This window comes from Gymnodraco acuticeps, unplaced genomic scaffold, assembly GCF_902827175.1.
Source record: "Gymnodraco acuticeps unplaced genomic scaffold, fGymAcu1.1, whole genome shotgun sequence".
NCBI lineage: Eukaryota > Metazoa > Chordata > Actinopteri > Perciformes > Bathydraconidae > Gymnodraco > Gymnodraco acuticeps.
In genome coordinates this window covers 1,020,324-1,164,502 of record NW_022990397.1, presented here as the reverse complement: position 1 = coordinate 1,164,502, position 144,179 = coordinate 1,020,324, and the positions used below count along the sequence as shown (strand labels likewise).

General features: G+C 41.7%; 2 protein-coding genes and 2 long non-coding RNA genes across 8 annotated transcripts; 3 read left to right on the top strand and 1 right to left on the bottom strand.

Moving 5' to 3' along the window:
- The first annotated feature begins 26,222 nt into the window (after positions 1 to 26,222).
- Positions 26,223 to 97,045, top strand: LOC117551652. Of its 3 annotated transcripts, none has more exons than XR_004569834.1 (8): positions 26,223 to 26,379; positions 37,262 to 37,331; positions 40,772 to 40,883; positions 45,172 to 45,270; positions 45,781 to 45,892; positions 46,078 to 46,233; positions 46,371 to 46,528; positions 95,793 to 97,045. It is a non-coding gene; the product is annotated as an uncharacterized LOC117551652 (long non-coding RNA). The 3 variants fall into 3 exon arrangements; XR_004569835.1 differs by lacking the exon at positions 95,793 to 97,045 and adding an exon at positions 61,117 to 62,262; XR_004569836.1 differs by lacking the exon at positions 95,793 to 97,045 and adding an exon at positions 47,738 to 48,144.
- Positions 57,977 to 83,346, bottom strand: LOC117551647 (hydroperoxide isomerase ALOXE3-like). Of its 3 annotated transcripts, none has more exons than XM_034224588.1 (16): positions 83,025 to 83,172; positions 82,111 to 82,244; positions 72,096 to 72,257; positions 71,322 to 71,526; positions 71,122 to 71,203; positions 70,905 to 71,027; positions 70,648 to 70,751; positions 67,595 to 67,767; positions 67,299 to 67,442; positions 66,967 to 67,170; positions 63,185 to 63,271; positions 62,866 to 63,032; positions 62,629 to 62,750; positions 62,401 to 62,501; positions 58,588 to 58,758; positions 57,977 to 58,487 (listed from the first exon to the last, which is right to left on the bottom strand). In XM_034224588.1, the coding sequence occupies exons 3-16, from the start codon at positions 72,246 to 72,248 to the stop codon at positions 58,308 to 58,310; spliced, it is 2,016 nt and encodes a 671-aa protein (XP_034080479.1). In that variant the 5' UTR covers positions 72,249 to 72,257; positions 82,111 to 82,244; positions 83,025 to 83,172; the 3' UTR covers positions 57,977 to 58,307. The 3 variants fall into 3 exon arrangements, with proteins under 3 accessions (XP_034080479.1, XP_034080480.1, XP_034080478.1); XM_034224589.1 differs by having other exon boundaries at positions 71,322 to 71,365; XM_034224587.1 differs by lacking the exon at positions 82,111 to 82,244 and having other exon boundaries at positions 83,025 to 83,346.
- Positions 82,862 to 88,125, top strand: LOC117551653. Its single transcript, XR_004569837.1, has 3 exons — positions 82,862 to 83,455; positions 85,269 to 85,404; positions 87,216 to 88,125. It is a non-coding gene; the product is annotated as an uncharacterized LOC117551653 (long non-coding RNA).
- Positions 97,046 to 136,088: 39,043 nt separating the features above from the next.
- On the top strand, positions 136,089 to 137,657 carry LOC117551651. Its single transcript, XM_034224595.1, has 3 exons — positions 136,089 to 136,199; positions 136,408 to 136,566; positions 136,838 to 137,657. The coding sequence occupies exons 1-3, from the start codon at positions 136,162 to 136,164 to the stop codon at positions 137,511 to 137,513; spliced, it is 873 nt and encodes a 290-aa protein (XP_034080486.1). The 5' UTR covers positions 136,089 to 136,161; the 3' UTR covers positions 137,514 to 137,657.
- The last annotated feature ends 6,522 nt before the right edge of the window (positions 137,658 to 144,179 follow it).

Genomic DNA, 144,179 nt, shown 5'->3' with positions numbered 1-144,179 from the left:
ATATACCTTGAGTAATGTTACTTTGCTGCTAAAAATGAAACATCATTATCAGATGAGGACATCACCAAAGTGTGTGAGTCTGTCAAGGGATTTGATCTGTTCTCTGCATGTCCTAAACACTGCTCTGGTATTACTTGTCTTGTAACATGTAAGTCTCCCACTCTTGTCATCGTTCAGCGCTTTGCATTTGAACTCCTATGACTGGTTGCGGACTTGAAGGGAACGCCTTCCTGACATCCAGGAAAAAGGTGAGATTCTAATACATTTGAATGCCAAAAGCAAGTTATTGTTTTTTAACTTTTTAAATATGATTGTTTTGGGGCATTTCAGTTTTATTGGACAGAGGCAGTAGATATCTACTGGAAACAGTAGAGAGGGAGGAGATGATATGCAGCAAAAGCCGGATGGTTGCTGCTCTGTGTGGATGTGACTGTGTGAATAAACACCAACTCTGTATCAACAACACTGTTGTGTAACTTCAGTTAAATACTTGTATGTGTGTAGATTAGAAAGAGGTAAGATAAAGGATCTGCAGTATTTTATGAAGTATTAATCGTACAAAGGTCAGTTTTATACAAGTAGAAGTGTGTATTTACCTGGTAGTAGGCTGTCAGTAATGGCTACGCCTCTCTATTTGGCCTGGTAGATCTCGGCAGACTGGCAACTTTAAAAGTAGCTCTCGGTTAAAAAAAGGTTGGGCACCCCTGCTCTAGATGAACTCAATCTAACTGGAACAAACAGCTTCTTACCTGTTGCTTCCTGCACCAGCATGTAGGTAATGGTATTGGAATGTCTGGTTTGATGGGAACCGATTCATTCAGCCCGAAGGCTGTTTTTTTATGGCATTTAGCCTTGGAAAAGTTCACTTTAGAATAACAAGTACATACTGTACATATACATGAATTGCATACTATTAATGTAATGATGTTCCAACAGAATCAGAAATCCTTTATTTGTCCTGCAACTGGGACATTTACGGGTGGTACAGCAGCAAAGGTACAGTGCAAAAGGAAAAAGAGTAGAATTATCGAATAAAAAAGGCAAGCACATGTTATTGACATCTGTCCATATGAATCAAGAAAAAATAAACTTTTAAAGGGAAAAAGTTAAAGGTGGGGTCAACACACTCTCACTCCCTAAGCGTCCAGGAGCGACGTTTGGTCAGTGTCCGTGGCGTCCAGTTGTGACGCTCCTAGGCTCCTTCAGCGTCACAAAGGGACGCAAATAGCTTTCAACTGATTGCAATGTATTCCCATCTGCGGCGGGATTTGACGCTAATGGAAGCACGGCATTCGTTTGTGTCGGCTGCCCTTAAAGGCAATGTGAGCGTCCATTCTCATTGGATAACGGAGAATTGTACACCCGGAAGTAAGTATTCCTCTTACTGTCGATTGATTTTACAGTGATATCTGCACTACTCATCGACTAAAAAACACCAGATTATCCTTGTTAATTACACAACATTGATTGGTTTAAATTGTGTGCAATGCTTTTGTATTTTTCCCCTTTGATTCGGAGAAACAAATGTTTTTTCGGAGTAAAGGATGGCAGAAGACACTACACTACCCAGAATCCCCAGCTATCGTTGGACTACACCATGTGCTCTGTTTGACAAACCCCGTGATAGTCCTCAAGCTCTGTGATTGGAGAGTGTGCTCCGAGGGTTACACCGAGCCTCGAACAGCACTTGAAATGGGATAGAACCACGGCAGACTGTCCAAAACTGGATTTGAACGGGTCCACCGCGTCCCCCCCTCCCCTCCCCGTCCCGAGAACTACACATGCTGGCTATTCTGTTTCGCAACATGTTCTCTATCTATGGCACGTCTCTACTGGGAGTTGTAGTTTTAAAAGACGTTTTCGTATTTCCCATAATAAGAAGTTGCCAGTATTAAACTGTGTACATCCCTGGAGGTTTAGGGGATAGGAAACACTCACATTTAAAACATATAATTAATAAATGGGTGAAAATTGCTTGTGCCCATAATGGGCAGCATTAATATATATACACACATGCCAGCTAAGGTCAGAAGAGCTTTATTTAACAGCTGGTCTTATGTTTGTGACCCCTGTTGTTAATTGATAACATTACATTAATTGATAAGCCTGAAACATGCACTTGTCAAGGTTCAGAGGCACATTTTGCAAATATGGCAGTAGCCATCGATCAGCTTAAGATAAGATATACTTTATTGATCCCAAGTTGGAACATTTGCGTTACATCAGCATGTGTAACAGGTAAATATGCAGTGGTGTTTATTTGTAAATCATTTAGTATAATTACACAAATTCTGTGTTTTATATTCAACAATTCTGTGTTCTTTATTTATTGATTGTTCAATACCTGACAAGGCCGGAGATTAAATATCTACATACATCTTATAAGAGTATAATACATTATGTATAATATCAGTTAAAATAAGTGCTTCAACATAGTTAACATTGCTGGAGGTATGCACAAATATTGATAGATGTCTTGTAATGCACTATTGAGGAACCTGCGACCCAAGTTTTTCATTCAATGCATAACTACACCATAGTTGTGTAGCCCTATATGATATGTCAATAAACCTTAGAAAATCTTGAAATCTTGAAAGGGATGTGCAAAATAGTCATTATATACAGTCTTTAATTAACTATTAGTAGAGAATAACGAGTAATGAATATACTTTATAGGGATCCTATTAATATCTAATAATAAAAATAATGAAATTCAATAACATGCTTTAACCACTAGGTTTCCCTTTATATCAGCTGTGCACCTTTATGGTGTAAATACAGCCTATCTACCAATTGGATCAAATATAAAAGTCAGCCGAATTAGTGTTGATACTGCAAGGAGACGTATTGTGTGAAAAGAAATGTAAGATGTTGTTTAATGGCTGATATATTTATGATCCACGTCACGTTTTCAGTTCCTCATGTTTGTCTAGAAGTCTTCTCATCAGGGCTCTATAAATACAGAACTACGGCAGATATGTAACATTTAATGATGCCGAACCGTGTATTACAATGCCGTTATGTGATGACTTTCAAAGAGAAAAGCAAGGACACTCGGAATAAAGTATTATTATTATTTTTTTTTATGTTTTCGGTCTGTTTCCGGTATTTGTTAATGACGATGTGCTGTGAGACTGGAATTGCACAGGGGGAAATAACGTAGGCTATCTTTAGATGCGGATTTTGTGAAACTAATATGTTTGCGCTGTGGACCAACACTATACATTGACGGGGAAGGGGGGTAGCCATAAAGATAACACCATTAAACAGTTACACAACATAACAGAAATAATATCGATAGCAGCGTCCCTAGCAACCACCTTGGTGACAATGAAAACGTTTTATGGACGCAATTTCCTGAAGTAATCTTCTTAATAACTAGCAAACTAAAGATCATGTACATCCACTGCACACATAATCTGAAATAACAACTCATATTTCTCGCATCAAATGACATCAAAACGCATTTTAATGGCCAAACTAACTTTAAATAGGCATTTTCCACCGAGAATAAAACGAAGTTCGGCCATGTTTTTTTTTTCTGCAGGGAGAAATTTGAAGATCACGTGACATAGACGCCAGCCATTGGAATGAATGGTGAAAAAAACGGGGTTTGTCAAACAGAGCACATGGTGTAGTCCAAACGATAGCTGGGGATTCTGGGTAGTGTAGTGTCTTCTGCCATCCTTTACTCCGAAAAACGTATTTGTTTCTCCGAATCGAAGGGGAAAAATACAAAAGCATTGTACACAATTTAAACCAATCAATGTTGTGTAATTAACAAGGATAATCTGGTGTTTTTTAGTCGATGAGTAGTGCAGATATCACTGTAAAATCAATCGACAGTAAGGGGAATACTTACTTCCGGGTGTACAATTCTCCGTTATCCAATGAGAATGGACGCTGACATTGCCTTAAAGGGCAGCCGACACAAACGAATGCGGTGCTTCCATGAGCGTCATTACCAGTAGAAATACATTGCTTTTAAAATCGTGCTGTGCAACACGAAAAAAAGGGGGAAATCGTGTTGGTGAACACGAATCAATAGATTAAAAATCGTGTTAGTGAACACGAAATGCCATGAGACTGGGTTGTATATCCAGTCTTTAATTAACTATTAGTAGAGAATAACGAGTAATGAATATACTTTATAGGGATCCTATTAATATCTAATAATACAAATAATGACATTCAATAACATGCTTTAACCACTACGTGTCCCTTTATATCAGCTGTGCACCTTTATGGTGTAAATACAGCCTATCTACCAATTGGAGCAAATATAAAAGTCAGCCGAATTAGTGTTGATACTGCAAGGAGACGTATTGTGTGAAAAGAAATGTAAGATGTTGTTTAATGGCTGATATATTTATGATCCACGTCACGTTGTCAGTTCCTCATGTTTGTCTAGAAGTCTTCTCATCAGGGCTCTATAAATACAGAACTACGGCAGATATGTAATATTTAATGCAGCCGAACCGTGTATTACAATGCCGTTATGTCATGACTTTCAAAGAGAAAAGCAAGGACACTCGGAATAAACTATTTTTTAATTTTTTTTTAATGTTTTCGGTCTGTTTCCGGTATTTGTTATTGACGATGTGCTGTGAGATGTGAGACTGGAATTGCACAGGGGGAAATAACGTAGGCTATCTTTAGATGCGGATTTTGTTAAACTAATATGTTTGCGCTGTGGACCAACACTATACATTGACGGGAAGGGGGTAGCAATAAAGATAACACCATTAAACAGTTACACAACATAACAGAAATAATATCGATAGCAGCGTCCCTAGCAACCACCTTGGTAACAATGAAAACGTCGCAATTTCCTGAAGTAATCTTCGTAATAACTAGCAAACTAAAGATCATGTCATCCACTGCACACATAATCTGAAATAACAACTCATATTTCTCGCATCAAATGACATCAAAACGCATTTTAATGGCCAAACTAACTTTAAAATAGGCATTTTCCAAAGAGAATAAAACGAAGTTCGGCCATGTTTTCTTTTTCTGCAGGGAGAAATTTGAAGATCACGTGACATTAGTGTTGCACGGTGTACCGATACTTGAAAGGTACCGCGATACCCTGCCGTTAAAAACGGTACGATTCCACCGTTTCATTAGTATCGGTACTTTAAGAATGACGGGGAAAAGTACTCCGGTGAGAAAGCGCCGTTTTAATAAGAGCCGTGTGTGTTCAGCGCTCTGCTTCCACTCCCTGCACTGCAGCCGTGCCTGCCCTGCAGTCCCGCCCCTCTCAAGCACGTTCTAAGTCCCTCCCCTCTCTCGTGCACGCGGCCACGCGCTAGCTGCCAGAGCATGTGAGAAAACGAGAAGCATGGCAGCAAGTGGGAGTGCAACTGCCGCTGCGCCTCGGCTTGTTGACAACAAAGACGCCATAAGCTAAATTTGGAATTATTTTAGCTATATCTCTGACAGTGAGGGCAAGCCTACGGACACCACGAGGCCTGTCTGTGAGAAATGTTTTAGATCCCTGCAAACCAAGGGAGCCAACACATCATGAACTTGGCTAAGCAATGATAACTGTCTAATATGGCTATCTTTTTAGCTAACTTACCAATGTGGCTAACATCTGCAATATACATTTTGTCAATAATTATTTATATTACTGTACTATTAAATGTTAATAAAATATAAAAAAAATTATATTTTATAAAACAAAAAAGTTGTTTGAGATGATGCTTAATTTTATTTAATACGAATTATTGTCATTTATTTTGTTTATTGTTCTCATTGTTTAAAAGTTTGTGTTATGGTTATGGTTCTGGTGTGAAATAAAGCACAATAATTAATTACATTTAAGACTGTTTCCCCTTTTTTTTCGAAAAAGAATCGGAATCGCAATTCTTGACTTGGTATCGGTATCGGAACCAAAATGTTGGTGTCGTGACAACACTACGTGACATAGACGCCAGCCATTGGAAAGAATGGTGAAAAAAAACGGGGTTTGTCAAACAGAGCACATGGTGTAGTCCAAACGATAGCTGGGGATTCTGGGTAGTGTAGTGTCTTCTGCCATCCTTTACTCCGAAAAAATATTTGTTTCTCCGAATCGAAGGGGAAAAAATACAAAAGCATCGCACACAATTTAAACCAATCAATGTTGTGTAATTAACAAGGATAATCTGGTGTTTTTTAGTCGATGAGTAGTGCAGATATCACTGTAAAATCAATCGACAGTAAGAGGAATACTTACTTCCGGGTGTACAATTCTCCGTTATCCAATGGGAATGGACGCTCACATTGCCTTTAAGGGCAGCCGACACAAACGAATGCCGTGCTTCCATGAGCGTCAAATCCCGCCGCAGATGCATACATTGCAATCAGTTGAAAGCTATTTGCGTCCCTTTATGACGCTGAAGGAGCCTAGGAGCGTCACAACTGGACACCACGGACACTGACCAAACGTCGCTTCTGGACGCTTAGGGAGTTGGTGGGGTAGGTAAGTTTCAGAAACCGGCTCGAGATACACTTTTTGTTATATTCCATGGAATACTCTTAACATCCCGATAGCAATGAATATCTTAAGTGCTTTGACAAAAAATCCATTAAAAAATTTCATCTGTGGAAGCCGTAATACTAGGCTTGTTTGAGACAAGCAAGACCTGCGCAGACCTGCGCAGACCTGCGCAGTTGCGATCAACGTCTTGCTAGTGCGTTGCATGATGGTTAGTCATTTTGTCCGACTTGTGTAGTGGAAATTTCCTAATATCCTGATATGTTAAAACCAAATGCTTCTCATTTGGTTTAGATGTGCTGTTTGCTCTATCTGTTCTACTTCAAGGCCACAGAGCTGTTTTGGCTACTAGGTTGAGACTCACACAAAGTCACACGAGAACTTCTACAGCTCAAGGCCAGGTGTCTAATAACAATGTGACCGTGTGAAGACAGATTTCTTACCTTCTCATCATTTCTACTATATAAGCTTCGCTATAATATTGAACTGCGCACACTCGCGCAGACTATCCTATACTCTGTGAGACCTGTGTCTATATTTTATTGTATCTGATGTTTATTCGAATAAACATCACCGGAAAGACAACTCTGTCTGTTTCACCATTTATTTGTTTTCTGACTTGTACTCTACAGTATTGGGGTTTTTAGATTTCCATAACACTTGCTAAAATCAATGTTGGTGTGGCGTAATTTGAATGAAATACACTATTTAATTTAAATCAGTTTTATTCTGAAAAACCGGAAGTTCACTAACTATTAACTTAATAATTTTATTCTGAAAATTATTCACTTCCGGTTAGCATTAGCATGTGGCGAAATGCTGCATTTTCAAACCGTGAATTAAAGGTGAAATGACATGTGATGTTGTACACTGAGCACACTGGGTTTAGCACTCATTGATTACCGCTGAATAACGTTTATTAGGGAATGTTTAAATAACCACAGACACCAGAATGATATAATTTAACAACAGGAAAAGGCAGGAATTGCATTGGACCCGCCCCCGACGACGCCGGCCAATAGGAGAAGACCTCAGATGACAACAGGAAGAGCAAGCCAAGAATTGACCTCTTCCACCTGCTGACCTGGACTGACCGGTCGGATGAGGAGAGCGCCTCCAATCGCACATTTCATTTTGTACACCACCGCATCTTTTGTGTAATTAAATGCTGTTAACTTTTATAAGCTTCCCTTGACTCTTTTCAGTCTCTCCTGCCTTCGGGGTTCTAGAATACACTAACATTTGGCTTCCCTGGGTGGGCTCTGAAGCGGGATAGAGCTGGAAGAGAGGGGAAGGCTGCAAGCTAACTAGCATCACACTAGGCTGCAGAAAATGAGTTTTTGGCTGGGCCTAAACGAAAGGTGAGACAGTGTTTAATTCCGTGGTGATTGCGAGTGGTGTGGAGATTGTATATAGTGTTTCTATTCGTCTCTGTTGTATCTTCGGCGCCGCCCGATTAATGTGAATATTACATAGACCTTCTGGGGAGGCACTAGATTTGATCTGGGATAGGACTGGGTCCACATTGTGTTAAATACCTCTGGGTAGGTACCAGACCTGATCTGGTTTACACTGGACTGGGTCCATTCATGTTAGTCTATATGTTTGATGTTTTAAACCTGCGTAGTCTGGTTTAATAACGTATATTGTGTGGAGTTTTCAAGCCGAAAAGTATATTTTTGTGTGATGTTCTAAGCCGAAACGATTGTGTACACGATTGGTATGAGATCAGCTTTTAAGGTCAGCATCTATAGAATTTAGAGCTAAGATAAATGAAGGTTGTTTTGTATTGTCAAGCAGTGTGGTTTTTTCTATGCAGATGTTGAGTGTTTCCATTGTTCCCCTTCCCCCAGTCACATGCGGTTAATGCTATACTGCTAAGCTAGCCAGTTAGCATTACTAGATGGTGAAATACTTCGAGTAAAGATACAATCGGTAACTACTGATTAAATACACAGGGATGGTGTAGATCAGGGGTGGGGAACCTCCGGCCCCCGGGCCGTATACGGCCCGCGAGACCATTTGGTGTGGCCCTCGAGGTAATTTATAAACACACGCAAAAAATACCGCAAAGATAATTAAACATGTGAGTACCTGTTTTTCCTGGCCAAGGTCAGGGTCCTTGAACACAACACAAGCCTAACGTATCATCACGTGGTATATGTCTCGTCTGACAGGGGTGTAGTTCTGACGGGGAGCACCAGAACGCCGCTCCGCTCCGGCACTTCCAAAAATTGCAGTACCCACCCATAAGGAGCCGTACACATGCTGCAGTTTTTGCGTGGCTGTGTCTTAGTTGTAAGCCCAGTGGCGATCTGTCATACTGATCTTACAGTCAATAACTTTGTTGTTATTAGCATCTGGTTAGCTAGCTATGCTAACGAATATAAGAAGCTTTTTCTACAACCAGTGAGGTAAAGGCACATCTTTATATGATCATTATAGTTATAAAACAAATAAGAGAATAAAGTAAACGGGTATAAAATACTATATGACAGTAAAAAAAAGTTGTGGAGAGTGATTTGTAAAATACCCATAAAGAAAAAGAAAATCTTCTTACAGTTCTGTTTCATCTGGGTGTTGAGAGATGTATCCATAGATCTCCTAATGTTGCTCTCAAAGTGCACCAGATTCATGCTTTTAACTTCAACATTTAAAAAAAACAAATCTTCCCGGGGGAGCATGCCCCCCGGACCCCCCTAGAGGAGGTTAGGTCCCCCCCCCACTTAAATCATGTTCACAGGAGTCTAAATACATTTGCACACATATTGTGTCCATATCTTTCTGTTTTGGTGGTCATGCCACAACCGTGCACGTGCATGCATGCGTGAGTCATGGCAAGATATCTGGATTAAGAGGTTGCTTTTTCTTTGCACAGCATGAAAGAAAGGTGAAATGAGTGGGCTGTGATTTTAGTTATTTTAAGCAGAGGTCAATAATTTTACGGCCCTCGAAGGATGTTGAAAACATTGAAATGGCCCTTGAGAGGAAAAAGGTTCCCCACCCCTGGTGTAGATGAACGTTGAGAGTAGATTGAGTTGTTTTGTTTTTCATGCTTTTCAAAGAAAGTAATTTGAACTTTATATTTTGAGGAAATAAACAGGAAGTAGGTTTATGAATCGGAAGTACTAGTTGATACATTTGAGGAGTTACAAATAAAACAGCTCCCCTAGCGGACATAACCCACCACACAGATAAAGATTACATGTGGTTTCTTTGAATTGAAGTATTGTGGTTGACACATTTTGTGACATTTGCATAATTTCATAAACTTGAGTATACACTGTACACGGTTTATTTGGATTTGCACGATATTCCTATTTTCATATTACAAAGTCAAAACCATACACTGTTCATTTTAATTTATTTATTCAGATTTAAAGAATGGGCATAATTTCAAATTTTAATTTAATTTGTCTAATTTTGATTTTCCATTCTCAGTTTTACAACATTTACATTTATTTTTCCAAATTCTGTAAAAAAAATTTAAAAAAAAATTACCAGATTTTAAAGTTAAGTTCAGATGACATAGGATATCTTTATAAAGAATACAAAGGTACTATTCAGAGGATTAGTAATTAATTTTGATAACTTAATAATATTATCCGTGTACTTAAGAAACATGTCGCCAGAGTTAAGAGCACTCGCTGTGCCAGGCACAACTGCAGATATTAAGGAGAGATTAAACATCAGATCAGATGCTTTAACGTTTCCAAGTCGTAGACAGAAGACATGGAACCAAATAGAGAAACTGTTGGAACAGTGGCAAACGAGAAGATTGATTCCAGCAGATGATCAACCGGCACCAACGAAAGCCCATAGAAAAGCTGTAATTGACTATGAGAATGGAGAATACTTGCGACAGCAACAAGCATGGATCAAAGCCGGACAACCCCCTTGGTATGGACCTGCTAAAAGCGCTATGAAAAAAGCTGAAAAAAGAAAAATTAGGGTTACATGTCTGTTAATCCATCTGACATCCATCGCAGAAGATCTGCCAGTAAATGAAGACACAGCAGAAATGACAAAAGAGGCTCCACTTATCCAAACTCCAAAGCAGTATCCAAGCCTGACCGAAGTGTCTCCTCCAGACATATCAGAGAACAACCCTTCTCACCAAGCTTCGATTCAAGCCCCAAATGAGAAATAATTGGCGTATGAGGTAAGAATCCTATCCAGTGTCAACCAGCTGATGGAAGAACTCGGCAGAAGAATGGAAGGAGAACTCAGCAGAAGAATGGAAGCAGAACTCGGCAGAAGACAGGAAGAACTCGACAGAAGAATGGAGGAACTCGACAGAAGAATGGAAGAGGAGCTCAACAGAAGAATTGAAGCAGAACTCATCAGAGGAATGGAAGAGAGACGAAAGGCAGATGAAGCCCACAATGACATTATTGAAGAAAGACGGAAGGCAGATGAAGCCCATAATGACATTATTTTAGAAAGACAAAGGGAGGAAGATAAATACCAACTACTTCTGGTGGAGAGGCGACAAGACGATGTAAGATTCCAGGACATGATGGCAGATAGACAAAGGAAAGAACAAGAAGAATGAAGAACTCAAAGAAAACGCCGAACAAACTACTCTCCTGACTATTCCAATGGACGGGGAGATGAAGATGACGACAGCGGTACACAGTCTGAAACCAGTAGACACTCCCCATACCATGAACAGTCACAGCAACAACGCAGTTTTGCATCTCCTCCTGAGAATAATAGTAGTGATGAAAACGAGCAACATTACCCTGGGACATGCCCCAAAACTAGAAGAACCAAGACAACTAAAAGAACCAAGACCGGTGCACATACCTCCATGCCATTGATAGCGGCTGGAAGAGGAGGATTTCAATACCAATCATGGACTCACAGGGACATGGAAGCATTAGTGTCAAAGCTACCTCCACTCACGAAAGGAGGTCAGAAGTGGGTGAATGATCTGGAGAAGTACACTGTCCAAGACCACCTGTGCTTGGGAGACATGAGAGCCCTGCTTGGACGGATAGAAGGAAGACTTGAAGCGAGAGCAATAGATTCCGAGGCCAATTGCACAAATGACCCAGATGACACTCCATTCAACTACATCAGGTCGAATTATTGGGCTACTATTCGTCACATCTACCCGACAACACGCAGTTTACATGCCCTCAACAGCCTGAGAAAAGAACCGGGGGAAGACATGCATGCCTTTTTGAAGAGATGTGTGGGAGGACTACACTGGAGAACGGCATGACGTTTCTCCGGCTGTTGTAATGTTGTGGAAGAACGCTGTCATTAAAGCCCTTCCCCGATCAGTGCAGGCAGGCCTGGGAGACGTGGTGGGATTAGTCGCTAAACCCATTGAAGAATGGAGACTACATCTCATTCACCACGATATGAAATACCAGGCAACAAAGGGGGAAAATGATGAAGAAATTAAAACACTAAAACTAAGACTTTTGAAGATACAAGTAGCTGAGAAAGATGCCAAAGCTAATAAAAACAAGAAATCGACAAAGCAGATGGCCATACTAGCAGAGAAGGCAGGGCGGACACCTCCAACAGTTCAACAAAGCGGAGGAGGAAGTGTATGTCCACAAAACCAGGTTCAGCAAACACCTGTGTATCTTCCCACGCAAGCACAGCCACAAGCACCACAGTATCTTCAACAGCAAACACCTGTGTATCTTCCTACGCAAGTACAGCCGCAAGCACAGGTATACACTCCCATACAGCATCAACAAAAGGGACAATGGAGAGGAAAGCAACGATCAAGAGGAAGAAGGGATGATGGCTGCTTCATATGTGGAGATTGTAGACATCTGGCCAGAGATTGCCCCACTCAGCAATATCCACCACAAGGTAGCACCTCACAATACAGGAGAACCAGTGTTAGAGAACCAGTGTTAGATATTAGAAATATTGAGGCGGAAGCATATGCCAGGGCCATGACGAATATTTCTGTTGGATCAGGTAATTGGGTAAAAATCCACAAGATGAACTTGTTGCAACCTGTATGGAGTGGACCATGGGAAGTTGTAGAACGCACTGCAGATGCGCTCCGGATCAAAGTTAAAAAAGGAACATGTTGGCACCTTCTTACACATTGTGTAGCCGTACCGCCACCTTTCCAGAAACGGCACGGCAGTTAGAACTGATTTTGGAAAACTGGTACAAAACAATAAGGAATTTAACATTTTTTACAACGACAGCACCAGGAGATGAGTAAACTCAAGAATCTGTAGAGTGTAAATACATTGAGAAAAACACATTTTACACTCGAACTGTTTGCACATCATAGACAAGGAATTTAGACAATATAAATAAATAAAGCAAAAGTAATAAGTATGGTGGAAAGTAGACATAGGCCTACACTTGATTCAAATTTCATTACTGTGATCCGATTGGTGTGCTCTGCAGGTTTACTATTGTTCTAAGTAACAGTGGGATTTAAAATGTTGGAGAAAATATGGAGATGTTCTTTCGTAGTGTGTGGAATATGTGATGCTGGAAACATGTAAGTATTTCAGAGTTGTGTTGGGTAAATATGTAGCAATGGATAAAACAATTTTTTAGAGTGAGTTTTTGTAATATCATTAGTATACATTAATTATGTTGTTTAGATGGCATTTAACAACTAAGACAGATAGTATGATTAGAAAGAGACAGAGTTGAAAGGGTTGGATTTATTTAACCTCAGTGTGCTAGACTTCTTATAGGTAATGCGTCCCGAGACCTGGACTCCCCCTCTGAGTTAGAAAGGCTACGATCCCGACCCTCAGACAAAAGACCTAACCCAACAGGAGACTCCTCCTTCTCCATCGAACAGACAGAGAACCAGAGCTGAAACAACAACAACAACAACAACAACAACAACAAGACTACATCCAGAACTGCAGCCAGAACTATCTCCACCTGTGGCATCCAGAACCAAACAGCATGCTGACATACAGAGAGATACTCTCATCAGTCCCTCAGACAGGGCATGAAGTTCCAAGCTGAGCCACGAGATTTGGCACACGAGCAAAGTGTGGGACATGAGAGCAGAATCCACCCTCCATAAGAACAGCAGAGAGACTGTAAAGGAGGAGATGAAATGCAAAGCAGTGCAACAACAGTGGCATGATGGGGAATTGTGAAATTGTTACGTAAATAATAAGGGGGCTGCAGGGGGCCTCTGTGCGCATCGTGCCGGATGAACACGTGCTCCGCCGAGCGGAGCTCTGCGGGAACCTGGGACACCTGAGTACCGTGCTGAGTAGTAGGGATCGGAGCAAAGGCCTCAGCGGCGTCACGCAGGAAAGCCCGCTGGGCCGACGCCGACCAGGGAGCCGATGCATTTGGGAGGAAATCCCCCGGAACTCTCAGCGGCTGACCGTAGACCATCTCCGCTGTAGAACACTGCAGATCTTCCTTAGGTGCGGTCCTCAGGCCCAGCATCACCCAGGGCAGCTTGTCGACCCAGTTACCGTCCGTAAGGCCGGCCTTGAGGGCCGCCTTCATGGAGCGATGAAAGCGCTCGCAGAGGCCGTTAGCCTGAGGGTGGTAAGCGGTAGTCCTGTGCAGCTTAACCCCCAAACCGCCTGCCACAGCGTTCCAGAGCTCGGACGTGAACTGAGAGCCCCTGTCTGAGGAAATGTCTGACGGGGTGCCAAAACGACACACCCACGTTGCAATGAAGGCCCGGGCAACGTCTGCGGCTGATGTCGAAACGAGCGGAACCGCCTCCGGCCAACGGGTCGTTCTGTCCACCATGGTGAGGAGGTAGGAAAACCCCTGAGAGGAAGGCAACGGACCGACCAGGTCAATGTTGACGTGATCAAACCTCCTCTCAGGCACCAGGAAACGCTCCAACAGGGCCTTCGTGTGGCGGTGCACCTTAGCGCGTTGACAAGCCACGCACTCCCTGGCCCAAGTCCTCACGTCCCTTTTCAGTCCTTGCCAAACGAACTTCGCCGCTACCAAACGCACCGAAGGTTTAACGCCAGGGTGTGACAGGCCGTGCACAGCCTCGAACACAGGACGCCTCCAGCTGGCAGGGACGACAGGCCGCACCAGGCCCGTAGAGACGTCACACAGGAGAGTAATGCCCGCGTCGCCGAACACCACGTCCTCCAAGCGCAACCCCGCGCTCTCCACCTTCAGGGCCTGGACGCCGGGATCGGTGACCTGGTCTGCCGCCATGCGAGTATAGTCCAGGCCCAACTGGACGGCACCGATGACGACCCTGGAGAGGCAATCAGCAACCAGGTTCGACTTGCCAGCCACGTGCTTAATGTCCGTAGTGAACTCCGATATGTAGGACAGCTGCCGCTGCTGACGTGCCGACCAAGGCTCCGCCACTTTTGACATGGCGAAGGTGAGCGGCTTGTGGTCGACAAACGCCGTAAATTCACGGCCTTCCAGCATGAAACGGAAGTGCCGCACGGCCAAATAAAGTCCGAGGAGCTCCCGGTCAAAGGCGCTGTATTTGCGTTCTCTAGGCGTCAGCTGGCGGCTGAAAAAGGCGAGCGGCTGCCAAGCGCCCTCCACCCACTGCTCGTGCACTGCGCCGACCGCGTAGTCTGACGCGTCCGTGGTGATGGAGATGGGAGCCGTAGATGATGGGTGTGCCAGCAAAGCCTCCTGAGCCAACGCGGTCTTGACCTCAGCAAAAGCGCCGTCCGCCTCTGCTGTCCAGTCGATCTCCTGGACGGGGGTCTTGCCTTTCAACGCTTCATACAGCGGCCGCATGATGTGTGCGGCCCGGGCGATGAAACGGTGGTAGAAAGTCACCATCCCCAGAAACTCACGGAGCGACCGGGCTGTGAGCGGGCGAGGAAACGCCGCAACAGCCTCCACCTTCGCTGGCAGAGGTGTCGCACCGCCCTTGGTGACGCGGTGCCCCAGGAAATCGATGTCCGACACCCCGAACTGGCACTTTGCAGGATTGATGATTAATCCGTGTTCGTTGAGCCGTGTGAAAAGGGCTCGGAGGTGGGACAGGTGCTCCTGCACTGAAACGCTGGCGACGAGTATGTCGTCGAGGTAAACAAACACAAACGGCAGTTCCCGCAGCACCGAATCCATCAGGCGCTGGAACGTCTGAGCGGCATTCTTGAGTCCAAAAGGCATCCGCAGGAACTCAAAAAGTCCAAAAGGCGTTATCACTGCTGTCTTGGGAATGTCCAGGGGGTGCATGGGCACCTGGTGGTATCCACGCACCAGGTCCACCTTGGAAAACACCCCCGTACCGGCCAGATGCGCCGAAAAGTCCTGAATGTGCGGCACCGGATAGCGGTCAGGCGTAGTGGCGTCGTTGAGTCGGCGGTAATCCCCGCACGGGCGGAACCCGCACGGGCCGTACCCGCCGTTCGATTTGGGAACGACGTGCAGGGGGGAAGCCCAAGGACTGTCGGAGCGGCGGACAATGCCCAGGCGCTCCATGGTTGCGAACTCCGCCCTCGCTACAGCCAGCTTAGAAGGGTTCAACCGCCGGGCCCTGGCGTAGACAGGAGGCCCCCCGGTAGTGACGTGGTGTTCCACGCCATGCTTAGTGGTAAGCGCAGAGAAGGTGGGTAGCGACAGGTCTGGAAACTCGGCCAACAGTCTGAGAAACGTGTCTGCACCTGACAGCGAGCCTGACAGCCCGTCGTACGCTGCGCTGCCAAGTGTGCACACGAGGGAAGAAAACGTTAAGGCATCAACCAAACGCCTATTCTTAACGTCCACTAAGAGTCCATGAGCACACAAAAAATCCGCTCCGAGGAGGGGAAAAGAAATGTCCGCTGTCACAAAATCCCAGCTGAAACGCTGTCCTCCGATGCACAAACACATAGGCCTCACGCCGTACGTGCGAATGGGACTGCCGTTAGCCGTCGTCAATCGCGGTCCGTGCCCCCCACGGGCGACGTCTTCACTCGACGCTGGAACTACGCTCCGTTGAGCGCCCGTGTCACACAGAAACAAGCTCCCCGAAACGCTGTCGCTGACGAAGAGGAGCCTGCACGTGCCGCCGACGCTCAGAGCCACTACTGAGCGCCGGCCCCTCCGTTTCCCGGGGGTTTGTAGCTGCACGGAGCGATGCATCTCTTCGCCCTTGTCCCGAAACGTGCGTGGTAAACGCACTCTCCGGCGTCTCCACGCCGGCTAGCCACAGCCGTGTCCGGCCTCCGCCACGCTTTCTTGACTGCCGATGGGCCGCTGAGCGTCGCGGGTAACGTCTCTGCCCCGGGCTGTTGCGTAGCCAGGAAAAAACGATCCGCTTCCTCAGCCAAAGCACGGGGCTCCGTTACAGGCGTGTTGGCCAGCGCCGTCTGTACCCGGGGAGGCAAGTGACGCAGGAAAATCTCCGTGAATAAAATCCGGGGATCTTCCCCCCCTAGCAGATTTAGCATTTTCTCCATTAGCTGGGATGGCTTGCTGTCTCCTAGGCCTTGAATGTCAAGTATCTGGCGGGCCCTCTCCTTAGCAGATAAGCTAAATGTCTTAAGGAGAAGGGCCTTAATCGCCTCATATTTGCCATGATGTGGGGGGGCTGCGATGAATCCCACCAACCTGGACGACGTGGAGCTCCCCAGCGCTGCTACCACATGGTAGTATTTTAGGTCCCCGTCACGGACCTGTCGGCAGGCGAAATGTGCCTCCACGTGTGCGAACCATGCCTCCGCGGCGTGCTCCCAGAATTCCGGCAGCTTTATGAAAACATCGCGCTCAGCCATGTTCGTTAATTTTCCGGAAACTTTCTCGGAAAAGTCAGGGTCACCAGTGTAGTGCCGTGAAAAGAGAGTCGGAGGCGGTGTATTAAGAATGGAGTTCCAATCTTTATTATCCATTACTTTCAGAGAGGTTAACACATGCACTGCTCTGCCTGATGAGCTAGCAGGAATGGCAGCTAAAGCTACAGGTGTTCCCCACTAAAGGGTCCGTGTGGCAACACAATAAGCAAGGTGAATTATGTCCAATAACGTGTCACCACACTCGTATCTACAACCTATAGAAATGCAACACGGCGTCAGTTTAGACGTAATTCTGTCCTCCTGCTTACCGCATCATTTATGAGAAAACATTTCATAACATTAACACAACATATTCCAGGTGGTTTTAAATAACATATCCGGATTTATTTATTTCTCCAAGTTATGTTTTTGTGTGCACTGAGGAGTCGCAAACAGGCGTTTGTTTAATCATTTTAAGATTGGCTTTAATCAATGTTTGAAAATGAATTCTTCATATATGATAAATGAGAGGTAACATTTTATTGATGGTATTATTTCCACATATTTCTCTCCATTCTTCCTTCTGCCAACGGTGTCGCAGTTTCTCGTCTCTCCCGTTGTTGTGCTTAGTGCGTACGCATGGGTTAGAGTTTGCGTGGAGGACCGCACGTTTTCCCGTCAAGTTGGTATTTTATAAATCGCAAACTTTGCGTAGAAACTGGCGTACGCCATTTTTTGAGCGTATATCCCTTTATAAATGAGGCCCCTGGTCTTGTCTAGTCCGCCCAATGCTGCTCTTCTGAGAGCAACCGCTCTGACAGCTCTCTCTAGTCTCTACTGGGAAACGGCTAAATGTCGTTCTGGAGTTAAGCAACGCTACACAATTACACCCAGTCTGAGAATAAAATATGTCTCGAAGGTTCGTTTTGCTTTCTTACAACGTTAAGTTAATGTTAACGTAACCGTACGTTTGCTAGGAGGCTATTGTTACGAGCTAGCTGTCTTAGCTAACAACAGTTAGCAGCTAACGTTTTCTGCAGTTTGTGTTGCCCCTGAAAAACGTGATGTAGTTATTTAAGGGTATGTTAAATTAAAGTTATTTTACAAGTTGAGAGTTAAGTTGTGTTTAAAATCGTCAATGTAATGCACGTTAGAGGTTTTTAGTTGGACATGAAGTTAGCTAACGTTAGCTAACTCTACCAGGTTAGCATGTTAAGCTGTACTTTCTGTGGCAGCTAACTTAATACAAAGAGGGGTTTTGTGCTTCATTGCAATGCAAACTTTTCTTTGTTAATCTACCTGAAACTGTAGGGACAGTTTGTTTCTACTCAACTATACAGACCATTGTTGAGGAGATGCAAAACATACTGTACATGAGTTGGGTCCAACATATACCTTGAGTAATGTTACTTTGCTGCTAAAAATGAAACATCATTATCAGATGAGGACATCACCAAAGTGTGTGAGTCTGTCAAGGGATTTGATCTGTTCTCTGCATGTCCTAAACACTGCTCTGGTATTACTTGTCTTGTAACATGTAAGTCTCCCACTCTTGTCATCGTTCAGGCTTTGCATTTGAACTCCTATGACTGGTTGCGGACTTGAAGGGAACGCCTTCCTGACATCCAGGAAAAAGGTGAGATTCTAATACATTTGAATGCCAAAAGCAAGTTATTGTTTTTAACTTTTTAAATATGATTGTTTTGGGGCATTTCAGTTTTATTGGACAGAGGCAGTAGATATCTACTGGAAACAGTAGAGAGGGAGGAGATGATATGCAGCAAAAGCCGGATGGTTGCTGCTCTGTGTGGATGTGACGTGTGAATAAACACCAACTCTGTATCAACAACACTGTTGTGTAACTTCAGTTAAATACTTGTATGTGTGTAGATTAGAAAGAGGTAAGATAAAGGATCTGCAGTATTTTATGAAGTATTAATCGTACAAAGGTCAGTTTTATACAAGTAGAAGTGTGTATTTACCTGGTAGTAGGCTGTCAGTAATGGCTACGCCTCTCTATTTGGCCTGGTAGATCTCGGCAGACTGGCAACTTTAAAAGTAGCTCTCGGTTAAAAAAAGGTTGGGCACCCCTGCTCTAGATGAACTCAATCTAACTGGAACAAACAGCTTCTTACCTGTTGCTTCCTGCACCAGCATGTAGGTAATGGTATTGGAATGTCTGGTTTGATGGGAACCGATTCATTCAGCCCGAAGGCTGTTTTTTTATGGCATTTAGCCTTGGAAAAGTTCACTTTAGAATAACAAGTACATACTGTACATATACATGAATTGCATACTATTAATGTAATGATGTTCCAACAGAATCAGAAATCCTTTATTTGTCCTGCAACTGGGACATTTACGGGTGGTACAGCAGCAAAGGTACAGTGCAAAAGGAAAAAGAGTAGAATTATCGAATAAAAAAGGCAAGCACATGTTATTGACATCTGTCCATATGAATCAAGAAAAAATAAACTTTTAAAGGGAAAAAGTTAAAGATGGGGTCAACACACTCTCACTCCCTAAGCGTCCAGGAGCGACGTTTGGTCAGTGTCCGTGGCGTCCAGTTGTGACGCTCCTAGGCTCCTTCAGCGTCACAAAGGGACGCAAATAGCTTTCAACTGATTGCAATGTATTCCCATCTGCGGCGGGATTTGACGCTAATGGAAGCACGGCATTCGTTTGTGTCGGCTGCCCTTAAAGGCAATGTGAGCGTCCATTCTCATTGGATAACGGAGAATTGTACACCCGGAAGTAAGTATTCCTCTTACTGTCGATTGATTTTACAGTGATATCTGCACTACTCATCGACTAAAAAACACCAGATTATCCTTGTTAATTACACAACATTGATTGGTTTAAATTGTGTGCAATGCTTTTGTATTTTTCCCCTTTGATTCGGAGAAACAAATGTTTTTTCGGAGTAAAGGATGGCAGAAGACACTACACTACCCAGAATCCCCAGCTATCGTTTGGACTACACCATGTGCTCTGTTTGACAAACCCCGTGATAGTCCTCAAGCTCTGTGATTGGAGAGTGTGCTCCGAGGGTTACACCGAGCCTCGAACAGCACTTGAAATGGGATAGAACCACGGCAGACTGTCCAAAACTGGATTTGAACGGGTCCACCGCGTCCCCCCCTCCCCTCCCCGTCCCGAGAACTACACATGCTGGCTATTCTGTTTCGCAACATGTTCTCTATCTATGGCACGTCTCTACTGGGAGTTGTAGTTTTAAAAGACGTTTTCGTATTTCCCATAATAAGAAGTTGCCAGTATTAAACTGTGTACATCCCTGGAGGTTTAGGGGATAGGAAACACTCACATTTAAAACATATAATTAATAAATGGGTGAAAATTGCTTGTGCCCATAATGGGCAGCATTAATATATATACACACATGCCAGCTAAGGTCAGAAGAGCTTTATTTAACAGCTGGTCTTATGTTTGTGACCCCTGTTGTTAATTGATAACATTACATTAATTGATAAGCCTGAAACATGCACTTGTCAAGGTTCAGAGGCACATTTTGCAAATATGGCAGTAGCCATCGATCAGCTTAAGATAAGATATACTTTATTGATCCCAAGTTGGAACATTTGCGTTACATCAGCATGTGTAACAGGTAAATATGCAGTGGTATTTATTTGTAAATCATTTAGTATAATTACACAAATTCTGTGTTTTATATTCAACAATTCTGTGTTCTTTATTTATTGATTGTTCAATACCTGACAAGGCCGGAGATTAAATATCTACATACATCTTATAAGAGTATAATACATTATGTATAATATCAGTTAAAATAAGTGCTTCAACATAGTTAACATTGCTGGAGGTATGCACAAATATTGATAGATGTCTTGTAATGCACTATTGAGGAACCTGCGACCCAAGTTTTTCATTCAATGCATAACTACACCATAGTTGTGTAGCCCTATATGATATGTCAATAAACCTTAGAAAATCTTGAAAGGGATGTGCAAAATAGTCATTATATACAGTCTTTAATTAACTATTAGTAGAGAATAACGAGTAATGAATATACTTTATAGGGATCCTATTAATATCTAATAATAAAAATAATGAAATTCAATAACATGCTTTAACCACTAGGTTTCCCTTTATATCAGCTGTGCACCTTTATGGTGTAAATACAGCCTATCTACCAATTGGATCAAATATAAAAGTCAGCCGAATTAGTGTTGATACTGCAAGGAGACGTATTGTGTGAAAAGAAATGTAAGATGTTGTTTAATGGCTGATATATTTATGATCCACGTCACGTTTTCAGTTCCTCATGTTTGTCTAGAAGTCTTCTCATCAGGGCTCTATAAATACAGAACTACGGCAGATATGTAACATTTAATGATGCCGAACCGTGTATTACAATGCCGTTATGTGATGACTTTCAAAGAGAAAAGCAAGGACACTCGGAATAAAGTATTATTATTATTTTTTTTATGTTTTCGGTCTGTTTCCGGTATTTGTTAATGACGATGTGCTGTGAGACTGGAATTGCACAGGGGGAAATAACGTAGGCTATCTTTAGATGCGGATTTTGTGAAACTAATATGTTTGCGCTGTGGACCAACACTATACATTGACGGGGAAGGGGGTAGCCATAAAGATAACACCATTAAACAGTTACACAACATAACATAAATAATATCGATAGCAGCGTCCCTAGCAACCACCTTGGTGACAATGAAAACGTTTTATGGACGCAATTTCCTGAAGTAATCTTCTTAATAACTAGCAAACTAAAGATCATGTACATCCACTGCACACATAATCTGAAATAACAACTCATATTTCTCGCATCAAATGACATCAAAACGCATTTTAATGGCCAAACTAACTTTAAATAGGCATTTTCCACCGAGAATAAAACGAAGTTCGGCCATGTTTTTTTTTTCTGCAGGGAGAAATTTGAAGATCACGTGACATAGACGCCAGCCATTGGAATGAATGGTGAAAAAAAACGGGGTTTGTCAAACAGAGCACATGGTGTAGTCCAAACGATAGCTGGGGATTCTGGGTAGTGTAGTGTCTTCTGCCATCCTTTACTCCGAAAAACGTATTTGTTTCTCCGAATCGAAGGGGAAAAATACAAAAGCATTGTACACAATTTAAACCAATCAATGTTGTGTAATTAACAAGGATAATCTGGTGTTTTTTAGTCGATGAGTAGTGCAGATATCACTGTAAAATCAATCGACAGTAAGGGGAATACTTACTTCCGGGTGTACAATTCTCCGTTATCCAATGAGAATGGACGCTGACATTGCCTTAAAGGGCAGCCGACACAAACGAATGCGGTGCTTCCATGAGCGTCATTACCAGTAGAAATACATTGCTTTTAAAATCGTGCTGTGCAACACGAAAAAAAGGGGGAAATCGTGTTGGTGAACACGAATCAATAGATTAAAAATCGTGTTAGTGAACACGAAATGCCATGAGACTGGGTTGTATATCCAGTCTTTAATTAACTATTAGTAGAGAATAACGAGTAATGAATATACTTTATAGGGATCCTATTAATATCTAATAATACAAATAATGACATTCAATAACATGCTTTAACCACTACGTGTCCCTTTATATCAGCTGTGCACCTTTATGGTGTAAATACAGCCTATCTACCAATTGGAGCAAATATAAAAGTCAGCCGAATTAGTGTTGATACTGCAAGGAGACGTATTGTGTGAAAAGAAATGTAAGATGTTGTTTAATGGCTGATATATTTATGATCCACGTCACGTTGTCAGTTCCTCATGTTTGTCTAGAAGTCTTCTCATCAGGGCTCTATAAATACAGAACTACGGCAGATATGTAATATTTAATGCAGCCGAACCGTGTATTACAATGCCGTTATGTCATGACTTTCAAAGAGAAAAGCAAGGACACTCGGAATAAACTATTTTTTAAATTTTTTTTTAATGTTTTCGGTCTGTTTCCGGTATTTGTTATTGACGATGTGCTGTGAGATGTGAGACTGGAATTGCACAGGGGGAAATAACGTAGGCTATCTTTAGATGCGGATTTTGTTAAACTAATATGTTTGCGCTGTGGACCAACACTATACATTGACGGGAAGGGGGTAGCAATAAAGATAACACCATTAAACAGTTACACAACATAACAGAAATAATATCGATAGCAGCGTCCCTAGCAACCACCTTGGTAACAATGAAAACGTCGCAATTTCCTGAAGTAATCTTCGTAATAACTAGCAAACTAAAGATCATGTCATCCACTGCACACATAATCTGAAATAACAACTCATATTTCTCGCATCAAATGACATCAAAACGCATTTTAATGGCCAAACTAACTTTAAAATAGGCATTTTCCAAAGAGAATAAAACGAAGTTCGGCCATGTTTTCTTTTTCTGCAGGGAGAAATTTGAAGATCACGTGACATTAGTGTTGCACGGTGTACCGATACTTGAAAGGTACCGCGATACCCTGCCGTTAAAAACGGTACGATTCCACCGTTTCATTAGTATCGGTACTTTAAGAATGACGGGGAAAAGTACTCCGGTGAGAAAGCGCCGTTTTAATAAGAGCCGTGTGTGTTCAGCGCTCTGCTTCCACTCCCTGCACTGCAGCCGTGCCTGCCCTGCAGTCCCGCCCCTCTCAAGCACGTTCTAAGTCCCTCCCCTCTCTCGTGCACGCGGCCACGCGCTAGCTGCCAGAGCATGTGAGAAAACGAGAAGCATGGCAGCAAGTGGGAGTGCAACTGCCGCTGCGCCTCGGCTTGTTGACAACAAAGACGCCATAAGCTAAATTTGGAATTATTTTAGCTATATCTCTGACAGTGAGGGCAAGCCTACGGACACCACGAGGCCTGTCTGTGAGAAATGTTTTAGATCCCTGCAAACCAAGGGAGCCAACACATCATGAACTTGGCTAAGCAATGATAACTGTCTAATATGGCTATCTTTTTAGCTAACTTACCAATGTGGCTAACATCTGCAATATACATTTTGTCAATAATTATTTATATTACTGTACTATTAAATGTTAATAAAATATAAAAAAAATTATATTTTATAAAACAAAAAAGTTGTTTGAGATGATGCTTAATTTTATTTAATACGAATTATTGTCATTTATTTTGTTTATTGTTCTCATTGTTTAAAAGTTTGTGTTATGGTTATGGTTCTGGTGTGAAATAAAGCACAATAATTAATTACATTTAAGACTGTTTCCCCTTTTTTTCGAAAAAGAATCGGAATCGCAATTCTTGACTTGGTATCGGTATCGGAACCAAAATGTTGGTGTCGTGACAACACTACGTGACATAGACGCCAGCCATTGGAAAGAATGGTGAAAAAAAACGGGGTTTGTCAAACAGAGCACATGGTGTAGTCCAAACGATAGCTGGGGATTCTGGGTAGTGTAGTGTCTTCTGCCATCCTTTACTCCGAAAAAATATTTGTTTCTCCGAATCGAAGGGGAAAAATACAAAAGCATCGCACACAATTTAAACCAATCAATGTTGTGTAATTAACAAGGATAATCTGGTGTTTTTTAGTCGATGAGTAGTGCAGATATCACTGTAAAATCAATCGACAGTAAGAGGAATACTTACTTCCGGGTGTACAATTCTCCGTTATCCAATGGGAATGGACGCTCACATTGCCTTTAAGGGCAGCCGACACAAACGAATGCCGTGCTTCCATGAGCGTCAAATCCCGCCGCAGATGCATACATTGCAATCAGTTGAAAGCTATTTGCGTCCCTTTATGACGCTGAAGGAGCCTAGGAGCGTCACAACTGGACACCACGGACACTGACCAAACGTCGCTTCTGGACGCTTAGGGAGTTGGTGGGGTAGGTAAGTTTCAGAAACCGGCTCGAGATACACTTTTTGTTATATTCCATGGAATACTCTTAACATCCCGATAGCAATGAATATCTTAAGTGCTTTGACAAAAAATCCATTAAAAAATTTCATCTGTGGAAGCCGTAATACTAGGCTTGTTTGAGACAAGCAAGACCTGCGCAGACCTGCGCAGACCTGCGCAGTTGCGATCAACGTCTTGCTAGTGCGTTGCATGATGGTTAGTCATTTTGTCCGACTTGTGTAGTGGAAATTTCCTAATATCCTGATATGTTAAAACCAAATGCTTCTCATTTGGTTTAGATGTGCTGTTTGCTCTATCTGTTCTACTTCAAGGCCACAGAGCTGTTTTGGCTACTAGGTTGAGACTCACACAAAGTCACACGAGAACTTCTACAGCTCAAGGCCAGGTGTCTAATAACAATGTGACCGTGTGAAGACAGATTTCTTACCTTCTCATCATTTCTACTATATAAGCTTCGCTATAATATTGAACTGCGCACACTCGCGCAGACTATCCTATACTCTGTGAGACCTGTGTCTATATTTTATTGTATCTGATGTTTATTCGAATAAACATCACCGGAAAGACAACTCTGTCTGTTTCACCATTTATTTGTTTTCTGACTTGTACTCTACAGTATTGGGGTTTTTAGATTTCCATAACACTTGCTAAAATCAATGTTGGTGTGGCGTAATTTGAATGAAATACACTATTTAATTTAAATCAGTTTTATTCTGAAAAACCGGAAGTTCACTAACTATTAACTTAATAATTTTATTCTGAAAATTATTCACTTCCGGTTAGCATTAGCATGTGGCGAAATGCTGCATTTTCAAACCGTGAATTAAAGGTGAAATGACATGTGATGTTGTACACTGAGCACACTGGGTTTAGCACTCATTGATTACCGCTGAATAACGTTTATTAGGGAATGTTTAAATAACCACAGACACCAGAATGATATAATTTAACAACAGGAAAAGGCAGGAATTGCATTGGACCCGCCCCCGACGACGCCGGCCAATAGGAGAAGACCTCAGATGACAACAGGAAGAGCAAGCCAAGAATTGACCTCTTCCACCTGCTGACCTGGACTGACCGGTCGGATGAGGAGAGCGCCTCCAATCGCACATTTAATTTTGTACACCACCGCATCTTTTGTGTAATTAAATGCTGTTAACTTTTATAAGCTTCCCTTGACTCTTTTCAGTCTCTCCTGCCTTCGGGGTTCTAGAATACACTAACATTTGGCGACCCTGGGTGGGCTCTGAAGCGGGATAGAGCTGGAAGAGAGGGGAAGGCTGCAAGCTAACTAGCATCACACTAGGCTGCAGAAAATGAGTTTTTGGCTGGGCCTAAACGAAAGGTGAGACAGTGTTTAATTCCGTGGTGATTGCGAGTGGTGTGGAGATTGTATATAGTGTTTCTATTCGTCTCTGTTGTATCTTCGGCGCCGCCCGATTAATGTGAATATTACATAGACCTTCTGGGGAGGCACTAGATGTTATCTGGGATAGGACTGGGTCCACATTGTGTTAAATACCTCTGGGTAGGTACCAGACCTGATCTGGTTTACACTGGACTGGGTCCATTCATGTTAGTCTATATGTTTGATGTTTTAAACCTGCGTAGTCTGGTTTAATAACGTATATTGTGTGGAGTTTTCAAGCCGAAAAGTATATTTTTGTGTGATGTTCTAAGCCGAAACGATTGTGTACACGATTGGTATGAGATCAGCTTTTAAGGTCAGCATCTATAGAATTTAGAGCTAAGATAAATGAAGGTTGTTTTGTATTGTCAAGCAGTGTGGTTTTTCCTATGCAGATGTTGAGTGTTTCCATTGTTCCCCTTCCCCCAGTCACATGCGGTTAATGCTATACTGCTAAGCTAGCCAGTTAGCATTACTAGATGGTGAAATACTTCGAGTAAAGATACAATCGGTAACTACTGATTAAATACACAGGGATGGTGTAGATCAGGGGTGGGGAACCTCCGGCCCCCGGGCCGTATACGGCCCGCGAGACCATTTGGTGTGGCCCTCGAGGTAATTTATAAACACACGCAAAAAATACCGCAAAGATAATTAAACATGTGAGTACCTGTTTTTCCTGGCCAAGGTCAGGGTCCTTGAACACAACACAAGCCTAACGTATCATCACGTGGTATATGTCTCGTCTGACAGGGGTGTAGTTCTGACGGGGAGCACCAGAACGCCGCTCCGCTCCGGCACTTCCAAAAATTGCAGTACCCACCCATAAGGAGCCGTACACATGCTGCAGTTTTTGCGTGGCTGTGTCTTAGTTGTAAGCCCAGTGGCGATCTGTCATACTGATCTTACAGTCAATAACTTTGTTGTTATTAGCATCTGGTTAGCTAGCTATGCTAACGAATATAAGAAGCTTTTTCTACAACCAGTGAGGTAAAGGCACATCTTTATATGATCATTATAGTTATAAAACAAATAAGAGAATAAAGTAAACGGGTATAAAATACTATATGACAATAAAAAAAAGTTGTGGAGAGTGATTTGTAAAATACCCATAAAGAAAAAGAAAATCTTCTTACAGTTCTGTTTCATCTGGGTGTTGAGAGATGTATCCATAGATCTCCTAATGTTGCTCTCAAAGTGCACCAGATTCATGCTTTTAACTTCAACATTTAAAAAAAACAAATCTTCCCGGGGGAGCATGCCCCCCGGACCCCCCTAGAGGAGGTTAGGTCCCCCCCCCCACTTAAATCATGTTCACAGGAGTCTAAATACATTTGCACACATATTGTGTCCATATCTTTCTGTTTTGGTGGTCATGCCACAACCGTGCACGTGCATGCATGCGTGAGTCAGGGCAAGATATCTGGATTAAGAGGTTGCTTTTTCTTTGCACAGCATGAAAGAAAGGTGAAATGAGTGGGCTGTGATTTTAGTTATTTTAAGCAGAGGTCAATAATTTTACGGCCCTCGAAGGATGTTGAAAACATTGAAATGGCCCTTGAGAGGAAAAAGGTTCCCCACCCCTGGTGTAGATGAACGTTGAGAGTAGATTGAGTTGTTTTGTTTTTCATGCTTTTCAAAGAAAGTAATTTGAACTTTATATTTTGAGGAAATAAACAGGAAGTAGGTTTATGAATCGGAAGTACTAGTTGATACATTTGAGGAGTTACAAATAAAACAGCTCCCCTAGCGGACATAACCCACCACACAGATAAAGATTACATGTGGTTTCTTTGAATTGAAGTATTGTGGTTGACACATTTTGTGACATTTGCATAATTTCATAAACTTGAGTATACACTGTACACGGTTTATTTGGATTTGCACGATATTCCTATTTTCATATTACAAAGTCAAAACCATACACTGTTCATTTTAATTTATTTATTCAGATTTAAAGAATGGGCATAATTTCAAATTTTAATTTAATTTGTCTAATTTTGATTTTCCATTCTCAGTTTGACAACATTTACATTTATTTTTCCAAATTCTGTAAAAAAAAAAAAAAAAAAAATTACCAGATTTTAAAGTTAAGTTCAGATGACATAGGATATCTTTATAAAGAATACAAAGGTACTATTCAGAGGATTAGTAATTAATTTTGATAACTTAATAATATTATCCGTGTACTTAAGAAACATGTCGCCAGAGTTAAGAGCACTCGCTGTGCCAGGCACAACTGCAGATATTAAGGAGAGATTAAACATCAGATCAGATGCTTTAACGTTTCCAAGTCGTAGACAGAAGACATGGAACCAAATAGAGAAACTGTTGGAACAGTGGCAAACGAGAAGATTGATTCCAGCAGATGATCAACCGGCACCAACGAAAGCCCATAGAAAAGCTGTAATTGACTATGAGAATGGAGAATACTTGCGACAGCAACAAGCATGGATCAAAGCCGGACAACCCCCTTGGTATGGACCTGCTAAAAGCGCTATGAAAAAAGCTGAAAAAAGAAAAATTAGGGTTACATGTCTGTTAATCCATCTGACATCCATCGCAGAAGATCTGCCAGTAAATGAAGACACAGCAGAAATGACAAAAGAGGCTCCACTTATCCAAACTCCAAAGCAGTATCCAAGCCTGACCGAAGTGTCTCCTCCAGACATATCAGAGAACAACCCTTCTCACCAAGCTTCGATTCAAGCCCCAAATGAGAAATAATTGGCGTATGAGGTAAGAATCCTATCCAGTGTCAACCAGCTGATGGAAGAACTCGGCAGAAGAATGGAAGGAGAACTCAGCAGAAGAATGGAAGCAGAACTCGGCAGAAGACAGGAAGAACTCGACAGAAGAATGGAGGAACTCGACAGAAGAATGGAAGAGGAGCTCAACAGAAGAATTGAAGCAGAACTCATCAGAGGAATGGAAGAGAGACGAAAGGCAGATGAAGCCCACAATGACATTATTGAAGAAAGACGGAAGGCAGATGAAGCCCATAATGACATTATTTTAGAAAGACAAAGGGAGGAAGATAAATACCAACTACTTCTGGTGGAGAGGCGACAAGACGATGTAAGATTCCAGGACATGATGGCAGATAGACAAAGGAAAGAACAAGAAGAATGAAGAACTCAAAGAAAACGCCGAACAAACTACTCTCCTGACTATTCCAATGGACGGGGAGATGAAGATGACGACAGCGGTACACAGTCTGAAACCAGTAGACACTCCCCATACCATGAACAGTCACAGCAACAACGCAGTTTTGCATCTCCTCCTGAGAATAATAGTAGTGATGAAAACGAGCAACATTACCCTGGGACATGCCCCAAAACTAGAAGAACCAAGACAACTAAAAGAACCAAGACCGGTGCACATACCTCCATGCCATTGATAGCGGCTGGAAGAGGAGGATTTCAATACCAATCATGGACTCACAGGGACATGGAAGCATTAGTGTCAAAGCTACCTCCACTCACGAAAGGAGGTCAGAAGTGGGTGAATGATCTGGAGAAGTACACTGTCCAAGACCACCTGTGCTTGGGAGACATGAGAGCCCTGCTTGGACGGATAGAAGGAAGACTTGAAGCGAGAGCAATAGATTCCGAGGCCAATTGCACAAATGACCCAGATGACACTCCATTCAACTACATCAGGTCGAATTATTGGGCTACTATTCGTCACATCTACCCGACAACACGCAGTTTACATGCCCTCAACAGCCTGAGAAAAGAACCGGGGGAAGACATGCATGCCTTTTTGAAGAGATGTGTGGGAGGACTACACTGGAGAACGGCATGACGTTTCTCCGGCTGTTGTAATGTTGTGGAAGAACGCTGTCATTAAAGCCCTTCCCCGATCAGTGCAGGCAGGCCTGGGAGACGTGGTGGGATTAGTCGCTAAACCCATTGAAGAATGGAGACTACATCTCATTCACCACGATATGAAATACCAGGCAACAAAGGGGGAAAATGATGAAGAAATTAAAACACTAAAACTAAGACTTTTGAAGATACAAGTAGCTGAGAAAGATGCCAAAGCTAATAAAAACAAGAAATCGACAAAGCAGATGGCCATACTAGCAGAGAAGGCAGGGCGGACACCTCCAACAGTTCAACAAAGCGGAGGAGGAAGTGTATGTCCACAAAACCAGGTTCAGCAAACACCTGTGTATCTTCCCACGCAAGCACAGCCACAAGCACCACAGTATCTTCAACAGCAAACACCTGTGTATCTTCCTACGCAAGTACAGCCGCAAGCACAGGTATACACTCCCATACAGCATCAACAAAAGGGACAATGGAGAGGAAAGCAACGATCAAGAGGAAGAAGGGATGATGGCTGCTTCATATGTGGAGATTGTAGACATCTGGCCAGAGATTGCCCCACTCAGCAATATCCACCACAAGGTAGCACCTCACAATACAGGAGAACCAGTGTTAGAGAACCAGTGTTAGATATTAGAAATATTGAGGCGGAAGCATATGCCAGGGCCATGACGAATATTTCTGTTGGATCAGGTAATTGGGTAAAAATCCACAAGATGAACTTGTTGCAACCTGTATGGAGTGGACCATGGGAAGTTGTAGAACGCACTGCAGATGCGCTCCGGATCAAAGTTAAAAAAGGAACATGTTGGCACCTTCTTACACATTGTGTAGCCGTACCGCCACCTTTCCAGAAACGGCACGGCAGTTAGAACTGATTTTGGAAAACTGGTACAAAACAATAAGGAATTTAACATTTTTTACAACGACAGCACCAGGAGATGAGTAAACTCAAGAATCTGTAGAGTGTAAATACATTGAGAAAAACACATTTTACACTCGAACTGTTTGCACATCATAGACAAGGAATTTAGACAATATAAATAAATAAAGCAAAAGTAATAAGTATGGTGGAAAGTAGACATAGGCCTACACTTGATTCAAATTTCATTACTGTGATCCGATTGGTGTGCTCTGCAGGTTTACTATTGTTCTAAGTAACAGTGGGATTTAAAATGTTGGAGAAAATATGGAGATGTTCTTTCGTAGTGTGTGGAATATGTGATGCTGGAAACATGTAAGTATTTCAGAGTTGTGTTGGGTAAATATGTAGCAATGGATAAAACAATTTTTTAGAGTGAGTTTTTGTAATATCATTAGTATACATTAATTATGTTGTTTAGATGGCATTTAACAACTAAGACAGATAGTATGATTAGAAAGAGACAGAGTTGAAAGGGTTGGATTTATTTAACCTCAGTGTGCTAGACTTCTTATAGGTAATGCGTCCCGAGACCTGGACTCCCCCTCTGAGTTAGAAAGGCTACGATCCCGACCCTCAGACAAAAGACCTAACCCAACAGGAGACTCCTCCTTCTCCATCGAACAGACAGAGAACCAGAGCTGAAACAACAACAACAACAACAACAACAACAACAACAAGACTACATCCAGAACTGCAGCCAGAACTATCTCCACCTGTGGCATCCAGAACCAAACAGCATGCTGACATACAGAGAGATACTCTCATCAGTCCCTCAGACAGGGCATGAAGTTCCAAGCTGAGCCACGAGATTTGGCACACGAGCAAAGTGTGGGACATGAGAGCAGAATCCACCCTCCATAAGAACAGCAGAGAGACTGTAAAGGAGGAGATGAAATGCAAAGCAGTGCAACAACAGTGGCATGATGGGGAATTGTGAAATTGTTACGTAAATAATAAGGGGGCTGCAGGGGGCCTCTGTGCGCATCGTGCCGGATGAACACGTGCTCCGCCGAGCGGAGCTCTGCGGGAACCTGGGACACCTGAGTACCGTGCTGAGTAGTAGGGATCGGAGCAAAGGCCTCAGCGGCGTCACGCAGGAAAGCCCGCTGGGCCGACGCCGACCAGGGAGCCGATGCATTTGGGAGGAAATCCCCCGGAACTCTCAGCGGCTGACCGTAGACCATCTCCGCTGTAGAACACTGCAGATCTTCCTTAGGTGCGGTCCTCAGGCCCAGCATCACCCAGGGCAGCTTGTCGACCCAGTTACCGTCCGTAAGGCCGGCCTTGAGGGCCGCCTTCATGGAGCGATGAAAGCGCTCGCAGAGGCCGTTAGCCTGAGGGTGGTAAGCGGTAGTCCTGTGCAGCTTAACCCCCAAACCGCCTGCCACAGCGTTCCAGAGCTCGGACGTGAACTGAGAGCCCCTGTCTGAGGAAATGTCTGACGGGGTGCCAAAACGACACACCCACGTTGCAATGAAGGCCCGGGCAACGTCTGCGGCTGATGTCGAAACGAGCGGAACCGCCTCCGGCCAACGGGTCGTTCTGTCCACCATGGTGAGGAGGTAGGAAAACCCCTGAGAGGAAGGCAACGGACCGACCAGGTCAATGTTGACGTGATCAAACCTCCTCTCAGGCACCAGGAAACGCTCCAACAGGGCCTTCGTGTGGCGGTGCACCTTAGCGCGTTGACAAGCCACGCACTCCCTGGCCCAAGTCCTCACGTCCCTTTTCAGTCCTTGCCAAACGAACTTCGCCGCTACCAAACGCACCGAAGGTTTAACGCCAGGGTGTGACAGGCCGTGCACAGCCTCGAACACAGGACGCCTCCAGCTGGCAGGGACGACAGGCCGCACCAGGCCCGTAGAGACGTCACACAGGAGAGTAATGCCCGCGTCGCCGAACACCACGTCCTCCAAGCGCAACCCCGCGCTCTCCACCTTCAGGGCCTGGACGCCGGGATCGGTGACCTGGTCTGCCGCCATGCGAGTATAGTCCAGGCCCAACTGGACGGCACCGATGACGACCCTGGAGAGGCAATCAGCAACCAGGTTCGACTTGCCAGCCACGTGCTTAATGTCCGTAGTGAACTCCGATATGTAGGACAGCTGCCGCTGCTGACGTGCCGACCAAGGCTCCGCCACTTTTGACATGGCGAAGGTGAGCGGCTTGTGGTCGACAAACGCCGTAAATTCACGGCCTTCCAGCATGAAACGGAAGTGCCGCACGGCCAAATAAAGTCCGAGGAGCTCCCGGTCAAAGGCGCTGTATTTGCGTTCTCTAGGCGTCAGCTGGCGGCTGAAAAAGGCGAGCGGCTGCCAAGCGCCCTCCACCCACTGCTCGTGCACTGCGCCGACCGCGTAGTCTGACGCGTCCGTGGTGATGGAGATGGGAGCCGTAGATGATGGGTGTGCCAGCAAAGCCTCCTGAGCCAACGCGGTCTTGACCTCAGCAAAAGCGCCGTCCGCCTCTGCTGTCCAGTCGATCTCCTGGACGGGGGTCTTGCCTTTCAACGCTTCATACAGCGGCCGCATGATGTGTGCGGCCCGGGCGATGAAACGGTGGTAGAAAGTCACCATCCCCAGAAACTCACGGAGCGACCGGGCTGTGAGCGGGCGAGGAAACGCCGCAACAGCCTCCACCTTCGCTGGCAGAGGTGTCGCACCGCCCTTGGTGACGCGGTGCCCCAGGAAATCGATGTCCGACACCCCGAACTGGCACTTTGCAGGATTGATGATTAATCCGTGTTCGTTGAGCCGTGTGAAAAGGGCTCGGAGGTGGGACAGGTGCTCCTGCACTGAAACGCTGGCGACGAGTATGTCGTCGAGGTAAACAAACACAAACGGCAGTTCCCGCAGCACCGAATCCATCAGGCGCTGGAACGTCTGAGCGGCATTCTTGAGTCCAAAAGGCATCCGCAGGAACTCAAAAAGTCCAAAAGGCGTTATCACTGCTGTCTTGGGAATGTCCAGGGGGTGCATGGGCACCTGGTGGTATCCACGCACCAGGTCCACCTTGGAAAACACCCCCGTACCGGCCAGATGCGCCGAAAAGTCCTGAATGTGCGGCACCGGATAGCTGTCAGGCGTAGTGGCGTCGTTGAGTCGGCGGTAATCCCCGCACGGGCGGAACCCGCACGGGCCGTACCCGCCGTTCGATTTGGGAACGACGTGCAGGGGGGAAGCCCAAGGACTGTCGGAGCGGCGGACAATGCCCAGGCGCTCCATGGTTGCGAACTCCGCCCTCGCTACAGCCAGCTTAGAAGAGTTCAACCGCCGGGCCCTGGCGTAGACAGGAGGCCCCCCGGTAGTGACGTGGTGTTCCACGCCATGCTTAGTGGTAAGCGCAGAGAAGGTGGGTAGCGACAGGTCTGGAAACTCGGCCAACAGTCTGAGAAACGTGTCTGCACCTGACAGCGAGCCTGACAGCCCGTCGTACGCTGCGCTGCCAAGTGTGCACACGAGGGAAGAAAACGTTAAGGCATTAACCAAACGCCTATTCTTAACGTCCACTAAGAGTCCATGAGCACACAAAAAATCCGCTCCGAGGAGGGGAAAAGAAATGTCCGCTGTCACAAAATCCCAGCTGAAACGCTGTCCTCCGATGCACAAACACATAGGCCTCACGCCGTACGTGCGAATGGGACTGCCGTTAGCCGTCGTCAATCGCGGTCCGTGCCCCCCACGGGCGACGTCTTCACTCGACGCTGGAACTACGCTCCGTTGAGCGCCCGTGTCACACAGAAACAAGCTCCCCGAAACGCTGTCGCTGACGAAGAGGAGCCTGCACGTGCCGCCGACGCTCAGAGCCACTACTGAGCGCCGGCCCCTCCGTTTCCCGGGGGTTTGTAGCTGCACGGAGCGATGCATCTCTTCGCCCTTGTCCCGAAACGTGCGTGGTAAACGCACTCTCCGGCGTCTCCACGCCGGCTAGCCACAGCCGTGTCCGGCCTCCGCCACACTTTCTTGACTGCCGATGGGCCGCTGAGCGTCGCGGGTAACGTCTCTGCCCCGGGCTGTTGCGTAGCCAGGAAAAAACGATCCGCTTCCTCAGCCAAAGCACGGGGCTCCGTTACAGGCGTGTTGGCCAGCGCCGTCTGTACCCGGGGAGGCAAGTGACGCAGGAAAATCTCCGTGAATAAAATCCGGGGATCTTCCCCCCCTAGCAGATTTAGCATTTTCTCCATTAGCTGGGATGGCTTGCTGTCTCCTAGGCCTTGAATGTCAAGTATCTGGCGGGCCCTCTCCTTAGCAGATAAGCTAAATGTCTTAAGGAGAAGGGCCTTAATCGCCTCATATTTGCCATGATGTGGGGGGGCTGCGATGAATCCCACCAACCTGGACGACGTGGAGCTCCCCAGCGCTGCTACCACATGGTAGTATTTTAGGTCCCCGTCACGGACCTGTCGGCAGGCGAAATGTGCCTCCACGTGTGCGAACCATGCCTCCGCGGCGTGCTCCCAGAATTCCGGCAGCTTTATGAAAACATCGCGCTCAGCCATGTTCGTTAATTTTCCGGAAACTTTCTCGGAAAAGTCAGGGTCACCAGTGTAGTGCCGTGAAAAGAGAGTCGGAGGCGGTGTATTAAGAATGGAGTTCCAATCTTTATTATCCATTACTTTCAGAGAGGTTAACACATGCACTGCTCTGCCTGATGAGCTAGCAGGAATGGCAGCTAAAGCTACAGGTGTTCCCCACTAAAGGGTCCGTGTGGCAACACAATAAGCAAGGTGAATTATGTCCAATAACGTGTCACCACACTCGTATCTACAACCTATAGAAATGCAACACGGCGTCAGTTTAGACGTAATTCTGTCCTCCTGCTTACCGCATCATTTATGAGAAAACATTTCATAACATTAACACAACATATTCCAGGTGGTTTTAAATAACATATCCGGATTTATTTATTTCTCCAAGTTATGTTTTTGTGTGCACTGAGGAGTCGCAAACAGGCGTTTGTTTAATCATTTTAAGATTGGCTTTAATCAATGTTTGAAAATGAATTCTTCATATATGATAAATGAGAGGTAACATTTTATTGATGGTATTATTTCCACATATTTCTCTCCATTCTTCCTTCTGCCAACGGTGTCGCAGTTTCTCGTCTCTCCCGTTGTTGTGCTTAGTGCGTACGCATGGGTTAGAGTTTGCGTGGAGGACCGCACGTTTTCCCGTCAAGTTGGTATTTTATAAATCGCAAACTTTGCGTAGAAACTGGCGTACGCCATTTTTTGAGCGTATATCCCTTTATAAATGAGGCCCCTGGTCTTGTCTAGTCCGCCCAATGCTGCTCTTCTGAGAGCAACCGCTCTGACAGCTCTCTCTAGTCTCTACTGGGAAACGGCTAAATGTCGTTCTGGAGGTAAGCAACGCTACACAATTACACCCAGTCTGAGAATAAAATATGTCTCGAAGGTTCGTTTTGCTTTCTTACAACGTTAAGTTAATGTTAACGTAACCGTACGTTTGCTAGGAGGCTATTGTTACGAGCTAGCTGTCTTAGCTAACAACAGTTAGCAGCTAACGTTTTCTGCAGTTTGTGTTGCCCCTGAAAAACGTGATGTAGTTATTTAAGGGTATGTTAAATTAAAGTTATTTTACAAGTTGAGAGTTAAGTTGTGTTTAAAATCGTCAATGTAATGCACGTTAGAGGTTTTTAGTTGGACATGAAGTTAGCTAACGTTAGCTAACTCTACCAGGTTAGCATGTTAAGCTGTACTTTCTGTGGCAGCTAACTTAATACAAAGAGGGGTTTTGTGCTTCATTGCAATGCAAACTTTTCTTTGTTAATCTACCTGAAACTGTAGGGACAGTTTGTTTCTACTCAACTATACAGACCATTGTTGAGGAGATGCAAAACATACTGTACATGAGTTGGGTCCAACATATACCTTGAGTAATGTTACTTTGCTGCTAAAAATGAAACATCATTATCAGATGAGGACATCACCAAAGTGTGTGAGTCTGTCAAGGGATTTGATCTGTTCTCTGCATGTCCTAAACACTGCTCTGGTATTACTTGTCTTGTAACATGTAAGTCTCCCACTCTTGTCATCGTTCAGGCTTTGCATTTGAACTCCTATGACTGGTTGCGGACTTGAAGGGAACGCCTTCCTGACATCCAGGAAAAAGGTGAGATTCTAATACATTTGAATGCCAAAAGCAAGTTATTGTTTTTAACTTTTTAAATATGATTGTTTTGGGGCATTTCAGTTTTATTGGACAGAGGCAGTAGATATCTACTGGAAACAGTAGAGAGGGAGGAGATGATATGCAGCAAAAGCCGGATGGTTGCTGCTCTGTGTGGAACGTGTTCTATCAGCTAAAGCACTTTGGTACCCAGTTATTTATGGTATTGAGTTTGAATGTAGCCTTTGCAATGTAATTTCCAACAGTGCATTGTAAAGACTGAAAGATGTAAAGCTTGACATGATTTCGTCTTTTACTTAAGAAGGTGTTTGTCCTCCTGTCTTCTCAACCCAGTCTCACGGCATTTCGTGTTCACCAACACGATTTTTAATCTATTGATTCGTGTTCACCAACACGATTTGCCCCTTTTTTTCGTGTTGCACAGCACGATTTTAAAAGCAATGTATTTCTACTGCCTGCAGCACGTCTTTTTCTCCGGTCGGGTCGAGGAAGACCGGAAGCTGTGTGGTTCATAAAAACATGTTCTTACTCAATATCAAGCCACAGTTATTGCTTTTATTTGAAATCGTATAATTTTGGACTTTTGTTGCCGTCTGTGAGGAAAATAAATGGGGCTCAGAGCCTCAGGTTACTGAAATATGTATTTTTTAAATCTTTTTTTCCTTCTAATTTGTTATTCTTTTCAAAATAACACACTGTTATTTACTCACCAATAACACACAATTATCCTTGCTTTTATTTATTGGTTTGATTCCATAATCTCGGGCTTTTTTGGCGTCCGTCAGGAACTGAATTTCAAAATAAAAATAACCGGAAACAGACGTAGGCATTTCGAGCGATTACCCAAGATCCTCAGCTATGGTTTTAAGCTCGCTTATTGGATGTTTTAGCCGCAATGCATGCTGGGATTTGGTGTTTATATTATATGAAATCCGGAAAACATTTTAAAAGAATAAAATAATACTTAATTCCGAGCGCTCTTGCTATTCTCTTTGAAAGTCATCACATAACGGCATTGTAATACACGGTTCGGCTGCATTGTATATTACAGATCTGCCGTAGTTCTTTATTTATAGAGCCCTGATGAGAAGACCTTTGGAAAAACTGAGAAAATGCTGCCGAAACTGAATACTTGACGTGGATCATAAATATATTCAACAATTAAACAACATCTTCAATTTCACTTCACACAATACGTCTCCTTGCAGTATCAACACTAATTCGGCTGACTTTTACATTTGATCTAATTCACAGATAGGTTATATTTACACCATAACGGTGCACAGCTGATATAAAAGGACTGTAGTTTTTAAAGATATTACTGATTTTCTTTGAATGTAAGAATGTAAATACTGAGTCTGAAATAGTATAGCAATATGCTGTCAAATTATGTGAAAGCATGAATAAAACTACACATCTTCAGATGTTGTACGAAAACAAAAGTGTCCTACACTAATAATACAAAGTTATTATGGCTGTGTGTACCTTGTGTGCACCGCCTAGTGGTTAAAGCACGTTATTGAATTATTGTGTTTTATTTGATTAAAAACATATTAAGAGTACATACTTTCATAGGGGGAAAGTATAAATATAGAATATAAAAAATCAAGAAGATACTATAAGTGATCTCTACAATAAAACAGTTTAGTGCAGCATGTACAAAGATATTAATAGGAGGAGGTGCAAAACAGAAAAACGAATTAACCTTTATTTAAACATTAAATAACAGATTAAGGTCTTCTTTTAAATAAGAAAAAAACTTTGGGGGTATCTATCTACAGATAAATATTAAGCCTGACAAAGTACTTAAAGTCTAATATATTGCTTTCCTGCAATGTTAACTATGTTGAAGCACTTATTTTAACTGATATTATACATATGAATTATACTCTTATGTATGTAGATAGAATAAGAAATGTGCAGAATATGACAGTTTAATGGTGGAGGCACACACATATTGATAGATGTCTTGTAATGCACTGTTGAGGAACCTGTGACCCAAGTGTTTCATTCATTGCATAACTACACTGTAGTTGTGTATATGATATGTCAATACACCTTTGAAAATCTTGAAAGGGATGTGCAAAATAGCCATAATATACAGTCTTTAATTAACTATTAGTAGAGAATAACGAGTAATGAATATACTTTATTACTCGTTTCCATTCATGTCAATTGCAGATACATGTTTAGTCTTCTCAAGCACCAACTATCAAATATCTCTCCTGATTGTTGGCACTTGACAATCACCGTACCTGAATTTTACTCAGGTGTAACTAAAGTCTGATTTAAGGGTTGTTTATATTTCACATAATTAATCAGAATCTGCAAAGTAACTCAAATAAATGCAGTGGAGTAAAAATACCAGGTTAACCTCTGAATTGTAGTGGAGTAGAATTACAAAGTAACAATGAGCTGTCATGTGGGTATTAATGCTGCGCATTATGGACACAAGCGATTTTCACCCATTTATTAATTATATGTTTTACATTTGATAACACCAATGTGTTTAATACTGGCAACTTCTAATTGTGGGAAAAACGAAAACGTTCAGTAGAGACGTCCCATAGAACATTTTGCGAAACACAATAGCCAGCATGTGTAGTTCTGGGGGGGCGTTCGATTCCAGTTTTGGATAGTCTGGCGTGGTTTCGTTCCATTTCACACAGCTGTTTGACGCACTGCGTAACCTTACGGGGACTGTAGTCCTAAACGATAGCTGGGGATTATGGGTAGTGTAGTGTCTTCGGCCATCCTAAACTCAGAAATGTTGACAATCGCAATGATGCTCGAAATGTCCCTTATAGGCCTACGTCTGTTTCCGGTTATTTTTTATTTTGAAATTCAGTTCCTGACGGACGCCAAAAAAGCCCGAGATTATGGAATTAAACCAATAATAAGCAAGGATAATTGTGTGTTATTGGTGAGTAAATAACAGTGTGTTATTTTGAAAAGAATATCGAATTAGAAGGAAAAAAATATTTAAAAATACAGATTTCCGTATTCTGAGGCTCTGAGCCCCATTTATTTTCCTCACAGACGGCAACAAAAGTCCGAAATTATACGATTTCAAATAAAAGCAATAACTGTGGCTTGATATTGAGTAAGAACATGTTTTTATGAACCACACAGCTTCCGGTCTTCCTCGACCCGACCGGAGAAAAAGACGTGCTGCAGGCAGTAGAAATACATTGCTTTTAAAATCGTGCTGTGCAACACGAAAAAAAGGGGCAAATCGTGTTGGTGAACATGAATCAAAAGATTAAAAATCGTGTTGGTGAACACGAAATGCCGTGAGACTTTGCAATCACTTTGCAATTATTGTGTAAGTGCTATTTAAATAGTTATACTAATATTATTGTTGTTACCATCATTACTATTATTAATAATGTCTTCTTTGTTTTCTTTATTCATCGCTGCAGAAAGGATCATGCCAGCCCACATCAAACACCTGATCAAGAACTTGTGAACCTCACTGCTGCGGACACCTGTGTGATATTCCACTCTGACTGGAACCCTCAAAATGACCTGCAGGTACGATATATATATCTGCTCTGTCTGTCCTAAAGATAGTTCAATAGGGCTACAACAACAACAGTCTTTCCGTTTATTCCCTCGGTTCTTTAAGTGTATATTATATTCCAATGTAATGCTTAAAAACGTTGAACAGCAGCTGCACATGATGCTCTTTTGACCCCTCTTTTAATTTTTATTAAAAATCATTATTGCCGTGATTGCTACTAATTTAACCTCTTAAGCCCCACGGACCCGAGCTCGGGTCCGAAAATGCTATATATGTAGCAACAGTGCTATATCTGAAGTGTCATTCATGAAACTATTAATATTCCATACCCATCTGACCGGAAACTTGGCTTACTGACGATACGAAAAAAAAATTTTTTTTCGAAAAAGAAGTCTCACAAGAAGCCTCTAAATGACCCCATGTCAAAAACGGGCAATTGCTATGTCTGCTCATAACTCACAAAAACGATCATTTATAATTCATCCTTTCCGCACAAACAACACATTTTCTGAAAGCTGAGATTCCACAGATTCCATGGGTGTACACCCCATCACTACAGGCACAACATTAACCGAGCTGGCAGCCACAACATAGCAAGTAAACAATATCAGTTTTCAAATCCCTGACAATAATTAGGTCTTACCTTGGCTGTTTTGTGATCAAAAGTTGTGTTCAAAGGAATAAAAACGCTGCTCAGGGTTAATCCAATGTCTCTTGTCACTTTAAAATGATTACTGAGAATCAATCCTTTCATTCACGGCAGAAGAGTAGGTCCAACGATTAACAGTCCGTGGATTCAGCTGCGGGAGCTGCTTTTTACGCATAGCTCCCCCTCCGCAGGCATGACGTATTTACGTAATTTGAAACTGCTACTCGATTCGATTGGCTCTAACGATTCAAAAAAGGTGTCAATCACCCAAATCGACCAATGGGTTCCAGAGATAGGAGTTTGCGTAAGTATAAATACAGGCAGTATCAGCTGATTTACGCACGACCCAGTCTTTGTACGCTGCATACTAGGCTGTAGCGTAGCATAGCATGTCCCGCGGTGACAGGAGAGCAGAGAACGGCAGATCGATCAGCGAAACAGCAGAATTTGTTTTCTTTGTCTTCATTGTAACAATGGTAGCCAGAAAGAAGACTTTTTTGTCCGTCGAGGAGGCATTGGACATCGTATTTCAGGACTCTCCGTCGGAAGATAGTGATCTCGTCACGCACGAAGGGGACAGTAATGACTCTGATTATGAACCTCCGTCACCGGAAAGGTATGGATTCTCTCTGTTTGTATCTATTACTTATTTATTTGGTGTAAGAGTATTCATCTGTTTTTATCTTTTTGTTATTTATTTGGTGTAAGAGTGTATTCATCTATAGTAATTTCACACACGTGACAATAACACGACGGCATCCATCTTGTGATATAATGTTCTTTCACACACTCAACAACAACAAAGAAGATGGATGCCGTTTCTTGTTCTTGTTGTTGAAATAAACAAGACATATACATGTTGAATTTAACACGGTATTACATTTAATTTAGCTGACGCTTTTATCCAAAGTGACTTACAACTATATATATACACACACGCATATATATATATATATATACATACACACGTATATATATATATATATATATATATATACATACACATATATATATATACATACATACACACATATATATACATACACACATATATATACATATATATACATACACACATATATATACACATATATATATACATACACACATATATATACACATATATATATACATACATATATATACACATATACATACACATATATATACATATATATATACATACATACATATACATACATATATATATATATATATATACATACACATATATGACAGACAGAATATTAATATTAAATATTGAACAGATTATATGAACCCCGTCTCACATAATTTACACGGTATACATTTTGAGTGATATAATGTTATTTCAAACACTCAAAATTGATGTTCTGCTGTTGTTGTAGAGAAATTATTTCTGATTTGAGTTACATTTTTGAAAGTACAAGCCAGAGAATTAATCTATTTGTTTTTTCAACATTTGTTTTCACAGTGAGGAAGGCGATGAGGATATGGCTTCTGGATGCCCGAGTATTATGGGGAAGATGCCACCAAGGTCAGGAGGTACTGCAGGAGGTGCTCTGATGCTGGCAACTGAAGGGTGAAGACACCTGTGTACTGCAGGAAGTGTCAGGTCCCTCTGTGCTTCACTACCAAACATAACTTTTACAGGGCATGGCATGACTTACTGGAGTAATACTGTAACATTCAGGGTTTGTATAAAGTTTTTTTTTTTACCCAAAAAATGCTTGTTGTATAGTGTGTTGCTAATTTTTTTTAATAAATCTGCTCCAGTTGGAGTCAAATGTTTCCTAAGTTTCCTCATTTTTATTGTGCAAGTAACATGCATCTCATGCAAAGAGGGAACTTTCCACACACACACTCCACACACACACACACACACACACACACACTCCACACACACACACACACTCCACACACACACACACACACACACACACACACACACACACACACACACACACACACTACACACACACACACACACACACACACACACACACACACACACACACACACACACACACACACACCACACACACACCCACTTAATTTTTTTTTTTTTTTTTAACAATAATTATTTTTTTTTTTTTTATGGAATGAATACCTATAGTGATAATTAAATGTTGTACAATGATTTTTACAGTCTGGTACCTGAAAAATGTTAAATGGCACTGATGGAACCAAATGTACCCAAATGTGCCCAAAGCTTAGTCCGCTTTGGACTTTTTTTTGCTAAATCTCTCTAAAAAGGTCAATTCTCACTTGTTTTGCCTCAATCTTGATACAGGGTACTTATTATATGTTATACTTTGGATTCCTAAAGCTTTTAGGCTACTAACCCATAATTCAAGGGTGGTTTTCACTATAAGTAATGGGTTTTATTTGGGCGGAGACAAAAATGTACACTTTTTGACTATGTTCCATCTGGATTTACTCTGACACTGAAACATCTTTATTGATTCTGACACTTCTACATCCAACTCACAGATGTGACCTTGCTTTGATAAAAGAAATTATTCATATAACCCTTTTAGAAGTTAAGTTATAGTCCTTTGTTTTGGGCATGTCATTTTCGAGCCTGAAACCTGAAAAACAGGCTTGGGGCTTAAGAGGTTAATAATATTGCAACAGAATCAGAAATCCTTTATTTGTCCCGCAACTGGGACATTTACAGGTGTTACAGCCGCAAAGCTGCAGTGCGAAAATAAAAAGAGTAGACTTGTAGACTAGTAGAAAAGGCATCACATATTTTAATCTTCCCATATGAACAATATATATCTTTCTTTAAGAAAGAGTGCGCGGACTTATCTCTAGGCTTGTTTGAGACAAGCGAGACCTGCGCAGACCTGCGCAATTTCGATCAACGTCTTGCTAGTGCGTTGCATGATGATTAGTCATTTTGTCCGACTTGCTCTGGAGGCTCGCCTACATAAGACGTTGAAATCTCGCGGGACAAAGACGCCCGCAGCCTTGAGAGCGAGGCGCGGCGAGGCGGCGCAGTTCCTCTCCACGGGCTGCGGAAGCGAAACGCTTGATGGGAAACGACTCGCTGGTATCTCGAGCTGAGCCCTCATTGGTGGTTTTTACCACGTGCTGGTGATGAAACTCTCCAATTGGCTCGGCAAAAGTTTGTTGTTTTGTGTCAGTTTTACGTCCCCCCTCCATTAACATTTTTCATAATTGTTCACAGCAAATTCGCCAGTGTGAAAATCCTGGTGTTAGAGCTTTTCGGGGTAAAGTGTTGTGGTTTTGGTGTTACATTTAACATGATTAATGTAGAATGATCGAGGGTCGAGTATCTTTCACGACTCAGGTTTATTGTACAGTAAGTCAAGACATTACAGTAGGCAGCAACAACACAACTCGCAGGCTTACTCTGAAGTAAAGCCATCCCTCGCATGCCGTAAAGCATGTCGCAACACTGTCATAACAGCCTTAACTCTGTATGCATTGTATGCATATGTGACATCTCCCCTTTTTCCTAGTTATTTAATTTTAAATAACTGTAAAGAGTTTTGACAGATTAGTCACAGCATCTTCCTGTAAAAAAAAAAGGGGCAAATCGTGTTGGTGAACATGAATCAAAAGATTAAAAATCGTGTTGGTGAACACGAAATGCCGTGAGACTGGGTTGGTCTTCTCTTATTTCCTTATCTTTCTTTCAGGTGTAACATCTACCAATGGTTGTACATTACAGAGACCTCCTCCACCTCTTTGCTGCATTACTAGTCAATCCTTCTGATCAGGTTCTTTCCTAAATAGTGGTAAGTTTTACAGTTCAGTGTACGTTCAATTAGCAACTTAATGCTTTACCGCTGTTGAATAAATCCTATATTGCTAGTCATTTTATTAAAACTACGATTTGTAAACTTTTTGATTCCAATTACAATAATCTTTTTGTTATAATTGTAAAACATATCTTAACATCCATCAGCAATCAATAAAACAAATCATCCAACACTAAATAGAAGAAATCTGGACATATCTTTTTATACAGCAGCATGTTTTGGGACTGCTCATTGATGTCATCGAGAGCCATTGAGTCTACCTTTTGTAGTCGGCCTCTTAGAATGTTTATCGTTTATTTGTATTAACATTCCTATAATAATTAGTTTTTTTATTGTTGATATTGTTTTGTTCTTTATTTTTGTTGTGAGAATCACTTTGCAATTATTGTGTAAGTGCTATTTAAATAGTTATACTAATATTATTGTTGTTACCATCATTACTATTATTAATAATGTCTTCTTTGTTTTCTTTATTCATCGCTGCAGAAAGGATCATGCCAGCCCACATCAAACACCTGATCAAGAGCTTGTGAACCTCACTGCTGCGGACACCTGTGTGATATTCCACTCTGACTGGAACCCTCAAAATGACCTGCAGGTACGATATATATATCTGCTCTGTCTGTCCTAAAGATAGTTCAATAGGGCTACAACAACAACAGTCTTTCCGTTAATTCCCTCGGTTCTTTAAGTGTATATTATTTTCCAATGTAATGCTTAAAAACGTTGAACAGCAGCTGCACATGATGCTCTTTTGACCCCTCTTTTAATTTTTTATTTCAGGCTCAAGCTCGGTGTCATCGTTTTGGCCAGTCTAAGGCGGTGAAGGTGTACTGTCTGATCACTAGAAACTATGAGAGGGAAATGCTGGATAAAGCTAGTCTGAAGCTCGGGCTGGACCGTACCATACTGCAGAGCATGAGTGGCAACAACAACGGGGTGAGAAAAAGAAAATCTGTCATATTTCTAGATGCCAAGTCATTTTTGGGTCAGTCGCTGTTGCAGTACGCTTAGTTTATTTTCAAAAGGAGTTTTCTAAATCCACTTGTGTAAATGTCTCTCTGCGTCGCCTTTAGCCGGTCCAGCAGTTCTCCAAGAAGGAGATCGAGGACCTGCTGAGGAAAGGAGCCTACGCCGCCATCATGGACGAGAACGTCAAGGCAATCGCTTCTGCTAGGAGGACATCGACCAGATCCTGCAGCGAAGAGCCACCATCATCACCATCACTGTGAAGGTAAACTTCTGTTGTTGCAATGTTGAGGTAGAATGAAGGAGTCTGGAACCGTTGTTAGCCAAAAGCACTGAAGAGTTTATTGATCACAGTACATTAATTACATACGGCCGGGGAGATCATCTAAGTTTCACACATGCCCAGTGCTCCACCAGCGATCTCTCTGAACCAAAAGACACAAAACATCTAACCAACACGAGGAGAGGCGGGCTTCCAGAAAGCCCGCGTATAATCAATTAGCCGATGCAAGACAATGATCTGCTTGTCTCAAAGAGATGCTGCCAGGTCAACCCTCGGACATAGGAGACGCGTTTGACCTGTGACCTCAACCCACAGAGAAGTCTCTGACTGACTACAAGCAGATGTTTGCAGTATCACAGACTCTAAGGAACCATAAAAGACTCTATAAACAGATCAGATGAAAATATTCTCTTACAGATTCACTCTTTTTATCAATCTATTGATAACCAATTAACATTAGTCTAAGAATATTTCAGTCAATACTTAAAATCAATAGGCGTCCTCAGAGTTGGGTGGGCTCAGATACATTCATTACATTAAAAATAGAACAAGATTGAAAAATACTTCAATCACCATGATTGAACACAGTCAATCATAATAAAAATCATCTCTCTTCAGTGCTTGGCATTTTTGTCAAAAGGTACAATAATAAACACATGGGGTACAAAATATTATAGCAAAATATATGTTTCAAAAATAAGATCTTTTATCATTTATCACTCAGTTAATCTCCTTCATCAAACACAGATTCTAAATCAGCTTACATCTTAAAGATTTACTTTAATGCAATTACTTATTAAAAAACACAATTAGGATTATAAGAAATCAATTGAGGTATAATTTAGGATTATGAGAAATCCAATTGAGGTATAAATCAGAATCATGAGAGATCCAGCTAAGGTTCCTAGTTTAAGGTATACATTCGCAGTGATGAATCGATCAATCTGTAATCTGTAAAGTTACAGTGTCCTCAATCTTTAACATTACTTTACGTTTACTTCATTACGCTTTATTCAAGAGTAAGGCACTTAGTAATACATTTATTTCATTCAAATACACTTGTTCAAAATCTGAAAAGGAAAATCAGACATTTTATTTGTATCACAACCTGCAAAGGAAAAATCAGACATTTGTCCTTTAATCCAGTGTATCAACTGTAATCAATTATCAAAACATCTGTTCTTTATTCAGAATATCAACTTTAAACAACATCTCAATCGTTGAATGGAGGTACCCACGGGTCGGAGATCACGATGGAGACCCAGGGGTCCGGAAGCTCGGCATTGTACATTAATATTGTGTCCTGTACAGTTGAATGTCCAACTAGCCTTTGTGGGGCCTGGAGGGCGGTCTTGGCAACCCTTCGTATGGCTAATTTAACTACAGTGATCAAACAGATCACTAGGATTAGCACAACCAAGATAAACACTGAAACAGTAACAACAAATTTAACCAGCCCCGCTCCCCAAGATCCAAAAGTTCCACTTAATTCCCCAAATGTAAACCCATGAGTTTCATGCAATTCTTTTATTCCCCTGGCAGTATCATGAGCCATGTCCATAACTTCAGGTGTGGCATCAGATATGAAAGAACAGCACTCACTTCCTATCACCTTGCATGTTCCTCCTTGGGCCGCTAAGAGGAGGTCAAGCGCCATACGATTCTGTAGTGCTACTGTCCTAACTTCCTGCAATTCTTTGTGTTCAGCTAACATCGCTGTGTTGGATACATTTAAATGATGTTCCACCACTTTAGACAATGCGACAATTTCCTGCTGAGTAACATAAATACCGTACCAAGGCAAGAATAGGCTAGCTATCTGTTGTCCTTGTGTAATTGACCTGCTGTTCCTGTGTAGAGAGGGAAGTATTGCTGCAATCTCAGTAGCCTCTACTTTACGGATTAAAGGGATTAGGTAGGCTAGATAACAGGTACCATAAAAAACATCATATGGCACACAGCCGTACGCGCGATCCCCACAAACTAAGTAAACTCTCTGTGGGAGGGGAATTCTGGCTATATGTACTCTCACTATGGCGTTACAGTCGCTGTGTCCCACATCAGGAGAGGTGTGAGATCCTACTGCATTCTGGAAACAGATGGACACATTCTTCCATTCATGCACAACAATTGGGGGGACATATACTGAGCAGTCACGTGTAGGGGGCTTGCCTAAGGGTATTGGCTGCGTACAGTCATGTATTTTAACCTCAACGGAGTCCACTGTCCTAGAGCCGAACCAGGGCACAACTGTTACCAACGCTTCCACTAACAAAGCGGGTGTGTGTGGTTGCATTGTACATGTTGGACTTGTAAAGTTAGCTGAACAATTAGTCTGAGCTAGAGCTAACTGGAATCTATATTCAAAAGCTAGGTTAACGTATTTCTTCATATATATTAATTTTAAAAACATCAAACGTTTGGAACCGTCAGGCAGGTAATCTTTATTTACTGTATCAACAATGAGAGAGACTAAGCCCTTGTACTGTAAAGGTTTTTCAGAGTCTATTGGGTAGGAAGGAGTGTAACAATCCCCAGCCTCATCGCTAATTCTAGATGCTATGTCATTCCAGTTTACTAAACCGTAATCAGCTTTTGTGAAAGGAATTGGGCTAAACATAGGAGAATGCATTGATTCTGGCATATTTTGGCACAACCAACAGTTGCTAACATTACGTTCATGTGCATAGTCTAACATTAAACTTACTGCAGAATTAGTTTTAGTTTGTTTAAAAGGAGTAATTAAGGCCTTTTTTGAAGAATCTACCTCGCCTCCTGATTGTTTAAGTGGAGTAGATGGAACATTTGTTTTGCTATTTGGTCCAGTAACTGTGCATGCAGTATCACCTAGATTGGGAATGCGGTAATCTGGCTTCCGCACTGTACATTTTACCTCCTTCCTTATCAGTGCCTCGAACTGTTCTATCGTGCTACACCACAGTTCTGGGGGCATTTCTTCGATGGTGTTAAGAACCATCCTTACCCCCTCTGGTGCGACCCTGAACCAAGAGTACTGGTTTTCTGGATATAACTCCCATGTTGAGTAAACTGAGAACACAGGAAACACAATAATACAGTTAGATGAGTCACATATTGAACTTGGGCAGTTAACGGCAATAGTCTCTGACTTATGATCAGGGAGGGAGACAATCCTCCTTATTCTCCCTCCTTTTCTCTCTCTTTGTGTCTCTTGCACCATACTGAGTGTCTGTGTGGTGTTTGGATACAACCTGTCCTTGTCGCTAGGCACTCCTTTGCCCGTTGGTGTTGTTTTGCCCTCAGGGTCTGGACCCTGAGTGGTCAAGTCGTCTGCGCTCTTAGATAAGAGCACCTTATTTTCTCCCTCAGACGGGCGAGGTCCCTCGCCACCTGTCGTTGGGATTGTCACAGCTTCATCTAGCAGGGCGTTCTTGGCCAGGTACAGTAAACCCAGAATGACGATGATGGTGACTGCCTTCACACGCCAGACTAACGCATGATGTTGAATAGGCTTACCAGCCGATGTTAAGAAACCGCGCATTTTCCACAAGACACCAAAATCATGGCACACACCAAATGCATACCTGGAGTCTGTGAAAATGGTTGCAATTCTACCTTCAGCCAAAATACACGCCCTGAGCAGAGCATACAACTCTGCAGCCTGAGCTGACGTGCCATTTGGCAAGGCTCGGCTTTCTAAAACTTCCCAGTCATTCACAACAGCGTAGCCTGCTAAGTGTACTGTGTCAGACGGCCTGCTCGCAGACCCGTCTGTGTACAGAATCATATCTGAATTAGGGATAGGGGTTTGCAACATATCAGCTCTGGGGGAGGAAGACATGTCAATCGTTGTGACGCAGTCATGTGTTATTTCAAAATCTGGAATTGGCACCAGTGTAGCTGGGTTTAGGGGGGGGGAACGTTTAAGAGTGATGTGTGGACTTGAAAGAATTACAGCTTCATAACCAGATCGCCTTGCTGCCGTCATATGCTGAGTAGCAGAGGTGTTCAGAATATGCAAAACTGCATGTGGGACATGTACTACACAGTCACTGGCCAGTACAATGGGAGAGGATTGTTTTACCACTATCGCCACTGCGGCCACAGCCCGCAGGCATGAAGGCATACCAAGCACCACAGGGGAGAGTCGAGATGAGTAGTATGCAACAGGCCGGAAATTAGAGCCATGCTTCTGCACCAAGATGCCCGCTGCAAAGCCCCCCCTCTCATGGACGTGCAGGTGAAACGGCTGATGGTAGTCAGGGAGCCCCAGGGCAGGAGCAGTTGTGAGGGCCTGCTTTAAGTCCTGAAAGGCAGTGTGCATGTCCTCAGACCACTGAACAATGTTAGGGGCAGCCTGCAGAGTGGCAGCACGCAGGACAGAATCCATCGCAGCATACTCAAAAATCCAGTGTCTGCAATAATTTGCCATGCCCAAGAAGGAAAGCATGTCCTTCTTTGTGCGAGGTGGTGGTACTTTGTTCAACAGACAAATCCTTGCTGGCGAGAGGAGACGGTGTCCATCCCTCAGAATGTGACCCAAATACGTGACCTCAGTCTGGCAGTATTGCAACTTGGCCAGGGATGCTCTGTGTCCGCATTCAGAAAGTCTTTTCATGAGCACAATGGAGTCGATGCGACAGGCGTCTTTATTGGGAGAAGCTAACAACAGGTCATCTGCGTACTGAAGCAAGGTACTACCTCCTGTCAGGACCAAAGTGTCCAGATCTCTCCTCACAGCTGCTGCGTACACAGTAGGCGACTCAACAAACCCCTGTGGGAGGCGCGTGTATGTGATTTGTTTACCTTTAAAAGTAAATGCAAACAGATACTGGCTGTCTGGATGCAGAGGAACAGAGAAAAATGCTGAACATAAATCAATCACTGTGTAGTACTTAGAGTCCGGGGGCAGAGAAGCTAAAATCGAATTGGTGTCCGGCACAATTGGAGCTGTCGGAATGACAATAGCATTAATAGCTTGCAAATCTTGGACAAAGCGCCACTCATCAGGGCGATTGTGTTTAGGTATGGGTAGAATTGGAGTATTACAGGGACTAGTCGTGTAAATTAACACGCCCTGATCAAGCAAAGATTGGATTACTCCTTCAATCCCCAAAATGGCTCTATGGGGCAAATTGTACTGTCTGATAGCTGGCAATCTGGCATTGGCTTTAAGTGTTACTCGATGTGGAGGCGCTGAGGCAACAAAACCAACATGGTTCTTGTGTTTTGCCCATAATGCAGCCGGTACTTCTGAAAAATCTGAGGGGGGGGCCATACTCTGTGGGGGGGTTTGGTTGTAAATGAAGGAAAGTGCATTGTGGAAGAGCAATTGGCTCCGCGAGACGCAGCAGGAAATGCTCCCCTCCAAAGTTAATTACGTTAGGCGTGTGTGTGTGTGAAAAAAGTGAGGCTTCTAGCTGGGCCTGGCAGCGGGCTGCCATGGCCCCCACCTCTTTTGGGTTACTGCCTGGCGTAACAGCCACTGTGACGTAGGGGAGGCTTTCTTCAACTTGGAGAACCTGCTGGGGTGTTGTGAGTCTGATGGGTAAAACACATCCTTGTCGGGAAATGAACAAATATTGTTCACTTGTCAACCGATCTGATTTGTTGCAAAAACCTCTTACTGATTGTGCGTAGTCATCTGACGGATTAAAGGCTGCTGTGCAATGACAATTCAACACAGGTCGCATAAGAGACATTAAAGACGCACAAACCGGAGAAATGCTAGCAATCTTCTGAATCCCTGTTGTGGAGAAAACAGAAATCATGTTGAAATCTGGAAATGACCAACAATAAAGGTTGTCTCGCGATGATTGAATGAATTGGACTGCCTGATAGACCTTACTGTCAGGAATTGTCAAAAACAATCCGTCTGAAGTGCAATGTATTGTTGCCTGTAATTTACATAGTAAGTCCCTGCCCATTAGATTAATAGGACTTCCATCTGAAATAATGAAAGAGTGTTGCACGTTTGATCCATTAATTGAAACATTAGTGCTCTCTGAAATGGGTTCGGACATAGAAATTCCAGCAACACCGATGGTTGTGACAAATGTATTGGTTGCTTCACACACTTTCTCCTTAGTACGCACGGCAGACAAGGTGGCTCCGCTGTCAATCAAAATATCTACAGCCGTACCACTAAAATCAACGGGCATAATCGGATCTTCACGCGGGTTATTGGAAAGGCGAATTGTTGCTGCTTGAATGGGGAAATGCTGTGAATCTGATCCTATATCTTCCTGGCACCCCTAGCTTCTATTAAATCCACTTTGTTGAGCGTTCTGCTCCTGCTGAGTTTGTCTGTCATACCGTGGAGGCTGCGTTAATGCCAGATGTCCGGACTGCTGGGGAAGGTTAGGGGGAAGTGCGGGCTGGGAAAAGGGGGGCTGGGTGAGGGGGGGCTGTGTATGCTGCTGGACCCCCCACCGCTTACCACACTGTCCTGCCCAGTGATCCGTTGCTCCGCAAACATGACATGGCATCAACTTTTTGGGATTTTTGTTCTGCTGCTGTCTGCTCTTATTATGATAATCCTGTGATCTCCCCTGATTTTGATACTGCTGTGTGTGGTTTTGTCCCTGAGTTTGATAAGCCTGGGTGTTTTGAGGAAATTGTTGAAGCAGTTGTGAAATTCTGGGAGTAAGAAATATTTGGCTCCTATGCAACGCACGCATTGTGGCGATAGTCATTTTCCAAGATTTAATTTGCCAATCCGGAGTTGACATCATGTAGGCTTGAGCTGTCTCTGGGATTAAATTATGTAACAAGGTCTGTATGGAAAACAAATCATTACCCTCTCTTTTAATTCCCGCATTATTGTCCCATACTGTCATGAAACGCTGGATAAATTCTGGGACATTTTCTGCTGGGTCTTGTACACAAGCCGTCACTTGGGAGAAATCTGTGTGAGTTTTAGCGCATGCTCTGATAGCCAATGCAGCGACGTTTTGTATCCACATGTCTCGCGTCTGTGTCGGGGGCCAGTCCCCTGCGGCCGTACACTCAGGAAATTTAAACTCGTCTCTGCACGTGGGCCAATCTGCTTTGTATGTTAAGATTATCAGCTGTTTAACATCATGAACCAAACAGTTATAAACTGACCAAACATTAGTCAACCATGACAGATACTCATCTGGACTTTTAGTGGGACTGGGAGCGTGGTTAGTGACATCAATGACCTCAGCGGGTGTCCAGGGTTTGCAAACTGGAACATCTCCTATCAGAATTTTCGGGGCGGTCACACTTTCTTCAGAATTATTATCCTGAGATGTTTGCATTGTCGTGTACATTCTACGCTGGACATGTTTTGGAAAACTGCTGCCGTACGGCGAACCTGTGTAATCTTGTAAGAGGAGTGGCGGAGTGCGAGGAGTGGGGGTCAATAGCGGACTTCCATATGAAACATTCCCCTCCCCCGCTGCTGCCCTCTGCTCGGCGTGTGCCGATTTTAATTCTCTATATTGTCCTGTCTGATATCTCAACCCATTTTCATTCATGATAGCTGCAGCTGTTATTAACAGATCATCATCGGAGTTTCTCGCAACGGGATTTGAGAGTTCTGTCGCGGGAATTATTTTCGTACAGAGAGATACAGCCTGCTTTCCGTCCAACAGCCCCGCGTCTGTCAAAATACAAATGAGCTGAGATGGGGTTGGAGTTTTACCACATCTTTTAATCCAATCATAAAATATTGATTTGTCAATGTCTGGAACATTCTCACCGTGTCTTTCCCTGAATCTGGACATGTTTTCTGATCTTACATCAAAAGCAGCCTCTAGGCTAAGCAAATGACAACTTTTTGCACATTGAGAAACTTTATCAATCAGTGCCTTGAGCTCAATGGAGCCTCGCTCGCTGCCAACAGATTTTGCATTCTTCCGCTCCTCATAACCTCTTTTTTCTGCCAAAGTCATCCAGGCTTTCACACATTCTGTCATGTATTTCTGATCCCATGAACAATTTGAATTATCTTCCACCAGTTTAAATGCTTGCCACAACACGGCCATATCAAAACTACCTGTCAGAGGCCAATCAAATTGAATCAATCCTTTCTGATTAATCTGTTGTGAGTGTTCGCAAAGTAACGATGTAAACGGCATAACTTTAGACCAATCCAAAGTTCTTCCGACAATTCCAGACGGCATGTTTGGAGAAAACAAATGCGTGTAGTGGTTTTCTGCAATTGGGTTTTTTTTAAGTGTCTTTGTGTGTGAAATGGCTTTCCTCTTACCAACTGAATCGTTTGTGGAGGCAGTATTACCCATGTTTAACGGTTAGTACAATAAAACAAACACTGCAATTAGACAAACAAACATGTACTCGCAACAAAATCAGTGCCCTGGCCAAAAAAATCATCCAGTTTAATTTAGTCCGAAATTACGGAAACGTCAACGGGAGCACTGAAATATCTGTTTAATATGGGCTCTTCTCAGCCATATTTACTAGTAATCTGTTGATGAGCAATAAACTACCTTATTCTCAATCAAAACCACTATGCAAATGTAGTGGTAAAACTGCTCAACCGACCGAGAGCAGAGATTTTTAATTAATTCAGTACTTATTTTTTTTGTTTTTTTTAAACAACAGCCAATTCAATAATCCGTTAGTTTATTAAACACAGTGTGAATGTAATATTCTGCCGCCATCCTTCCCATTTAATAGCTAAATTTAGTTCTTGAGCTTATGGTGTGATTAACAGAAAATACAAGTCTGTGTTCTTAAACATTCCTCGTGTGCCGTTCACCACAGGGGGGAGGGGAATTCGCCCTCCCTCGTGCAGGCATGAGCAGACACCCGAAAACGGATTGGTCTGATTTAAACCCGTTGAAATCTCCAGAATTCAGCAATTTGTTTCAATTACAAATCCTCACATTGCTTTTTGAAACAGAGGTTCCACCTTGCTGATGCTTTCCTTAAGGTCTCTCCGAATATTTGCAGTGTGTGATTGTCCAGTAATTTAATTCTAGAAACCACACACAGCGGAAATCGTTAAAAGTCGATGTTCCGAGGTTATTTATTAGCCCCAAATATTCTTATTGTTGTATACATGAGCTGTGCTTGCTTTTGTTGGCACTTGCCCCAGCAGCAATCACAGGAAAAATCGGCCAGGATAAAATCCCCTTTGTGACACCGATTCCTCAGGTTATGATTAAGCCTTCAGATGTAGAGTGGAGAGACCAAAACAAATTGCACTCGCGCAGTTTCACAGATAATTTTGATACCGTCAATCACAGAGTCTGGTAAGGCAGTTGTTCAAATAGATTTGAAAAAAGCACTTACCAGTCTTCTGAAGAAATATTGGTATCCTGTTCAGTGACGCCAATTGTGAAGTTAAACTTCTGTTGTTGCAATGTTGAGGTAGAATGAAGGAGTCTGGAACCGTCGTTAGCCAAAAGCACTGAGAGTTTTATTGGAGCAAGTTCAGACAAATACGGCCGGGGAGATCACTTAGTTTCACACTGTCTCGTGCTTCACCCTCATGATCTCTGCCCAAAAGTCATAAAAACATCTAACAACATGAGGAGAGGCGGGCCCACAGAAAACCCGCGTTTACCTAATTAGCTATTAAATGGGAGACAATAATCTCCTTGTCTCAAAGAGATGCAGCCAGGTCTCAAACCTCCCCCACGGATATAGGAGAAGCGTTTGACCTGTGACCTCAACTTACAGAGGAGTCTTTGACTGACTACAAGCAGATGTTTGCAGTATCACAGATTCTATAAAACAATAAGAAGCTCTATAAACAGATCAGATTAAAAATATTCTCTTACAGAAGGTATGTGATAGAAATATAGAATATAAAAAATCAAGAAGATACTATAAGTGATCTCTACAATAAATCAGTTTAGTGCAGGATGTACAAAGATATTAATAGGAGGAGGTGCAAAACAGAAAAACGAATTAACCTTTATTTAAACATTAAATAATACTTTAGATTAAGGTCTTCTTTTAAATAAGAAAACAACTTTGGGGGTATCTATCTACAGATAAATATTAAGCCTGACAAAGTACTTAAAGTCTAATATATTGCTTTCCTGCAATGTTAACTATGTTGAAGCACTTATTTTAACTGATATTATACATATGAATTATACTCTCATGTATGTAGATAGTATAAGAAATGTGCAGAATATGACAGTTTAATGGTGGAGGTACACACATATTGATAGATGTATTGTCTTTTAATGCGCTGTTGAGGAACCTGTGACCCAAGATTTTCATTCATTTTATACACCGTAGTTGTGTATATGATATGTCAATAAACCTTTGAAAATCTTGAAATCTTGAAAGGGATGTGCAAAATAGCCATAATATACAGTCTTTAATTAACTATTAGTAGAGAATAATGAGTAATGAATATACTTTATTACTTGTTTCCATTCATGTCAATTGCAGATAAATGTTTAGTCTTCTGAAGCACCAACTATCAAATATCTCTCCTGATTGTTGGCACTTGACAATCACCTTACCTGAATTTTACTCAGGTGTAACTAAAGTCTGATTTAAGGGTTTTTTATATTTCACATCATTAATCAGAATCTGCAAAGTAACTCAAATAAGTGTAGTGGAGTAAAAATACCAGGTTAACCTCTGAATTGTAGTGGAGTAGAATTACAAAGTAACAATGAGCTGTCATGTGGGTATATATTAATACTGCGCATTATGGACACAAGCGATTTTCACCCATTTATTAATTATATGTTTTACATTTGATAACACCAATGTGTTTAATACTGGCAACTTCTAATTGTGGGAAAAACGAAAACGTTCAGTAGAGACGTCCCATAGAACATTTTGCGAAACACAATAGCCAGCATGTGTAGTTCTGGGTGGGGGGGGGGGGGGGGCGTTCGATTCCAGTTTTGGGTAGTTTGGCGTGGTTTCGTTCCATTTCAAACAGCTGTTTGACGCTCGGCGTAACCTTGGCGCACTGCCACTCCAACATCCAATCCCAGAGCTTGAAGATTAATCACGGGGACTGTAGTCCTAAATGATAGCTGGGGATTATGGGTAGTGTAGTGTCTTCGGCCATCCTAAACTCCTAGAGACCTACGTCTGTTTCCGGTTATTTTTATTTTGAAATTCAGTTCCTCTGACGGACGCCAAAAAAGCCAGAGATTATGGAATTAAACCAATAAATAAAAGCAAGGATAATTGTGTGTTATTGGTGAGTAAATAAAAGTGTGTTATTTTGAAAAGAATAACAAATTAGAAGGAAAAAAGATTTAAAAAATACAGATTTCAGTATTTAAGGCTCTGAGCCCCATTTATTTTCCTCACAGACGGCAACATAAGTCCGAAATGATACGATTTAAAATAAAAGCAATAATTGTGGCTTGATATTGAGTAAGAACATGTTTTTATGAACCACACAGCTTCCGGTCTTCCACGACCCGACCGGAGAAAAATACGTGCTGCAGGCACGAAACACATTACCAGTAGAAATACATTGCTTTTAAAATCGTGCTGTGCAACACGAAAAAAAGGGGAAAATCATGTTGGTGAACACAAATCAATAGATTAAAAATCGTGTTGGTGAACACGAAATGCCATGAGACTGGGTTGAAACATCACAAATATCAATTCATTTGTTACTTCTTGCAATAAACCTACAAACATCACACTTTTTTGGCGTGGTCCCTGCTAGTGAATTATCCATTACACCTCATCTATCTGCCCCAGCTTTTATACAGTATGTATTATATCAAAAGTATAACTGACCTCCCAGAATATAAAATAGGTGATGAGAAATACATGGATACAATCGCTGATCTGCTTAAATAGAAACACTGTTCTCTATCTCCGCAGGGTCCAGGTATGTGTAGGGTAGTTCAAGATGTGAGTTTCTTGTTGTTATTGCTTCACTGAGGCACGACAATGCTGCTTGGAATTCCTTTATCATCTGCTTAGGCTCAGGCTCATCAAATCGTTCCTCTGGGTATGTTCCCAAGGGAATCTGCCAGAAGGACAACATCAGGAAACAAAGTTTGTGGTAAAAAATAAGAAAACATCAGGACAGGACATCCTTCTGTAAGTATTTATGACGCCAAACTTACATAGTTTGAGTATCTGTCTGAAAGCAACCACAACATTCCTGCCAAGACGACTGTATCGCCAACATTCGGGAGGGTCTCCAGGACCGTCTTCATGCTTGACTGCCCCTTGGTGGTTGGAGGAGGTTTGTGCAGACGGAGCGTGCTGTTGGGGGCCCAGGAGTTGTAGTCATACTAAATTATGAAAAAAACATTTTAGAAAAAAAGGCAACCTTTACTCCATTGAAATGCTCAGCTAATGTCCTGCAAACGGAATGGTTATTGTAAAGGAAATTAAAGCAGTTGGCTGGTCTGCCAAACGTATACTTGATCAATACATTTTCTAATGCCCCAACTATTTGGGCGGTCATCGGCCAGTGGCTATCAGGCTAGCTAGCGGGCTAGTCGCCCGGCATCCATTCTCCGCACGGACGTCAGTCACTCCTTTCCACCTCTCCTCCACAAACCGCTGACATCGTCCTCCTGTGATGCTGTGGATTATCCTGTGGCTTATACCCGGGTTCACACCACTTCTTCTGCCACGGTCATCCGGCCCCTGGTTTCCGGCAACAGCTAGCTCTTTGCCAGCACCACACCCCTCGATCATGCCACCGCTTTTCTCCGCTTCAGACCTCCACTCTCTGAATAACCACCTGCCTCCCGATTGTATGGATATCCTCAAGGAGATGGGTTTACTCCGTAGACGACGGCCTCCACACAGAGGCTCAGGCCGTAAATTTTTCTCCCACTCTACGTCTCCACACTCCATCCCGTCCATCTGGTCGTGCCGCACTTCCGCATTACGTCACAACAACACACAACACGTGAATCTGACCAATCTTCGACCACTTCCCCGGTCCAGCCATCCACTCACAGCGCAACGCCCTCTAAATGCGGCCCTCCTCAACACCCGCTCCATGAACAACAAAAGCCACATTCTAAACAAATTCATAACGGACAATAACCTGGATTTCCTCTTTCTCACTGAGACCTGGCAAAAACCTCTGGACTATTTCTCATTAAACCAAGTCACTCCATCAGGCTTCACCTATTTTGATAAACCACGTCCACAAGGACGGGGTGGTGGTATTGCTGCTATTTTTAGGAAGGATGTGAAAGCCACCACCATCTCCATCCCTGATGTTCCCTCATTTGAGCACCTGGCATTCAAGCTCTCTGGTCCCACCCCCCTGGTCATAGCCATCATTTATCGCCCTCCAAAACAAAATCCCACCTTTTTCTCCAACCTCTCTGACCTTCTAACCCAGCTATGCGCAATATCTCCATCTGTGCTCGTCGTAGGGGATTTCAATATCCACATTGATGACCCAACCAGTAAATATGCCATCGAATTTCTGGAAACTCTACAATGCTTCAACTTTACACAGCACATCAATTTCCCCACACACAGCCGTGGACACATCCTGGACCTAGTCTGCTCCACTGGTCTCACCGCCCACCACCTATCCAGCCTCGACCTTCACATCTCCGACCACCTGGCCATCACCATGGACATTAATATCCCCATCCCCATCCAAAAACACAAGCGCACAATAACCTTCAGAAACCTTAAATCCCTGTCTCCCTCAGCACTCTCAGCCTGCATCACCTGCATGATGTCCGACTTCCCTCCCCCCCCCGCCTGACAATCCATGTCAACTGGTGGACTACTATAACACCACCCTCTCCTCCTGTCTTAATGAACTGGCCCCCCAAAAAAAAAAACTGTCTCTTTCACACACTCAGCCCCCTTGTACACCCCCGAACTCAGCCAAATGAAAGCACAAAAACGCCAACTGGAACGCCTTCATAAGAAAACCACTCGAACAGTTCATCTCCATGCCTACACCTACCTACATCAGTAGAATAACGCACTCAAAGCAGCCCGGTCCAACTACTACTCACAACTGATACACTCCGGCACCAGCAACCCCAAGGCTCTGTTCTCCACCATCAGCACACTCCTTAAACCCTGTGACAACGCCACCCCATCCTTCACAACCGCACAGTGCAATTCTTTCCTCTCATTCTTTCATTCCAAAATCGACAGCATCTATAGAAACCTGACCTCCTCAACAGCCCTCCCCATCTCCCCTCCTGGCTCCCCCCTCTTCACCTCACAGCCCCTATCCCGGTTCTCCCCTGTGACCCCAATGCAACTGTCCACTCTCATGATTGGAATGAACTCCACCTGCACTCTGGACCCCATACCAACTAAATTTGTCAGGGAATGCCTCCCTCCCATCTCCCAACTCATAACCACAATCATTAACTCCTCCCTCTGCTCTGGATCAGTCCCCCCCTCACTCAAACTGGCTGCTGTTACACCCATACTGAAAAAACCTGGACTCACACCTGACGTCATGTCCAACTTTCAGCCCATCTCTAATCTCCCCTTCCTATCAAAACTACTCGAACGTGTTGTAGCCTCCCAACTGAAATCCCACCTCAGCTCCAATAACCTGTTTGAACCCTTTCAATCAGGATTCCGCACAAAGCACAGCACAGAAACAGCCCTCCTCAGAATCACTAACGACCTCCTCCTCTCCTCAGATTCCGGCAATCTCAACATCCTCATCCTCCTCGACCTCACAGCAGCATTCAACACCATCAACCATACCATCCTGCTGTCCCGCCTGGAATCATCTCTTAACATCACTGACACTGCACTCTCCTGGTTGAAATCATACCTCACCAACAGACACCAGTTCATCCACATAAATAACTGCACTTCCTCCACTGCCCCTCTGTCCCAAGGCTTCCCCCAGGGTTCGGTGCTTGGTCCTCTCCTTTTCATCCTCTATATCCTCCCCCTTGGAAAAATCATCCGTCGCCACAACCTCCAGTATCACTGCTACACGGATGACATCCAACTCTACATTTCCACAAAAACCATCATTGCCACAACTCACTCCACACTCACCAACTGTCTCTCAGAAATTAAATCCTGGATGCAAACAAACTACCTTCAACTGAACAGCGACAAATCAGATATCATCATAATCGGACCCACATCCCGCACCAACACCACCCAGAACGAACTTCAACCTCACCCTTGACAACACCACTTTAACCCCCTCTCCTCAGATTAGCAACCTTGGAGTAATCTTTGACAGCCAGCTCAAATTCGACAAACACACAAACCATATCACCAGGACTGCCTTCTTCCATCTGAAAAATATTGCCCGCCTCCGCCCCTCACTCTCCTTCCCGGCTTCTGAAACCCTCATCCACGCATTTATCACCTCAAGACTGGACTACTGCAACAGCATCCTGTATGGCTCATCATCCAAAATTATAAATAAGCTACAATACATCCAGAACTGCGCTGCCCGCCTCCTCACCCACACCAGTTCCAGAGACCACATCACCCCCATCCTTCAAAACCTGCACTGGCTCCCTGTCCGTCAACGAATACATTTCAAAATCCTTCTGCTAACACACAAAGTTCTCAATAACCAGGCCTCACCGACCTGATCCACCACTACACCTCCTGCCGCAGCCTTCGTTCATCAGAAGCGAACCTCCTCTCTATCCCCACACGAACCAAGCTCCGAACTTGGGGGGACAGAGCCTTCTCCATCGCTGCCCATACCCTCTGGAACTCCCTTCCACAACACATTAGAGACTGCACTGACCCCCCCACTTTAAAAACACTGACCAAAACACACCTCTTCAGACTGGCTTTTAATTTGTGAATTATGCTGTGTTAATATTTATTTATTTTTTATTTCTATTCTTTATTCTATTTTATCATGTTTTATCAAACCCCTGTAAAGCGTCTTTGAGCACCTGGAAAAGTGCTTTGAAATAAAATGTATTATTATTATTATTTACCTGCCCACTGTTTACGGCAGCATGTTGAACCGTCGGTGTGAAGATCACCATGGTTGTGAACTTGACCACTTCCTCGACAGTATGAAAGGCTGCTGGAAACCCTGTTGACAGCACAATATGTTAATAACCACATAATGGGTTTATTATTGTCAATCACTATGTGTATTAAAATATACTATTATAATATTTTGTAAATATACATATGATATCAGAATATGGGACAAATACCTGAGGCTTTGTTTCCTAAGAAGCCATGTGTGAAGACCTCACTGATCCAGTCCTGCAGCTCAGTGTCTCTTTGCACCTCACAGTCTGAGGGATAATAGTGCTCCACTACTGCCTTCACAAAGCTGGTAAACACAAAACAGTTGTATTTTTAATAATATGAGTGCCTGAGAAAGTCTCTAATGGTGTTTGTACAATGAATCACTGTGGACAGTCACAATATTTATGAATAGGTAACACCTTTGGATGATGTTCCACAGCTTCAGGCCATCATCTCTGTAGTAAAAGTTGGGGATAGACTCCAGTCCTCGTGCAGCGATGTTCTCCGGCAGACAGAGAGAGCTGTAGGTAATTTCAGAGAGATCCCTTCTCATGAGCTCCTTTACTCCATCAAGTCCAAGTGAACTCTATCAAATCAAAAATACACTATACCATCAGACACGTTTATTGACATCAAATTAGAAACCATCCAAAACGGCCTAATCTAAGATGCAAGGTGTGGTATGAATTTGATTTGATTTATAATTGTAATAAATATATCAATTTTAAAAGTCCTTACATTACTTAAAGCCCCATCAGGGCCTAATACACTTAGGCGGGCTCTAATGTTTATGTGAAGAGTGTGCCGGAAGTGGGGAAGCAGCAGCTGAACAGACAGAGAAAAAAAATAAAAGTCCAAGTAAGATGCTTGATTCAGCAGACAACAGGCAGAACATCACCAGTGTAACTAAAGGAACCTATAAGCAAACACAACTGAAATCAATTACAATTTTTGTATTAAAAGTTTGACTTCTTCAATACATAGAAACATAAGTTCATAAAACCATATCCACAGACGATCTATGAAAAGTAAGTAACCAAAAAAACAGTGAATGACAAATAACAAAACGATCTTCAAGTACAATCAAAGATGCCAAAACATTGAGACACACATTTAATACACACATGAAAGTTGTGTTTCATGCTTCAAAATATGTGTTTTAGATGTCTTGAACATCTTCACGGATACCTCTCACCCCAGCCACAACCTGTTTGCACTTCTGGCCTCTGGCAAGCGTTTCAAAAAGGCCTTTCTTAGAGTACAGTAGTTTCCTTTGGAATTCACATGTTGTGTTCAACACACTCTCACTCCCTAAGCGTCCAGGAGCGACGTTTGGTCAGTGTCCGTGGCGTCCAGTTGTGACGCTCCTAGGCTCCTTCAGCGTCATAAAGGGACGCAAATAGCTTTCAACTGATTGCAATGTATTCCCATCTGCGGCGGGATTTGACGCTCATGGAAGCACGGCATTCGTTTGTGTCGGCTGCCCTTAAAGGCAATGTGAGCGTCCATTCCCATTGGATAACGGAGAATTGTACACCCGGAAGTAAGTATTCCTCTTACTGTCGATTGATTTTACAGTGTTATCTGCACTACTCATCGACTAAAAAACACCAGATTATCCTTGTTAATTACACAACATTGATTGGTTTAAATTGTGTGCAATGCTTTTGTATTTTTCCCCTTCGATTCGGAGAAACAAATATTTTTTCGGAGTAAAGGATGGCAGAAGACACTACACTACCCAGAATCCCCAGCTATTGTTTGCACTACACCATGTGCTCTGTTTGACAAACCCCGTTTTTTTTCACCATTCATTCCAATGGCTGGCGTCTATGTCACGTGATCTTCAAATTTCTCCCTGCAGAAAAAGAAAACATGGCCGAACTTCGTTTTATTCTCGGTGGAAAATGCCTATTTTAAAGTTAGTTTGGCCATTAAAATGCGTTTTGATGTCATTTGATGCGATAAATATGAGTTGTTATTTCAGATTATGTGTGCAGTGGATGTACATGATCTTTAGTTTGCTAGTTATTACGAAGATTACTTCAGGAAATCGCGACGTTTTCATTGTTAACAAGGTGGTTGCTAGGGACGCTGCTATCGATATTATTTCTGTTATGTTGTGTAACTGTTTAATGGTGTTATCTTTATTGCTACCCCCTTCCCCGTCAATGTATAGTGTTGGTCCACAGCGCAAACATATTAGTTTAATAAAATCCGCATCTAAAGATAGCTTACGTTATTTCCCCTGTGCAATTCCAGTCTCACATCTCACAGCACATCGTCATTAACAAATACCGGAAACAGACCGAAAACATTTAAAAATAATAAAATAATACTTTATTCCGAGTGTGCTTGCTTTTCTCTTTGGAAGTCATCACATAACGGCATTGTAATACACGGTTCGGCTGCATTAAATATTACATATCTGCCGTAGTTCTGTATTTATAGAGCCCTGATGAGAAGACTTCTAGACAAACATGAGGAACTGAAAACGTGACGTGGATCATAAATATATCAGCCATTAAACAACATCTTACATTTCTTTTCACACAATACGTCTCCTTGCAGTATCAACACTAATTCGGCTGACTTTTATATTTGATCCAATTGGTAGATAGGCTGTATTTACACCATAAAGGTGCACAGCTGATATAAAGGGACACCTAGTGGTTAAAGCATGTTATTGAATTTCATTATTTTTATTATTAGATATTAATAGGATCCGTATAAAGTATATTCATTACTCGTTATTCTCTACTAATAGTTAATTAAAGACTGTATATAATGACTATTTTGCACATCCCTTTCAAGATTTCAAGATTTTCTAAGGTTTATTGACATATCATATAGGCCTACACAACTATGGTGTAGTTATGCATTGAATGAAAAACTTGGGTCGCAGGTTCCTCAATAGTGAATTACAAGACATTATCGATATTTGTGCATACCTCCAGCAATGTTAACTATGTTGAAGCACTTATTTTAACTGATATTATACATAATGTATTATACTCTTATAAGATGTATGTAGATATTTAATCTCCGGCCTTGTCAGGTATTGAACAATCAATAAATAAAGAACACAGAATTGTTAAATATAAAACACAGAATTTGTGTGATTATACTAAATGATTTACAAATAAACACCACTGCATATTTACAACTGTTACACATGCTGATGTAACGCAAATGTTTCCAACTTGGGATCAATAAAGTATATCTTATCTTAAGCTGATCGATGGCTACTGCCATATTTGCAAAATTTGCCTCTGAACCTTGACAAGTGCATGTTTCAGGCTTATCAATGTAATGTAATGTTATCAATTAACAACAGGGGTCACAAACATAAGACCAGCTGTTAAATAAAGCTCTTCTGACCTTAGCTGGCATGTGTGTATATATATTAATGCTGCCCATTATGGGCACAAGCAATTTTCACCCATTTATTAATTATATGTTTTAAATGTGAGTGTTTCCTATCCCCTAAACCTCCAGGGATGTACAGAGTTTAATACTGGCAACTTCTTATTATGGGAAATACGAAAACGTCTTTTAAAACTACAACTCCCAGTAGAGACGTGCCATAGATAGAGAACATGTTGCGAAACAGAATAGCCAGCATGTGTAGTTCTGGGGACGGGGTGGGGGAGGGGGGGACGCAGTGGACCCGTTCAAATCCAGTTTTGGACAGTCTGCCGTGCATGGTTCCATCCCATTTCAAGTGCTGTTCGAGGCTCGGCGTAACCCTCGGAGCACACTCTCCAATCACAGAGCTTGAGGACTATCACGGGGTTTGTCAAACAGAGCACATGGTGTAGTCCAAACGATAGCTGGGGATTCTGGGTAGTGTAGTGTCTTCTGCCATCCTTTACTCAGAAAATATATTTGTTTCTCCGAATCGAAGGGGAAAAATACAAAAGCATTGCACACAATTTAAACCAATCAATGTTGTGTAATTAACAAGGATAATCTGGTGTTTTTTAGTCGATGAGTAGTGCAGATATCACTGTAAAATCAATCGACAGTAAGAGGAATACTTACTTCCGGGTGTACAATTCTCCGTTATCCAATGGGAATGGACTCTCACATTGCCTTTAAGGGCAGCTGACACAAACGAATGCCGTGCTTCCATGAGCGTCAAATCCCGCCGCAGATGGGAATACATTGCAATCAGTTGAAAGCTATTTGCGTCCCTTTATGACGCTGAAGGAGCCTAGGATCGTCACAACTGGACGCCACGGACACTGACCAAACGTCGCTCCTGGACGCTTAGGGAGTGAGAGTGTGTTGTTGTGTTACGTTAATCTCAGCATAGTCACATACGTTGCATTCAACCTCGCAAAGTAATGGGGTTTAATCAAGGAAACTTGTTTGCAAGCATTCCTCTCAGCTTTATCAACCATCTCTATTATAGACATAATATACCTGGAAATCAATCAATACAAATTATAAGCATTATTTCAGAACAAGGGAATACAAAGAACCTGCACTACCTCTGTTGTGTGGAGTACTTATACCTTGTACATTGGGTGAATCACAGAGAAGCTGCTGAGAGCTGCAACAGCGAAAACCTCTGCCAGAAAGTGAGTTCTCATGAAGTGATGGACTGATTCGTGATCCATGCAATCTGCATTTTTAATGAACATCTTGGCTAGCAGCCAGTCAGATTCTGTATCACTGGGCAGGAAGATGGGGTTCTTCTCAGATGGTTGTTGATTCAACTGGAAATTGATAAGAAATTGATTATTAACTCTCCCTTTACGATACCTCAAAGACTGTTTTCCATAGACTGACCATGGTAAAGACCCATAACATTACATGCTGGCTTTTTAAATGGATTTTACAGTACCTGTATTGCAATTGGCATCAGTTTGTTTTCTGGGTTCACATTGAGCAAACAGAGACCAGCAGTCACGTGCAGAGGTTCACCATTATAGGCTGCAGGGGGAATTCCATCCATCTTCTTCTGGTCATAAAGGAACATGTTGCCTTTCTGGAAAGACATCAGAAAGAAGTGTTTAAGACATCGAGAGGTATCGTAGAATTGTAATAAGACAAGGAATTATGACAGAGTGATGGTAAATGGACAAATCGTGATTCCGAAACAAAGATTACCATCCATTTAAAGTTAATCTTCACTCATACCTCCATTTCCTTCTGCAGAGAGCTTCCCACTTCCAGGAACGGCTTCACCATTTCTTCTGTGACCGGGAAGTTTGTGGGAAGCTCTGAGCAGCGCTTTATAACACCGGGGTTGACTCCATTCAGGAACTGATATCCATAAAAGTCATCTTCCATCCAGTGGTCTGCAACATACTCTGGAAGAATAGCAATTGATATATTAAAAATATAATATAATTATATATTGGGTTTAATACGAATAACAATTGGTACATTTAATAAATAATATAATATAATTTATCTAAATAGTTTTTGGGTGTTTCAGGTTCAACATAATCATCATTGTCATTGACTGTAAAGCAAGAATGTTGGTCAGGTATACCTGTTAAGCCCCAAGGTCCCCGTCGGCGGGTCCTTTTTTATTTTTTTCACGACACTGTGTCTCAGGGGATCTTAATATTTAAGAACCTATTAATGTGTTATATCAGATTAACGGGAATAATCTCAGCTAACTGACGATCCGAACTTGCGACAGGGTAAACAAACACAGACATCACAACACGTACCTTTACGGAGCTTTTACGGGAGATCGTCTCACCGTAGCTGTCAATCTGATCAAAAGACTTGTTCAATGGCATTAAAACGAGAAAAAACGCAGCTGAATCGGTTAATCCCTAGGTTGATAATGTTTCTGGGTAATAATTTATTTTATTTATAATCCATAATTCAATTTGTATGTAAAAATCGGAGAGTAAAAGTTAGCTGCTAATGGTAGCCACCAGAGTTATCGCAGCTTCCAGTCTTGGCTATGCGGCAGTCTCACACACACACATGACCAAATAAGGAGTATTTGATTCCATTGGCTCTGACGGTTAGAAAGAGATGTCAATCAGCAAAATCGAGCAAGGGGGGCCAGAGATAGGTCAAATCCACCCAAATGACCCCAGAAGTGGTTTTTTTTGCTAAATCTCTCTATAAAAGGTCAAATTTCACTTGTTTTGCATCAATCTTGATACAGGGTACTTATTATATGTTGTAGTCTGGATTCCTAAAGCTTTTAGTCTACCATCTGTTAGAAATTAAAATCAATGTTTTGATGGCATAATGTAGCTTAAACATACCGTCAGTTTAAATGCGGTCTTATACTGAAAAACCAGAAGTTCTCGCGCACAATGTCTGATGTAAAGCTTTTATTCTGAAAAACCTTCATCTCCGGTTAGCATTTAGCATGTGACTAATATTCCTTTCCCTATAGTGGTGAATTTCGAAGTGAAACACTACAACCATAGACGTCAAGATATTATTATTGCTGAATATTAAATGAAGGTATAGTTTATTTGAATACGTTTTTGTTTACAGACGTGGGTAGCATGTGACAACATCCGGAACTATTGGAAATCAAACTGCCGTGAAGTATTTCCTGTATTTTTTAGAGTATTGATTACAGCGTTTAAAATGTGTTAAATGAAAAGTCATGAAAGAGATAAGGAGGAGAAAAGGCGTGTTTAGATTTGAATGTACAATGTCTGAATCCTCTGTTATGCCCCACAACGGACATTAAATACGTGGAGGACCGGCCCCCAGTAGCGCCAACCGGCCCACAGGGAGGAGCCAGCAGAAGATATTTAACAGCTGGAAAGGTGGTGCTCGCCCTTTTTTCTTCCCTCTCGAGAGCCCGAGAACACAGCTGTTGCTCTGACTGAACCATCTTCTGCTTGTAACATTACCGCACCTTTTATTAATTAAAGTACCCATTTGAACCTTCTCAGAGCCCCCCCATTGGTCTCGTTATTTGTAAGCTTCTCTCCTGGACGCGAGAATAACGAAGATAATAACACATCCTATCATTCAAGGGTGGTTTTCACTATAAGTAATTTTTTTTTTTGGACGGACACAATAATTTAAAGAAGTAGGCTACTTAACTTTGTAGAAAACAAAACCTTTTACAGAACAGGAAAAATATCTACTGAATATCTATCTGTTGTTATGAAACCATGACATAGATGGGGTGAGTTACACTGACAACTGGTTAATGCAGTGGTTCCCAACCTTTTTCAGTGAGGCCCCCCTTGTGTAATTGGAAATATTTTCGAGCCCCCCCAATCCGGTTCCCACCGAGATTGGTAGAATTAATTGGAAATAGTTCTACAAACATTACATTTGTTCTACTAAAGACAAAAAGATCCAACTATAATTGTACACATTATTATGGATTGAACATGAACAAAAGTGCTTGTATTGGCAGATGATCCTGTGCCACTGTAAAATAATGAGGCTTAATTGAAACAATTACAAATACGTTTTATCAATCCGGTTCTTTAACAGTATTTTTATAGGTTATTTATGTAATTCTTTAGGGGAAAACTAAACAAATTAGAAACATAATTCATATTGATTAATGTTATGTATAGTGTGGATTATGGGCTGCTAGCACACATAACATTCCTGCAGTGGTGGTAGTAAGTAGATTTACTCAAGTACTGTACTTATATTGAGGTACTTAAAGGTGGGGTAGGTAATTTTGGAGCAACCAGCTCGAGTGCACTAGAATTTGAAAATACACAGCCAGAAGAAATCTGCTACTTCCTTACAGAGCCCCTCCTCCAATACACACGAACGCGCACATGACCAATGAGGGCACGAGATAAGTTTGTGCACAGATGGAAGGCTGACAGGCAGGTAGGCCCAAAGATATATATATATATATATATATATATATATATATATATATATATATATATATATATTACGGCTGTCAAACGATTACAAATTTTAATCAGATTAATCACAGCTTTAAAAAAGATCATGCTTAATCACCATTCAAACTATGTCCAAAATATGCCATTTCTTTATGTATATTGTTGTGGGAATCGAAAGATAAATGAAAGAAGGCGGATATATCCATTTAACATACAGTAGCCTATGTATGTACACTGAACAAAAATATAAATGCAACACTTTTGTTTTTGCTCCCATTTTTCATGAGATGAACTCAAAGATCTAAAACATTTTCTACATACACAAAATAACCATCAATAGCGCTGAACCACTGGGTTAATGGAATGAAAAGAAAATACCTGCCATTGTTGTCTTTTTATACCAGAATATTTTTTTCATGTCTTCAATGGTTTCCCAATATGCAGTAGATCCTAGCAGCCCCTTAATCTTGAGTTCAATACCACTGAAGTAAAACAAGGAACAATTAGAACACAGGAATAAACAACATACAGAAATGAAAATGGCAATTTACCCTCTCCCTCAATGAATATAAATCTAAATAATAGAGCTGTATAATAATAAATATATACACATTTAATGACATATATTGACCCACATTTTTTTTCTTGAGTAATTGAAGTCAGCTATTCTGGAATCGTAGAAGCGCATTTCAGTTGGGATCTCAGACACATCATTGAAACTGTTTATATGGGGTAGTCCTTCACCCATACTCTTCCATCTAATAAAACACACAAAGTTACCCAAAAGCACAAAGACATTTCTCCAGATAAACTTTGGCAACAAACGGCAGCTCTGCACATCTGGAAACTTACTGGAACAAGCTCTTTTTGAGCATCAGCTCTTTCTTCCGGTGGTCAATCAACAGGGGGTGATCATCCTCATAAGCTTTCATTGCTGAGACATGAAAAGAGCATTATAGCAGTCAAATTTAAATTGACAAAGCCAACAAGATGTAAAAAAACTGACAATAATTATCTATATTAATCAGTTATTTGGGGACATTGATGCAGACCTCTCCCTCCTCTCAGCTCCACCATTTCTCCCCTGCTAATCCATCTGTAACAGGGGTAAAGAATAACATCTCCTTCTGGAGTCGTCACCACCATTTTGGAGAAGTACCACTCATCTTCTGGGAGACATAAATACTGGTTCTTCTCAACCTTAACCAGCAGAAGTTTGCCCAGAGAAAAACTGGTTTTCACGGTGTAGCTCCCTGACTTGGAATAAGAATAAGAATAAGAATTATTATTATGATACAGATTATTAGAAGCCTCAGCCAAAACCAGATTATCTTTTTAAAGTGGTCAGCATTGTATTACATGTGATGATAGCCCATTACGTCAACTGGCTGGGTTGATATTTACAGTATAGAATACCAGAGCCCAGTCTGTTAATATTACGTTTTTTTTCTTTTACAATAGTGGCTTATTTCAAATGAGTCCTCTCACTCTGACCGCTAAAGTAAAATGTATCATTTGACTGTACTATAAATGTAAAAGGCTATTAGATTGTGTTTATATCATTGTTGCACATTGAGAGTAAGAGTTATAGCAGTTAACGTCACATAGATCACACGTTAATGGATTTGGCGACTCATTGCAAAAATGTGGCTTACTGTATTAAAGATCAATATGGGTTTACGGTATTTTAAAATGTGTTGAACTAGTGTGGTATACATTTGCGCTAAGTCTTGCACTAAATTATGACTTTAAATCTAAAGTGCTTACTTGATGATGCAATCTGTTATGTACAGACAAGTGCAGATGTTTAACTGGGTTTTACTTACTGCCCCTGTTTGAAAGTCAAAGCCATAGTTGTCCATCAAAGTTCGCTCACTCTGCCCCTCAGTTCCAACTAAGGTGACATAAATGTAGTCCGATGTTCCTGCATATGGCAGGTCAGCCGTTGTCATCTCTAGCTTGTACTCAGCCATGGTCATCTGTGGATACTGTTTGGAAAAATAAACACATTTGAGTCTCTTGATTTACAGAATGAAGGATCCAATACACAGCAAATCAAAACAATGCTGACACTGCCTGTGGATTGTGAACTTTCTTTCATGAAAACATTTTAATTTGGATACAATGCATTTACCCAAAACATGTTTTTTTCTGAAACTCGAAATATTTGTCCACATGTCAGGATTGAGCGAAGCAGGCAGGACCCAAATGCAGGTTTAACAGATAATACCTTTATTTCAAGGCTACACGTAACATACAGAACTCTCCCTGTGAACACAGTCAACAACAACGAGGATCTAACAATGACGACAGAAAATCAGAACTTAAATGCACACAAGACTAATCACACAAACAAGACACAGGTGAGGAGGGAGGAGAAAACACAGGGGCACAAGGTGAACACAATCGGGTAATCAGGCAGGAGGGAACACAGAGACAGAAAGCAACAGGCAAGACGGGGGGTAAACACTTTTCAAAACAAAACAGGAAACCAAAGACAGATCAAGACAAGACAAAACACAACACAGACAGATCGTGACACCACAGGCATCCAAAAACCTTATTATTGTGGCAGTAGCCGCAGAGGGGAGGATAGGTGAATGTATTTGTTTAAAGTTGGTTTGATTACACCATTCACAATTCCGACAACGCCACCTTGGGAGTTTCACCCAAGGAAATATTAACAGGTTTTCAGTTATAGATAGGACACACAGGTTTGAATACTAATGGAGCAGTGCCCTGTACTACGAAGCCAGTTCAACAGACCCTGGATATGTTTGAGTTACCCGGCTTAACTAACCCTAACAAAAGACATCTCGCTAAGCGGTCCTACGATGCTGGTTATCAACTCGGTAAATCAACCCAGGGTTTCTCTGTCCGGCTGAGAGCGCGTTCATGTGAAAGGGTCAGGATTATCAACATTTGACTAATCACAAACAGAGACAAGCTAACTGACAGCGCAGCGTCATACTTCCTGAATTAAAAGTAAACAATCACAATCACTGCCTCTAAGGGCCTTTCTCATTTCACTAATTTCCCCTCCTCGACTCCTTTCCTCGACTCCTATCCTCGTGTCTTAGTCCCGCCCACAGGAGATGCGAGCGGAGGAGCCGAGTAGGGGAACTGAGGAGAGAGGAGGGGAAGCAGCAGGCGGTTAGAGAAATGAGAAATCTCTGAGCGGTCATATTAAAGAGACGTCCATTAATGATGACAGGAGGCACAGCAGCACTCTGTCTGATGGACAGATGTGTTCATGATGACTTATATATTTACTTTTAATTAATTCACAGTGCGGTATAATGAGACAATAACAGGCTACAGATGCGGGCATACACACATATATATATATATATATATACATATATATTTCTATAAATATATAACATTTCAGAATCAAACAAGTATGAGAGCACTCTCATAATAACGTAACACTATCAGAGACTGGATATATCCCCCCCCCCTCCCCTCTCTGGTCACCAAACCAACTGAGACCTGTCTGTCCGCCGCATCTACGCACACACACCCTTAGCAAAAAAATCTATAAAATCCTATAGAATCTTGTAGAAATCTATAGCATGTTATAGAACATAGTCGTATTTGTAAGCCATGCTAAAGAATTCTATAGAAATCTCTAGATCATTCTGTAGAATACTATAAATGTGTACTTTTCTATAAACTTCTATAATTAAAACTATAACAATCTAAAGATTTATATAGGACAGAACCGACTCATGACATATCTGTAGAAATCTATAGAAATCTGTAGAAATCTATAGCATTCAAAGAAAACATGCATGACATTTTCTCTCTGATGCAACCTATACTAAATCCCATAGAATGATATAAAATTCGTCTTTAAATTGGAATAGAGAAAATCATAGTAATCTACATCATTTTGTGGAACTGAGCTGCTTTGCAAAAGCTGTACGGGTAGATCCCTTTGAAATCTTTACAACTGTATACTGGATTATGTGCCCAATTAAATTATGTAACCTATACATAACCATATACAACCATACAACATATTGGAATGGAACTCTAAACTGAATGAATGTCACTGTCCTTGTATTCTGATGTAAATGCTCCAGAATTTCTGTGACTGCATCTGTTGATACGTTGATACGTTGATCACTTTTTTTATGTAACTAATTATCTGTTACAACTGGAGATCAAAGCTAAGTGACATATAACAATATATATTGTTAGTGTGAGTCTGTTACAAACAACTCATTGGAGTCTGCAGTACTCTACTCTGTTTTGCAGTCTATTACACTGTAAAAAAAGATCGTAATTTTACAGGAAAAAACTGTAAATGTTTATAGTGATTATCATGTTTTTTTTAAATAACTTGCAAAATCCTGTGAAATGACAGATATTAACTATAAATTAACAACCCAAAACATTATTTTAAGTATTTTGACAACAAATAACGTTTATTTATTTTATGGATAAAAGCGTCAGCTAAATGCAATGTAATGTAATGATTGTTGGTGTTTGAGAAGACTAAATATGTATCTGCAGATCCCTATAAAGTATATACATTACTCGTTATTCTCTACAAATAGTTAATTAAAAACTGTATATAATTGCTATTTTGGACATCCCTTTTCAAGATTTCAATATTACTCTAAACGTGTAATAACGTGCTTTAACCAGTATGAGGTATGGGTTAAAAAGCTGTCAAGTTTACAGTGTTAACAAAATAAAATATACTGCTGTTTCTGGTTTAGTTTACGACGGATATATTCTGTTATTGTTTTGATATTTGTAACACAAAAGCGATGGAAAAACCCCACAGCGACACAGAAAATATGGTCTTAACATGACCCAGCGGTCTAGTAGTTAATAAAAAACAATAATATCAAAACAAATTATTACTACTAACTTTATTGTGAAATTAAAACAGAACGGTAAAATAATAGTTTCCGGTCTATTTTGAGGCCAGATCTCTGTAGATAAATAAAGAACTACGACAGATGTGTAATATTTAATGCCGCCAAACCATTTATTACAATGCATTCATGTGATGACTTTCAAAGAGTAAAGCAAGCACTGCTGAATAAAGTATGATTTATCTTTTACGAAACGTTTTTTTCATATGGAATGCAGTTGGAGGTTAACCAATCACAGAGCTTGAGGCAACGCGGAACAATCGCTGAGGATTCTGGGTAGTGTAGTGTCTTCGGCCATCCTAAACTGAACAAATATTTGTTTCTCCGAATCGAAGGGGACAATTACAAAAGCATTGTACACAATTTAAACCAATCAATGTTGTGTAATCAACAAGGATAATCTGGTGTTTTTGAGTTGATGAGTAGTGCAGATATCACTGTAAAATCAATCGACATTAAGGAGAATACTCACTTCCGGGTGTAAAATCCTCCGTTATCCAATGGGAATGGATGCTCACATTGCTCTCCGTAATACAATAAAGGGGACATGATCAAATCGGAATATAATGTTATTTTTAAAAAAGTTAACTAAAAGGGAACAATCTATTGGACACAGCTGAAGCTCTGGCCTTCCTTAAAAACTAACTAATTTAATAAAAATCACAGTTGTATTACACACAATGCACTGTTTTTTTAGAACAAAAATTCGTAACTAATGCACCATAATACATTCTGACGAAAAATAAAAATTATTATGAATACAAATAAAATAAAAGAAGCCTCCCGCGAGTTACTACAAGCTATAAAGTAGATTTTAAAAACGTTTTATAGAATAAAAGCTCACTGCAGGACGTTGTAGAAATGTGTGTGTGCACCATGACAAAAGAGCCTCATTCACTTTACTTTGGGGTTGTTTGCGTGGTGCAGACACGTAAATGTAACAAAGTTCGTGACTCCACCACGCAATGCGGTGTTAATGAGTCGTGGTGGAGTCACGCATTCTGGTGAGATCAGGTTGCTTTTATCCTGGATAAAGTGTTTAAGTCATGGATGTTTAAAGTTTAACTTCTTCATATGTCTAATATTATAGTTGACTTTTCATTCAGGAAGTATGACGCTGCGCTGTCAGTATGCTTCTCGTTTGTGATTGGTCGAATGCTCCAAATACCACCCCTTTCATGTGAACGCGCACCTAACTCGATATGACACGGCTGGCTTGAGCGATCCACTTGATAACCCGCGTCGTAGTACCGTTTAGCGAGAGCGCGTATGTTTTGGATTAGGCCAACCGGCTAACTCAAACATATCCAGGTTAGGTTGAACCAGCTTCGTAGTACAGGCCCCCGGGGTACTGCAGCTGGAGCTGTTTTCTGGTGGATGAGGGAACAACAGACCCCGCTTCACCCCTGTGAAGAATCCTCAGTGTCCTCTCCACTTTCAGAGGAAGGGTCAGAGGTAACTCAAAGACATGCTGGACTCCAGAGGTCATTTCGTGCCCGTGTTAAGGAAATTGTGCCCGTCTTCTAATTAAATACAAATTGATTCTGCACTGAAATGCCTCTCGGTCGAACTGCATGTGTATCTTTGGCAGCCAGGTGCATAAACACACTGAACAGTTGTTTTTGTTTTTGGGTAATCAAGTATGAGATTAGTTTTGTATCATAAAGATAAAGCAACACTTTCTCAGAATAAAGCAAAACTATGAGTTTAAAAGAAGAAAAACAACTAAGTCAAGCAAAATAAAATTAATTTCAAAAATAAAACTATAAATTGCAAACAAATCATTTGTGTAATCATGTAAACTATAAGTCTTTTTTCTTTGTTTTAACATACAGTTTTTGTTTGCAGTTCTTGTTTCTTCTTTCTCAATGATCAGACTTTTGCTCTCGCTGCAGCTCTCTCGTTTGCGCTCCCTGGTTTTTTGTTTGAGATTTTGACACAAACATCCCAGGTGGGCGGGACTTTCAGGGGTGTGTCCCCATTGGCTACTCAGCTTTTGAGTGACAGCCCACTACACCACAGATCATACAGTGCAACTCATGCAGCAAACTCCGGAGTCCACTCGGCCACGTTAGTGTCGGTGTCTCCTGGGGAGTTTTCATGAACATATCGGATTTATCTTATGGATTGCAGTGCATTATACTTGTGTTGTGTAGTTTATACTTTATTCCAACTTTAAATATTTTAATACCTGAACACACTGCTGCTGTTAAATAATTTCCCAATTTGGGATTGATAAAGTGTCTGTCTATTTATTTTATAGATTAAAAAAACACATCTATGTATTTTTAAACTACAGGTGATACACAATATAAACTGTATACTATTATTTTTTAAAGACATGTTACATTTCAAAAGCATATATTGCTATGTTTAGGACAAACAATTAAAGACTGCTTTAGAGCTGAAGCATTCATACACAATGGATAAAACCGGTGTTGTTTTATTCTATATCCTGTGACAAAAATTATATACATTTAGCATTAAAAATTCAACATACTATTCCTAGCCTGAGGAAGATATGAATAATCAACAGATGTGAATGGAATCTCTAACATTTTCATGTAGAATAAAGACAAAAGAGTGATTATACAAATTACATTTATTGAAATTTGAACCAGAAGATGAAGTCTCAAAGAATGTTTTAAATAAAAGGACATAAAACAAAAAGGTGGATAATAATAAAATCTATTAAATGTAAAGACATTTGGTCAAATGAAATGACACTGAGCCAGTGATAACAGTAACGCCAGCGTGGATGAAGCTGGTGCAGTTCTTTCTTCAAAAAATGAAGGGAGCGCAAAAGAGAAAGCTGCAGCGAGAGCAAAAGGCTGATCATTGAGAAAGAAGAAACAAGAACTGCAAACAAAAACCTATGTTAAAACAAAGAAAAAAGACTTATAGTTTACATGATTACACAAATGATTTGTTTGCAACTTATAGTTTTATTTTTGAAATTTATTTTATTTTGCTTGACTCAGTTTTTTTTTCTTTTAAACTCATAGTTTTGCTTTATTCTGAAAAGTGTTGCTTTATCTTTATGATACAAAACTAATCCCATAATCAAGCACCTCTTCAAAGACACATTTGATTTGATTATTTCAAACGTGTAATATAATAATGAAATGAAACAAGAGAATTATGATACTGTAGAAACGTAAGCATCAAATTGATAAACTAAATATTATTGACACGTATTTAATCCCACCCCTTCTCCCAAAAACTAAATTAACAGTTTTCTTTTAACAAAATATACATCTAAATGTATGTCTACAATATACATTTACAATTATAAATAGATTATATCATTATTACTACAATATATATACATATATATATATATATTAATTTACGTTGCATGTCAAATTTGATAAGACAATTATAAAAGACTATCTTCTTACATCTGACATACAAAATACATTTGTTATTAAAAAACAAAAACATAATAACAACAAATTGTCGTTAATAATAATAATTACATTTCTGTAAGAAAAACATATTTTCATGCATTTTTAGATCGTTAATAACAAGCATTACAATGTCTAAAGAGACTCGCTGTGTATGAGACTCAATACTCGCTGGTTGTACTTTTCAAATCAAATCAAGTTTTATTTATATAGCACATATATAGCTCTGCATCAACCAAACGGCTTGCTGCACCCTCGCTGCGAAGGGGACCCAAGTTCCCATCAGCAAAACACGTGAGTTTGCTATCCTCCAAAATGGTGGAATGAGCTCCCCATTGAAATCAGGACAGCAGATAGCTTGCACACCTTCCAGCGCAGACTGAAAACTCATCTCTTTCGACTCTACTTCGAGCGATAGAATTAATAACAAAGCACTTATATACTAATAAAGGACTGGCTTACCTAAAGCCAGTTGAGTAGCACTTGAAATGTTTTTGCTCTATGAAACCTGATGTACGTATATGATTCTGTTTTCTTCAAGTTTGTATTTTGTTGGTCGAACGCACTTATTGTAAGTCGCTTTGGATAAAAGCGTCACCTAAATGCAATGTAATGTAATGTAATAAACGATTTTTGGTCGAGCCAAAGTGCTGTACATATAATAAAAATAGCCTACAGTAGAGACACTTTACAGCTAATACAATAGCACAGATTGTTCAGAATATCAGTATGAGAAAAAATGACACCCTCTATTCTTAGACCCTCACATCGTACAAGGAAAAACTTCCGGGAAAAACCCACAGTTTAGAGGGAAAAAATGGGAGAAACCTCAGGGAGAGCAACAGAGGAGGGATCCCTCTCCCAGGACAGACAGACGTGCAATCAGTGGCGTTTCTATATGTACAAAAGTGGTGGGGCACAAAAAACTTAGATGTCTATATATAAGCTTCTGCAGTGAGGTTCATGGCTGGTGAGGCACTGGCACTGACTCTTCAGGTTTACACATATTATATTTTGACCTAAATCAAAATATAATATTATTTTCAAAAGCCTCTTTAGTCTGATGCTTCAATTAATTTTAAACAGACAGTTCAACAGAAGGATACCCAAAAAATGTAATTTTATCATTTAAATATTGAATTGTTCTCTCTTAGTAAGATCCCATTTTCAATAAAATTGTGGTCTTACGACTTGAAGATGAAGTCCATTTGCCTATCCGTCTGGACAAAAATCTCTTACTTTTTTGTAAAAGTCCTCCTTATCTTCTTGTAGTTTCAAAAGTCTATCATAAATCTAAATGATGGATTTATGATTCGAAAATTATAAAAGTAGGGTAGACATGTGGATATTATCTGGCTGAACAAAACGTACATTTATCTAACAGCTACGTTTCCCACAGATCTTATTTTGAGCTATTTTCTAAAATCCTATGGAGAAATCTCATTGCTTTTTTGTGGAGGGAAGCCATGCGCAGCTTACTTCCTGGTTTTAGGACGCGTCTCTCTCCTTCTTTTCACCTGCTCTTCACACACTACACTTTTCGCGGCACACGTACTTACAGCCAATCAGCTCTGAATTATGTGAGATGACGTATGGTGGGGATGGCAGCTCTATGCCCCTATGGTCATTATTTGTTGCCACACACATTAAATAGGAAAATACTCTGAGCATGCGCAGTGTAGTTTTTACAGTCACCGTTCACTTAGACAGTGAGAGGGAGGGGCAGGTCGGGTTTTGTCCCACATGGCTCTAAACAAACAGCTCAATAGGCACACACTGTAGATACTAATTAGAAGAACACATACTAAAACAGCAATGTACAGACGAATCAGATGATTAAACATGATCTTAAAATATATTTTATATATATTTTAATTAATTTTTTGCATTTTGTTGTAATCATTATTTTAATACTTTCTGCTGACACTAGGTGGGGCTGTGCCCCTAATGACCAGTCGCCACTGCGTGCAATAGATGCCGTGTGTACATCGAAGAGAAAATACATTTTACAGCAAAGGTAGTCCAAATGTTAGGAAATGCATGTGTCTGTAATAAGAAGATGAATCTACGAAGATGTCAACTACAATCCTGTGGGAGCCTTTAGGGAGGCAGCAAGACGAGACCCAGGCAGGACCGCAGAAGTACTTTTGCAGGCATCCAATTCGCTAGGTGGCGATGTTGCAAAACAACTAGGGTCCTAGGAGTGCAGTCCCAGGAGCGCGGTCCCAGGACTGCGGTCCTGAAACTGCAGTATCCGACCTATGTCTCCGACGCTGCAGCTTCATACTACTGACCAAACCTGCGGCAACTCCATAGTAAGGAAAGTAGCTATTGGCTGTCCCAAAAGTCGCCAGAAGTCCCTAAATGACGTCATCGCCTAATTTGCATATTAGTGGCGGTATTAGTAGTACTATAGTGGTATATATAGTGGTACTATATATTAGTGGTATTAGTGGCATATTAATGGCGGTAAAATAACGTTCCACCCCCTTCAAGGATCCAAACTTGAAACCACCAGAGTAAATCCAGACGACAGTAGATCAGAAATGTCTCTATTAGACAAAGTAGAAAGTGGAAATAGTCGTAGTAGTTTTTAGTATAAATATCCCTTACAATAAAGGCAGTATGCCCGTGTGTCATCTCCAATAAATGGCTTCAACCATCCTTTAAACTCAAGGTTTAATTCCCACTCCTTTCTGTACTTTTGTGAATACAGTTTAGACCTTGACATGATGACCTACGTGGATGTTTAGCTTGTCACAGAGAGGCACACACACAGTGGACGAGGTGATTAAGTGACTGAAGCTGTCTCGACGCGGGAGAGTGTGGCTGTCTCCTCTCTGCTCTGACTGCAGCTGAGCTGCTGCGGGAGGCAACTGTGAGTCTGCGCGCCTGTGAGTACTATGGGAGGGCTGAGGGGCTCACGGCAGATCGTTAACTGCAGAACAATACGTGAGTCTCCAAACACCAGAAAAGTCCCTAATAACACCATTAAAAGTCGCAGAATTTAACGACAAAGTCGCCAAGTTGGCAACACTGCCTGCGAGCAATGCTGGTGGAAAGGCTACTGCCTGAATATGATTAATGAAAGGCAGGTTTTCCTGTAAGTTAAATCATTTACAATTCTTAATATGTTCTTTTCTAAGGTCACATTGTTCTGTTGTCTTATGTAAAAAACATCTTAGTTATAAATGTTTTCTCTTGGATTTATTTGCATTGCATTGGGTATTGAGTTAATCCAAAATTGACAGAAAGTAATGAGGTTACATGTACTGTGTAGTGTATTTTGTTATGAAATAATTGCAATGGGTAACATTGTACAAGTAACTCCCCCGACTCTGATAGTTTACCCTTATAAATGACATCAACAAAAATAAAGAGAACATCCTTTTAGCAGTAATTTACATTTCACTCTCTTCACTTGACTTTCATTGCATTTCTCAAATCAATTCAAAACAAAAACATAATAACTCTAAACGAATCATTTGCAAATCCTTTTAGTATTCTTGTTATGGGTCTAACTGGAACAAAGAGCTTCTTACCTGTTCCTGCCTGCACGAGAATGTAGGTAATGCTTTGGATGTCTGGTTTTATAGGAACCAATTAATTCAGCTCGAAGGCTGTTTTTATGTAGTGATGTTCCAACAGAATCAGAAATCCTTTATTTGTCCTGCAACTGGGACATTTACGGGTGTTACAGCAGCAAAGGTACAGTGCAAAAGGAAAAAGAGTAGAATTACACATCGAATAAAAAAGGCAAGCACATGTTATTGACATCTGTCCATATGAATCAAGAAAAAATAAACTTTTAAAGGGAAAAAGTTAAGGCTAATCCTCTAACTGTATGGTGTGAGTTACTGTAAACACAGTTAAAGAAGATACACATTTGTTTCTAAAAGTACTACATTAAGATTATACGTTACGATATAGAAAATTATTTACATGTAATCTGGATGTACCAAAATACTACGTACAGTATACTTTTACAGAGTAATCAAAATAATCAAATCAAAGAAATGTTACATTTATAATTTGTAGTTCAGGACCATGGACAATGCAGCTTCCTTGCATTGACAGTTCTCTGTGCTGAATTTCTGCTGAGTTTCCTTTGCCTCATTTTTAATTTTGTGAACTGTCTGGTTTAAATGAGTGTGTTGCTGCTTTGATGAAGCCTAATTTGATAAAGTTTCAAATTAATTTCTGAAATATTTCGTTAATAAATATTTCATGAGTAATATAGTTGTCTTCGTCACATTTTATTTGGCATTAGTAAATAATTATGCACATTTACAGATATTTGACATGATATGAGTGATAACACGTGTTATAAGGGCTATTTTGCACAATAGGTGTGCCTTGAGATTTTTACTTGTCCTTTGGTGTGCCTTGGGCACAAAAAGTTTGGGAACCACTGCTCTAGATGAACTCAATCTAACTGGAACAAACAGCTTCTTACCTGTTGCTTCCTGCACCAGCATGTAGGTAATGCTATTGGAATGTCTGGTTTGATGGGAACCGATTCATTCAGCCCGAAGGCTGTTTTTTTAAGGCATTTAGCCATGGAAAAGTTCACTTTAGAATAACAAGCACATACTGTACATCAGTGACCCACAACTGGCGGCCCGCGGGCCACATCCGGCCCGCCCGACATTCTCATCCGGCCCGCACTACGGGGGTGACTGTGGCGTTGGCTGAGTGTTTACTGCGTTCGCCTCCCACCCATTTTATTTTTTTACAACGTCGTGAGTAAGGTGCAGTACCGGAGTCCAACAGAGAGGCAGCAGACTGCGTACTGCGAAACCTTCCCTGCCTTCAAGAAGAAGTGACCCTTCGTTGTGAAGAGTCTGATTTGTGCGCTCCGCTGGGCTACTCCTCTAACTGTATGGGGTGAGTTACTGTAAACACAGTTAAAAGAAGATACACATTTGTTTCTAAAAGTACTACATTAAGATTAAGATTATACGTTACGATATAGAAACTGATTTACATGTAATCTGGATGTACCAAAATACTACGTACAGTATACTTTTGCAGAGTAATCAAAATAATCAAATCAAATATTTGCACTATTGTTCTGGAAAGTGGAAAGCTGTCGAGACTCTAGATCAGTGGTTCCCAAACGGTGTGCCGCGGCACACTGGTGTGCCGTGAGGCAAGTCCGGGTGTGCCGTGGGATTTTGTGACAACCATACGTTATTATTGCAATATACAACTACACAAAAAGAATGATTTTTTAATTTACTATATCAGTACTTTGTAGGTTTATATGTACGTAATCTGCGCGTCCACATCATGTCCACATCTCCACGTGCAGTGCTGCATAAACATGGCTGAGTCAGCGATAACTTTCGAGGGGTGGAGGTATGCCCATTATGTTGAGTTCGTCCGAAGAATAGACAGGAATGTGACGGTGAGGTGCAAACTGTGTCCAGGCCAGAAGCTGTTATCCACTGCTGGAAACACCACGTCAAACCTCAACAAACACCTGCAAAGAACACATGCTAAGGTGAAGCTATCGCACACGCTATTTGTTGTTTGTTTATATCACGCAGTCTGTTCTTCTTCTCTGTCTTCCGGTTGTTGCCTGTTTTGAATGACAAATACACACTACCGCCGCCTGCTGGTAACTAAAGTTATTGCCACTCACGCATGCGCAGTTCGTACGTGCTCGGCGAGTAAAGTAACGAGTTACTTTATGTAGATAGTAACGAAGTAGTGTAATATGTAATATATTAAAACATTTTAGTAACGACCCCATCTCTGGAGTTGGCGTTCTCTACTCTGATTTACATGAAGAACAACAGGAGGTCACGGCTCTCTGTTGAACAGGACTTGCAAGTGGCCCTCTCCTCAGTGCCACCAAGGATTAAACAAATCTGCGCGCCCCGACAGGCACATGTATCTCACTAATTTGTAAATCGGCAACATATTTCCAATAGCACATGTTTCAATGCTGATTGCTGAAATGTTACATTTATAATTTGTAGTTCAGGACCATGGACAATGCAGCTTCCTTGCATTGACAGTTCTCTGTGCTGAATTTCTGCTGAGTTTCCTTTGCCTCATTTTTAATTTTGTGAACTGTCTGGTTTAAATGAGTGTGTTGCTGCTTTGATGAAGCCTAATTTGATAAAGTTTCAAATTAATTTCTGAAATATTTAGTTAATAAATATTTCACGAGTAATATAGTTGTCTTCGTCACATTTTATTTGGCATTAGTAAATAATTATGCACATTTACAGATATTTAACATGATATGAGTGATAACACGTGTTATAAGGGCTATTTTGCACAATAGGTGTGCCTTGAGATTTTTACTTGTCCTTTGGTGTGCCTTGGGCACAAAAAGTTTGGGAACCACTGCTCTAGATGAACTCAATCTAACTGGAACAAACAGCTTCTTACCTGTTGCTTCCTGCACCAGCATGTAGGTAATGCTATTGGAATGTCTGGTTTGATGGGAACCGATTCATTCAGCCCGAAGGCTGTTTTTTTAAGGCATTTAGCCATGGAAAAGTTCACTTTAGAATAACAAGCACATACTGTACATCAGTGACCACCAACTGGCGGCCCGCGGGCCACATCCGGCCCGCCAGACATTCTCATCCGGCCCGCACTATGGGGGTGACTGTGGCGTTGGCTGAGTGGTTACTGCGTTCGCCTCCCACCCATTTTTTTTTTTTACAACGTCGTGAGTAAGGTGCAGTACCGGAGTCCAACAGAGAGGCAGCAGACTGCGTACTGCGAAACCTTCCCTGCCTTCAAGAAGAAGTGACCCTTCGTTGTGAAGAGTCTGATTTGTGCGCTCCGCTGGGCTACTCCTCTAACTGTATGGGGTGAGTTACTGTAAACACAGTTAAAAGAAGATACACATTTGTTTCTAAAAGTACTACATTAAGATTAAGATTATACGTTACGATATAGAAACTGATTTACATGTAATCTGGATGTACCAAAATACTACGTACAGTATACTTTTGCAGAGTAATCAAAATAATCAAATCAAATATTTGCACTATTGTTCTGGAAAGTGGAAAGCTGTCGAGACTCTAGATCAGTGGTTCCCAAACGGTGTGCCGCGGCACACTGGTGTGCCGTGAGGCAAGTCCGGGTGTGCCGTGGGATTTTGTGACAACCATACGTTATTATTGCAATATACAACTACACAAAAATAATTATTTTTTAATTTACTATATCAGTACTTTGTAGGTTTATATGTACGTAATCTGCGCGTCCACATCATGTCCACATCTCCACGTGCAGTGCTGCATAAACATGGCTGAGTCAGCGATAACTTTCGAGGGGTGGAGGTAAGTCCCATTATGTTGAGTTCGTCCGAAGAATAGACAGGAATGTGACGGTGAGGTGCAAACTGTGTCCAGGCCAGAATCTGTTATCCACTGCTGGAAACACCACGTCAAACCTCAACAAACACCTGCAAAGAACACATGCTAAGGTGAAGCTATCGCACACGCTATTTGTTGTTTGTTTATATCACGCAGTCTGTTCTTCTTCTCTGTCTTCCGGTTGTTGCCTGTTTTGAATGACAAATACACACTACCGCCGCCTGCTGGTAACTAAAGTTATTGCCACTCACGCATGCGCAGTTCGTACGTGCTCGGCGAGTAAAGTAACGAGTTACTTTATGTAGATAGTAACGAAGTAGTGTAATATGTAATATATTAAAACATTTTAGTAACGACCCCATCTCTGGAGTTGGCGTTCTCTACTCTGATTTACATGAAGAACAACAGGAGGTCACGGCTCTCTGAACAGGACTTGCGAGTGGCCCTCTCCTCAGTGCCACCAAGGATTACAAAATTCTGCGCGCCCCGACAGGCACATGTATCTCACTAATTTGTAAGTCGGCAACATATTTCCAATAGCACATGTTTCAATGCTGATTGCTGAAATGTTACATTTATAATTTGTAGTTCAGGACCATGGACAATGCAGCTTCCTTGCATTGACAGTTCTCTGTGCTGAATTTCTGCTGAGTTTCCTTTGCCTCATTTTTAATTTTGTGAACTGTCTGGTTTAAATGAGTGTGTTGCTGCTTTGATGAAGCCTAATTTGATAAAGTTTCAAATTAATTTCTGAAATATTTAGTTAATAAATATTTCACGAGTAATATAGTTGTCTTCGTCACATTTTATTTGGCATTAGTAAATAATTATGCACATTTACAGATATTTAACATGATATGAGTGATAACACGTGTTATAAGGGCTATTTTGCACAATAGGTGTGCCTTGAGATTTTTACTTGTCCTTTGGTGTGCCTTGGGCACAAAAAGTTTGGGAACCACTGCTCTAGATGAACTCAATCTAACTGGAACAAACAGCTTCTTACCTGTTGCTTCCTGCACCAGCATGTAGGTAATGCTATTGGAATGTCTGGTTTGATGGGAACCGATTCATTCAGCCCGAAGGCTGTTTTTTTAAGGCATTTAGCCATGGAAAAGTTCACTTTAGAATAACAAGCACATACTGTACATCAGTGACCACCAACTGGCGGCCCGCGGGCCACATCCGGCCCGCCAGACATTCTCATCCGGCCCGCACTATGGGGGTGACTGTGGCGTTGGCTGAGTGGTTACTGCGTTCGCCTCCCACCCATTTTTTTTTTTTACAACGTCGTGAGTAAGGTGCAGTACCGGAGTCCAACAGAGAGGCAGCAGACTGCGTACTGCGAAACCTTCCCTGCCTTCAAGAAGAAGTGACCCTTCGTTGTGAAGAGTCTGATTTGTGCGCTCCGCTGGGCTACTCCTCTAACTGTATGGGGTGAGTTACTGTAAACACAGTTAAAAGAAGATACACATTTGTTTCTAAAAGTACTACATTAAGATTAAGATTATACGTTACGATATAGAAACTGATTTACATGTAATCTGGATGTACCAAAATACTACGTACAGTATACTTTTGCAGAGTAATCAAAATAATCAAATCAAATATTTGCACTATTGTTCTGGAAAGTGGAAAGCTGTCGAGACTCTATGAACTCAATCTAACTGGAACAAACAGCTTCTTACCTGTTGCTTCCTGCACCAGAATGTAGATCATGCTATCGTAACCTCTGGTTTGATGGGAACCGATTCATTCAGCCCGAAGGCTGTTTTTCATGGCATTTATATGGGAAAGTTCACTTTGGAATAACAACGGCAAAAACAATTATTTCTAAAATACATTTTCTTTTTAATGAAGGATCATTATTGCCGTGATTGCTACTAATTTAATAATATTCCAACAGAATCAGAAATCCTTTATTTGTCCCGCAACTGGGACATTTACAGGTGTTACAGCCGCAAAGCTGCAGTGCGAAAATAAAAAGAGTAGACTTGTAGACTAGTAGAAAAGGCATCACATATTTTAATCTTCCCATATGAACAATATATATCTTTCTTTAAGAAAAAGAGCGCGCGGAATTATCTCTAGGCTTGTTTGAGACAAGCGAGACCTGCGCAGAGCTGCGCAATTTCGATCAACGTCTTGCTAGTGCGTTGCATGATGGTTAGTCATTTTGTCCGACTTGCTCTGTGTCACGATCACAGGTACAGATCAGAACCCAATAGCACGACTCAGATACAACCAGTGTATAGCAATGTTCAGTTTATTCAGGTCAGGGACAGGCAGGGTCAAAACCAGTAAATCCGTCAGACAGGCAACCAAAACCAGACAGGGAGCAGGCAGGAACTCGAGATCCGTAAACAGGCAGGCAGGGATAAAAAACCGGGCAGGACAAAAATCTAGGCTAGAATACAACACTCACTGGAGAGCTTGGCGGAAACGACAAGACAATCTGGCAAAGGACAAGTGATAGTGAGGTGGTATAAATACTGTGGAGTGATGAGGGAATGAGTAACAGGTGAGGGGAAGGGCTGGGGAGACCAGGTGAGGGAAGTGAGCTGATTACAAGGGCCTGGAGGAAGGCGGGATCTGAAATGACAGGAGAGTTTAGTTGAGCCACCAAACAAACAATAATAGAAGTGTCTAACTTGTGACACTCTGGAGGCTCGCCTATACATGAGACGTTGAAATCTCGCGGGACAAAGACGCCCGCAGCCTTGAGAGCGAGGCGCGGGGAGGCGGCGCAGTTCCTCTCCACGGGCTGCGGAAGCGAAATGCTTGATGGGAAACGACTCGCTGGTATCTCGATCTGAGCGCTCATTGGTGGTTTTTACCACGTGCTGGTGATGAAACTCTCCAATTGGCTCGGCAAAAGTTTGTTGTTGTTTTGTGTCAGTTTTACGTCGCCCCCTCCATTAACATTTTTCATAATTGTTCACAGCAAATTCGCCAGTTTGAAAATCCTGGTGTTAGAGCTTTTCGGGGTAAAGTGTTGTGGTTTTGGTGTTACATTTAACATGATTAATGTAGAATGATCGAGGGTCGAGTATCTTTCACGACTCAGGTTTATTGTACAGTAAGTCAAGACATTACAGTAGGCAGCAACAACACAACTCGCAGGCTTACTCTGAAGTAAAGCCATCCCTCGCATGCCGTAAAGCATGTCGCAACACTGTCATAACAGCCTTAACTCTGTATGCATTGTATGCATATGTGACATCTCCCCTTTTTCCTAGTTATTTAATTTTAAATAACTGTAAAGAGTTTTGACAGATTAGTCACAGCATCATCCTGTAATAGTAAACAACAGTCAAACTTTGATAGCAAATGTTCATTCAGTCGTACTGACTAACCAAACATGTCCTATGAATACAGGTTAACTTAATGTTGATAAAGATGGGTAACAAATACCTTCAGTAGTGATGTTATAAAATAAAATTCAAGATGCAAGTTTTCTTTTCTAAACATTGCAGCAGTAATATCACATGTGTGCATAACATTCACAATAAACAGACCCAAAATTCAGCAGACTCAGAGTCCACCTGTGTTTCCCTATTCATTTTCTCCCCCCCAAAGGCCATAGGTGTTTTTTTTCATTCACCCCCAGAGGTCATTGTGAAACACCCAAAACACTCCTGTCTACAAGTCCAACCTAGTGGCCGGCTTACTGACACGGCCAGACCTGGTCTGAACACGTCCTGGTGTTGGTGTATGGGTTGTCACCTCACTTGGTTTCAGGGTAACAGTCTCTGGTGTGTTGGCGCTTACAGGCTGGGAAATCGCCACAGCACTCTCTGCTGGTGTTAGTGGGATGTGCTGTGCAGGTCGGGAAGTTGGTTCTGCCCGGAGATGAAGTCGGTTCCGCCGCAGCACTGCACCTCCTTGTGTGTTAATGAGGTAAGACCTCGGAGTAACACACTCTTTTGAGACGATCGCAGGTGTCTTCCAGGACTTCTCGTTGTCGAGCTTGGTGTAGACTGTGTCTCCTGGCTGTAGAGCTGGTAGATGCCTGATAGTTGTGCTTGTTATGTTCACAGAGGTCGAGAGCGATTCTTTTCCACGGACGATCAGGCAGCAGTGTGGAAATAAGCGGCTCCTTTTGTTGAGCCCGCTTCTGCTCCTGGCAGCTCCTGCATATGTTGACAATGTTCTTAATGTCTACAGAGAGCCCCGGCCACCAAACTGATGCATTCGCCCTTTCTCTGCATTTTGAGAGCCCCTGGTGTCCCTCATGTATTTTCTGCAAAACGTCTGCTCTCAGTGACCCCGGAACCACAATCCTGTTTCCTCGTATGACTAAGCCATCAGCTTCCGATAGCTCATTTTTCACTTTGGTGTAGTCCCTGATGTTCAGTGGAACACTGTATTCAGGCCATCCTGCCCTAATCAGCTTGATGACAGCCTGAAGCTCACTGTCGGCTGCTGTCTCTTTTCTGATATTCTCCATTCTCGTTGGAGATGCTGGGATGCCCTGTATCACTGTGGCTACATAGCATGCCACATCTTCTTGAGTGTCAGTCTCTTCCTTTGTATGGGTCTGTGGGTTTCGGGACAGTGTGTCGGCGACAACAAGGGTCTTCCCAGGCACATGCTCTGCTAAAGGTTTGTACCTCATGAGCCTCATTAGTAGACGCTGACATCTCAAGGGGACGTTATCTAGGCTTTGTTTGTTGATCAGTGGCACTAATGGTTTGTGGTCGGTCTCCAGCCTGAACTGATCCAAGCCACATAGATACTTGTCAAACTTCTCACAGGCCCATACGCTAGCCAAGCACTCCTTTTCTATCTGGGCGTAGCGTGTCTCCGCTTCTGTGAGACGCCTCGAACAGTAGGCTACTGGCTTCCACTCCTCTTCATGGAGCTGGAGGAGGACCCCCCCCAGGCCATAGCTACTGGCATCAGCAGACACCGCTGTGGCTTTAGTCACATCATAGAAGACAAGAACCGGTGCTGTGGTCAGCATTGTCTTAATGTTCTCAAAAGCTGACTGCTGTGAGTGACCCCAGGTCCAGATGTTCCTGCTCTTCAGAAGCTCGTACAGTGGTTGACCTATTGTGGAAAGGTTTGGAACGTACCTACCCAGGTAGTTCACCATGCCCAGGACTCTTTTCAGCTCATGGACGTTTCCTGGTGGAGCCAGCTGATGTATGGCTTCAACTTTATCAGGGTCGGGCCTGACTCCTGACTGGTCGATGAGATGTCCCAGAAAGCGTAGCTGGCTTTGTCTGAGGGAGCATTTATCTTTATTGAGTTTTAAGCCTGCTGACTCAACATGCTGTAGTACCTTCTCGAGTCTGGCGTTGTGCTGTTCTGTCGATGTCCCATAGACCAGGATATCGTCCATGAAGACTTCAACGCCTTCCAGCCCCTGCAGAGTCTCTAGCATTTTCCGCTGGAAGATCTCAGGCGCACTGTTTATCCCGAAAAGGTAACCTTTTGAAACAGTACCTGCCAAACGGTGTTATAAAGGTTGTTAATTTACAGCTGACTGGGTGCAGTGGGATTTGCCAGAACCCACTTGCAGCGTCGAGAGAGGAAAACACAGTTGCACCACTTAGCTTTGCAGTTATTTCATCAGAGGTAGGTAAGATGTAGCGCTCTCTTTTTACTGACTCATTTAGTCTTTTCAGGTCCACACAGATCCTGGCTTTGCCTGTGGTTTTCTTTAGAACGGGCACCATAGGAGCACACCATTCAGTTGGCTGTGTTACCTTCTCGATGACACCGTTCTTCTCCATCCTCTGCAGTTCCTCTTTTACCATCTGTAACATTGGGAAGGGCACACGACGTGCTGTATATACTAGGGCTGCGCATCTTCACTGGTCTCACGATTCGATTATCCTGTCAACGATTCGATTCAATTCGATAACCCGATGCATCCCGATGCATCACGATTCATACCAATGCGTTGCATCCTCAATTTTCTATATTACTGCACATGGCTTATTTTTCATCAATGCATACATGCAGTAAATACATATGAACTCTCTTTTTATTATTTAGAAAGTGCTTCAGAAATCAATAACATAAATGTCTTGACATTCATTTATAAACCAAAATAAATGAATTGTATAGGTCTAGCCTCCCTATATCTGTGTGTGAAGTTGTTCCATCCTCAAAAACAAAAAAATAATGCTTCTGCAGTCTAGCTGCAGCTTCTAGCAACGGTGTTCTGTTAAAAAAAGGACACTGAATGTCCTGAATGTGGCATCACACACAGGACTTGACTTGAGTCTGAACACAGCAGACAACAGGAGTATTTACAACAGCATATAACAACTAAAATACTGCATGTGGGTGCACACTTACATTCTCTGTCTTACTGTTACATAAATCCCATGAATGTATGAGATTAAATTAGCTTCATCATATCTCAGTGATTAAGTGAATAATAAAGTTTCTATCGGGTCACTATCAGCCTGTCACTCATTATTTTCAGGGAGGGGGCGGGGTTTGGAGGAACGGAGAGGAGACGGTGATCGCGGAAGCTTTTTTCCTCTTGCCTTCACAAACTTTACACACGTATATATCGTCTGAAAATTGCTAGAGGACATTCATACTTTGCAATCCAAGACTTAATTAAATCCACCAAAAACCTGACATGATTGTAACGCGATTATTTTTGAAAAACATAAATCCCTGTGCCACAGCGAGACGGAGTGATTCAGAGCAGGTCCTTCTGCTGTTGGTTCTGGACTGGTGTTCTTGTGTTGGTGGATAAAGCAGACTGCTCCGTGTTTGGTGTTGCTGTGCCGCTGTCACGTCTGTTCCCTGATCTCTGCGTCACCGACCCATTCGATATTAAAATGACAGGGAAAAAAAACGTTATAGTAAAGCCGCGGCCGGAAAATCAGGAAGCAACGTTACTACACTATAACCGATTATCTTCCGTCACTATATCGAGACCAAATCGTCCACGTCCGCATCGCAATGCATCGTAGAAATGATTATTTTCAACACCCCTAGTATGTACTGCATATGGTTGAGCCCCATCCTTTAATTGGATTTTAACAGGTTCAGTTTTTAGTGTGCCGTGCTCACCATAGGCTTGAAGGTGTTCACTGGTAGTGAATTTCACTTCATCAACACGCCTCACCAGGTTCATCTCCACTGACAAATCCCGGCTGAGTAGGTTTTTGACACTCTGGCCACGGACTACATATGCTTCAAATAGGTAGTTATTTCCCTTGTAACTAACTGTAGCATTAAAGCGTCCCAGACACAACAGTTCACCTCCTGGGCTGTCTAATGGGATGTCAGCTGGTTTCAGTGTTTTTGGTGGAGTGAGTGTGTGAAATGCATCCTCACATAAGACGCTGACATCAGCTCCTGTGTCAATTTTAAATTCCATTGGAGTAGAATCCACCTGGAGCTGTACTGTCCACTGCTCTTTCTCATCTGCACTGCACACTGAGCCTAATAAATAATGGGTCTGCTCAGCCTGTACAGTCCCTGTGACCTCATTCACTGATCTATTGCTGTTTCGGCACACTCTGGCCCAATGTCCTATTTTGTTGCACTTGTGGCATGTAGCTTTAGCTGCAGGACACCCTTCTTCCTTGCTATGCTGTGATTTCCCACATTTCCTTTCACTTCCCCCCCATTTTCTGTCTTTTGACTTGCCTTGATGTTGTTGAGGTTTCCATTTGTTATTTCTTTCTTTGAATCTCACCTCCTGTACAGATCCCATTGTGTCTTCCTGCAGACTCACTTGTGCTGCGACCTCCTCTGACTGCCTGACGGTCCGTATCATCAGTGCTAGTGTTAGTTCCGCCGTCAGCTGCAGTCTGCGCGAGAGCTCTCTGTCTCGTATCTCGACAACGATTCGGTCAAGGATATTCTCATCTCGGCTTACGCCAAACTCACAGTGTTCAGATAGATCATACAGGGCTCGGATGAAACCCTCTGCCTTCTCCCCTGGCCGCTGGACCCGCTGGTGGAAACATGCCCTCTCGTGGATAACGTTCCTCCTCGGGAAAAAGTACTCGTTGAACTTTCCCACCACAATGGCAAAGTCATCGCCGTCTGCTTCTTCGGCAAAAGTGAAAGACTTGAAAATATTTTCTGCCTCGTTGCCCATGGCATAAATCAAGCAGCTCACCTGCACTATCCCGTCATCTTTGTCGAGTTTAGTAGCGAGTCTGTACCGCTCAAAGCGTTGCCTCCATTCTGGCCATTCAGTCGGCTTATCAAACGAAAAGTTCGCTGGGGGATTAAACTTGGCCATTCCGCCGTCTATATTCCTCTACTTTGTCTTGTTTAATTCCTGTGACTCACCGGCCACTTCTGACACCATGTAGAATGATCGAGGGTCGAGTATCTTTCACGACTCAGGTTTATTGTACAGTAAGTCAAGACATTACAGTAGGCAGCAACAACACAACTCGCGGGTTCACTCTGAAGTAAAACAATCCCCCGCATGCCGTAAAGCATGTCGCAACACTGTCATAACAGCCTTAACTCTGTATGCATTGTATGCATATGTGACACTCAGATCTTGTTCTTGAGTAAACGTAGAAGTACCAGAGTGTAGGAATACTATGTTACAGTAAAAGTACTGCATTCAAAATGTTACTCAAGTAAAAGTATAAAAGTATTGTCATCAAAATATAGTTAAAGTAGCGACAGTGAAAGTAGTCACTGTGCAGATTGGTCCATTTCAGAATAATATATATGATATGTTTTATAATGATTGATCATGAAAGTGTTCTCAAAGCTGGTAAAGGTGCAGCTAGTTTGAATGACTTTGTATACTGCAGGGTAGCTGGTGGATTTACTCCAGGTGGAACTAAAGTCTGATTCAACACTTGATTATATTTCACATCATTCATCCAGATCTGAAAGTAACTAAAAGGTATTAAATACATGTAGTGGAGTAGAAATACACCATGTACCACTGAACTGTAGTGGAGTAGAAGAATAAAGTAGCAAAACATTTAAATACTCAAATAAAGTACCAGTATCTCAAAATTGTGCCCAAGTATAGTACTTGTTGAGGTTATGAACTTAGTTACTTAACACCAGTGGCTATTGCGAGCAGGGTCTCTGACAGTTCGATTGGGGACACCTACGGACGCTGGTGGTCGCACCGGGATCCTCGGATTCTCCTCTACCTCGACAGAAACCGTACGGGACGAGAGGACCAGCGCCGGGGTGAAACCGATTGACTTCACGAGATCCAACAAACTCAAAAGGCTTTCCAAATACTCGGTGAGATGTACAGTGTCTAAATTGTTTAAAGTTAAAACGTAATTAAAACCCCATGACATTTATAAGAGGGATCACTCAAAGGTAGGATATTTGAGACTATCCGTCGTAGCCTGGGTTTACGATCAGTTTTTGTGTGATTTTTACTGAGGAACAAATATCACAATCACCGACGGGTGAAAAGGTAGTGTTTGATAACACGGGGTGTTTAGAGTAAACACTTAGCAGCTTTGTCATGGGGGCAAAGCAGAGTGGGGGGCTGGTACACCCTCCCGAGGGTCCGATTATAGATGTCATGCGGGAAAAAACATGGTGAAACAGTCTGTCTAAATTAAATATCTGGACGGAAATGTTCGGATTTCCAAAGGGAGGTTTTTTTTTTTTTTTGAGTAAATTAAAAACAAGAACCTAAAGAATAAATTACAAGAACATGAAGATGGAATGAAGGGTACAAATAAAGTTAAAGTAAAAGACTTATAGGAAGCTGGACACTCACAGAAAGTGTTTATAATACTGGGAGGATGAAGCAGAATGCTGTAAAAGAAGGCAGTTGGCCTTGGGCATTAAAGAAAATATTAAGGTTGAAGATGAATGTGAAGAAAAGAAGGAAAATAAATTATTTCCAAAACCATGTAAACCCCAGACATCTCTGTGTCCTTCCATTGCAGGTCTGAATGACCTCTCCTCGACTGGGTATCCTTTCCCTCCCCCGGGGTACAACCCTGGCAATCCGGCTGGCCCACCTCAACCACCTCCACCGCCACTACAAGCCCTAGCCATGCAGTCCGTCAACTCCAAGCTCGCCACCCCCATCAGCCCCAAGTAGAGGGGGACAACAGCGGGATAAACAAACCCGATGCCCAAGCAGGTGTTTGGGGGACACATCTCAGATAATGCCTTTCTCAACGGACTCACAGACACAGCGCAAGCTACGCAGAATGCTGGCCGCTCACAATACCGAGGGAGAGGCAGAAGAGGTTTTCCGAGGCAGAAGACGAGAAGCAAGACCTTCATTTGACGAAAGATGTTTCAAGTGTGGCAGTGTTGAACATTGGATTATGGGACTGCTCACAGAACACTGTCAGTGGAGGCAGAGGGGGACAGCAAGGACGGGGCCACCATTCACAAAGACTGACCTACACCAGATGGGGAGGAGGGGGCCCGATCGAGCGAGACGGAAATTCAGCCAGCTGCACCAGGGAAGTGACACACACACACACATCATGCTATTGAGTAATTGGAAAATGTAGAAGACATGTCTGTGGTTAAAGAGGGTATATATATATTTGAAATATGACAGTGAAACAGCATTTGAGAAATGTCCCACACTGACTTTGGCTGTCATGGGCGTTGATGTTACATTTTTTTGGTTGATTCTGGGGCTACACATTCTGTGGTAAAAAGGGCAGATTTGCCTGATTGCAAATTTAGTGGTAGATTTATTCACTCAATAGGAGCGGCTGGGGTAACTGTAAAGGAGAAGTTTTTGTATCACTTCAGGGTAAAGATAACGGTGATGATAGTCATCCATTTGCCACATCAGTCAAAAACAGTTTCCTTTTATCATCTGTCTGCCCAATAAATTTACTGGGCAGAGATCTGATTCTCCAGTTCGGCTTGGACCTCATTTTTCCACAAATGAGGGTCTTAAAAGTCCTGCAGCCATCTCCTACGATGGTTAAAAAACTGGCATTTGATGATAAAGAACTGGTGAATGTGTATCAAATGGCTGCTGACATATCCTGATTCTCAGGCGTTGTTGCGTTTGACTGATCAACGTGTTTTTCCACCTGCTGTGTTCATGGAGGCTTTTCATTTGCATTGTACTGCTAACGTTGTTGATGATCCGTGTAAATACTATGATGAGAGTTTTCTGTTAGAATGTGTGAATGATGAGCTCATGCTTAAAACTATTGGAGTTTGCTGCGCAGCGCTGGTTCCTGTTGCACTCACACCCACACAACACAAACTGTGTCAAATCCCAGGGGCGGTCCACACATTTCACTAGCCAGGGGCCCCACTGATAGATAGAGGGATTTGGGTCCAATCGTTAAAGATTGGGAGTCAGTCACTGATTGGGCACCTACACACACAGAATATGTCATGTACTCTATGTCAGGTGACATGTATCAAATGGAAATGTGCGCGAACGTAGCCGTTCTGCGCACATTGCTGTTGGTTGAGGATGATGAGGTAATTCCCATATCTCTGAGCTTCCTGCCGCGCTTTCAGATGTGCCATACTCACTCTGGGCAGCTCACAGATATGACGTGGGTTTAATGTCCACGTTCCGTCCAAATCAACCCCAGTACCCATTGAAACGTGAAGCTGTTGATGGCATTCGGCCAGTGTTTACCTCTCTGCTTAAACAAGGGGTCATTATTCCGTGTAACAATTCCGGTATGCACTCCAGTGTTTCCTGTAAAAAAGATCAGAATCAAACCTGACGAGTGGAGATTTGTCCAGGATTTCTACATGCACGCTCGTCCCAAATCCGTATCTGATTCTTTCCCAAGTTCCAGCCTCTGCAACATTTTTTTTTTTTTTTTTTTTTTACTGTCACAGATCTCTAAAATGCATTTTTCAGTGTTCCTGTACACAAAGACAGTCAATTTTTGTACTAAAGGTATTAAATACATGTAGTGAAGGAGAAGTACACCATGTACCTCTGACTTATGTTCACTGCCAACCTAAAAGTACCTAAAAAATAGTAATCAATAATGTATTGAAAAGTTATTTGGCTGATTGTTTTTATATCGGCTCAGCCAGGTTATATGGGACGCCCAGTCTACGTACACTCTAAAAACAAATGCTTGGCTTAACAAAGAAAATCAAGGCAATAGGTTGCATCGATGGTTATTGAGTTAAGACAACTTCTAATGAAATGTTGTTAAAGCAACAAAGTTATTTGAGTTAGGGGAGAAGGCTTTTCCTCTACAATCAGAGGGGTTTTCAATTACCACTTACTTAATAATTGAAGCATAAACACAAGTTTTAAGTTGATTACTCCAAAAGTTCCAAGTTGTTTTACCGTATGATTTAAATGTAATCTTAAATTGTATGTACTTAATTACCACATGTTGAACATGGACAGATGTTTTTAAGTTGACAACCATTTATAAATTAAGTTGCTCCAAATAATATTGTATTCAATAGGGTTTTTCTCTAAGCTTTTCCAGGTTTTGCCTTTAAAGAAAGAAATTAATTGTTTCCACAACAAAAATATTAGGCAATTCATTTTTTTTTATTTTGAACTGCAGTTGTTTATTTCAACACATGATGTTTCAATCAGGAGAGTTTGAATTTCAAGTTGTATTTGAATGACAAAAGATGACACTCACCTTAATGTCCTTTGTATATTTATATTCGTCTTAACTGTGGGAACTTGTCTAGGCATCTTAAGTGGGAGTGGACTTGAAATCCTTAACTCAAGGTGTAGAACAATTAAGTTATCAAGCCAATTGCATTACTTACTTCAACTTGAATTTAGTTTGAAGTCAATTCACGCAGAAATCAGAGTTCAAATGACACACAATATTAAGTTGATGTAATTACCAACATTATTACGTCAACACAACTTATAAATTAATGTTGCAACTTAAAATGTTTATCTAAATCAATTAACTCACATTTTTATCTTGCAACCAGTGCATTTAATTAAGTGGAGGTGAAAGGTCGCCTGAATTCGGTTTTTAGATGTACAGATCACTCATTTTGAATAAACTTAGTTTTCTTTTCTTTAATTTTTCATCCTCTTGTAGAATGCTATCACGAAACACACATTTGGTTGTTTATAGCATAAAGAACATCTGAGTTAATGTGAGGTGGGGAAATAATCATTTGAGTATGTGCATATAAATATGTAATTTACAACAGCTGTAAGATGTTTGAAAATGCTTGAAAAGTGCTTGAATTTGACTTTGGAAAAGGTGTAAGAACCCTCTTATGCCTTTGCCTGAAGACGGTGACGAACTTCTCATGGTGTGCACACCTAGACCGGACTTAAAAGACGTTCCTCTGACCAACGCTGACCTCATTTTGTATGTTGATGGGTCTGCCTCTCGCGACCAAGGGGGCACTAATCGGGTGGGTTTTTCTGTTGTTTCAGATTCTGCTGTACTCCGTTCCGGACCAATCCCATATCACCTCTCAGCACAAGCAGCAGAGCTCATCGCACTAACTAAAGCCTGAACGTGCACTGCACGTTTGCAGAAGGCAAAACCATGACTATTTACACTGACTCACGCTATGCTTTTGGGGTAGTACACGATTTTGGGGCTATTCGGAAGTGTAGACAATTTCTGACCATGTCTCCCAAGACATTTCTTCCCTCATCTTGCTAAGTTGACACATGGGTTGGATCATGTGTCAAAAGGGGGGATGTTAGAGTCTATCAATCAGGAGTGGTTCACAAGGGGGGTTCACAGTAACAGCTCAGAAGCACTGTGAAGCATGCCTAATTTGCATTACGCAAAATTCTGGTAGACCAGTAAAGGTTACAGGACACGGAGCACATCCACCTCCCACCAGACCATTTGAGCACCTAATGCTGGATTTCATTGAGCTTAGCCCATCAGAGGGTAAGAAGCACTGTCTGGTGGTGGTTGACATGTGGTCCAAATGGGTTGAAGCTTTCCCAGTAAAAGCACAGACAGCAAATGCTGTGGCAAAAGCACTACTGAGGGAAATCATCCCTAGATGGGGACTACCAGACAACATTTCTAGCGACAACGGTTCACATTTTGCTAATGAGGCCATTACACAAATAGGAGAATACCTGGGCATGGACATCAGGAAGCATTGTGCGTATCATCCACAGAGTGGGGGTGCGGTGGAAAGAGAGAACGGCACAATCAAAAAGAAACTAGCAAAATGCTGTGCAGACACAGGTCTGGCATGGACACAAGCTCTGCCCATTGTGCTGATGTACATGCGGATGCGGAAACGAACACGGAGCCAACTCAGCCCGTTTGAAATCCTTTTCGGTGCTCCTCCACAGATTGGACTCAAGGCTCCAGGATGTCCTCTTCCCTCCACAACGTTGTGTGAGGATGCTATGTTGTCATATTGTGTTAACCTGTCATCCACTTTAGCAGATATCCGACGTCAGGTAGCTGCAGCGTTACCTACCCCTACCACTTCTTCACTTCACCATCTCCAACCCGGCGACTTCGTGCTGATCAAGGATTTCCGGAGAAAGAGCTGGAAATCCAATCGTTGGCAAGGTCCCTACCAGGTGCTTCTCGTCACCCAGACAGCGGTCAAGGTCGCCGAGAGAGCTACATGGGTACACGCCAGCCACTGCAAGGTCGTAGTCACAGGGAGGGAGAAACGGAAGCAGACGACAACAAGTGACGTGTCCTAGTCACCAACGAGTAGAAGCAGACGGCAACAAGTGACGTGTCCTAGTCACCAACGAGTAGAAGCAGACGACAACAAGTGACGTGTCCTAGTCACCAACAGGTAGAAACAGACGACGACAAGTGACGTGCCAAGTCACCACCAGCACCACACTCGCACTACATACACCAAACCTCACACGACCAACACGAGGTGCCACAAGCGAGTGCCAGCTGAGTGGTTCCATATGCCCCTGGTTCCTCGTTTGTCGTGCTTTCGGTGTGCGGGGTCTACTTGTCCGTGTCACAGAATCCGAGTGAATACATACACACACCAGATGGAGCATCCCCGCCACGTGATGAGAGCTCGCATGGAAAGACGACTACGTAACCAAAGCGGAAAGTGTGGATGCTACTGGAGAGCCTGGACAATCATAGAACGGTTCCTCTGCATATTTGCCCTGGCGATCATTTTCGGCCTATTAATCAGTTGTACCTGTTTGATTATCCCAATACTGAAGAAGTGCGTTTCCAGCATGGTATCCTCAGCTTTCGTTCAGTATGCTGCTATTTCATTACACGACAATCCTTTGCGCCACAGTGAGATAGACCAGCTAGAATCAGAAGAGTCTGGTTTCGACACTGCAAAATAATCCATGTGAATCGAGTACCCTCCTCCTATGCTTACATTATATCGGAGTCTGTCCTCCACAAAAACAGCCAGTTTTCTATGATATATTTGTGATGTGTTTACTTAAATCAGGAATGGGGTGTAGTCATTGATGTGTTATATCAGTCTATCCTGTCATTTTTATGAGTGATCAAAGTATGATCAAAAGGGGGGAATGTAATGGCAAACTTTATATACGTGTAGTTTATCATTCTTATAGTGCAGACTTTATATTTGACCTTACATGGACACATCAATTGCAGCAGTTCCTAGAATGATGTGTTTTGCTTGTAACCTCTGTCAGCACTTACAACAGTTCCTATAATAATGGTTTGACACTCATGACCTTTTAAAATGTCGGAGTAAGGTCTGGGTGATGTGTTCCAGTTCATGTCCTTTGCCTGCTTTGTGAGTGACATTTTAAGGTCACCTAAGGTCTGAACTTCAGGAGGGGGCTGGGTGCCAAGCACAGGGCAATGGGCAAGTTCCTGTTAGTTTCCCTGTCTTATAATCAAGTTCTCCATTTCTTAGCCCTCCATGTGTTGATGACAAGTTTCCCCACTTCCCCTTTTTGCTGAATGGGTTCCTGGTTCAATCTATTAGTGATTGACAGTTTCAGTTCCTTTGGAAAGCTTATCTCTCCTGCCAGGGCCCCTCCTCATGAAGTGACGGAATGTTGTTGAACTGGCAAGATCCTATATAACCTGTATGCATCTTTCACTCGGGGCACACTCTCTCAGGATACCTTGTGTTCTGTGAGACCTGTGTCTTTGAGGCCTCAAATAAATAACCCAAAAGACAACTCTGTCTGTTTCACCATTTATTGTTTGATATTTCTGACTTGTGTATCTCCACAGTATTGACTAGGTCTAAGATTTCCATAACACTATACAGATAGAAAGACTAAACCATGCACAGAGGCATGAAAATACATTTTGAAAATGCTCAACAGTACTGGCAAAATTATAAACTGACTGCTGCAATTAGATGTTCCTCTTTGTGCTGAGGTCATAAAACCCCCAATGGGTCGCGCCGTGGTCTGCTTCAGATTATCTTTTCCTTCCAGAGGTCACGCCTGTCTCTGACCCCGTGTCTTGCATTTGTTTTTCTGCAGCACCAAGCAGAGCAGAGAAAGGGGGAGATTTTGACAATTTGATACAGTTTAATAAAGAATGTTAAACTATATTTAAAAACTGTAATTGAACTTCAACTTATATCAATTATTCTATTCCAGTGGCCAGTTGGAACAGACAATCAAAACAAGTTTTCATTTTGCAGCAACAGTGCAAAAGGTTCCAATCACAATTATGTCTGAGTCTCTTCTGCTTATCTGCTTTGTTTCGGAATGTGTTCAATACATTACGTTTTTCTTTTTTTTTATTCATCATTACCATACAATACATAGATTAAGAATAAATGAAACAAATAATACAACATTGACCTAGTTGAGCAGACAGATTTTTTTTTTTCGACCCTGATTTCCTCAGGCCGGTAGTTATGAGCAGTGATGCCTCTGAGGGTCTCGGTTGTAAGACAGATGCAGGATATAAAAACACTCTTTTGCTATTTATTTTCCTTTTTCAGCACCTTTATATTACAATGTATAATTTTGCTTTACATTATTTATTTATTTTTCCTCAAGTCATTTACTTTTGGTGAGATAAATGAAAGCTTTAGCGCAAGTTCAATAAGGAAGACCTAACTCGAGTCACTCACACGTCACTCTATGGCTCCCTTCCCCCCTCATTAAATATGAGGGCGTCACGCCTCAGCAGCCAATCGCTGCACATGCTAAATGCCTTAAATGCCTGCTCTTCCTCCCTGTCAGTTGTCATTGCAGATGATCACACGCAATGGTAGTTGCAATACAATACTGCTTCTCGTGAGAAAAACCGTAAGAAACAACTAGCTCAAGATGTCCAACTCGGACAATTCGGAACACGAACCTTCTCTGGAAGTCTCCGATCCCGGTTCGGCTCCCCACAGCGGCTTATCAACAGAGGAAGACTTCCTCATCGCCCGGCTCCTGCAGCAGGGCTTTCCCACAGCCCCAGGCCTCACTCTCTCTCAGCGGCGATAGCTCTCGGACCAGGTCTCCAGCGTAGCTCCCCAGTCCGGGGCAGCAGCTCCAGCCAGCTTCCCAGAGAGCAGGACGAGGACGCAGCCGCGGAGGTAAAAAAGGGCAGGAAGTCGAGCCCTCCAGGATCCCGTCCCCCTCCAAAAAATCCACCCCTTCTCAGGCTCGCCAGTCCGGGAGCGTCACACACCCCTATGGAGAGTAGCGCGGCCGGCTCCCTGCAATCCCTGGCTAGCTCCATGATAGCTATCGATGCTCGCCTCCAGGCTCTGGAAGACTCCGCCACAGGAGCTTCAACTTCCGTTGCACTCAGGTACTAGTTTTAACGAAAACGTTTGCACTCGACCCTTACACAGGGTTGGGTTGTAACGGAATACATGTAACGGTGTTACGTAATCGGAAGAAAAAGAAAGAAAAAAAAAAATCAGTATATTCAGCTGGCGTTACATTTGAAAAACGAGTAAACTGAGTGCAGTTACTTTCGTAAACCTGAAGTGAATACTTATTGGAATTATTGGGGGAAAGTTTCCTCACAATGTAATATTCATTACCGGCAGAACCGTGTGCACAGCGCTGCAGCGTATCTGCGAGCGAGAGATGCAGCGTGTCCGTGAGGCCCCGCCCCGCACGCAGATGAGAGAGAGAGAGAGAGAGTTCTCTTTCAAAACATATTGGAAGGTAGAAACGGAGATGTTTAGATAAAACGTGGAAGATAACGTTTATGTAGCATTTATTTATTGTCGAAATGATGACATTCATAACGGGATCAAATCTAACTGAATGGCCTGCTGCTGCCGAATGCATGGGGCAAGTAACTGGGAAAAGTTTTAAAAGTGATTACATCGTTTCAGATAATAAATAATAATGATAATGTATTCTATTTAGGGGCGCCTTTCAAAGCACCCAAGGACACCTTACAATGCATACACTTTTCCAAGGAAAGGTTTTAAGACAGTACAAAGAATGCAGTCTGGGTGAGTTTTTCTTTGTATGTGCGGTGCAGATGAGAGAGCTGTCAAGAATGACACTAAAATGTTGTGTTCGTGCTCTTCATAAGCCATTAAAACAGTAAAATACGTGTCTCCCGTTCACCAAAACATCCCCATCTGTTATGGAAAAGAAAGTATTCGAAAGAACAAAGAAGAGGAAAGAAGAGGAAAAGATAGAAAGAAGAGGAAAAGGAGAAAAGAAAAGATAAAAAGAAGAGGAGGGAGGAAGAGGAAAGGAAGTATTCTAAAAGTAATCTGCCACCGGTACCGGCGGGATCGTGGTTAGTTTCCGATGCGCAGAAGAAAAATCTGGCCCACCCTATATTTGTACAGGCCCACCCTAAAGTAAATTTCTGCCTACGCTACTGGTCCGCACAGCAGCAACAACCAATCACATGAATCTCTTGCCCCCGACACACAAAGCAATAGCAATGTTAAAACTAAGTAAACTGGAAAAAATAAAAAATTAAAAAAATATCCCCAACAGGCAAAAACCTACCAGTTTCACCCACTGTCTCTGCCTCGCTCCTCTGGTTTGTATCCCGGTAGATGAACAGAGACTGATTATACAGCACCGGGTGATTCACTACCGCCATAATGAATTTTCCCTCACATTTTTGGAATATGAGGAATTACCTGCGTAGTCTCTCCCAACATACACGCGGTCTGATTGGCTAGCGCTTGTACCGGCAGATTTGCATAAACGGGATTTCATTGGCTGACGCTTCTGCCGAGGCGCCAAAAGTTGAACATTGCTCAACTTTTTGAAGCGAGCAACGCCAGCAAACGCTCCACGTCGCTTCCCAAAATACAGTTCTACTAAAAGTGACGTCACCCCATTCAAAGTGAATGGGCAGAAGCGTTTGGAAGCTGTAACGCACGCCACCGTGTGGACGGGCCGTCACAGTGGCTCTGCGCCAGAAACATCAACAAATAAATAAATAACTAAAAAAAAAAAAAAACATTCTGGAATATCACCCCTCCACTCCCATTAACATCCCTCAGCTAGCAGCTGCGCTATCTACAGATTCCGTGTTTGTTGACTATCTCCCGTCAGGGCTCTCCCAAGGCTTCAGGGTAGGGGTCCTCCCATCTCCCACAGTGACTTTCGTAGCAAGAAACTTACAGTCAGCCGCTAAAGAACCCAACATAGTTTCCCAGCTCATCGACAAAGAACTTCTCAAAGGATATATAATCGGTCCTTTTAGCTCCTCCCCCTTCTCAGTGTTCCGTTCAAATCCCATCGGAATAGCCACACGTAAATAAAAGGCTGATTTTCGATCTGTCCGCTCCCTGCTCCGGCCCATTCTGCAGCGTCAATAGCATCATCCCTCCAGATCAGTTCTCCCTTCACCATGCCTCAGTGGATAATGCAATAAAGATGATCAAGTTCACAGGGCACGGAGCTCGGCTCTCCAAAGCGGACATTACCGATGCCTTCAAATCATCCCCATTCATCCGTCTCAGTGGAACTTGTTCGGTATTAAGTGGGAGTCCAAACTCTATCTTCGCGTTCGCCTGACCTTCGGGTGCAGAAGCAGCCCCTGCATCTTCAATTCCTTCTCGGAAGCGCTCTATTGGATCCTGCTGAACATCGTCAGAATCCCCTCCGTCCTTCACCTACCGGACGACTTCCTCCCCATAAACCCGCACAGGACAGCTCAGGGATCTCACTGGCCAAGCTTAAACACTGCTTCAGGAGTGAGGTGTCCCTCTCTCCAAAGAGAAAACGTTAGGTCCCGTCACACGCTTAGAGTTCTTAGGCATCATCCTCGACTCCATAGACATGAAGGCGTCTCTCCCCTCAGACAAATCGCAGCGCATCCAGGACATCACCAAGTCATACTGCGAGCAACAAGTTATCACAAAACAACAGTCGCTCTCCCTCCTCGTACACCTCAACTTCGCCATGCACGTCATCCCCCAGGGGCGCTCGTTCATCTCCCGCCTCCTGGACGCAGCATCAGCGGTCGACAACCTCCATGACTGCGTTTTCTTAGACGAAGGCTGCCGCTCAGACCTTCGGTTCTGGTCCCTCCTGCTCGCCCACTGGAACGGAATTACTTTATTTTACGATGGCCTCGTGCGTTCCTCTGACTCAATGAGGTCTTTACGGATGCCGCCCATCCATGGGTTTTGGGGGGTTTCTTCCAGGGAGAGTGGTTCGCAGGGTCATGGCCCCGTCAATTTCTACCTCAAGCAAGTTCTCACTAAATCCAGCCTATCACCCATATCATACCCGGGGCATTCCTTCAGGATAGGTGCAGCCACCTCTGCTGCTAATCAAGGTCTCTCTACCTCATCCCTACAACAATTAGGACGGTGGTCCTCCTCCGCCTTCACAACCTTCATTCGTCCGGACATCAGCGCCGTACGGGCTTCCCAAAGATCTCTCAGACCCTAACTATGGTAGTTATACATATAACTGGTGGTGGCTCAAACACATTCACAAGTATACATGTCTCACTAAGGTTCCCGATATTCAAAACTGTATTCCTGTCCTAATTCCGCGGGCCCCGCCCACAGGGAATAATGTCTCGTCTCACGCTGCAACCACATGTAACGGGCTTCATCTCCGGCACACAGGTATTTCATTCCCAGGCCTTGCTCAAACGTATCAGTGTAAAATGTATTTCCTGCAGTCCGCGTGGACTCGGGCCACCGTACACTCCGGTGTCAGTTACAAAACAAAGGAAATAAAGAAGGAGTAAAGAAAAAGATATATATATATATATATATATATATATATATATATATATATATATAGCCTGAGAAGTCAGGCGTGGCGGAAGGCCACCGTACACTTCGGTGTCAGTTACAAAACAAAGGAAAGAGAAAGAAAAAGATATATATATATATATATATATATATATATATATATATAGCCTGCGAAGTCAGGCGTGGCGGAAGGCCACCGTACACTTCGGTGTCAGTTACAAAACAAAGGAAAGAAAGAGTAAAGAAAAAGATATATATATATATATATAGCCTGCGAAGTCAGGCGTGGCGGAAGGCCACCGTACACTTCGGTGTCGTAGCGGAAGGCTACCGTACACTTCGGTGTCGTGGACGTTGGGCCACCGTTACAAAACGAAACCGCTCGCTCCTCGGCGTAGTCAAGCCCTGCTGGCCAGGCATGCGACCCGCAGGTCGTTTTCAGGTAAGACCGGCACTGATTTCGGCAGTCAGAGTCTCAGCATGACCAGTAAGCTCCGGCAGTGATTCCGGCACAGTGTCGCTCATATACGTGTTAATCTATTATCTCTCCTTCCCAGATCACCAGTCACCCCACAAGGTAAGCAACTCAGTTCATCTCAGTATTCATACTTCACTGGTTTTGGGGATTTCATCGGAGCGGTGCTTTCCCTCCTGAATGATTATCCTGCAAACCGGGGCCTAATCGCCAAACACCATTACATTCTCCTGTTGTATTATCATGGCAATCATTTCATTCATATGACGTGTAAACAATAAATATGTAATTCTTACATCACATCTCTCCGGTTTGAAATGAAAGCTTTAGCGCAAGTTCAATAAGGAATACCTAACTCGAGTCACTCACACGTCACTCTATGGCTCCCTTCCCCCCTCATTAAATACGAGGGCGTCACCCCTCAGCAGCCAATCGCTGCACATGCTAAATGCCTTAAATGCCTGCTCTTCCTCCCTGTCAGTTGTCATTGCAGATGATCACACGCAACCCGCCTCCACCCCTCTCGCCTCCTGTCTCCTTCAGGACAAAGCTAAACCTTCCTCCTTCAGACCGGTCTCACCTACTCATCACCACCACCAGTGTCTAGACCCCGGGGATTTCATCGGAGCGGTGCTTTCCCTCCTGAATGATTATCCTGCAAACCGGGGCCTAATCGCCAAACACCATTACATTCTCCTGTTGTATTATCATGGCAATCATTTCATTCATATGACGTGTAAACAATAAATATGTAATTCTTACATCACGTCTCTCCGGTTTGAACTAAAGTTTAGTTCATTTTACCCTGGCTATGGACTGATTCGTTGTTAGTTGTTACAAAACATACACAAGACGGCGGGTAGACAAACCAATATAGAAACAATTAGACAAACAAACATGTACTCGCAACAAACACGAGCGCCCTGGCCAAAATTCATCCAGTTTAATTTAATCCGAATTACGGAAACCTCAACGGGAGCACTGAAATATCTGTTTAGTATGGGCTCTTCTCAGCCATATTTACTAGTAATCTGTTGAAGAGCAATAAACTACTTTATTCTCAATTAAACCACTATGCACATTTAGTGGTAAACCGCTCTACCGACCGAGAGCAGAGATTTTTAATTAATTCAGTACTCTTTTTTTTTTAAACAGCCAAATTCAATAATCCATTAGTTTATGAAACAGTGTGATGTAATATTCTGGTATCACCCTTCCCATTAATAATTGTTCTATTTAGTTCTAAAACTTATAATGGTGTGATTAGCTAAATACCACCCTGTGCTCTATTTCCCTCGTGTGCCGTTCACCACAAGGGGAGGGGAATTACCCTGGACCCTCGTGCAGCAGCTACAGGGAGATTTCGAGGTGGATTGATTTAACTAGTTAAAACCGTTGAAATCTCCAGAATTCGGTGATTCGTCTCAAAACAAATCATCACATTGCTTTTGAACAGAAGCTCCACCTTACTGATGCTCTCCTTAAGGTCTCTCCGAATATTTGCCGCGTGTAATTGTCTGGTAAATTAAATTCCAGAAAACACACACAGAGGAAATCGGTCAAAATCGATATTCCGAGGTTATTTATTAGCCCCAAATATTCTTATTGTTTTCTACATGAGCTGTGCTTGCTTCTGTGGGCACTCGCCCCAGCAGCAATCACAGGAAAAATCGGCCCGGACAGAATCCCCATTTGACACCGATTTCCCAGGTTATAATTATGCCTTCAAATGTAAAGAGTAGAGAGACCAAACAAATTGCATCCGCTCAGTTTCACAGGTAATTTTGATACCGTCAATCACAGCGTTGGTAAGGCAATATCCAAATTTGATTTGATTTGAAATCACACCTACCAGTCTGAAGATTTCTTGGTACTATGTTCGCGACGCCAATCTGTGATGAAAACTTCTGTCTTTCAATGTTCAGTTCAATGAAGGAGACTGGATCGTCGTTAGCCAAAGCACTGAGTTTATTCTAAGTACAAACAATTATTAACAAACAAACAAACGGCCGGGGAGCCCGCATAGTTCCACCCTGCTGGGGCGAAACCAAGCCAGCTCTGACACCAAGAAGCAGCACCCTCCCAGATGCACAGAAAGGCAGCGCGCTAAAAAAGCGCGGGCTTTTCCTTAATGCATGCCAGACGTCCCAGAACAAAGGACTGTTTGTCTCATAAAGCATAGACGAGAATAAATACCCTCCCCCACAGGAAGGCCTCTCCGAGCTTACTGCAAGGAAAGGACCCCTATCATCAAAAGTCAAAGACAACAGAGATTGGACCAAAATATTCCATGACACATTTAATATTCAACAATAATAATATCTCGACGTCTATAGTTGTAGTGTTGAAATCAGTAGGTTTCGGTGTGCAACATCATATCATATCGCTGCTAAATTCACCTCTATAGTAAATGGTATGTTAGCCTCATGCTAAATGCTAACCGGAGATGAAGGATTTTCAGAATAAAAGCTTAACAACTGGTTGTGCACAAGAACTTCTGGTTTTTCAGTATAAAACAGCATTTAAACTGACGGTATGTTTAAGGTACTTTATGCCATTAAAAATATTGATTTTAATTTCTAACAGTCCCTCCTTACACACCTAAAAGGTGTGTATAATACTGAAATCAATGAGTTCTTCATCTGAACTCTGCATAGTACATAACTCATATCAAAAACATACAATCAAATGGAATGGTTCAAATAGCCTCAACTTTACAAAAAATACAAAAAATACTTTGACTGTGGTGAAACACAGAAGTTGTTCCCTTGTGCTTAACATCTAGTGTTTACATTCAATATCGTTCTTCAAAATAGCAGCAATGGCTTGGTTTTTAGAACATTTCTTCCTCCCTCCTTTCACAGAAACCGTTCTCATACCACGCTCAGTTTTAAAGCACTTGTTTTTACAAAGTGAAAAGAAACAACCCATTTTAGAATAGTAATGATTCTAAAATGCATGAAATCTATCATATAGAACAGTGAAAAATAATAAAAATGAAATAAACTATCTTGGACCAGTGTAATGTAATAATAAAAAATAAAAATACACTATCTTGGAATAGTATAGAGTAATAATAAAAATAAAAATACACTATCTTGGAATAGTATAAGTAAATTGAAATGGATTCACTCCATTTTAGCATTTTATTTTGCTCACTTCTTCACATGATTTCATCATTTAAAGAATCACATCGGCTGGACATTCATTGAACAACCTCATCTCTGAACATCCATATCATTTAAACTCATTCAAACTAACTCATAATTTTCATCAACATCTGTATACGGGGGTTGATCGTCCTGTTCTACTAGCATTTGTAACTGTCTCCTCATGAGAGATGTACGCTCCCTCCTTTCATACCATTTAAGGTATGAAAGTAATATGTTCTCTGAACAAGGCTGTCGTGATCAATCGGTATTTTAGGACATGGAATTAATGCAACATCTAGGCCTCCCCTGGGCTATCCTTGTACCCTGGAGCCTAAACTCCCCCTGGGACTGGTGTCTTAGCCCTACTGGCTTTGGGGTGTTTCGCCATGTTGATTAAAAACATCACTGGCTGTGCTAGTGCACAGGTCCCAGCCCAATCCTGTGGCAAGACTGAGTACAAGATTTTAGTTCCACGATACCACCAAACATCTACTCTGGGGTACGGCATTTTAGACAGTCATTTCTGGGAGAAGATTTTGGTCAGTTACAACAGTTGTAGAATTTCATCACTTAAAAGTTCCTACTTGGTGGCTTTGGGTGTTCTGTTCTAATGCAGCGATAAAGTCCCTGAAATGGTGTGAAAACCGGTGGAATATCACTAACGCATTACACTAATTTATTTTCAATTCTGGTTTACTTAAATAACTATGCTGACCCCTTTTAACAGTGTGTGGAACCTTGGGTGCCCGAGCATGTGATAATTACTCCCTCCTTTAACAAGGACTTTAAAAACAGAAGTCATTTCATTAATGGTTTGTAGTTCAATTCAGGAATTTTCACTTATGGCAGATATGTTTCTCCTTTTAAATAACATCTCTAAATGTCAGGTCATCACTGATTAAATGGATGAGCATTAGGAGCTGGTGGCACTTGTCTTTTAAAACTCATACTCTGGTGCCGTGCGCTCCCTCTGAAGCTGCAAGTAAGATTTAAAACATCTGCAGGGTGGGTTGAGCAACCCCTTCTCCCTGAACAATATTTGTTGTCAAAAATATGCACCATTAAAATGAGTGATCCAAGGCCCCGCATGTATTACTCCCAATTATACTAGTTTTTCAAAATTAAAATGTTCAATCGCTCTTTGCCTAGTGTCTTTTTAAAACTCTACATCTTGGACGAGAAACAAATGTTGTTTCCACCTTAACAGTTCTCCTATGGTAATAACCATGCTACAATGGTGAAACCAATACTCTAGATTGGAATACTTTCTTTGGCTTGGTTCTAGCTCTACCTTTAACATTTTCCATACAAATAAAGATTTGCCTGCTATCTATATTGTAACAAATTAAATCTTCCCCAAATTCTCACATGAATAAGAATCTCTATAAGAATAATTTGTTTATATGATGAAAAGATTGAATAATATGTTCTACCCTCAGTGTGTTTTTAGGATTATTTTCTAATAAGTGTGTTTATGTGTAAACTCACTCACTCCCGTTCTCCCTCTCTCCCCCTCTGGTTGTCAAGCCACGACCCCCTCACGTTCTGCTGGCCCATGCCAACTCCTCTGGTACTGTCCTCTCCTCCGTCCACCTTCTCCTCAGTCCATCCGCTCTTGGATCCTCCCGCTGTAATTCTTTTCAGTGGCCCAACTGCTTTGCATTTCATCTCCTCCTTTTCAGTCACTACGCTGTTGCATGGAGGGCGTATTCCGCTCTCATGTCCCACACTCTGCTCTTGTGCCAAATCTCATGGCTCAGGCTGGAACTTCATGTCCTGTCTGAGGGACCGATGAGAGTTTGCCTCTTTGTCAGCATGCTGGTTTGGTTCTGGATGCCTCAGGTGGAGATGGTTCTGGATGCCTCAGGTGGAGATGGTTCTAGATGCCTCAGGTGGAGATGGTTCTGGATGCCTCAGGTCGTTGTTGGTTCAGCTCGGGTTCTCTGTCTGTTCGATGGAGGAGGAGTCTCCTGTGGTGAGGTCATTTGTCTGAAGATGGGGTCATAGCGTTCTGACAGGCAGAGAGAGAGAGAGAGATCTCGGGACGCATTACCTATAGTTAATTCTAACACACTGAGGTAAAATATATCCAATCCTTTCCACTCTATTTTCCTAATCTTGTCTTAGATGTTAAATGTAATCTAAACCCAATTAATGTCTACTAATGGTTGTGTCATATCCAGTGGCGGTTCTAGAACATTTGACATGGGGGGGGCAAAGGGGAGGCAAGAGGTCATGCCAGGGTGGCATAGGAGGGCGGACAGTACGTGGTATGTTATACTGTATATAACCTATTTATTGTTAATTCATGCCCTAACACAAGTGTTCTTAATGCACAAGAGAAACAAGGTGTTCAGACAAACAATCGGGTGCCTTTTGAGTCCCCCAAGCTTACCTCAACCATTTTAAATGAGAGGAAACTACAACATGTATTTTAAAGCAATGAATTAATGGAACAGGTTGTTTTGCATTACAATGTACAATTAAATATATATTTTGTTTAAAAAAAAATTGGTTTGACATATTTGCATGTCCTCACTAAGCATTATTACATATTAATTTAATATTAAACAAATCAAAATGGCCAATTATCCCAAAATGTTGCTGCTAATATAATCACATGCTTGTCAACTTTAACTGATCAAAAATCAATTCTGAAAAAATACTTGAATTATCTATGAAATTGCAATATTGTCCCTCAGTTTGTTTCAACCCCGTCACGCCATACCATTTACCCTCCTATTAAAATAATGGAACAGTCCATGTGTGATCTGCATTGAGGGAATTACATCACAAAAGTGTCAGTTTCTTCTCTTACCTATATTTCAGATTAAGATTGACAAGCTCAACATTTCAACTATGTTGTATGAATTAATAATAGTAAATAATTGTTTATTACAAAAATAAACAATAGTTTTGCAAAATATTACAATTTTGTAATGTCCTTGACTTCCATGTGGTGCCATATCTTAGCTAAACAAGGTCTCATGCCTACTTTTTGTCAAAAACTTCAACCCTGTTACATTTTTTCAAGGAAATTCCTAGTAATTATTTATATTTTGTGCCTGAGGTGGGTAAATGTAAGTAGTCCACTACCAGATGTTATGACCAAACATTTTGGTTTCATTTTTCAAAGATATAAAGACCCAAAAGGCACCCGATTCAGAGAATACCCAGAATTCTGCATACTGTAAGTACTTAATTATAATTAAGTACACAAATGACATCACCCATCTCTTCAGAGAGCTACAGGTGACCTGTGCAGCAACACATTTCAATCAATATTAGTCAATACTAAGAGCTGCTAGATTGTGCTGCTGTAATGGAATATGTAAGGAGAATAAGAACATACCATGTGGTCCAGCTGGAGTTTCATCTGCCTCCTGATCCCTGCCTCTGGCCCTCTTTCTGATACTTCATCTTTATTCCTCACATATATTTCTTCTTCTTCACTAATGTCTTCATCTCCTCCTCTTCCTCCTGCTCTGAGCCTCCTGGTCTCTTCATCTCCTCCTCTTCCTCCTGCTCTGACCCTCCTGGTCTCTTCAGCTCTCTTTTCCTTTTCCTCTTTCTGTTCATCCTGATCACTTCTCAGATATGTCTTTTTGTTGTTGTTGAATCACTCCTATACTCTGGCCTGCAAGAGTCTACTTGTGAAAAGCACTGGTACAAATGCTTGTATAACTTTACACGTTAGGGCCATGTAGCCTAGCTAATATGTAGCATATCATAAATATAACATCAGAAAGTATTGATCTAGCGCACACATGCAGCTGTGTTTGGATCCAGTTTTTACGGTAAAGGATGTATCCTGGTTTCATTGATCTGGCCTCATGGCTGTGATGTGCAGTTTACGTGGATTTAATAGTAGGCTACCGCGTAGTTTAGCAAAGTGATCGATCTCCCAGCTAACGCTGTCTGCATAGTATTTTGTAACGTAACGCCCCAAACAGCGCCCGTCTGTTAAACGCTATCGATTCAAACGGCAGCGTTTTATTAATATTTAGTTTCAAGCTCTCGTCCTTAGTAAAAACAAAACTAGTGGAAAGGGAAATGCTCCCAGGGGAAACTGATCCATAGGTGTTGGGACAGCTCGCTCCCTCTCTGCAGCGGTGTGAGCAGACCGCGGTCTGTGTGAACGCCGCTCCGCAGTTTAATGCAGGGCCGTAGCTGCGTTTTTAACGGGCCTAAAATGATATTTAAAATGATTAAATTTTAACTAATGTAATGCTTGTTTTGTTGCTTGAGAAGCTTGTGGAAATAGTGTAGGTTTGTTTTAGTACAGTTTTAGGGAAACAAAAGTTAGGGGGGCAGCTGGGGGGGCAAGGCTCTACAGTGGGGGGGGCAGCTGCCCCCCCGTAGATCCGCCCCTGGTCATATCCCTAAACATTGTTTCCACCCACTGTAACATGGCTACTCCAAATAACTCTTTCAGGAAACCATTTTCTTCTATAAATTAAAAATACCTACATGTTTCAAGCACCACATATTTCACACACTATAAAAGAACGTCCCCATATTTTCTCCATCACTTTAAATCTCACTGTTATTTAGAACATAAGTAACTTTTGTGACTGGACATATCTGCAATGTCGCCACAATCTGCTGGGGAATTTTGTTCATAGAGTTTGTACGTACAAAGCTGTACTTGTGAGTTAGTAGCCTGTTTCTACTGTAATCATTTTCAATAATTGTGCTCTGGTCACCGGTTGGTTGTCCATAAACTTAACAGGGGTGTTTCTGGCACAGACTAAAACATGGATCCAGTGTATTTGGAGATTCCCCTAATCTGTAAATTCCCATCACTGATTATCCCGATCACTTAAACCCATCTCATCATTTGATACAAGAACTGCATATATGGGGGTGAATCATCTTGATTATAACCGCCTCACCTTTGGGAACGAGTATTTCTAACTCCTCCTCTTGTTGCTCAGCTGATCTTTTGGCTCTGGGGATAAGTAAAAGTCTCTGAAACACAGCTGGAGTTTTGTTAGTGATGTGGGCATTATCTATGAGTGGACTAATGGATCCATGTCTTACTTGATATTGTACTCCCCATCCAACCAGAAAGGTGCCAAGTGTAATGAGCACAATCAACAATGCTATTCTGACTCTTATCCCTAGGGGACCCCACAATTGCTTTGGCTTTGTTCTTGACATCATCTCTATTTTCTCCATGGTTGTGTCAGTTACAGAATTTAAATAATGAGTACTATAATAACGTATATAAAAATTGGACTCTTTTTCAGATGTAAAGCAAAAAATTGGTTTTCACTTTAGTGTACAATCTATAAAAATCTATAGACAATTCGTCTTTTGAGCTGTTTCTATCTTTATCTTATTTATATTTATTGTTTTGTTCCAGCTCTGCCAAATCAGTCCTAACTCCCAATAATGTTCTGGAAGTTGCCATTGAAGGGTGACAATGTGTGAGGTGGTGTCAATTTGCTCCTTTTTCTTTACCTTTAAACCGGAGCGCGTGTGAAGTTCATTACAACTTCTCACTGTTCCGTCCACCGGGATCAGCTCACTGTCTTTTGTGAACTTTCACCCTCACCCAATCACCTGGCCGAACAGGAGTCTCTTCTGGTATCTCGTCTGGTATCTCTGTAGCTTTCCTAGCCTGTGTAGACAAAACTTGGATAATATTACTCAGAGTTCTGACATATTCATTACTTTTATTCGTCTAATATCTAAAACTGGACCACTCCCTCCTTGGAGGAGGCCCAAGCTTCGGCATACCTTTTGTCGTTATGAGACCTATTATTAACTATATGTTATTATTTATTAACTACAACGTCACTGAAATCAACATATCTGTATAATCATGATACTCCCTCCTTTGAGCATAACATGCTCAATTAATATTGCAATGATTACCCTATTCTGAACAGGATATGTAAAACCCCTAACGTTGCATTAAATAAATATAACTTCTCTGTGTACCCATAAGGTGTACAAAAAACATCGTATGATGTATGGTTTTCTGATGGTATAAAAACATATTCACTAAAATCTGCCATTAGCACAACAAATGGTTTACTTGTTGCAATAATGGCTTTTGTCATGGTATTATGCATCATTGTTGCTGCGAAAAACAATACCCCTGGTGTCGCTAATGCGTCTCAATAATTCTAGGATTAGAGGATTGTTTGATACTGCTGAACAAAGATATGATAAAATAATATTTCTCTAAACTAGAGAGAAAATACAAACTATTCTCACCGAGGGTGACATGCAGGAAGGGCTGGTGCCCCTCACTCAAAATTAAATATTGCCTTACGCACTACATTATAAATCAGTAAAATTACTTAAGAATAAATAAATAAAAACTGATTCTTGAAACTGTTGTAAAAACCCTACAACTTCTTCATCCAAGCTCTCAATCAGTGTTATGTTATTTAATCTGCAGCTCATTGCCTTAAAACAGATACTTCAGACCGATTATAAAATGTTGTTTATGAGAAAAATGTAATCTGACTCCATAAATCACATAATTATTTGATTAAAAAACTACACTTCCACTAACAATAAATGAAGTTCCCCTTTAAACACAGCCCCGGTCTTCTGACGGGGTCTATCTATGTACTGGCTGAAAAATGTTGTGCCAGTCTCTGTCGCTCCGTCACTGTTCTCCCGCTAACAGTCACTCTCTAGTTCTGCTGGGTTCTAGTTAACTTCTTCACTGGTTTGAGACAAGTGACCCTATCGGACACCTCCCTTTGTAGCCAGACTTCACCATAGCAGAATCGAGTTTCTGTTTTTTAGGTCTCAACAGCTCCACGTCAGGTGTATCGCCGCCCCTTGAACTGCAGTCGGTGTAAACGGGAGGACTTGGTAAGGATCCTCCATCTTGGGCGAGTACAAGGTTTCCGTCTTCATATTTTTGGGTGGAAACCCATCGTCTTGACCTCACTAGCTGTGTGGACACAATAGTTTTCTGTGTAGGGGAACAACATCACTCGTAATCTCTTTCCTTCTCATAGTTACAAAAATAGTCTGCTAAATGTTCTATTCTGTGGATGCTTTATGTGTAAATGCAAATGCTACTCTCGATTTAGTTTTACATTAAACCTCTCCCTCCTGTGGTGACAGATATGGCTCAATGTAGCTGGATTTCAAAATACCCTTGTGCTGAAGATGCATCAGCTGGTGGTCTGACCCTCTAAGCTTCCTCATTCATCTTTGACATCTCTGGGACCCCCTGCCTCCGTTGTCATCATGGAAACCTCGCCGGGGTAACTGCATGGAGGACCAATGTGTCAGCTGACCACATTTGTAGCAGCCTTCATCTGTTCTTCGTCTTGATCGTGGCTCTCCTCTCCATTGTCCCTTTTGTTGATGCTGTATGGGAGTGTATGCCTGTGCTTACGGCTGTACTTGGGTAGGAGGATATGCAGGTGTTTGCTGTTGCCGAAATAGTGTAGGAAGATATTCTGGTACTTGCAGCATCCTGTGTTGCGGACAATATCTGGCCCAATGTGAGAACTGACCACATATGGAGCATCCTTCACCTTGGAAGCCTTGTCCTGTTGATCGATTACCTCCTTGGAAACGCCCTCTTCCTCTGCCACTTTGTCTTCCTCGGAAACCTCCTCCCCCTCTTTGTTGATTCTGCACCTGAATCTCTGGCACTTCCTGAGCTTGAATTGTTGGAGGTGTCTGACCTGCCTTCTCTGGTTCTATGGCCATCCCTGATGTAGCTACCATTTGCCTTGCCGCTTTCTTGTTTTTATTAGCTTCGGTATCTTTCTCAGCTATTTGCATCTTCAAGAGTCTCAGTTGTAGTGCTTTCATTTCTGTCTTTTGTGTTTGTCTTTCTTCTGTGATTTATTCTAATCGTATGTTCTCTTCTATCAGGTGTTTTGATTTACTGGTTAGCACTCTTACTTCATACTCCAATTCTTTGAGATGTTTGTCAGTGGAGACTCCATCCAACTGCAAGACTTCTACTATAGAACCAACATTCGGGGAGGGAGGAGGGATTTAAGGCCAAGCTTAGATACAGCTTCGGAGTTTGGATAACTGGAGCCTCTTTGGTTTTTTTCTGCTATGTCTTCCCTCACTGCCAGGTCTGCTACTTGGACCACATGTATGCTGTCTGCCAATAGGCTGGCATATTCCAGATGGAGTATCAGACTTGTAACTCTTATAAATCTTTCTTCAGCTTCTCTCCATATAGTTAGCTGTTGTAGGCATTGTTCGTGCTCATAGTCGAGTACTGCTCTTCTATGGGCTTTTGTTGGTCCAGGTTGATCATCTGCTGGAACCAGTCCTCTTGTTTGCCACTGTTCCAACAGTTTCTCTATTTGGTTCCATGTTTTCTGTCTTTTAATTGGAAAGGTTAAAGCATCTGATCTGATTTGTATCCTTCCCTTGATATCTGCAGTTGAGCCTGGCTCTGCCTCTGGTCTCAACTTAGTTTCTCTTGGTGACATGTTTTCTAACTATTCGAATGATCAAAGATTGAAGCACTAGTCCTCTGACTAGTACCTTTGTATTCCTTTAAAAATATCCTATGTCATCAGAACTGTTAAATCTGGTTGTTTTTTTTGTTTTTTTTCAATTTATAGATTTGTTTTTTTAATGATTTAATTTTTTTTGTAAAATATTAATAATATTAATTAAAAGATAAAAATTATGCAAATTTTAAAATCTGAAATGCTAAAATAAAAATTGTACAGTGTATGGTTTTGACTTTGAAATATGAAAATTTGAAATCTGGTGAAAATCTAAATCTACTGTGTACAGTGCATACCGAAGTGTATGAAATTATGTAAATGTCATAACTTGTGTTAGCTTCAATACATTTGTTTGGTTATTTGAAAGAGTATTATGTAAAGTTTCTTATCTTATAATTAGAAACCACTTGCAATTCTATCTCGGCGATGAAGCATGTGTTTATTTATAACACTTAAAATTAAACTCCAGATTGCTATTGAGTGTTTCCTCTATGTAATAATTCTGTACTACCAGCAGAGTGCGCTATTGTAATTTCCAGCTTAATCCACTAGGGATTACTGTTGCAAAACTAACCTCTATTTAACAAGAAAAGTTTATTTTCTTCTTAAAAATGGAAATAGAATTACACTATGGTAAAACAACACAGCACATAACCGCCAAAACACATTTGCAAACTGGAATATTTCAAAAAACCGTCAATTTACACTTGCAAGCAGAAAATAAACTTCCAAAATCAGATCCCTACAAATACCAAACTTCCCACAGTAAGATAACCTGTCTATTGTATAGTTCCAACTCTGCAAAGAAATATGATTTGTCCTTCTCAAGATGGAGTGCATAGCCTCATGTGAGTAGGACTGGGTGTGTAAAAACAGTACTTTCAATTAGCATTTCACGCAATGGCGACTGCCGTGTGGTTCATTGTAAACATGAGGGCAAGACAAGATGGCAACTGATTTTCCAACCTTTAACCTGAAGAACAAAGGTATTTGAAAACACACGTGGTTGCTCTCACAGCTGAGTTGAAATATGGCGGGGTGATCTTTATTCTAGAAAATTCAACACAAAACAACACTGCAGTTTAAAATAACATTTCTATTTAGTTTACAATGATAAATGGGCCTCATACAGGGCCGTATCCAGGTTTCGTAAATACCGAGGTCCAAACATGCCAGGGGGGTTCGGGGGATACCCCCCGAGATTTTTGGGATTTTCATGATCTAGTTAGGTGCTTTTGAAGTCCTGTGGGGGGTCACACATTGAATAATATATTGATTTCAAACCATGTCAGTGGGCTGACAATGTCAGCATCAATTATTTTTGAAAGTGTAATACATAATAAGAATCAGTTGATTGTTACTATTAATGATCGGGACATGCAGAAGAGGCTAAAATGATAACAAAACATTGTCAACATTCATTTTCCATGTCTCTCTCCTTTCCATAACCTGCCCCCTCTCTTCCACCTTATTTAGTCTCTGTCTTCTTCCTGTTCATTACTCTCTCTGTCGTCTACTCTTTCTCTTTGTTCAATCTCTCCCTCGTTGTTCACTGTTTGCTCCTCCTCACTTGTCGCTCCTGCCAGTGAATTAAAAGCAATTCAGCAGTTTAGTTCATTTCACTTGTTTGTTTGTATTGTTATTTTTATTTAAATCTGTTTTGTTTGATTCTCAAAAGAGAACAAAGATGAAAGCAAATTGTGTTTTGTACAATTGTATGTTATTATGATATCATAACTGCAATAGATGTATGTTGTTTACAAATTATGCCTATTGTAATCGATATATAGATAGATGGGGTTATTAAGCCTACATTCTTCTGTCCGACTGTACCTGCAGTTCCTCCCTGACTTCCATCACTTTCTCTCTCTCTCTTTCTCTCTGCCTGTCCTGTCTCTTCCTTACCAAAACTGAGCTTCGACTGACGTAGTCTTTTCATTATATCTGAGTCAGTGTAAAAAGAAAACAAATACAATGTTATATCTTCAATGTTTTACTCAAATTGAAATGAAAGAAAAGCATTACAACGTTTGTTAAAAGGTAATCCTTCAGACATTGGATGAATGTAATTAACTTTAGCTCTCTAGCTAGTTTATTCACGCAATTTAAACCAAAGTATAGCCTATAGCTGCAATATAAGTTAGTGTGCATGTTGTCGGACGTCCACTGACTAACGTAGAGCGTTCACACAGGATCTGCTGGTCATATGATGTCCTGATGAACAGAAACACAAGCAGCCCGCTGGACTCAGATCTCTAGATACTTCATCACTCCTCCGCTGCTCCGATACAAGTCCGGGGCCCTTTCTCATTTCATCAAATCCCCCTCCTCGACTCCTCGGTCCTCCGGTAGTGACCTGGAAATGAATTTCAGCGCGCCATGTTGAAGGACATCTCATTTCTCTAAATGCACTTCGAGGACCAAGGATCGAGCGTCGAGGAGGCTCTCTGGAGGAGCTCTAACCGAGGATACACTGATGGGTCCTCCACGGTCCTCCACGGCTCCTTCGTGGATGCATTTCCGGCAACAGAGATGTTTCAAAGAGTCGTGACGCACGGCCGGACTTATCTCAGCAAATGACAGCTCTGCATGCATCCCTGGATATTATTTTATGAACTGCTTTCATTGCGACGGGATGTTTACAGAGAGAACAGCTGTGAGGTCGTGCAGAAAGCAGAGCAGTGTGTATAATATCACTCAGTATAACAGGCCTACTCTCTTTATTTGCTGTAGTTTAGTAGATATCTACAAACAAATAGTCCATATTTTTCTAAAACCATTTAGTGCTTCACATAATAAAATACACAACGGCTGTAGCCTGTTTTAGGAACTGTATGTGCGTGTGTGTGGTGTAGATGTGTGTGGTACAGTGTGTGCATGCAGCGGACAGACAGGTCTCAGTTGGTTTGGTGTCCTCTGCTTACTTTTAATCAGTGCTTGAATTGGAATGAAAAAGGTGCCAGTACTCTAAAATCAGCAACTTTTTCAAGTCAATTTTATATATACAGCCCACAAACAAGAATTTGGCTACTATAATGCTGGTGGGTTTGTCTCTTTACTACTGTATATTTTAGAAAGGTTCACTGTACTAAACATTTTTTATGATAGGCAGCGGATATGGCTAAAGCTCAGTAAGGTCAATATTAACTGAAAATATAGCAATCAAAGTCTAGATCTTCTGCTGAAGACACATGAAGCAGAGACCTTTCAGGTGAGAGCCCCTCTGGTGGTGTTCAACATTAATGACAAGGAAACAAAGCTCTGGTCAGAAGCATTTTTTATAAAAAGCTTTAACAAAATTAAGTATTTCTGTACATTTTGAATGCAATCTAACTTTCCAACTCAGAAAACGAAAAACGAAAAAGTGCCAAAAGTCTTCTCACATGGCTGAGCTGCTTTGCAATATACTTCACCACTGAAGAATACAAATATGTATAAAGTAAACTATGATGCAATCTAACTTTCCAACTCAGAAAAATGATAAAGAGCATGAACAAAGAACATGTAAAAACAAATGCAAAATTTGCACAATCTAAAATGAGAAACTGTAACTGCAAGTAACAAAGTCTGAGCCATGGTAAAGAGTTACATTGAACACCAAGCTGATCAGATAACTCCCTGGTTGTTCTGAAGTCCTTCTATCTCCAGGATCTGTACAAATCGGCACATTATGCCAAAAGTCTTCTCACTGGGTGAGCTGCTTTGCAATATACTTCACATTGTTAGAAAAGGCTCCAGAAGGCCTTGGGGACATCAGTATCAGGGGCTGGAGCTGGACAGGCTCTTTCATCAGCACTTCTCCTTCCCTTTGCCAGCCAGGACCTCACATACTGTTCCGGATTGAACTGTCCTAGTGATGGTCCATTACATTTAATTAAAACCAGGCTGGACAGTCGGCTGACAGAGAGAGCATTCCTTTTTGCAGTAAGGATATCGTTCATGCAGCTGAATGCCCGCTCACACTCACTAGTGGAGACAGCGATGGTTCGGACTGCTTTCAGTAGAGGCGCCATGGCAGCAGGTGTACGGGATGCCCTGGTTTCCTTGTATTCGCGAAAGCCCTGAACAGTCTCTCTTCTGTCCACTTTCAGCACTTCGCACAAACGTAGCACCTCTACGTCCCCATACTGTACGTCTAACTCCTCTTCAGGCCAACTTCCAGGATGGATAACTTTCATGTCCTGGATTAGCTGATTGTCCCGGGCCTCCCGGCCATGTAATGGGATTTCTCTTGTGCTGACATGAGAGGAGGTTGTGGAAGTCATTCTGTTTCTCAGATTCTCTACCATACTGCGGAAAAACTGACCTGCATGAATCTGTACAAGCCAGCCATTCTCACGCAGGGCAACACCCTTGAAGGACTTCTCAGCTAGAGCTGTATGAACTGTCATGTGTGGGCCAGGCATGGTGACCATGGATTCAAAAACTCGTATTTCTCGAGTTAAGAGCCTATCTGCTGTAGGCAGTGTCATCTCTCTTTTTTGGAGTTGCCGAGAGAGGTCGCTGAGCTCTGTGAGCGCATCGTACATCAGTCCCAGATTGCTGACAAACGTTGTAGATGTGAGCACATCATCCAGGCCCTTGTACTTTGCTCTGTCTCTGGAATCCCTGCTCGTGTCGTTTGCAGCATTTGTGAAGTGATCATGAAGCACTCTGTAGTTTTCCCAGACTGCTCTGACGCTCCTTTCACTTGAAGCCACCCAGCGGATGGACAAAACACGCCCTATCACCAGGAGACGCTGTCCGACTGCTTGCGCACACTGCGCTAACTGCCTCTGATTTTTGGGGGAGGCATGGAACAAGGAATAGAGTTTGTCAAAAAAGATCTGGAAATGATTGAGCCCTGAGACCTCCTTGACCACATCCCCAACTGCCAGCTCTAGACGATGATTGGAGCAGTGCCACACAAACAGGCTTGAGGATTTACTACACAACTGGGTAGCAACGCCTGTTCTCTTCCCTAGCATGACTGAAGCCCCATCACATGCAAAAGAAACGAAACACTGACCTAAAAAGTCCTCGTTAAAATCTCTTCCAAGACACTCCATTAACGCCTTTGTGATGTCATCAGCCGTTGTTCCATCCAACTCGATCAGCTCCCAAAAAAACGTTTCGGGTTCAGCATCAGCTAATGCTGAGCGTAGACACACAACAAGCACCGTTTTACCACTAATAGTGGTAGATTCATCGACCAAAACACAGAGTTTTCTTTGGTTTTCTGTAATGTCTTTTGCCATTTTTTTCTTCAGCTCATGAGCTATGTGGTCGATGATTTCGCCACAGGTTTTATTGGAGTGCAAAACCCTGCCCACGTTCAGCCCATTCAGTTTCTGTACATTCAAATCAATTGGCATGTCTGTGAATGGCCGGCTATGTTTGCCAATTTTATATGCCGTTCGAAAAACTCTGATAGTGGTGTGTCTAATTCAGATTTATGCATAGACTGCACTTGATGTTGAATAGTTTCACATGAAGCAGATGTAAGGATGTCAGCAGCTTTTACATGGGCTTGTGATTCTTTATGTTCTTTGATTTTTTTTCTCAGGCTAGCTTGTTGTTTGACCTTGTCAACACCGAAATGAGACACTGCACACTCACCCCATTCAGTTGACAGTTTCAGTCCTTGTCCAGTGTGTATTCCCAAAGATTTGACATCTCTGCATATCCGACATCCTAGCTTCTTATCTTTAAGAAGGAGCCATGCATTGGTCTTGCAAAAATATTGCACCTGGTCCGTTGTCCAGCAGTCAGGTGCATCGCTTTGCCCGGTGTTGGTGGTGGCAGTTGCGCCAGCAGCAGCTAACGTTAGAGGCTCTGGAGGAGGCGGCGGAGCTAGTGCTAATGCTAATGCACTAGAACTTGGAGCAGGAGGATCAACCAAAGAAAGCTCCCCATCAGACACAATTTCCAACACAGGCACAGCATTCTCTGTATTTGAAGTTTCTTCCGGCGACAACCGCTGTCTTTTTGCACTTTTATTAATCCACGCTAACATTTTAGAAATGCTAATTTGTGACGTAACTTGCTTTCCTTCTCTCGGGGGCGTGCCTGCTCTGTTCTATCACTCTACATAGCCACCCACTGGGTGGGAGTTGCACTGCATAAACACAACACACGTGCATCTAGGTATGTAAATTGTAAAGCATTAAAACATGGTTTTACTAACAGTTTTCAGTATGTTGTTACTTCGGCATTATTATTATTATTATTTTTGAAACGTGTATTACTATTAAATCACGGTCAAATAGGTTAATTTTGACATAGTCGTTTCCACCACAGTATTTACATGGAGAAGATAAGCCCCGCCCCCTCTCCAGCACGTTCTGTTTGAATGACAGGAGTAAACAGCTGACAGCCGCTGTGAAACTCCAGCGGTTAGAGCGATGAGAATGTCCGTTCGGCACCTCATGACGCATCTACTGAGTACCGGGCGGCTGTATATATATATATGGATGTATAATAAGAACGGCGGGAGAGTGTTGAGTACTGGCACGGTGCATGAGTACCGGAGTACCGCCAGCATGCCGGTACTGAGCAAGAAGTGCCGGTACTCCATGGGTCAGAACCAGAAGTGCCGGTACTGCGTACCGGTGAGTACCGGCCCAATTCCAGCACTGCTTTTAATACTTGTAAATAAAACGTTTGGCCCGTAATTTATTTTCCTCATTGTAGCGACCAGAGAGGGGAGGGGGGGATATATCCAGTCTCTGATAGATCTAATTCAGAAACTTGTGTACTTAACTATTATCTTGAGTCAAACCATTACTAGGACCTGTGTAGCTCTGCATTTCAAAGGTCATTATACTAATTTATCTTCAATTCTGGTCTACTTAAAAAACAATGTTAAACTCTTTAGCAGTGTGTGGAACCCTGGGTGTCTGAACATATACAAATTACTCCCTACTTTATCAAGTCATTTCGTATGTCCATCCGAAAGCCCGCCTATGGTAATAACTATGGCACAATGGTGAAATCAATACTTTATAGATTGGAATTATATTTGGCTTGGCACCAGCTCTCCCTTTAACCTTATCCATACAAATAAAGATTTGTCTTATAGAGTGGTTCCTAAGACTATGCTTTTAATGGTGATCAATATTGTAACAAATGTTATTATTACTTTATTCACAGGTGAATAAAAATCTCTTGAAGAATAATTTGTTGACATGATGAAAAGATTGAAGAATATGGTTCGACTCTGTACTCCAAAACACCCACTACTTAAAGTGTAGTTAATTTTCCCATCATGTCTCCCCCTTTTTCCCTCAGTGTGTTTTAGGATGATTTTCTCACTTCACTTTAATAGTTTCCTCTTTACTGCTATTTTTAATGTACCAATTGATTAATTCATGGTTAATACATCTTCTTATCTTCACTTATGTATCAAGTCAATTCAAGTTCTTTAAATGTGCGCTTATAATAAGTGTGTTTATGTGTAAACTCACTCATTCCCGTTCTCCTTTTCTCCTCCCCTGGTTTTCTCAAGCCGTGACCCCGGCCTCCTCACTTCTAATCGATCATGCCAACTCCTCTGATTCTGTCTTCTCTTCAGTCCATCAGCTGTTGAATCCATCCACTGTAACTCTTATAGGCAGCCCTTGGCCCAGTCACATCTGCAGCCCCCATCATGCCACTGTTGTTGCACTGCTTTGCATTTCATCTCCTCCTTTACAGTCTCTTTGCTGTTTTTATGGAGGGCGGATTCTGCTCTCATGTCCCACACTTTGCTCTTGCCAAATCTCGTGGCTCAGCTTGGAACTTCATGCCCTGCCTGAGGGACTGATGAGAGTAGATCTCTGCCTGTCAGCAAGCTGTTTGGTTCTGGATGCCACAGGTGGAGATAGTTCTCGTTACAGCTCTGGTTCTCTGTCTGTTCGATGGAGAAGGAGGAGTCTTCTGTTGGGTTAAGTATTTTGTCTGCTTGGAGGGTCGGGGTCGTATCCTTTCTAACTCAGAGGGGGAGTCCAGGTCTCAGGACGCATTACCTATAATAAGTCTAGTACACTGAGGTTAAATAAATCCAACCCTTTCCACTCTGTCTCTTTCTAATCATACTATCTGTCTTAGTAGTTAACTGCCATCTAAACAACACAATTAATGTCTACTAATGATATTACAAAAACTCCCTCTAATAATCGTTTCATCCATTGTGACATTGTTACGGTTGCTGTTTGTCTGCTCATTAATCTGCCTGTGAGTTTTTTCAGCTGTGTGTGTGATTATGTAAATGAGCTGTGTGGTTGCTCCAACATCATTGGCTGCCCATCTCCTGGTCCGCCTCTGAAGATGGTGATTGGATTGACGTCATCTAATCGCAGAGCACAGCCGGCGCACACCTGCTGGGGAGGAGTACAAAGGCCGCGGACTATCTTCACTCTGGAGGCTCTGTTGAGGAACAGACGCCTCTCGCTATTTGCTCGTCGTTCTGTGTTTAACTGGTGTGGTCTTATTGATTGTGATACATTCTGTTAACAGGGGTTAACTCGTATGTGCTTAGTGTCGTGTTGATATTTGTGTTTAGAGTAGAGTGTTTAGTTACCTTATTTAGCTGTGTTTTCTTACAGCTTCCTTTATTTAGTTGTACCACTTTTAGAGTGAGGTTTTGTTTCGTTCTCTATATTAGTATTTATTTCTTCTGTATGCCTTTAGACTCCTTTTGAGTCCTCCTTTTGTTCGGTTATTTGTCAACCGGTGCCCTTTTGGCCCTTTTGTTGTTTCAGGCTGCCTGCCTGCCATTTTGTTTCACCTTGCTTTATAATAAAACCATTTATAATTATTACCAATTCCAATCTGGTGTATGTTGCTTTCCTCTTCCCCTAGTCGGGACGTAACAGACATATTCACCTAACCTAAGTCTTTCAGGAAACCATTTTCTCCTATAATTTGAAATACCTACATGTTTCAAGCATCGCATATTTCACACACTATGAAAGAACATCTCTGTATTTAAAATCCCACTGCTACTTAGAACAATAGTAAACCTGCAGAGCACACTAATCAGATCACAGTAATGTAATTTGACCCAAGTGTAGGCCTATGTCTACTTTCCATTATACTTACTACTTCTGGTGAACATTTATTTATATTATCTAAATTCCTTGTTCCTGATATGCAAACAGTTTGAGTGTAAAAATGTGTCTCAATGTATTTACACTCTACGGATTCTTGAGTTCACTCATCTCCTGGTGCTGTCGTTCCTAAACATGTTAGCAAACACCAAACTCCAACTACAACATTTATAGATAAATTGATTTAGCAAAATGAACTCTTATGTAATTAAAAATGTGACAAAAGAACAATGATTTGTCTTTCACAAGATTGTGGTCCAACAGAATGACTCTTGACCTCATGGGGTCAAATAAATTGGATGCTGATCAACCTTAACATGTGGCCTGAAGAACAAAAGGACCTCTTAATCATTAACACAATGGACTCTCAGAGATGAGATCTAGCCATGAGGTGGCTGACTTTAAAATGAACTGTGACAAATAAACCACATGCGTGTGGGTACATTATAGTTTAGAAATATAACTCAAAACAACACTACATTAAAATAATATCCATTCAAATGAGCTTTGGTGAAAAGCATGAAAAACAAAACAACTTAATCTACTCTCATTGTTCGTGTACACCATCACTGTGTATTTAATCAGTAGTTACCGGTTGTATCTTTACTCAAACTATTTCACTATCTAGTAATGCCCACTGCCTGGCTAACTAGCTTAGCAGTATAGCATTAACCTCATGTGACTGGGGGAAGGGGAGGGGAACACTCAACATTGTGCAGATAAAAACCACACTGCTTGGAGACTGAGTTCAATAAAAATTAAACCATACGACTGTTAGTCTGGCTTCAATAAAAATGTAACCAGCCAAAGCCAGTTCATAACCCTCAGAGCTGAGCCTAAATTCCCCAACATCTCATATCCTATCAACACATCCTCACTCCCAGGTCGGCCTATGTTGACGTTATGTCAAGTCCCCTGTGTCGGCTTTTTCCAACGCAAGGGGGGGCCCGTAGCATCCATTTTCAGCTTTCCGGCATGTCCATATGCTTCTATGGACGCTCATGGAAGCACGGCATTCGTTTGTGTCGGCTGCCCTTAAAGGCAATGTGAGCGTCCATTCTCATTGGATAACGGAGAATTGTACACCCGGAAGTAAGTATTCCCCTTACTGTCGATTGATTTTACAGTGATATCTGCACTACTCATCGACTAAAAAACACCAGATTATCCTTGTTAATTACACAACATTGATTGGTTTAAATTGTGTGCAATGCTTTTGTATTTTTCCCCTTCGATTCGGAGAAACAAATATTTGTTCTGAGTAAAGGATGGTAGAAGACACTACACTACCCAGAATCCCCAGCTATCGTTTGGACTACACCATGTGCTCTGTTTGACGTCACGTGATCTTCAAATTTCTCCCTGCAGAAAAAAAAAACATGGCCGAACTTCGTTTTATTCTCGGTGGAAAATGCCTATTTTAAAGTTAGTTTGGCCATTAAAATGCGTTTTGATGTCATTTGATGCGATAAATCTGAGTTGTTATTTCAGATTATGTGTGCAGTGGATGTACATGATCTTTAGTTTGCTAGTTATTACGAAGATTACTTCAGGAAATTGCATCCATAACGTTTTCATTGTTACCAAGGTGGTTGCTAGGGACGCTGCTATCGATATTATTTCTGTTATGTTGTGTAACTGTTTAATGGTGTTATCTTTATGGCTACCCCCTTCCCCGTCAATGTATAGTGTTGGTCCACAGCGCAAACAAAATCCGCATCTAAAGATAGCCTACGTTATTTTCCACTGTGCAATTCCAGTCTCACATCTCAGAGCACATCGTCATTAACAAATACCGGAAACAGACCGAAAACATTTAAAAAATAAATAATAATACTTTATTCCGAGTGTGCTTGCTTTTCTCTTTGAAAGTCATCACATACCGGCATTGTAATACACGGTTCGGCTGCATTAAATATTACATATCTGCCGTTGTTCTGTATTTATAGAGCCCTGATGAGAAGACTTCTAGACAAACATGAGGAACTGAAAACGTGACATGGATTGTTTGATTGATTGATTGAAAAGTTTATTAACAGCTTGTATATTGGGTACAGTACAGTACAGCTCAAAACATACAATTGTTAAGGGGATGCAGACCAGAGAAAGACTTTCGTCTTGTTTACATCAGGGTCCCCCCATTTCCAATTCATCATGTCATTTAAGACATATAAGACATATTTGACATACAGATGGCTTATTTACAATTTACATACAGGTGGTTTTTTACATACAGATTGCTTATTTACAATTTTCATTTTAGATTTCGTTCTAATACATCCTAACCGGACATTTAAGACATACCAAGTCTACAGATATACAGTTAGTAACAGAGTCTAAAATGCGAGTATATACATAGATGGGGGGGGAAGCTGTCCATTGAACGACAGGTTGAGATTTGTACCATTACCGGGGTCAGTTTTGCAATGCTCTCCCCCGAAGGTGCTCTTTAAGAGAGGTTTTGAAGGTAAGTATAGTTTTACTTTCCTTTACAGTTGTGGGAAGAGCGTTCCACCTTGATGTGGCATAATTGCGAAACGTGTATTCCCCCTTTTTTGTGCCAAATCTGGGTTTCACATGATTTGTGGAGCTCCCTCTGGTGTTATGATCATGGTATTCCTTGACCTTTGGGAAGAATTTTGAACATGTACATGTACATGGGTACCATAGAGGTGTAGTGGATCTTGTAGACCAGGCCCATTGCAAGTAGCTGTACTCTGTCGTCTACTCTAAGCCATCCTAGGTTGTCAAAGTGGGCAGAGGTGAGGTGGGTTCTAGATGAAAGGTCAAGCAGTAGTCTGACCAGTTTATTTTGCGATGTTTGAATTTTTATTTTTAGCGCCTTGGAGGTGCTATGGTACCATGACGTGCAAGCATAGTCATAGTACCCTTGAATGAGTGCTCCTGCCAGAGTTTTCAGGGTGTTTTTGTTTACCAGAGAGGAGATCCGGTATAGGAATCTAGTTCTTTGATTGACTTTTTTTATTACATTGGATGCCATTTTGTCACAGGAGAGGTTTGCCTCAAGAATAGATCCTAGGTATGTAATTTCCTTCTTACTTGTGACAATTATGTCGCCCACTGCAACTGAGAAGTCGTCGGATTTGCTGAGATTATGTTTCGAACCGAAGAGAATGGACTCTGTTTTACCCAGGTGTAATGATAATTTATTATCGGCGAGCCAGGTGCAGATTCTGCTGAGCTCGGAGCTGAGGGTTTTTTCAACCTGCAACCTGTTCCTGTCAGAGACCAGCAGGGCTGAGTCGTCCGCGAACAGGAACAAGTTGCAGTCACATGCTGATGACATGTCATTTACATAAATTAGGAACAGTAACGGACCTAATATGCTTCCTTGTGGAACACCACAGCTCACTGGGAGGGGGGGGGACAGAGTACCGTTTACCTCCACCATCTGTTCTCTCCCCTCCAGGTAGGATTGCATCCAGCTCACCGATAGTTTATCAAAACCAATTGCTTTTAGCTTGTCAATCAGAATGGGGTGATTGACAGTGTCGAAAGCCTTTTGTAGGTCCAGCATCACAATGCCGCAGTACTTGCCCTCGTCCACCTCTTGTTTGATGTGGTCGCTCAAATAAAGAAGGCATGTGTCAGTGGAGTGGGATGTTCTAAAGCCAGATTGAAATTCATAGATTAGTTTCTTTTCCGCGAGGTACTTTTCGACCTGTTCATATACTATTTTTTCCATGACTTTCGAGATGGAGGTAAGTATAGAAACAGGGCGGTAGTTGCCTGGGTCCAATTTGCTGCCCTTTTTGTGCAGGGGGGTTACTCTTGCAATTTTGAAGTCTTTGGGTACTTTTCCCTGTTTTATGGAGAGCTTAATTATGTGAGCTATGACTGGTGAGATGGCGGTTGCTGTGTCTCTGAGGAATTTGGAGGGAATATTGTCGTGGCCAGTGGCCTTGTTAGGTTGGAGGGCGCTCAGTTTAATGAGTACCTCTGCTGTTGTTACCCTTGCTAGACTGAAATCATCTTTGCGTACCCCTAGGTTTTTGTAGTAGGTCATGATGTGATCTACTCCAAAAAGCCCTGAGTGGGAGGGTAATTTATTTACAAGAGTTGTGGCTATGTTTGTGAAAAAAATGTTCAAGTACTTGGCCACATCCAGTTTGTCTGTGATGAGCCTGTTATCTGTCTTTATGTTTAAGTTCGAAAATCTCGTTTTGAGTTTTTTACTGCAGCCAAGCTGGTTATTGAGTCATTTCCAAAGTTCACGGGGTTTATTTTTGTTTTCCTCAGTTTTGACATTGATGAAATTCTTTTTGGCAGTTTTGATCATGGAGCTTACGTCATTTCTTAGTCTGTTTCTTTCCATTTTTAGTTCAGTCACGTGGGCCTGGAGTTCACTGCTCGTGCTTTTGGAAAGCATTGACTGACTTTTATGAAACTCAGAGCATTTTTTGTCTCTGGTTTTCATGGCGGTCAGTATGCCGGAGTGCATCCACGGCTCAGCGCGATTTTTTACCCTGGTTGTTCTTAGGGGGGCCAAATCATTGAGTATTGCAGAGAATTTGTTTTTGAAACCAAGCCATGTTTCTTCAACTTGTGTACCACTGAGCTCATCTGACCAGTCCAGGCTCTCCAGTTCTAGGTTAAAGGCCTCGCTAGAGTAGTTTTTGAGGTCTCTAGATATGACTGTTTTGTGACAGCCGGCCCTTTGTTTTAGCTTTTTGCGGGTACAGAATATCATATAATGATCACTTAAACCGCATGCTATAACCCCTTTACTGGAGATCCTGGACTTGTCAGAGGTCAGAATGAGATCAATGGTAGTTTGTGTTGTTTCACATACCCGGGTGGGTTGGGTGATTAGCTGGCTGAAGCCGTGCAGATCACAAATCCTACTGAAGGACTTGAAGACGGACGTGTCTTTACATTGCATATCCGTGTTCCAGTCTCCAATCATAAATATATCAGCCATTAAACAACATCTTACATTTCTTTTCACACAATACGTCTCCTTGCAGTATCAACACTAATTCGGCTGACTTTTATATTTGATCCAATTGGTAGATAGGCTATATTTACACCATAAAGGTGCACAGCTGATATAAAGGGACACCTAGTGGTTAAAGCATGTCATTGAATTTCATTATTTGTATTATTAGATATTAATAGGATCCCTATAAAGTATATTCATTACTCGTTATTCTCTACTAATAGTTAATTAAAGACTGTATATAATGACTATTTTGCACATCCCTTTCAAGATTTCAAAATTTTCTAAGGTTTATTGACATATCATATAGGGCTACACAACTATGGTGTAGTTATGCATTGAATGAAAAACTTGGGTCGCAGGTTCCTCAATAGTGCATTACAAGACATCTATCAATATTTGTGCATACCTCCAGCAATGTTAACTATGTTGAAGCACTTATTTTAACTGATATTATACATAATGTATTATACTATAAGATGTATGTAGATATTTCATCTCCGGCCTTGTCAGGTATTGAACAATCAATAAATAAAGAACACAGAATTGTTGAATATAAAACACAGAATTTGTGTGATTATACTAAATGATTTACAAATAAACACCACTGCATATTTAACTGTTACACATGCTGATGTAACGCAAATGTTCCAACTTGGGATCAATAAAGTATATCTTATCTTAAGCTGATCGATGGCTACTGCCATATTTGCAAAATGTGCCTCTGAACCTTGACAAGTGCATGTTTCAGGCTTATCAATTAATGTAATGTAATGTAATGTAATGTTATCAATTAACAACAGGGGTCACAAACATAAGACCAGCTGTTAAATAAAGCTCTTCTGACCTTAGCTGGCATGTGTGTATATATATTAATGCTGCCCATTATGGGCACAAGCAATTTTCACCCATTTATTAATTATATGTTTTAAACGTGAGTGTTTCCTATCCCCTAAACCTCCAGGGATGTACACAGTTTAATACTGGCAACTTCTTATTATGGGAAATACGAAAACGTCTTTTAAAACTACAACTCCCAGTAGAGACGTGCCACACGGACCACTATAGAGAGGCGAAGAATTATACATTGAATTCAATGGAGAGAGAAAACGTATCTTTTGATCCCGTTTGAATTGTGCCACGAACTACACATATGATGTTTGTCAATCTTAAACAATCATTTCCATATCAAAAAAGTCACATTTTGTCGTAAAACTGTTGAAATATAAGACTATGAAAAATACGCGACTACAAAGACTACAAATCCCAAATCCCATTCTGGGTCGCGTATAGTGATGGGAATTCCGGCTCTTCTTGGTGAGCCGGATCATTTGGCTCGGCTCACCAAGAAGAGCCGGCTCTTTCGGCTCCCAAACGGCTCTTCAGTTTACCACATATTATACCTTTTAATTAAATCAAATGTAGTAGCCCTGTTTTTACTAATGATTTATATGTGTACACATATATCACTTAAATTATTCAATACATCCTTTGTACTGAAGTATTCAAAAGTAAAAATTACATCTTTAATATAAATGATTTGCTGTGGCCAATTGTTTTCATTGCATTTACAGAACCGTGCAACTCTCTGATACCACCCAATGAATGCATTGACTTGCTTGTAGAACCACACTACACAAAACAGATAGCAACACCTATAAAAACTATAGGTGTAATACTACTAACTGTATCGACCTATATAAACTATATAAATATAGTTTTTTTTTCAAAATACCAAAAAGATCCTGCATTTTAGCCATGCCTCATTTCGCTCTATTTGCTCTTTCCAGCGCTGTTTTTGCAGGGGCTGATTCCGTGAGCTGCAGCTGACCACGCCCCCCTGCAGGAGAGGGGATAAAGTATTATTCTTATAGAAGTAAGAAGAGAAGTAATGGGGCAGAAACCCTCATTTTTACGCAGCGGTCCAGACATAGACATCAAACGGCGACACATATTCAGTTGGCATTAGGGCAGGGATATCTAGATACTTTCCAATAGGCCGCAAGGTGAACCTCGAAAAGTCCTTTAGAAAAGAAATCCCGCTCCACAGAAGTGAAACTACACAATCTTTAGTTCATAAAAAAGAACGATTCATGCTTATCCACCAAAAAAAATTTCGTCGCTAAAATTCCTGCCAATTCTTCTAGGCACGTAATTATTGGCTGAACTATTCCCTTCGAAGCGTAATAATATCTTGGTCCAAAGTCGTGCCACGGTTCATCACGTGATCGTGCTACACCAATTGGGTAGCTGCATATTGTCAACAGAAGTGAAAGATGGCGGCCGCCATGGTTTCATCGAGTAGCGGAGACGAGGAAAACGCACCAAAAAGTCTCAAAAAGTCAAAATTGTCAACACACAAACATTGTTACATGCATATTACGTCTGTGAAGCACAAAAAGGTTGATTGTTTTACCAATACAAGATGGAATACGTACAGGACAAGCTTACAACGGTCGCTCGGCTTGAAGGGAGACTCTCGGAACGTGGTGGCTGAAAACCACAAGCACTGTCTTGATTTCGAGTTCGAAGATATTCCTGAGGACGCTGGCTTCCACCACACATGCTACATAAGGTTTACCGACACAAAGGCCATGACGAAGGTGGAAAGACGGCTCGCACGTGAGGGAGATCAAGACGTTAGGGAGGACCTTGAGGTCGAGCCCATCCCATCGACGTCTCGCAGCACGTACCGAAGCCAAACAGAGAAGCTACGATCAAGGTCAGGCCTGCCAATCGCAGGCTCTGGCCCCGTCCTTCCTGCCCTGTACATTATATGCAAGATGAAGGAGAAAATGATCATCAAAGCAGGCAAGCGACAAAGGGATCAACTGTGTAAGGCTGAAACATTAAAAGCAGGTAAGCAAACCCCCTCCCCCACCCACACACCACACACACACTACACACACACACACACATTCTCTGTGGTTGAATAACTGAAAGGTACAATTATGTGTGAGAGATACGTCAACAAACTCATTGAGTTGTCCTTTTTTTCCGTTTAGGCAAATTGCAGAAAGCTGCTGAGAAGAAAGATGACCAAAGTGTTCTTTTACATATAAAAGACAAAGACTGTGTGGCTCTGGAGGTGCGGTACCACAAAAGCTGTTACAGTCAGTACACCATGTTTTTGCTGAGACCTGACAAACCAGAGACAGAACAGTAAGTTATTTCTCCTTGGATTGCTTTACCTATTTGCACTACCACCAGACTGAAGTCCAGGTGTGTGTCGGCGATGGCTATATATATATATACACATACACATACTTAACATTATAAGTAAACATCCAATTTCCTTCTGTTATATGTGCACACAATCACAACACTTATTCATTTATCCATTTATTTACTTCTCATTCATGTGTTGTAGGGATGAGGCAATGTTTGATGCCAGTTACAAGCTGTTCTGTGAGAGGATCATCCGCCAGAGGCTGCTTGTCAACAATGAGGTGCTTAGAATGGGCCAGCTGAGGCAGGCCTTCATTGACATGGTGAAAGCAAACGAAGGTGTTGATGCTTCAAACTACAGGTAACTGCAATGTAATACAAGTCTTATTATTTATCATGTGCAAGGCCAGCTTTAAACAAAATGTGTATGACAGGCCTGTTTGGAGAAACCCCCATGATGTGTAGTGTGTAGTGTTGTTTGTGATGATGTGGGCCTTTATTTGGCTTCTTTGGTGTTAAATGTGCTGTATGGCAGATAGGTTCTAGTCTGTAATGTCTTGTATCACCTCCACCACTCTGCTTTTGATGGTACTCCTGTGACTCGTAATTGTCACTGTTTTGTTGTGTTACAGACAGGATCTGTTGAAGAAGAGGCTGGCTCAAGATTTCCCTCAGCTAGCGTTTCACATGCCCACCAAGCGCAACGTCTGCGAACTGGTTTTTGCTGAGACTCTGTCAAAGGATGCACTCGTGGACATGCTACCAGATCCATCCGGTACGGAAACAACACAGTCCAGTGAATTGAGCCAGACAGACAGCGACAATGAAACAGGGAGAACAAAGTGCCAAACAACACATGAGGACACAAGGACACTGTATACAGCAGCGTTGTTTTTGAAAAGACTGCTTAGTGACACTCCTGGCGTGTCATGCCCATGGCCTCCCACTTCTGAAAATGTAAATGTCACTGAATCTCAAACTGTTGTCCCCATTGGACTATACAATCTGCTCAGCTGGATTATAGGTTCCACTGAGGAGCCAACACTGGATCATTATGTCAACATTGATGATGACGTACATTTGAAAGTGTTGTCTGTTTGTCAAGACATTGTGTACCTTGCTTCCAAGGGCCGCAAGCAGACACCCAAGTCCTTGGCTTTAGGTTTAACTGTTCGACATTTAACTGGATCATCACGCATTGTATCACTGCTTAACAGACTGGGACATTGTGCATCATGGGACACAGTTTTGAGTCTAGACACTAGCCTTGCCCAACTGACACTAGTAGAAGTGTCACATCACTCATAGATACGTTTGTTTTTGGTACTAGAACAGAGTATAATCAGCAGGACTCTTTTAACCAGCTGAGGCAATCACAGCACCAATCAGCCGCTCCGCCCAGCCTGACACCAATCAATTATACTACATTACATGTCCTTCTACTGTTTTCTATGTCATACCTTTTATATTTGTAATAAATCTCGTTTTTATGGTTCATCAGTGTTGTTTTCATTTGTGGAGGGATGAATGAGTAAATAAATGAATCAATGGACATTGGTATAAGTAAGGCAAGGCAAGTTTATTTATATAGCACTTTTCAACACAAGGCAATTCAAAGTGTTTTACAAAAAATTAAAGACATTAAGAAAATGGCATTTAAAATCAGTCATTCAAAAGAAAAGCTAATAAAAGAAACATTAAAAGAAAAAATACATGGATAAAAGTTACAGTGCAGTCTAAGATATGAATAGTTCAATTAAAAGCAGCAACAAAAAGAAAAGTCTTCAGCCTGGAAGTACTGCATTTTATTGATCTAAATTACTTAACGTAACAAGTTAACCTTCTTCTTGGACGCAGAAATCAAGTCATGTTTATTTTAAGAGTGCATTTAACGTGTACAGGGTAACAACAGACAGACAAAAAGTCCTCAGTCTAATGGAATAATCCCAATGAACCTAGCGATGTGAACATGGCAGTCCAGGAATGATAGTTTGATAAATATGAGTTTGATATACTTTATTAATCCCCGTGGGGAAATTGTTTGTAGCTGGAGTTGGCTGATAAACGCTGCTAGTCAATGTTGATTCGATGGTCAACTCTGTTCCCAGATAGTAAAACCTCTCACAAATACCGCGTATATAACGCAAATACCTCGGACTTAGTGATGTATTAAGACATATGACAAAACATGACATAAAACAAGCATACAGCACTGTTTAGAATCCATTTGGTCTGGTTTAGCGTAACCATGGCGGCCGCCATCTTTCACTTCTGTTGACAATATGCAGCTACCCAATTGGTGTAGCACGATCACGTGACGAACCGTGGCACGACTTTGGACCAAGATATTATTACGCTTCGAAGGGACTAGTTCAGCCAATAATTACGTGCCTAGAAGAATTGGCAGGAATTTTAGCGACGATATTTTTTTTGGTGGATAAGCATGACTCGTTCTTTTTTATGAACTAAAGATTGTGTAGTTTCACTTCTGTGGAGCGGGTTGAAACGATAACAGGGTTCACCTTATGGCCTACAAGGTTTGACATAATGAATTGTGCTACTTTTAAAGCAAGCAACGATGTTTTCAAATATGTAATCAAAAAGCTCCTCAAAAACACTATCGAAGCAGTTCCTGCCGTTGCTACGTAGTTCAAACGGTAACAACGGACTACTTTTCTTAGCGGATGCATGTCAATTTAAATCAATACATAAAACTATTTTTTAAATCAATAAAATCATTTTCTAAATCCATAAAAGCATTTCCATTAATATTGGGAGTCATGTCGTTACTTTGTTGAGAATTTGGCCATGTCATAAGCGGGATAATGTGCACATTGCACATTGCATAATGTGCCTTCATGCCGATCTAGATCCCTCCGCAAAAATGGCTCGTTCGCGGGCGAGAGCCGGCTCCCGTCGTTCACTTAAAACCGACACATCACTAGTCGCGTAAGTGATGTCACCGGCGATAATGCTCCAAGTGGTTGGTTCACTTTTACAAGATGCCTGTGTGCTTTGTAACAGGTTGTAATCACAAAAGTGATCATACCACTTGCTCGTTCTATCGCTTCCCGTCTGATGAAAGGACCAGGAGTCGCTGGATCAGACATATCAGGTAATATCATAGGTAATATACATGTTGTGCATGGAACATAGTCAAGTTAGCTACCTAGCTAGTAGCGACGAGTAGCGAGCACGTTAGTTAGCATTACATTACTTAGCCTTGTCATTTTTAGTAGCCTTACCATGAAGTTATTATTTTATTACATGAAGTAAACCAAAAATGTTAAACAGTAAGAGTAGTCATGATGGTAAGTATTTCGTGAAACATTTGAAGAGTAGCCTACTGCGCCCTCCACCGGGTGCTAAGGAAGCAGTTCAGGGAGAGTCGAAGGCAGGCAGGGAGCTTTGCATGACATTCTTACACCAGAGGGAGCTCCACAAATCATGTGAAACCCAGATTTGGCACAAAAAAGGGGGAATACACGTTTCGCAATTATGCCACATCAAGGTGGAACGCTCTTCCCACAACTGTAAAAGAAAGTAAAACTATACTTACCTTCAAAACCTCTCTTAAAGAGCACCTTCGGGGGAGAGCATTGCAAAACTGGCCCCGGTAATGGTACAAATCTCAACCTGTCGTTCAATGGACAGCTTCCCCCCCATCTATGTATATACTCGCATTTTAGACTCTGTTACTAACTGTATATCTGTAGACTTGGTATGTCTTAAATGTCCGGTTAGGATGTATTAGAACGACATCTAAAATGAAAATTGTAAATAAGCAATCTGTATGTAAAAAACCACCTGTATGTAAATTGTAAATAAGCCATCTGTATGTCAAATATGTCTTATATGTCTTAAATGACATGATGAATTGGAAATGGGGGACCCTGATGTAAACAAGACGAAAGTCTTTCTCTGGTCTGCATCCCCTTAACAATTGTATGTTTTGAGCTGTACTGTACTGTACCCAATATACAAGCTGTTAATACACTTTTCAATCAATCAATTCAATCAATCAATTCTTCTGGACGTGTTTCATTGTGATGACAGTGAGAGTGAGTCAATCTGTTTGTTGGAAAGACAGTCGTTGTGTGCTTACTGAGTGAAAATTGTTAGAAGAGATAATTATTCAAAGTGTTTCAAAGTGTTGTTACTTTAAACTAAGTGTTGTTACTTTAAACTAAGTGTTGTTACTGACCTTTTTCTTTTATTTTCTTTACCTCACCTGTAACTGCTGAGACGTTGAGGAACATGCACACTGACCTGCTCTGGCAACCTGATTTCCACTGTATGTAATAGTATTTGGTTATGGTATATTGTTTATATACATCAAAGGCACAGTGCACCCCCCAGAGACACACATGTATTGAGTGTGATATTTTGCATAGGTCATGTGAAATCATCTTTACATACTAGAAAACTGTAGGAGCGGCAACTTGTTTTGAAATAGAATTTTTAATATCCGATAATAAAGTTGATCTGTTTTCTTTATTCTTCTCTCTTCCCAGCTCCATACATCACCATTCTCTGTTCCTGCAGGTCCTGCTTGCTAATCAATGCTCATATGTTTTTACACAATTACAAATAAAGTCATTGTATTGTATGACATGAAGTTGTGCTTCATTCGGAGTCAATACTAAATTCATTCTGCCTTCAACTGCACAATGATTGTGGACTGCACCGACATCCATGTAGCTGCCCCCCAGTAAGATGAACCAAGCAAAGAGGGTCACCATCATGCCCAAGGACATCCAGCTGGCCCGCCGCATCCGCGGAGAGAGGGCTTAGACTGACCTGAGACCAGCACACCCAAACACAACGGCTCTTTTAAGAGCCACCTAGTTTCAAAGAGTTGCAATCCTACATTATTATAATGATTAAACTGGTTCATGTATCATTTAGTTTACTGAACCGTGATGAATGAAAGAAATTAGCGAGGTAGTGGTTTACTGAAGTTACAAAGACATTAATATATGAGTAACAGGTCAGTATAAACACAAGCTTTTGTCAATTATGGATCATTCAAACTATTGTATGTAATATGTAATAAAGTTCTAAAACAAGTATAAGGTATATTCCTTGATAGCTTTTGGAGAAGGTTGTTTTTAAGTTTACTAAAATCTATCGTTTCAACTGTTTCACTTTATGAAAAGGGAACAGGTGAGTAGAGCATCATTGAGTTTCTTATTCTGTCAGTAAATTATCCAAATGAAATGTTTTTCATTATTTTAGTCAACCCTAAACAAATTGATTGTACCTTTTAATAATGACCTTACATGGTCGGCAAAGTTAAATTAACTTCAGAAAATCAAATCTGTTCTGAGAAAAAACTAATAAATGTTTAAAGATAGGAACTTGCCATCCCACTGAAAAACAGTCCGTAGAGATTTAAAGGCGTAGTTGTAGTTCAGTCCAACGTTTCATTTGGATTCATTTCTCCAACAGTCAACTATTTTCATAAAGAATATATATATTTTTCAAAGTCAACTTTATTGTCAATCTTACTCAGTTTGTGTTTATAGACAGAGAGATCAAAAATATGTTTAAATAATAATTTACAGATATATATACAAATATATATATCCTATATACACCATCATGTATAATGATGGTGTATGATGTAGAAGGAAGTGTGGTAGATAACAAGTAAATATAGAGTTACATACAGATCCATGTTACAGCAAAAGATGGAATAACTAAGAAGCACGCAGTATAATAATAATTACATGCAACAATTAAATAACTGCTCAGCATCTCCACCACAATCCCAATCTGCTGTGTCCTGTTTTCCTCCCCTCTGCATAACACCCCATCACACATACGAAACACAACGCAGAGTCCGAGGGTGTTAAGAGTATGTTTATTGAAATGTCCTCCTCTCTACTGGCCAACACAGGGAGCATATGCTGGGTGTAGAATGTTTCCAGGAGGAGGAGATTTCCATGCCATGCAGGGTCTTTGGGGATGGGGATGATGATCGCCTCCTTCGTGGTCCACACAACAAAGTAGCAGAGACTCCGGTCTGTGATATGCAGCTGCCCTTGGACTGGTGCCAGTATGGGTGATTCTCCTTGAGAATATATGACCCACCCTCCTCACGGAGACAGAAGGATGGTAACTGGACTGCCTCCGCGATGGTCATGTTCCTCTGGCTGTGTGGACACTTCACCTCCAGCAGGGCAGATGGCTGCACAAGTCCATCGGGTGATGCTCCCAAAACACCCGACTCACTCACAAAGAGACCAGACTCGAACACTGTCACCCGATAGGCCTGCACAAAAGCCTTCACCCCTTCGGCCTCGTTTACAACCCCCCAGTTGACAGTTGGCGATGTATCGATGTATCTCTGCATCGCGCCATCGTCTCCCATGCAGATCTGTAAAAATAAAGTAAGTACCATTTGTTAGCATGCTATAATAGATTGAATGAGCAATAATACAAGGATGGTCCGGATCTGGGGGTGGGAGGGTTTATTTTTCCATAGTTTTGTCCTCTTGTCTGATTGTTGTTATTGTTTGTTTTTTCTGTATTTTTTGTAATTTGTGTTGTATTGGTTGTGATTGTACATTGTATTTTTCTAAATGTGTATGAATACATTTTTTTAAAACATTTGATCAACAATAAAAAAGGATTTGGTCAGGATCTAGACTCAGTGTGTAGTTTATTAATTAATCAATGCTCTCTACATTAGGAAAACACATACCAGTGTACCAGAGGGAGTCACACACAGCTGTGCCTAGATAACCAAAATCCTTGAATCTACACACAGCAAATAAACTCAAATGACACAACGAGAAAAAGGAGATCACACATACAGTATAGTCGATATAAAACTGTCCGCTTCAATCTGAAGAGCAACTAAAACAAAACACGGGAGTGTACCTTGTTCTTGTGAACACTAATGTTATCCACAGCATACACTGAGACCACGAAGTTCTTAACACTAGAACCGCCAGAGGTCGCTGTATACCTAAAACCGCCAACGGGTAAAATGTACCCGCTATTGATTTTCAAGGTACAATGTTCTTTTATTTATCATACAGAACAGTGAGTTTTGATCACACAGGGATGACATTTATACCAATATAATCTGTGGACTCTCAGCTCTTCATTTGATATCGTTTCATGCAGATAGCATGAAGTATAACATATCGCTAAGAGTGCTGATTTAAACGCTTGGTGTTAGACTTGTGTTTTGTTTAGGTACAAATCTCTCTATCTCTCTATCTATCTATAACTATCTATCGATCCATCTGTAATGTTCTGTTCTATGGACATATAATTGTTTACATAAACAGACGACACGGACTACTTCTCTCATTCCGAGTGTCCATCTTTATTCAACTGGCACGTAACCTGCACACATGCATTACGTCCTCAACGTGAGCTCAGTCATCCAAGATCTTGTATTCTCCAAGATGTTACACTATCTATAACTATCTATCTGTCTATTTCTCTCTCTATTCATTTATCAATATATCTCTCTATTCATCTATCAATATATCTATCTATCTATCTATCTCTCTCAATCTATCTCTCTATCTATAAGGAACCGCAGTAGATAAAAGGTGTTGCTATAGCAACACGTTATGTTTACGCTGCATTTTCTATGAGGTAAATATTACCCGCTGGCGGATATAGGTATAATGGCATTTTTTTTGGCGATTTTTTCAATCTGACTTCATATTGACAATTGTTAACAACTGAGGGTGCTACATAACGCACTTTCAGGAAAAGTCACGGACTGGGAGACTTTAATATGTTATTAAAAAAAAGTTACATACAATCTAAAAACAGCTGCGGGTAAAATTTACCCGTTGGCGGTTCTAGTGTTAAAGAGAAAACTAGTTACTAAAACAATACACGTTAGTGTACCTTGTTAGCTAATGTTAGCTAGCTGACATTAACGTTACACATTGCACTCATATTACTCACCGGTCCCGCAGAACCGACTAACTCCCCTTTCGT

Bases quoted from the DNA above. Each gene is read 5' to 3' on its own strand.
- LOC117551647 (XM_034224587.1), bottom strand. From the start codon at position 83,129: ATGGCTAAATGCCTTAAAAAAACAGCCTTCGGGCTGAATGAATCGGTT. The intron at 70,752-70,904 runs GTGGGTCAATAT...GTTTTACTTCAG, and splicing joins AATTACTCAAGAAAAAAAAT to TGGTATTGAACTCAAGATTA. The intron at 63,033-63,184 runs GTAAGGACTTTT...TTGATTTGATAG, and splicing joins CTGATGGGGCTTTAAGTAAT to AGTTCACTTGGACTTGATGG.
- LOC117551651 (XM_034224595.1), top strand. From the start codon at position 136,162: ATGTTTTTGCTGAGACCTGACAAACCAGAGACAGAACA. The intron at 136,200-136,407 runs GTAAGTTATTTC...CATGTGTTGTAG, and splicing joins GACAAACCAGAGACAGAACA to GGATGAGGCAATGTTTGATG. The intron at 136,567-136,837 runs GTAACTGCAATG...GTTGTGTTACAG, and splicing joins GTTGATGCTTCAAACTACAG to ACAGGATCTGTTGAAGAAGA.